The sequence below is a fragment of the Pelophylax lessonae genome, assembly GCF_965119305.1.
Source record: "Pelophylax lessonae genome assembly, chromosome: 4".
Lineage (NCBI taxonomy): Eukaryota > Metazoa > Chordata > Amphibia > Anura > Ranidae > Pelophylax > Pelophylax lessonae.
Window position 1 is genome coordinate 602,280,554 of NC_138771.1, and position 144,179 is coordinate 602,424,732.

Consider the following 144,179-nt stretch of genomic DNA (forward strand, 5'->3'; position numbering starts at 1 on the left):
CTGTGCGCACTTTCGGCGTTCTCACCCTGCTGCTGCTCGCCTGTCAGCGCTGCAGCGTAATTTCGGCCTTCCCGCTCACCGCCTCATATGTGATGTGCCCACAAGGTGGAACTCCACCTTGCCACCTTGCACATGCTGGAAAGACTGTGCGAGCGGCAGCAGGCCATAGTGGAGTTTCAGCTGCAGCACGCACGCGTGAGTCGCTCTGCGGAACAGCACCACTTCAACACCAATAACTGGGCCTCCATGCGAGACCTGTGTGCTTTGTTGCGCTGTTTTGTTTTTGTACTCCACCAACATGGCCAGTGCCGATGACGCCGTTGCCAGCTTAACTATCCCACTTCTATGCCTCCTTGAAAAAACGCATCAGGCGATGATGGAAGAGGATGTGGCACAGGAGGAGGAGGAGCAGAAAGAGGGATCATTTCCATGGCTTTTAGGGCAGTCATTCACAAGTGGCTCCGAAGGTGGGTTCCTGCACCCACAAACGCCAGGTACACAATTGTCCAGCAGGGGCACAGTTCTGGAGGATGAGGAGGAGGAGGAGGAGATGGAGGAGGAGATGGAACCATGTTCACAGCAGTGTGGCACCCAGGCCAGCTCATGGCCATCACTGGTGCGTGGCTGAGGGGGATACAGAAGACACAGACGATACACCTCCCACAGAGGACAGCCTTTCGTTGCCTCTGGGCAGCCTGGCACACATGAGCGATTACATGCTGCAGTGTCTCCACAAGGACCGCTGAGTTGCCCACATTCTAACTTGTGCTGATTACTGGGTGGCCACGCTGCTGGATCCCCGTTACAAGGACAACGTACCGTCCTTAATTCACTCACTGGAGCGTGATCGCAAGATGCGCGAGTACAAGCGCACGCTGGTAGACGCGATGCTGCTGGCATTCCCACCTGACAGCGGGGCCATAGTGGAAGCACAAGGCCAAGGCAGCGGAGGAGGAGGAGGAAGAGGTCACCAACGCAACCAGGGCACCGCCAGCACCTCAGAAGGCAGGGTTAGCATGGCCGAAATGTGGAAAAGCTTTGTCAGCACGCCACAACAAACAGCAGTACCAGCAGCTCATATGGAACTGTGACGGTGGCGGGTATCAGACCCCTGGCCTTCTCATCCACCTCGTGACCAAAGACCAAGCAATCTCACACCCTGCCGTCACTTGCGTAACAATGCCACTCTCAGCTGCACACAGATTGTCCAGCTTGCGGGACCACAATCTAGATGCCAGCAGACTGAGAGCGATTGTCACCGGGTTAATTAAACGATTAACCCTTTCCTGCCACCACCTCTACATTTATATAATGAGCCCAGAGGATGCTCCTGATTTCACAAATATCAATTATGACTTTAGAATAACCGTCTGTAACACACACTGTCACCTGACAAGAGTGTTTCAGATAGGTTAGCCTAAACAGTACAAATATCAATTATGACTTTAAAATAACTGTCTATAACACACAATAGCGCTCTTCAGGAGGCAGATTAGTTTGGGTCAAGTTGCGTTTAAGAGCTTAGAGACAAAGTTTAACACTTTTCAAAATAAGGTTTAATTATAGAAAGGTTAAAAATTGGTGCGAATAAAAATATTTACAGAAAAATGGGTTACAAAGAAATGGAGACACAATACAGCAATTTAGAAATAGGAGAATAAAAGAATGAAAATACTTGCATTAAAACAGTCCTGGGATTACCTTGGTTTCAGAGTTGAACAGGTATGTTTGATTCCCCTTGGGCGGTGTTATGGCCTCGATGTTAGAAAAAAGAACTCAGAACTCTCTCAGTCCCTGCCTTTTTCCCTGACTCTCCAGGGGGTGTCACCAGAAGTACTCAGCCAATGGCTCTGAGTCTATAAACCTCTAAATGACCGCCCGCTTTGACAGATTCATAAAAGCACTCCTATCCGGAGATATGAAACGGTGACACGCTTGAAACCGATATTTCATGCTCCGGTTTGGAATGTCCTATCTTTAGACACTAAACATGGGGTATTTCGGAATAACCTCTGACCTGTACGCCATCGGATCGCTAGCTTGTCTTTACTAGGCATGAGGGGGTTCATGTTTGATATTAATTTGATATGTATTTTATGGGGCACCCAAATATCTACTTTCTAGAGACATATCTTGCTTGGGTATGAAATTATGAAGTTTGGGGTTAGCTGTGTCCTAGCCCTAGGAGCCCATATGCTGTGTTCAGATTACCAATTAACTCCATGGGAGAGGAGACTGAATGTCTGCTTGGTCAAAGCTTGTGTATAGTAAAGGTGTGAAAAATGTCAGCTGGAACCTGGCATATAGTGACCCAGGGGGTCATTACAGTGCCAAAAGGCTGGGGGGATGATGCTGGTAAGAATGAACATTTCCAACACTGTCAACGAAGCTCGTACCACAAGATGGATGCTTGCGACAGTGTTTGAACAAAATGGCGGCCTGACAAACTAGAGTGCCAACGCACAATATCATTACAGGAACGTCTTAGCAGGAGGCAGCATTTCACCAACATGGTGGAGCAGTAGGTGTGCACACGCCTACATGTAGTGAATGACGGGTCTGCCCCCTTCAACTTCTGGGTCTCCAAATTGGGCACATGGCCTGAGCTTGCCCTTTACGCCTTGGAGGTTCTGGCGTGCCCTGCAGCTAGTGTATTATCTGAACGTGTATTTAGCACGGCTGGGGGCGTTATCACAGACAAGCGCAGCCGCCTGTCCAGAGACAATGTGGACAAGCTCACATTCATTAAAATGAACCAAGGCATGGATCCCACAGGACTTTTCCGTACCTTGTGCAGAATAGAGATGGATACCGGCCTTACCCAGCCATTGTTATATTTTTGATCTTTCTCACTCTTTTGGTGTGTACCCTAATTTAAAATGACTAAAAAAAAGCAGTGTTGGCTACCTCGTCCCCCTCCACCGCCGCTTCCACCTACACCGCCACATCCACCGCCACCTCAACCTCCCTCCTACTCCATATGGGCCTCATCCTTCACAGATGAAGAAAATTGTTTTATTTTTCTGTTTTTTTTTTGTTGTTTTAAGATATTTCCCTATCCACATTTGCTTGCAGAGCACTTGCCATGCTCTTAACTACATTTTGCTGCCATTTGCAACACTCTAGCCCTTTCCATTGTTTTTTTAGAGCCATTTTAGTGCCTGAAAGTTCGGGTCCCCATTGACTTCAATGGGGTTCGGTGTCCGGGTCAAGTTCGGAAAAAGTCCGGGTCACACTTTTTTTCAAGTTCGGCCGAACCCAACGAACACGGACATCCAGGTGTCCGCTCAACTCTAGTTATGACTAAGCAAATCTTTTCATGAAACGCGTTAACCATCTTGCTGCTTGTATGTCCATGTCTGCTAATTTGGGTACTTTTCTTCAATAAATATCACTGCTGTTTGGATTACAGAACTAGACAAGCACCCTACTTCCAATCTTTCATTACACACATCTGAGCGACTTTTTGTCCATTATTGTTCAAAGTCACATAAACCCCACCCGCCCGATGCTCGGTTTGAACTCCAGTAAGTCGGCTTCACCATGTCTAGATGCCTAAATCCATTGAGTTGCTGCCATGTAATTGGCTGATTAGCAATATGTGTTACCAAGCAAATGAACAGATTTACCTAATAAAGTGACAGGTGAGTGTATTTTGACACTGTTAGGCCCCTTTCACACATACGGTCCGTTTGTCCATTTTTGTGCATCTCTATGTAAAAACGGATGAACATCCGTTTTCATCCGCTTCCGTCAATGTCCGTTTTTTGGAAAGGATGAATGCCCTATTTTTCATCTGACGAAAAACGGATGTAAACGGACAAACGGTCCGTTTTTCATTAGTTTTTGCATTGGTAGTGGATGTAAAAAAAACGGATGAAAAAAAAAATGAAAAACTGATACATTTTGAGGTGACTGAACTGATGAACGGACCGGACCGTATGTGTGAAAGGGGTCTTATGGAGCTTCAGACGCCAGGATTAAGAAGCTGATTGCATGTGTTGCTGGAAGGAGAGGTCAGAGTCCAGTATTAAACCTACCACCCTGGTATGAAGGGAGGAAATGATAATTGTACTATGGACTTGATGCAGAATTCAGTGGACAGGGGTGGGGTGGAATGATGGTGGGGCTTGTTTCATCAGCATAGAGATGGCATTGAAAGTCATGGGAGGCTCACAAAGATGGTTCCTGCAGGTTCTGGTCTCCACACTTTCTCTGGACTGGGCTACTGCAGAGAATATTTCACTTTCTGATTTGTTTTCCCAATGTTCTTTACCCAGCGTGGCAGTAGCCACAAGGCTTCTTTTTATGTTCTAATAACATGTTTTAGTACTTTCAGTGACTTTCCTAGAATCTCAGATGCAGTCACGGTTTGTGTATTCAAGCAGCCGCGTGAGCCTGAATACATTAGCCAGCAGTGTTTAGCATGGATGGGGCAATCTATTGATTTTCTCTTATTCAGCCCACAGGGCGAAAGCTAGCCTTGTATGCCTAGCTTAAAGGATAAGTTCACCTTTTAACAAAAAATAATTTTTTTGCAGGTAAAAAAAAAAACAACCTCTAAAGCAGGGATATGCAACCTGTGTGGCCCTCCAGCTGTTGCAAAACTACAAGTCCCATCATTCCTCTGCCTCTGGGTGTCATGCTTGTGGCTGCCAGTCTTGCTATGCCTCATGGGAGTTGTAGTTCTGCAACATCTGGAGGGCCACAGTTTGCATATCGCACCAGTGATCAGAAGATCACTGGTGTAATGCAGGTCTCCTGCAGATTTGTCAGTGTATCTGTGGGCCCATACATTGTACAGGCAGGCAAATACAATCTGACAGTAAAGCCTGGTAGACATTAAAAGTTTTGGCAGCTCTGGTTGGAGCCACTGTACTAACGATCTGATGTTAGTACAGCAATCTTCCCCGCTGAGCTGTTGTGTTCTGACGGGGGCGGCCGTTGCTGAGAGCGCTGATTGGCATGCTGGTTTTCCATCATGATCATCTGACAGAAGCTGGCCAAACCGGATTGGCCGGCTTCTGTTGGACCAGCTGACACACGGGCCAACAGAAGCCGGCTGATGGTTTTAATTGAACTGGCCAATGTGTACTGAGCAGAAGACTCAATGAACTACCCCAGTGCTCCAAGGTTGTCAGGACTTGTGGATTTCCATTCACAGAGGACTGTGAATGAGTAATGAGGCTAGGCGGGCTAGATTGTAACAAAAACAAAACAGAATGGAAGGCGCATGCACCTAGTGCATTACCAAAAGACATTTATTCAATAATAAGATCAATAAAAAAATGGATACTCACAAGGCGGCAAATAATCGTAAGTCATAAAAACACAAAATGCTGAGCAGTGTGGACACACTTTTCCCGTATTCACATCACGGGGTATACAGCCAATGCGTTTTGGGTGCCCATTCCCTTCCTCAGAGCTAAGCTAATCCGAGCAACTATAAAGGCAAGCGCTTTAAATAGAAAAATCAAGGACCCCGCCCCCCAAAAAAAGGCGGCGGAAAAAAATACCAATAATAATTAATCATCACAAAGTTAAATAATTCATAAGAAAATTCCTTGGATCCCTTTAACACAAAGTCACTTGCACCATATTGTAAAACTCTGCAAAATGGCTTTAGAGGCTTCATATTAATTACTGTAATACATGCTTAATGCTGACTCGCTGTTCATCAAAGCAAAGATGGCCACTAAAATGCAGACGGCATTAGGGATCGACCGATTATCGGAGGGCTGATATTCACTTTTGCCGATATATTTGTATCGGCGCCGGAACTGGCTGATATTACTGATATTCCAAATGTTGCTCATGTAAGGGTAAAATGATGTCACAGCATAATTCCGTTTACAAATGTTATTGAATATGCCACTCACATACAGTGCCTTGCGAAAGTATTCAGCCCCCTTGAACTTTGCGACCCTTTGCCACATTTCAGGCTTCAAACATAAAGATATAAAACTGTAATTTTTTGTGACGAATCAACAACAAGTGGGGCACAATCATGAAGTGGAACGAAATTTATTGGATATTTCAAACTTTGTTAAATAAAAAACTGAAAAATTGGGTGTGCAAAATTATTCAGCCCCTTTACTTTCAGTGCAGCAAACTCTCTCCAGAAGTTCAGTGAGGATCTCTGTATGATCCAATGTTGACCTAAATGACTAATGATGATAAATAGAATCCACCTGTGTGTAATCAAGTCTCCGTATTAATGCACCTGCACTGTGATAGTCTCAGAGGTCCGTTTAAAGCGCAGAGAGCATCATGAAGAACAAGGAACACACCAGGCAGGTCCGAGATACTGTTGTGGAGAAGTTTAAAGCCGGATTTGGATACAAAAAGATTTCCCAAGCTTTAAACATCCCAAGGAGCACTGTGCAAGCGATAATATTGAAATGGAAGGAGTATCAGACCACTGCAAATCTACGAAGACCTGGCCGTCTCTCTAAACTTTCAAGGAGAAGACTGATCAGAGATGCAGCCAAGAGGCCCATCATCACTCTGGATGAACTGCAGAGATCTACAGCTGAGGTGGGAGACTCTGTCCATAGGACAACAATCAGTCGTATACTGCACAAATCTGGCCTTTATGGAAGAGTGGCAAGAAGAAAGCCATTTCTTAAAGATATCTATAAAAAGTGTCGTTTAAAGTTTGCCACAAGCCACCTGGGAGACACACCAAACATGTGGAAGAAGGTGCTCTGGTCAGATGAAACCAAAATCAAACTTTTCGGCAACAATGCAAAACGTTATGTTTGGCGTAAAAGCAACACAGCTCATCACCCTGAACACACCATCCCCACTGTCAAACATGGTGGTGGCAGCATCATGGTTTGGGCCTGCTTTTCTTCAGCAGGGACAGGGAAGATGGTTAAAATTGATGGGAAGATGGATGGAGCCAAATACAGGACCATTCTGGAAGAAAACCTGATGGAGTCTGCAAAAGACCTGAGACTGGGATGGAGATTTGTCTTCCAACAAGACAATGATCCAAAACATAAAGCAAAATCTACAATGGAATGGTTCACAAATAAACATATTAAGGTGTAAGAATGGCCAAGTCAAAGTCCAGACCTGAATCCAATCGAGAATCTGTGGAAAGAACAGAAAACTGCTGTTCACAAACGCTCTCCATCCAACCTCACTGAGCTCGAGCTGTTTTGCAAGGAGGAATGGGCAAAAATTTCAGTCTCTCGATGTGCAAAACTGATAGAGACATACCCCAAGCGACTTACAGCTGTAATCGCAGCAAAAGGTGGCGCTACAAAGTATTAACTTAAGGGGGCTGAATAATTTTGCACTCCCAATTTTTCAGTTTTTTATTTGTTAAAAAAGTTTGAAATATCCAATAAATTTCATTCCACATGATTTATGATTGTGTCCCACTTGTTGTTGATTCTTCACAAAAAATTACAGTTTTATATCTTTATGTTTGAAGCCTGAAATGTGGCAAAAGGTCGAAAAGTTCAAGGGGGCCGAATACTTTCGCAAGGCAATGTATGTACAAAAGATATAAGCAATTCCACATTAGCAGATCTGCATCTCCAACCCACTAGCCGTAAGTGATACCCGGGTGATACCGTTCCGTCCCTCACCCGCTCCATCTACCACCCACCCACCGGATACCACTCCGTCTCTCACCTACTTGCCGTAAGTGACACCCGGGTTATACCACTCCGTCCGGCATATGATCTCGGTGGTCACGGCGTGATCACGTGACCTCTGAGATCGTATGCCGGACGGAGCGGTAGTACCCGGGTGTCACTTACGGCAAGTGGGTGGGAGACGGAGCAGTATCACCCGGATATCACGTACGGCAAGTGGGTGAGAGATACCGATCTGTCAGCAGATCTGCTAATGTAGAATTGCTTATATCTTTTGTAAATATGTGAGTGGCATTTCAATAACATTTGTAAACGGAATTATGCTATGTGACATCATTTTACCCTTACATGAGCATCACCACCTAATGGTTGGAGGAGGAGAAGACTAGTCTCGGACCCTGACATAGGATGTACAAAATATCGGCCCATACCGATACGTTGTGTCCAATATATCGGTATCGGCCCTGAAAAAAAACATATCGGTCTATCCCTAGAATCCATCCCCTGGATACACAGGGGTGCTTGTAAAGCAGGTATTCAGGCGCATCCGTGACCCGGAAGTGCCAAGATAGGAACTCGCACCATCGGGTGTATACAGGAGCACTCCAGCCAAGGCGCGCCCATCCCGAGGCTGGTGCATTTACAGTCATGTCCATAAATAGTGGGACATAGACACAATTCTAATCTTTTTGGCTCTATGCACCACCACAATGGATTTGAAATTAAACAAACAAGATGTGTTTTTACTGCAGAGTTTCAGCTTTAATTTGAGAGTATATACATTCTCCCTTAGATCATCACAGAGGCTATGTGATCCTGCTATGTAGGATTGTATGTCTCTGTTATGATCTAACAAGCCACACCCCCTGACAGTTAGAATCAGATTTATAGATTTTAGATTTATAGCACTGATTACTGTAGTAATGTCACTGGTACCCCCAAAAGTGTCAAAAATGTCAGTCAAGGGTCCCATCTGTCCGCCGCAATGTCGCAGTCCCGCAAAAAAAAAAAAAAAAAAAATCGCAGATCGCCGTAGTTAAGTAAACGCAATAACTTTTGAGCAAACCAATCAAAATACGCTTATTGCGATTTTTTTTTTACTAAAAATATGTAGCAGAAAACAAATTGGCCTAAAATTTAAAAAAAAATAGATTTTTACTTTTTTTTTTGTTGAGAATTTCAAATAAAAAAATGTGAAAAATATTGTTATTTTTTCAAAATTGTCGCTCTTTTTTTGGTCATAGCGCAAAAAATAAAAATCGCACAGGTGATCAAATACCACCAAAAGAAAGCTCTGTTTGTGGGAAAAAAAGGACGTCAATTTCATTTGGGTACAGCGTCGCACGACTGCGCAATTGTCCGTTAAAGTCACGCAGTGCCGAATCGCAAAATAGGGCCTGGTCATTGAGCAGCCAAATCCTCCAGGGCTTAAGTGGTTAATGTCGGCATCCAACCAGATGCCTGGACTGGCAGCTCTCTCAGCGAGCCATTGAGAGCCTGAGCCAGCGCCCTCCACCACCTCCACAGCCAGTTGCTTCAGTGAGAGCTGGAGGGGCAGAGCAAAGAGCTGGAGACTGACAGTTCTCCTCACTAAAGACTGAGAACTGAGCAATCATCGCTCTTTAATCATTCAGTTCTCAATGTAGAGGTGGGGGGGGGGGAACAGATGCAGCATTGGATGGATGCTGCATCTGCTTAGGTGAGTATAAATGTTTCTTTTTTTTTTTTTTAATTGTGAACTTCTCTTCTGATGTCTATGGCTTATAATAGGATGTCCATCAAGCACATAAAGGTTTGATGGTCAGATGTTCATTTGTGGCCATATAGTGTATGTCTTATTCAACAAAAGCAATTCAACTTCTGAATATAAAAAACACATCTTGGAGACTAAAAAAAATAGTTGTAACACTGCAGGAAATGCATGCATGTAGAAAGAGTATCACTGTAGGTTCCTCTTAATTTTATATCTCTTATATACACACATATTGTTTTGCTGCCTCCAAGCTGGCCAAGCAAATTCTTCAATTCATGTGCACATTACAGATGCGAGAGTTTTTTTTTAAAGATCCATCCAAACCATATACACAGAGTCCGGACCTCAACCCTGTAGAACATCTTTGGGATGAATTCGAGCCAGGCCTTCTCGCCCAACATCAGTGCCTGACCTCACAAATGTGCTTCTGGAAGAATGGTCAAACATTCCCATAGACACACCTAAACCTTGTGGACAGCCTTCCCAGAAGAGTTGAAGCTGTTACAGCTGCAAAGGGTGGCCAACTCAATATTGAACCCTACGGACTAAGTCTGGGATGCCATTAAATTTCATGTGGGTGTAAAGGCAGGCGTCCCAATACTTTTGGTAATATTGTGTATACAACCGCAATTTATAGGGCTACATTCACACCAGCCTCCTCTGTTTGTTTAATATGGCCAAACCTTATGCTTCCCAGATCTATTTCTCCTGCATTTAAATGTACCTGTCTTTACATGCATTAAGAGAATCTAATCTGTCCCTGGGTGCACAGATTTCTATCTTCTCTAAGTAAACTGAATGCACTTAAATGCAGGTAAAAGCACAGTGTGAATTACACCATGTAAAATCATTACCTAGCATTTATATGCATTTATATCTGCATCGCCAGTGTAAACCTAAACCTCCACCAGGTGTCAGCATTGAGTCTTCAACCTGTCAAGGTACTACCGAGGCTCATTTACTAAAAGATTTGAGAATGTTCACACAATAAGGCTAAACTTTCACGGGCGATGGGGAGCAGATAGTTTGCTGTATTCAGAGGTGGCTAAACACCTAACAAATATACAAATTTAGCACTACTCCCTTGGGAGCTGCTTGAAGCGGATTCTCCTGGGTTACCTATAGCAACGATTTGTGAAATGTTAGTACTTTAAATGTTTGGCTCAGTCAGGAAACAGTCTAGAGGGTTGGGTTTTGTTTGTTTTTATTTTAGAACTTGGGACGGGAGAAGGGATAAGTGGGATACTCCAACTTGATGAATTATGCACAATTTTAGGACCTCTATGTTGAGTGCGGCAAGGCCGCTGCTTCACCTTGCCACTGAAGTGAAGTATTTAAAAGGCAAACTATGTAGTGAGTTACTCTTCAGGGCCCCACTTGGCACCCCCTTTACTTTTGCTCTTCAGAGTTCTACTTTGCACCCCTTTACTCTTGCTAACTGTGTGAGCTGACCTTCTGTCCTCTGACTCCACTGGAGTGGTCCCTCTTCCTGGGCAGACCCCTTGACAAGCCCCCTGGTACTCACGGACACAGTTTTTCCCAGGTGTCTCTGCCTGCAGCTCCACCGTCTGCTTCCCAGGACCCTCAAGGCTCAGCTCCACACCTGGCTCACCAGGCCGACTGCCTGTGACCACCTTCCTCAGACTGCAGAAGGAGAGACAGCCGTCACCCTCCTCCCGGGACTCTGCTTCCCGCCAAAGACGCCCTGTCACATGTGTCCTCAGCATTTATGGTCAATCCCAGGATGCACTGTGGTGGTGCCCTCCTACTGGAATTGCCACAAAAGCACGTGTGCAACTGGCTGGGTTTCCTCCACTGTCCAACAGGCTCCCCTATTGGATGCAGTGGGGACACTCCCTCAGACCAAGTGACTCACACCTGGACACATGCAACAAGCAGAACAAACAGATCAGGCTCCCCTGATAAGCAGACGGAGCATAACAATGCTTTTTCCTAGCACCTATCTAGGAGGGTGCTACACAAACTTTCCCCAATTAGCTTTGGCCAATTTGCATATGACCAAAACTCTGCAAAAATGGCGACCCTGGACGCATACTGTCTATGTCTAAGGTCATTCAGAGGCACCATTCACATGTAACCGCTCGGATGAGTGGCTACATGCAAACATCAGTGGCACCGATCATTGATTTGTACAGAGTACGAATCTGTCAGCCGCCATTGGTCACACACAGTGTGTGTAGGCAGCGTTTATAACCAACGGCAAAAATCCCCTGTACTGGTGACCATTTTCACCAAGAATGAAAACTGTGGGAAATCCAAAATTTTACAATTGTTACCAGAATGAGAGGCTGGGGAAAGGGGACATCTGTCTATGAGAAGAATTACCCCATATTTTGAGTGATTTCCTCTTACTTCCTGATGTGTCTCTGGAACAGGAAGTGAAGGGAAGTTTCCCCAATGGAACACAGACAGCAAAAAAGTAACCAGGCCAGGAACTTAACCCTACTCTATTCAAAAAGAAAAAATGTTTTTGGATATACATACTGTACATCTTAAAGCAACTCTGTCACTAAAATAAAAATTTAAAATAATTTTCCCCCATCCTGCAAAGAAAACATAAAACCCCCTTCTATTGCTGCCCACGTCTCCTATCTCTGCAGGAGAAAAACCTCTTGCTGAAGTTCATGAAAATTCTGACACTTCCAGGTGTGGTAAATTTTTGTTCCTCTGCTGCGCGCAGCGGTTTGATTGGCAGGACGCCACGTCCTGCATTGCTGTAGAGGCTGGTCGGAGGAACCAAAATGGGCAGTGGGAGATGGGGGTATTCTATGTTTCCTTGCAGAGGGACATTTCTTTTTAATCTTAATTGTAGACACCAAGTTGCTTTGAGGGGGTCTCCAAACAAGAGGGCCATTTTAAAAATAGTTTTATAAATCAATTAAGAAATTTAAATAAACATGCTCCAAAAAAAAAAAAAAACTCATATCAGAGGCCCACCATCACATTAGAATTCCCCATCTTCACATCAGAAGCCTTACCATCACATCAGAGCCCCTCCTTCACATCAGAGTCTCCCCTTTCACATCAAACGCCCCCTTACATGAGGTTTTATATCAGAGTTACCCTTTTACATCAGTGTCCCTTTCAAATTCCCCCTTACATCACGATCCCTATCAGAGTTCCCCCATACAATATGGTCACCATTAGTGTCCCCCTCACCATTAGTGTCCCTTCTCAGAATTCCCCCTTACATCAGCATCTCTATCAGAGTTCCCCCATACATCACATACATCAGGGTCACCATCAGAATTCCCCAATACATCATGGTCGCCATCAATGTCTCTCTTACATCAGGGTCTCTAATATAGGGTTATCCCATACATCAGGGTCTCCATCAGACTTCCATACATCATGGTTGCCATAAATGCCCCCCCCCTTTATATCAGGGTCACTTACCAGAGTTTCTCCGTACATCGTGGTCGCCACCAGTGTCCCTTTTACATTAGGGTCCCTATCGGAGTTCTCCCATACATTATGGTCGCCATAAGTGTCCCCCTTTACATCAGGGTCCCTATCAGAGAGCCCCATAAATCATGGTTGCCATAAGTGTCCCCCCTTACATGAGGGTCTCTATCAGAGTTCCCCCTTACATCAGTGTCCCTATCAGTGTTCCCCCCATACATCAGGATTGCCAGAAGAGTTCCCCCTTACATCAGGGTCCCTTATCATAATTCTCCCATACTTCAGGATCCCCATCATTGTCCCCCCCTTGCTTTAGGGTCCCTATCAGAGTTCCTCCACACATCATAATCGCCATCAGTCCTATCTGGGTTCCCCCATACATCAGGGTTCCCATCAAAGTTCCCCCCATGCATCATGGTCGCCATAAGTGTCCCCACCTTACTTCAGGGTCAATATCACTGTCCCTTTACATCAGGGTCCTTATCAGAGTTCCCCCATACATCATGGCTGCCATCAGGGTCTTTATCAGTGTTCCCCCTTACATCAGCATCCCTATCATTGTCCCCCCCCAATACTTAATGGTCATTATCAGTGTTCCCCCTTACATCAACATTCCTATCAGAGTTCCCCATACAACATAGTCCCCAACAGTGTCCCCCCTTACATCAGGGTAACTATCAGAATTCCCCCATACATCATGGTCCCTGTCAGTGCCCCCCCCCCTTACTTTGGGGTCTTTATCAGAGTTCTCCAAAACATGCCCTGTAGGCAAGTGGTTCAAAAAACAAAACTTTAATATCACTTTAATACAGAACATTATAGTAGAAAGTTTAGCAAACTTTGAAGAACACTAGAGGGCGATATATCATTTTTTTTTTTTAAGATCATATTGAAGTGTATGTAATCCCTAACAATGAAGGTCTCTTACAGTATTTGCTCCCTTTTGATCTGTTTACTATATTAATAAAAGAATCTTGTTATAGCTGTTCAATAAGTCCAAATTTTAGCAGTTTATCATGTCCTCAGAGCTGTCCTATGTTTTGTGCACCTTTCCTGTGAAAGTGTAATTAGCCCTTAAACTGGCCATGCATGGATCGAATTTTGGCTGGTTCAGCAGGGAGCAGTCACATTTCGATGCCTGTATGGGCAGGGAGGTTGTATAAAAGTCAATCTACCGTCTTCTCCCTTGTTGGATTTTCCCTGCTCGATCAAAGCTGCAGGCTATATCACTTTACTGTATTGTGATTGCAGCCAATGCAACAGCTCAGTGTGGAGGATTCCCCTATCTACATTGAGTGTGGTTGAACAAAAAAAAACTGACTCATCTATGGGTTGCTTTACACTCCCATCTTGGACTAAAAAACAATGATTCTTTGTTGTAGAAATCAGTAGAGAGGAAATGATTCTGTAGTTTAGCGCAATACAACTGGGCAGGGCTGACACCATAGCTTACAATTTTTAAATGAGTAAAACATATAATGCAGAGATGACCTGAAAATGTTTTTTTTCCCTTGACATATACTTTAGGGTCTTGAAGATTAGCAACATTTCCCCATAAAATCTCATTAACCCTCTCTCTATGGACAACGGGAATCCCATTGTTTTGGAGCCATGGTAATTCCATTAAAGGATCAGTTCATCGTTACCAAAAAACTGCTTAAAAAATGCCCTTGTTATAGGTGTAGACAATTTACATACCTCCTGAAGCCTAGCCAAAAAACTCCCAGTGACTGCATCACCCCACCCTGCCTTGATGGTAGGATGTTGCTAAGACACCCCCAACTGTGACTGCTCACCCCCACCATCACAGAAACAAGCTCTCAAACCTCTGCACATGTATGGTTCACAATTTCCTTTGTCACAGCATTGCTGAGCTTAATGCTACTGCAACAGGGGAGAGATTGCATGAAAATGGGTTTGAATTGGCTGGGAGAGTCTTAGCAATATCCTAGCGTAGCACCCTCCTTGGTAGGTGCTAATGAGAGAGTGTAGTTTTTGGCTCTGTCTGCCTATCAGAGGAGCAGCAGGCAAATCTATATTGCTTTCTGTCTAGCAGAGAGCAGGATCTGTGAGTGAGGTCTGCTCAGTATGTGATTCATTGGGTCTAGAGGAGTGTTTCACACTGGTACAATAGGGAGGCACATTGGACAGTGGGAGGAAACCTGACCAATGAATACATAGGCTTTGATACAGTCCTGGTGATTGGTAGTGACTGGCTGTCTCTGTGCATTCTGGGGTGTGGTATAAAAGCCAGGAGCACATGTGCTGTGAGGTCTTTGGCTGGTGAGCAGAGTCCCGGAGGGAGATTGGTGGCTGCCTCCTCCTCTGTAGCAGTGGCACATGGCATCAGGAGGTCGTTCTGAGGGCCAGAGGAAAGGAGGTGAAGTCAGAGGTCCAGGAGGGCTGACTGAGGGGGAGACAATGGAGACCCTCGAAACAGGGGAGCGTGTCAAGGGGCCTGACCTGAGGGGGGCCACCCTGGAGTAAGATAGTCAGTGGTCAAGAAAGAGGAAACTAGGAGAGTGTCCTGAAATGAACTTAGTTCATCGAGTCATCTGGATAGAGACTTAATCCAAATTCACCTAGTGGCAGGGTGAATCAGCAGCCTGGCTGCATCATTAGACAGGAGTCCTCACATCTTGTAAATAGTTAATCTGGAGAATCCCACTTTTCCCTTCTCCCATCCCTAATTTAAAATAAAAACACCAAAAACAACTACAAACCCGGGAATGATCATTGACTGAGCCAAGAAGTAAAGTGTTAAATTTTGAATACCAGATTTGCTAACGGTAACCCAGGGGGGCCCAACAGTGTATTATACAGCAGCCCTCAAGGGGGCAGTGCTACACTAGCAACAAGGCAGGATGGGATGATGCCATCCTTGGGAGTTTTTTTGGCCAGACTTCAGGAGGTACATAAATGGCCTACACCTATAGCAAGGGCATTATTTAACTTTATTAAAATCTGCTCAGTTCGATTTGATCTACAGGTGCCTCTTACCTGCATAGGCGGTTTCTTTTTTTTGTAAAGGTAAACTAACCCTTTAAGGCACTCTTCCCTGCTCTAGGCTCTATATTTTGCCTTGACATACATTTTGCACATCAAAGCCAGTTTCATTTTGAAGGTAACATGAAAAGCAGTCATGTCATCCATTAAATGAAAGCAACGAATGCACCCTTGAATTAACAACTGTTTTTGGAAAGTCAGTTTGGGCAACATAGAAAATATTCTGTTATTTTTATAGTGCATGATCATATTAATGGCAGCGAATTGGTATTTTAACTTTACTATGGTTGGTTAACAATCATTTTTTTCTTTATTAAAAAAAATAAAGTATTTATCTGTAAAAAAAAGTCTCTTTGCTGCCCGAAACCAACACATATCTGTCCATGCCTGGTGGACAGAACTTCCAACTGAATTGGGATTCTTCTGCACATATTCAGCTCACCTGGGGACTTTTTGTGAAGGCCGTGCCCAAGGGGCCCCAGAGTAAAGATCTAAGAGGAGCACTAACAAGCAAGTGCCGGATGCTGGGAGGGGTGGCTTGATTAGGGTACTACAAATACCTACAACCCATACTTAATTCTGCCAAAACGGATTACCCATACTTCTAACTCTGAAAAAAATAACCCATGACACCAATCTGGAGAAAATTTGGCCTGGTAGGCAATTTTATTAACAAATGAACAAAATAAATATTTTCTAAAACAGAAACAATACATAATCCAGTACCCATAACATAAAGGTTGCTGGTCTTATGAGGCATCAAAAACCAAATTAAAATTATGTATCAAAACACTAATACTTTGGTATTAACACGTTAATACTTAAAGGTCCCCAGCCACACATCACCGACTCAGGGACAAACACACTTTACCACAGATACCTCCTTGTTACCACTTCCCCGTTTATCCACCATTAACTGGGATCCACTAGAGGACTCCATACCTTAGATGGGTCACCCTATGAACTTTTCCAAGAATGTTAACGCCTCCAAAGACCCCTAACTGCCAACCCCCCCCTTTTTTTTTTATTTGTACAAACAAATAAAACAACAATCGAAACAAACAAACCAAGATGGGAGGGTGGGGATTCCTGCTCCTCTGTCTTCCAAAAGGGGTCTGCCGCACTTTCTGATCTGCATCCCCCCATCCACAGCTCCACCTATCCCTCCTTAACAAATCCCGGTAAGTGACCTCCAAATGATCCCCTGCTAGTAACCCCTGTTGTCCCATATGTCCTGTAAACCCCCTGCGTCTATTTATTTATTTTTTGCTTCTGGCCTTTCTGAAGGATAACTGTACAAAAAGTCAGAAGGAATGTGGAATGCTTTTCAAATTAGGAAATTGAATTGGAGGCAGGAGGGGGTTAACCCTACGAGCGGTCTGGCCTGTCTTCTGTATCCTGGAGAATCCAGTTTGGGGAGTTTAGAAAAACCGTGAATAGAAAGAACAAGGGTATATGACAGGAGATCCGACACTCAGATCAAAGGGCATCACAGTGCGAAATCAGTGGATACTCGCCATCATTTATTACATATTCTACAGTGCGGTGTATATATACTCGGTATCATTATACGGTGTGATCATTATCGGTGTATATATACTCGGTATCATTATACGGTGTGATCATTATCGGTGTATATATACTCGGTATCATTATACAGTGTGATCATTATCGGTGTATATATACTCAGTATCATTATACGGTGTGATCATTATCGGTGTATATATACTCGGTATCATTATACGGTGTGATCATTATCGGTGTATATATACTCGGTATCATTATACGATGTGATCATTATCGGTGTATATATACTCAGTATCATTATACGGTATGATCATTATCAGTGTATATATACTCAGTATCATTATACGGTGTGATCATTATCGGTGTATATATACTCGGTATCACTATACAGTGTGATCATTATCGGTGTATATATACTCGGTATCATTATACAGTGTGATCATTATCGGTGTATATATACTCAGTATCATTATACGGTGCAGTGTGATCATTATCGGTGTATATATACTCGGTATCATTATACGGTGTGATCATTATCGGTGTATATATACTCGGTATCATTATACAGTGTGATCATTATCGGTGTATATATACTCGGTATCATTATACGGTGTGATCATTATCGGTGTATATATACTCGGTATCATTATACAGTGTGATCATTATCGGTGTATATATACTCGGTATCATTATACGGTGTGATCATTATCGGTGTATATATACTCGGTATTATTATACGGTGTTATCATTATCGGTGTATATATACTTAGTATCATTATACGGTGCAGTGTGATCATTATCGGTGTATATATACTCGGTATCATTATACAGTGTGATCATTATCTGTGTATATATACTCGGTATTATTATACGGTGTGATCATTATCGGTGTATATATACTCTGTATTATTATACGGTGTGATCATTATCGGTGTATATATACACTCGGTATCATTATACGGTGTGATCATTATCGGTGTATATATACTCGGTATCATTATACGGTGTGATCATTATCGGTGTATATATACTCAGTAGTTTTTTGTTTTATCCAGATGTATTTTCTCAGTGCAACTTATAACATCCAAGTGAAAGATATAACACCAATATGCCAGAAAAAAAATTTATAAAAATTCAAAAACAGAATCACTGAGTTGGAAAACGGATCGCCCCCTCGTGTCAGTATTTTGTTGAACCACCTCTTGCTTTAATTACAGTCTTTAGTCTGTTGGGATATGTCTCTACTCTTTCCACTCTTCTTTGCAGAACTGCTTAAGATCAGTAAAATGTGATGGTGACCGTTTGTGGAATGCAGTCTTCAAGTAATTCCCCAGATTTTCAAGGGAGTTTAAGTCTGGCCCCTGACTAAGCCATGCAATGACATTCACCTTTTTCTCCTTCAAGCTCTGTGTGGTTATTTTTGCTGTGTGCTTTGGGTCATTTTCATGTTTGAAGGGAAACCTTCTTCCCATTGACAACTTTCTGGCAGAGGGCAGCATATTTTGATGGTATTTTGCCCCATCCATTTTTCCTTCTATCCTGACAAGTGCTCCAGTCCCAGCTGCAGATAAAGACCCCCATAACAGGATATTACTACCTCCATGCTTTACTGTAGGAATGGTGTTATTTAGATGGTGAGCTGTATTGGATTTCAATCAATGCTGAGACATACAGGCAGATATTTATCCATCATGTCATACCATCAGGGAGGCGTGTGATTGGCCCCAAATTTATTCTGCAGCAGGACAACGACCCCAAAAATACAACCAATGCCATTAACACATACCAACCACCCACATGTACGTATCATGTAAATGTACGTCATCCACCCTGGGGCGCAACGCACTGCTGGTTTGCGGCTCCCAGTACCCCGCTGCTTTGAGCAGCCTGTGGATCACTATGCGATCACTATGCATGATGTCATTCATAACAGCTGTGCTTCCTATACAATGATGCTGTGATTAGCCCACAGCTATCACATAATACCTGGGCCAATCACAGTACCCTGTACCATGTGATTAGCTGTAGCCAATCACAGATCACTAGTTATGGATGTAACCCCCTTCATGACAGTTCAAACATTGCTGTTACAGTGATTATTATTGTAACAGCAATCAAAGTGGGAAAAAATAAAAATTCCAGATCACTTCCCCCAAAGTAGTACAGTGTTAGTATGGTGACACTGAACTACTCTGATGAAAGTATGTAAAAACATACAGTCACCAGTCCGTGTCCCTGATCACAGCCACACCAGTCATTTGATGGCGCTGTACTGCTCTGGTGACAGACAGTATGTAAAAAAAAAATGTTATTTAATTTCTTTTTTTTTTTTCCCAAAAAAATTGAAACAAAAAATTACAACTTCCAAAAACTTGCCATGCCTCTTACTAAATACATCCAAAAAAAAGGGGGTCATTTGGGGGGTAATTGTGCTGTCCTGACATTTTAGGGGCTCAAGAAATGAGATAAACAGTCAGTATATCAGAATTGATCAATTTTCAAATATTTATACCATTTATATTTACCATTTATATATTTATACCATAAGCTATACCTTTCACACAAACCAATTAATATACATTTTTGCCTAAATTTATGAAGAAATTTGTTGGCTTTTTTTTTGGATATGTTTTATAACAGAAAGTAAGAAAGAATATGTTTTATAACAAAAAAAAAAACAAAATCTGTCTTTTTTTAATTTTAAATAATAAAAAAAAGAAAAAAATGTGGTGATCAATTACCACCAAAAGAAAGCTCTATTTGTGTGAAAAGATTATATAAATTTAATTTGCGTACAGCATTGCATACCATGCAATTGCCAGTTACCGAAGTGCTGAATAGCAAAAAATGGCTTGGTCATGAAGGGGGTAAAACCTTCCGGAGGTCAAATGGTCACAAACTATCTTCAACATACAGAAGAGCAAATAGTCCGGGAAGTGATGGCTTGGCCCCCACAGAGCCCTGATCTTACTATCATGGAGTCTGTTTGGGATTACATGAAGAGACAGAAGGATCTGAGGCAGCCTACATCCACAGAAGATCTGTGCTTAGTTCTCCAGAATGTTTGGAACAACCTACCTGCCGAGTTCCTTCAAAAACTTTGTGGTGTGTACCTGGAATAATTGATGCTGGTTTGAAGGCAAAGGGTGGTCACACCAAATATGGATTGGATTTGGATTTCTCTTCTGTTCATTTACTTTCCATTTTGGTAATTTATAAAAATAAATGATTAACATTTCTATTTCTTAAAGCATTCTTCATTTACAGAATTTTTTCACACCTGCCTAAAACCAGTATAGTGTATACTCTGTAACATTATACAGTGCAGTACTGAGTTGGCCCACCCTATACAGTGAGGGGAAAAGTATTTGACCCTCTGCTGATTTTGTACGTTTGCCCAACATTTTGTATGTTAGTCTATAATTTTAATGGTAGGATTATTTTAACAGTGAGAGACAAATATAAATAAATAAATTGTAAAATATATATAATATAATAAATAAAAACAAAAATAATCCAGAAAAAGGCAATTAAATAATAAAAAAAAAGGTATATATTGATTTGCATTTTAATAAGTGAAATACCTATTTGATCCCCCATCACTCAGCAAGATTTCTGTCTCCCAGGTGTCTTCTATACAGGTAACGAGCTGAGATTAGGAGCACTCTCTAATGCCTCATACACACGATCAGATAATCGTACAAAAAAAATATCACTTTCAAATTGATCGCATGATAATCTGATCGTTAGTACACAGCTTTCAACAGCCGATCCCGACATTTCGTCCAACAAAATCCGAAGGGACAAACACGAAAACTTTTGTCGTACGATAGCATAGCGAACGGCAATCGTTTAACCACTTCAGCTCCGGAAGGTTTTACCCCCTTAATGACCAGGCCATTTTTTTGCGTTGCTTTAACTGACAATTGCGCGGTCGTGCGATGCTGTACCCAAATACAATTGATGTCCTTTTCACCCCCACAAATAGAGCCTTCTTTTGGTGGTCTTTGATCACCTATGTGGTTTTTAGATTTTGCGCTATAAACAAAAAAAAGAGCGACAATTTTGAAAAAAAAAAAACACAATATTTTTTACTTTCTGCTATAAAACATTCCCAATAAAAATTTAAAAAAATTAAAATTTTTTATAAGTTTAGGCCAATTTGTATTCCGCTACATATTTTTGGTCAAAACAATCCTAAAAAGCATATTTTAATTGGTTTGTGCAAAAGTTATAGCTTTAACAAACGACCGGATTTTTGCACTTTTTATTTTATTTTTTTGCTTTTATTAGTAATGGCAGTGATCAGCGATTTTTTAACCGGACTGCGACATTGCGGCGGACAGATCGGACCCCTACCTGACATTTTTGACACTTTTTGGGGACCAGTGACACTACTACAGTAATCAGTGCTAAATATTATTCACTGTTACTGTATAAATGACACTGGCAGGGAAGGGGTTAACACTGGGGGTGATCAAAGTGGTTAATGTATGCCTGTTGGTGCTTACTGACTGTGGGGGGGAAGGGTTCTGTGACAGTCACAGAGAGATCGGGGGTCCAGCTTAGCTGAAACTCCTGATCTCTCTCTGCCTGTGTGACAGAAGACTCGCCTGCTTTGTTTACATAAGCAGGCTGGTCTTCTGTCAGTTTCTCTGACGATCGCGGGAGGCCGGCGACAATCACCGCCGCTCCTCCCACGGCCCTCCTCCCGCTGTGTCTAAACACAGACCGCGTGCACAAAATCACATAGATCTACGTGATTTCGTGCAGCCAAGCCGCCATGCCACAATATATTTGCGTGGGGCGGTTGGCAAGCGGTTAATCAGTACAGTAAGCGTTCGCTAAAAAACGATAGACAAAGACCATGCATGATCAGAAACAGGAAAATAACCCGGAAAAGGCCTGGCTGCCATTGTTTTTGTTTTGCAGTCTCCGATACGTAGCTACGCAACCAGGAAGCTTTTCCAGAATCTTACGAAAAATATCATACTTTTAGTACGCATTGTTGAATTCGTAACTAGTATCATGCAACAAAATGCGAACGATAAGTTGTCCGATTATCTGATCGAGTGTACAAGGCATTAAAAGGAGTGCTCCTAATCTCAGCTTGTTACCTGTATAAAAGACACCTGTCCACAGAAGCAATCAATCAGATTCCAATCTCTCCACCATGGCCAAGACCAAAGAGCTGTCCAAGGACGTCAGGAACAAGATTGTAGACCTACACAAGGCTGGAATGGGCTACAAGACCATCACCAAGCAGCTTGGTGCGAGGGTGATAACAGTTGATGCAATTATTCCCAATCGCAAAAATAACTCTCAACCTCCCTCGGTCTGGGGCTCCATGCAAGATCTCACCTCGTGGAGTTTCAATGATCATGGGAATGGTGAGGAATCAGCTCAGAACTTCACGGGAGAATCTTGTCAATTATCACAAGGCAGCTGGGACCATAGTCACCAAGAAATCAATTGGTAACCCACTACGTTGTGAAGGACTGAAATCCTGCAGCGCCCGCAAGGTCCCCCTGCTCAACAAAGCACATGTACAGGCCCCTCTGAAGCTTGCAATTTGAATGATTCATAGGAGAACGGGGTGAAAGTGTTGTGGTCAGATGAGATCAAAATCAAACTCATTGGTGGAGGAGGAGGAATGCTTTCTATGACCCCAAGAACTCCATCCCCCACTATCAAACACGGAGGTGGAATATTATGCTTTGGGATGGGGGGGGGGGTTCTGCTAAGGGGACAGGACAACTTCACCGCATCAAAGGGATGATGGACGCAGTGGCGTACCTAGAGCATTTGGCACCAGGGGTGGATCCTATATCTGGCCCCCCCCCCCCAACTTTAAAATGTAAAAACACCCAAAAAAATTGTAATGTTTTTAAGAATATTAATTGCACACATTTCACAGCCCCCCATCACAGTGCCCCTTGCAGTCTGCCCTCCCATCTCTCTAATCACAGTTCCCCCTTTTGCACACTCTTCCTCACCTGCACAGTCCTACCTTTGGCATAAACAGATAGCTAATACTATTATCAATGTGTTTAAGTTTGAGTAAGTGCTAAAGGAGATGGTCAGAGACTGCGGACATGGTACAGGAGATAGTCAGAGACTACGGACCTGATACAAGAGATGGTCAGAGACTGAGGACATGATACAAGAGATGGTCAGAGACTGAGGACATGATACAAGAGATGGTCAGAGACTGAGGACATGATACAAGAGATGGTCAGAGACTGAGGACGTGATACAGGAGATGGTCAGAGACTGAGGACATGATACAAGAGATGGTCATAGACTGAGGAACATGATACAGGAGATGGTCAGAGACTGAGGAACATGATACAGGAGATGGTCAGAGACTGAGGAACATGATACAGGAGATGGTCAGAGACTGAGGACATGATACAAGAGATGGTCAGAGACTGCAGACATGATACAAGAGATGATCCGAGACTGCAGACATGATACAAGAGATGGTCAGAGACTGAGGACATGATACAAGAGATGGTCAGAGACTGAGGACATGATACAAGAGATGGTCAGAGACTGAGGCCATGATACATTAGATGGTCAGACACTGCAGACGTGATACAAGAGATGATCAGAGACTGAGGACGTGATACAAGAGATGGTCAGAGACTGAGGACGTGATACAAGAGATGGTCAGAGACTGAGGACGTGATACAAGAGATGGTCAGAGACTGAGGACGTGATAGAAGAGATGGTCAGAGACTGAGGACATGATACAAGAGATGGTCAGAGACTGAGGACATGATACAGTAGATAGTCAGACACTGCAGACGTGATACAAGAGATGATCAGAGAGTCTGGACATGATACAATAGATGGACCGGTCAGAGACTGCGTACTGTATGTGATACAAGAGTCAGGGACTGCAGACATGATAGAAGATAAAGGGAGGGAGGGGGGCCGGAGAGCACAGGGAAAGCAGAGAGCACTGGAGGAGCTGAAGGGCATGGGGGGGGGGACTGGACTGCAGACAATTAAGGGGGGTTTGGAAAGCATTGCAGGGGGGTTGGAAGGTGCAGGGGGTGGAGAGCACTGGGGGGTTGGGCAGGGAAAACCAGGGGGATGGAGAGCACGGGGGGAGGGGGGAACTGGAAATCACTGTGTGGGCGGAGAGCACTGGGGGAGCCAGAGAGCATAGGGGGGAGGGAGATGAAAATCACTGTGGGGAGCTGAAGAGCACCGGGGGGGGGGGGCTAAAGAGCACTGGGGGGCTAAAGAGCACTGAGGGGGTTATGAGCGCTGGGGGGGGGGTGGTTAAGAGCACTGAGGGGGGGGGGGGTTAAAAGCACTGGGGTGGTTAAGAGCAGTGGGGGGGGGGGGCTGGAGAGCACTGGGGGGCCAGCAAAAGAAGTTGTATATGAGGGGGGTGGGGCAGCTGCATATAGATGAATTGATCTTTCCATATTCTTTCTGCAGCCGCTGAATGCCTGCAGGAGGGAGAGGAGGAGAATCAGGCATTCAGCGATAGCAGGAGGAATATGGAAAGATCAATTCCTCTATATGCTGCCGCCCCCCCCCCGCACCTTCTCCTATCCAGTCACACACACGAGGCTGCTCGGGCACTCACCTTCTTCCTGACGCCCCCCCCCCCCCCGTGAGCAGCGCGGACTGAAGGAGCTGACACTGCAGCTGCCTTCACACAGAGATGCAGCACCGGGCAGGACACTGGCCTGACACCCCCCAGTGCGTGACATCCGGGGAGGCCCGACCCCCCGCACCCCCCATTGGTACGCCACAGGATGGATGGGCCAGGTAGTGTCAAATCTTGGGTGAGAACCTCCTTCCCTCAGCAAGGGCATTGTAAATGGGTCATGGATGGGTATTCCAGCATGACAATGACCCAAAACACATGTCCAAGGCAACAAAGGAGTGGCTCAGGAAGAAGAACATTAAGGTCCTGGAGTGGCCTAGCCAGTCTCCAGACCTTAATCCCATAGAAAATATGTGGGGGGAGCTGAAGGTTTGAGTTACCAAACATCAGCCTTGAAACTTTAATGACTTGGAGAGGATCTGCAAAGAGGAGTGGGACAAAATCCCTACTGAGATGTGTGCAAACCTGGTGGCCAACTACAAGAAACGTCTGATCTCTGTGCTTGCTAACAAGAGTTTTGTCACCAAGTACTAAGTCATGTGGAAAAGTAGTCTATATGAGGCTACCTATAGCGCTTGCTCTTAAATTATATCTTAGTGATAAACATCTGTGGCTAAACATTAATAAATAAACTATTGATACTCCTCTATTAATATAATTAAAATAAGTAACTTGTGGCTGGTCATCAAATACAAAATAAATACAGTACAGTAATTTAAAAATAAATCCTCTTATAAATAAACAATAAATTATAGGTACTGTAGTGATTCAATGGATAGTGATATACATAAAATAGTGATTCATAAAATAAAGTCCATATCATGTGACTGTAGTGAAAAGATTTTCAAATAAATAGTGAGTCTCTTGTGCAAATGATGTTTATCCAAAAAAAAGTGCAGGTGCTCAGCGTGGAAATTTTCCGTTCACTCTGTGATAATAGTGCTGCTCTGGTTCCTTTTCCACCGTGATAAAGGTAAGATTGGATCACTTACCAGATGATGTGGGCAGAGATGTATAGTAACTAAGTAGAACTACTTCACTACTGTACTTAAGTACTGAAAGGCGGTATCTGTACTTTCCTAGAGTAGAATGTTTTTCTCCTACTTCCACTTTTACTTCACTACATTTTTTCAATGCTTTCAATACTTCTACTCCGATATTTTTTTTTGTGCTGCATAGTTACTTGTTACAATTATAAAAATTACCACTGCCAGAACAGTAGATGGGAGGTTTCATGAAGCTCAAATAAATATGTATAATGTCGTGTGTAAATCAGCGCATACGAAAATAAATGCTACTGTATGTATAAATAAAATGGTCTACATATCTGCTGTTAAGGGGAAAGAGAACCTCCCCCAACTAAGGAGAGTCACAAGTGTACTTAGACCTTTTTTCTGGTAAGAGGCTGATTTTGCTTTTTTCACTGGAAGTTGAGAGCACAGGTTTTGCAGTTTTGTTTCACTGGAAGAGACTATTTGGATATTATTTTGCACTTACCTTCATCAGCCGGGTAAGGGTGAAATCCACAAGGTGGTGGCAGTCTGCACCTATTATTTGGAATAACACCTGTTTGATTCCAGCACCTTTGAAAATATATTCATCTTGTTTTGTCACATATATATGGTATTATGGCATTAGGCTCCATGTACACGGGACGCTGGAAATGGCCATTTAGGAGCAGTTGGGCGTTTTTTTCAGAAGCCCCTGAACCCATCTACATTTTATCTTATCTGTCCATGAACACCAGGTCGTTTACAGTCATTTGCAGGCAGTTGCGTTCAGGGACTTTTTTTAGAACGCAATTATTTGCGTTCGAACGTGTGTTTCCCGGCGTTTCAAACGCACAAACGCGTCCGAACGCGTCTGAACGCGTCCAAACGCGTCTGAACGCGATGACCCGCGTTTAGCGTTTGCGTTTTTCCATTTTAAAGGGGAATAATTTTTTTGACCTCTAGGAACGCTTCTAAACGCAAACGCCGCTAAACGCCCGCTAAACGCGGGTACAAACGCGACCGAACGGACATTTCAAACGTCCTAAAAATTCCAGCATTCAAAGGGACTTTTAACAACGTCCCGTGTACATGGAGCCTTATATATATATATATGGACTTTTTATTGACTTTGATTTCATACACTCTTCCTTTATTTCATTATTGGAATATATTGTTGTATATCACATTGGTTTATATATGATTTTGCGCACCAATAAGCTGTGGAGAAAAAAAAAAAACATGCAGGGAAGAGAAGGAGGGATGCTTTAAAGAGGAAAGGGAGGGACAGCCAAAGTTACAGCCAAAGGAATTGTGATTGTCCTTTAGGTTAATCATTTGAAATAATAAAATATGATGTTCAAACTTTTGACTTCTTTCTTTAATAACTACATAACACAGTACTTGTACTTTTACTTTCAGTACTTGAGTAGCAAAATTTTAAAAAAAACTACTTGCAATACTTAAGTACAAAAAATTTTGAATTGCTTTAGTACTTCTACTCAAGTCACTTTTTGATAGTGACTTGAGTAGAAGTGGAAGTGCTCTATCAAAAAAGTGACTTGAGTAGAAGTGGAAGTGCTCTTTTTGATCGAGCACTTATACTTTTACTCAAGTATGGGTTTCGAGTACTTTATACAAGTGTGGATGTGGGTCATGTGTGTCTTATAGCACCAAGACCAATCAGGCTTGGGTAGTCTCCAGGCTAAATAGGGATCTCCTTGTGGCTCACTCTGGGTAGATGGAACAGTGGGCTCCCCCTCACTCTCCTCTCACCTCAGGCCTTGTATGTTCCATCTACCCAGAGTGAGCCACAAGTTACTTATTTTAATTATTTTACTAGAGGAGTATCAGTAGTTTATTTATTAATGTTTAGCCACAGATGTTTATCACTAAGATATAATTTAAGAGCAAGCGCTATAGGTAGCCGCATATAGACTACTTTCCCTCATCTCTTTTACATTTATTCTATGGCAGCTGCTTAAAACGCACATTTATTTATCTATATACTTACCCTATTTATTCTAAACCTACCAGGCGCGGGGCATATACTTTTAGTATATTTCTTACATAAGTACTAAGTCATGTTTTGTGAAGGGGTCAAATACTTAGTTCACTCATTAAAATGCAAATCAATTTATAACTTTTTTTAACCGGTTGCCGACCGCCGCACGACTATATACTGCGGCGGTCAGCCCCGGCCAGGCAGAGTGACGTATCGGTACGTCACTCGCCTGTCACTGACTTGCGAGCCTATCGCGGGCGGGCGCGCGCCCGCCGAGGCGCGCGCCCGCCGCGGCTCGTTCACAGACAAGTCAGTGCGTGTGACCGGCGGACTCGATGTCCGCCAGTCACACTGCGATCGCTCCTGTGAAGGGAGAAAGACAGAGCAGCTTGTGTAAACAAGCTGCCTGTCAGTTCTCCCTGTGTAAAAGTGAAGATCTGACCGTTCTACTATGTAGAACGGTTGATCTTTGCTTTTACACCAATAGGAATGTCCCTGCACAGTTAGAAGCACGCCCCTAGGACACACTTAACCCCTCCCTGTCCAATAAAGTTAACCCCTTCCCTGCCAGTGTCATTTTTGCAGTAACAGTGAATATGTATAGCACTGATTACTGCAGTAATGTCACTGGTACCCCCAAAAGTGTCAAAAATGTCAGTCAAGGGTCCGATCTGTCCGCCGCAATGTCGCAGTACCGAAAAAAAAAATCGCAGATCGCCGCCATTACGCGTTAAAAAAAAAAACACCAAAAATGACAAAAATCTTTCCCTTTGTTAGTAAACGCGATAACTTTTGCGCAAACCAATCAAAATACGCTTTTTGCGATTTTTTTTACCAAACATAGGTAGCATAAAACAAATTGGCCGAAAAATGTTAAAAAATTTTGATTTTTACTTTTTTTTTTGGGGAATTTCATATAAAAAAATGTGAAAAATATTGTTATTTTTGCAAAATTTACGCTCTTTTTTTGTTTATAGCGCGTGATCAAAAAATCGCACAGGTGATCAAATACCACCAAAAGAAAGCTCTGTTTGTGGGAAAAAAAGGACGTCAAATTCGTTTAGGTACAGCGTCGCACGACCGCGCAATTGTCCGTTAAAGTCACGCAGTAAAAAATCGCAAAAAAAACCCTGGTCCTTTAGCAGCCAAATCCTCCGGGGGTTAAGTGGTTAAATGCGTTTTCTGGATATTGTTGTTGTTATTCTGTCTCTCACTGTTAAAATAAACCGATCAATAAAATGATAGACTGATCATTTCTTTGTCAGTGGGCAAACATACAGAATCAGCAGGGATCAAATACTTATTTCCCTCACTGTATCAGCTCCAACTCCTCTGGGAAGGCTGTCAACAAGGTTTAGGAGTGTGTCTATGGGAATGTCTGACCATTCTTCCAGAAGCACATTTGTGAGGTCAGGCACTGATGTTGGACGAGAAGGCCTGGCTTGCAGTCTCCACTCTACTCTCTAATTCATCCCAAAGGTGTTCTATCAGGTTGAGGTCAGGACTCTGTGCAGGCCAGTCAAGTTCCTCCACCCCAAACTCAGCTATTCATGTCTTTATGGACCTTGCTTTGTGCACTGGTCCAAATCATTTGGTGGAGGGGGGATCATGGTGTGGGGTTGTTTTTCAGGGGTTGGAATTGGCCTCTTAGTTCCAGTGAGGGGGAACTCTTAAGGCGTCAGCACACCAAGAGATTTTGGACAATTTCAGGCTCCCAACTTTGTGGGAACAGTTTGGGGATGGCTCCTTCCTGTTCCAACATCACTGTGCACCAGTGCACAAAGCAAGGTCCATAAAGATGTGGATGAGTGAGTTTGGGGTGCGGGGAACTTGACTGGTCTGCACAACCCGATAGAACACCCTTAGGATGAATTAGAGCGGAGACTGCGAGCCAGGCCTTTTCTCACACATCAGTGCCTGACCTCACAAATGCGCTTCTGGAAGAATGGTCAAACATTCCCATAGACACTCCTAAACCTTGTGGACAGCCTTCCCAGAAGAGTTGAAGCTGTTATAGCTGCAAAGGGTGGGCCAACTCAATATTGAACCCTACAGACTGGGATGCCATTAAAGTTCATGTGCGTGTAAAGGCAGGTGTCCCAATACTTATGATGACAATATAGTGTGTGTGTATATATATATATATATGGTCCGCACTTTTATATTTATGACTTTGTTTTAAAAAGTGCAGAAACTTTCTGAAGACCCCTCATGTATATATATATATATATATACACACATACACACACACATTTTATCATATACTGTATATATTTTTATTAAATATATTATCTACGTTGTAACCCCTTCCCAACGACATAACGCAAATATGTGGCCTCGGCTTCAAGGGGTTGTACCAGGGTGATGCCTGCAGCTAGAGGCATCATACCAGTACTGTTTTTTAGAGCAGGTGGTCGGCTTTCTTTCAACCAATGCAGCTAATCAACCGCTTGGCTGTTATAACGAGCAGCGGGAGGGGACGTCCCCCCCTCACGCCGCCTTCCACAGCTCGCTCGGGCCTCCCTGCTGGCCGAAGACCCGAACAAAGCCGAGTTCGGCTTTGATTGGGTCTCCGATGTAGAAACCTGGAAGTGATGTGATGACATCACTTCTGGTTACTGGAGGCTTAAAGACGCCAGATTTAACCACTTGCCGACCAGCCGCCGCCGTTATACGGCGGCAGGTCGTCAGGTTTCCGCGAATTGCCATACCCGTACGATCCTGGGGGTGTGCACCCCCGCTCACTCGCCAGCGGGGAAGCCGAGGCGCAGGGCCGGCGGCTGCGATTGCCGCTGGGCCCCCGTGATTGCTCCCCGTGAAGAGAGAACAGCGGTCTGCTGTTGTAAACACAGCAGACGGGTCTTCTCTCTCCTATCAACGCAGAGCTCCTGTGTTCCTGCTGTGTTGATATTACAAGCCCACCCCCCCAGTTAGAAAACACCCCCTAGGCTCACACTTAACCCTTGATCGGCCCTGGGTTAACCCCTTCCCTGCCAGTGTCATTATTACAGTAACAGTGTATATTTTTAGCACTGATTACTGTAGTAATGTCACTGGTCCCCCCCAAAAGTCTCAAAAAAGTCAGTCAGGGGTCCGATCTGTCCGCCACAATGTCGCAGTCCCGCTAAAAATCGCAGATCTCCGCCATTACTAGTAAAAAAAAAAACATAAATAAAATATTATAACATAATAAAGTTAACCCCTTCCCTGCCAGTGTCATTTTTACAGTAACAGTGCATATTTTTTAGCACTGATTACTGTAGTAATGTCACTGGTAACCCCAAAAGTGTCAAAAATGTCAGTTAGGGGTCAGATCTGTCCGCCGCAATGTCGCAGTCCTGCAAAAAAAAAAAAATCGCAGATCGCCGCCATTACGCGTTAAAGAAAAACACCAAAAATGACAAAAATCTTTCCCTTAGTTAGTAAACGCAATAACTTTTGCGCAAACCAATCAAAATATTCTTATTGTGATTTTTTTATCAAACATGGGTAGCAGAAATCAAATTGGCCAAAAATTTAAAAAAATTTAGATTTTTACATTTTTTTGGGGGGGAATTTCATATAAAAAAAAATGTTAAAAATATTGTTATTTTTTTTCAAAATAAACGCTCTTTTTTTGTTTATAGCGCAAAAAGTAAAAACCACACAGGTGATCAAATACCTCCAAAAGAAAGCTCTGTTTGTGGGAAAAAAAGGACATCAGTTTTATTTGGGTACAGCGTTGCACAACCGCGCAATTGTCCGTTAAAGTAACGCAGTGCCGAATCGCAAAATATGGCCTGGTCATTAAGGCGGCGAATCCTTCCAGTCTTAAAGTGGTTAAAGTGTATTTCTTTCAACAAAAAATAAAATTGCTTTTGAAAGACCGCTGCGCAAATACCATGTGACATAAAATATTGCAATGACCGCCATTTTATTCTCTAGGGTCTCTGCTAATATATATATATATATATATATATATATATATATATATATATATATATATATATAATGTTTGGGGGTTCTAAGTAATTTTCTAGCAAAAAAATACTGATTTTACCTTGTAAGCAGCAAGTGTCAGTAAAGGGGTTAATATATACTTCCTCTCTGCTCACCTATAGCACTCCCTCATTATATGTACATATAGAGTTCAGCACAGGACAGGTCCGCACATACCTCACTGTGTGCTGTACTGGAGGGCGTGGCCGCCTCCTACCTGTTCTCTCCACGTGTCAGTGGGCGTGTTCTCCAGAAATAACAATGCTGTCCTTTGCATATGGGCGTGGTCACGAGCTTCCCCTCTCCAGGACAGGTGTCGGTGGGCGTGGCCTGGCAGTCGGTGTAGAAGCAGCATGAGCAGGGAGTCGGGCCCCGGGGAGAGGTAAGGGGGAAGCTCTCACCTGTACACTGACATATGTCTCTGGGGGGGGGTCACACACTCCCCTCTACCATACCGATATCCTATGGGGAGATGCTGCATGCAGGGGCCAGGCATAGGGAAGCAGTGAGATGGGAGCCCAGGGGCCACACCAGCCAGCAGCATACTCAGCTGACACGGTGACAACGTTTCAGCTGTAATAGGAAATGCAATCAGGATCACTGCATCCTACCATTAGCACTGACTCCCTGCATTGCCCTCCTATTCCTTTGCTTTTTATGGCACCTCTACTGCATCCCATAGTGGAAGTCCTGTGTGCCCCCCCCCCCCCCAGGATAGTGTAGTGAGGGGTTAGGACCTCTGTCAGGTTTTCCATTAGAGAATTTAAGAATGGCATAGTATTTTTTTTTTTTTTTTGCAACAATGTAATAAATACGCTGACGTGGATTTGTTACATGTTTGCATTGAAGCCTGCAGAGCATTGCGACTGTGATCAGGGCATGGTGGGTACAGCATATAGGATCCTGCATTGTTCACCCCCCTCCAGCCCCGGGTCCATATGGCGGATCTGACCTTCCATTATGGGGTTGGGGGAAGCGAACCGTACACTAGAAGTGCGTTGATTTCATGTCCCGTGTGACAGCGAGATCTGGGAGTCTCTCTACCACAATGGCAGATGGGACCTGTAGTCTTTCCATTCACAAATCCCAGAGAATGGGCGGAGCCAAGCACTGCTGCGCTCAATTCAAATAGTCGCAGGCAATATCTACTATGTGCGTTTTTGCATAAGCCAGTCGCTGAGAGTCTGTGTCGCTCGCTCCCGTCCCTTCCACAGCCCAGCGCTCGAGTGAGTGCGGGGGAGAGAAAATCGGTGACTGACAGTCGCTGAGAGTCTGTGCTGCTCACTCCCATCCCCTCCACAGCCCAGCGCTCCAATGAGTATGGGAGAGAAGACCGGTGACTGACAGTCGCTGAGAGTCTGTGCCGCTCGCTCCCGTCCCCTACACAGTCCAGCGCTCCAGTGAGTGCAGGGGGGGGGAGAGAAGATCGGTGACTGACAGTCGCTGAGAGCCTGTGCCGCTCGCTCCCGTCCCCTACACAGTCCAGCGCTCGAGTGAGTGCGGGGGAAAGAAGATCGATGACTGACAGTCGCTGAGAGCCTGTGCCGCTCGCTCCCGTCCCCTCCACAGTCCAGCGCTCCAGTGAGTGCAGGGGGGGGGAGAAGACCGGTGACTGACAGTCGCTGAGAGTCTGTGCCGCTCGCTCCCGTCCCCTACACAGTCCAGCGCTCCAGTGAGTGCAGGGGGGGGGAGAGAAGATCGGTGACTGACAGTCGCTGAGAGCCTGTGCCGCTCGCTCCCGTCCCCTCCACAGTCCAGCGCTCCAGTGAGTGCAGGGGGGGGGAGAAGATCGGTGACTGACAGTCGCTGAGAGCCTGTGCCGCTCGCTCCCATCCCCTCCACAGTCCAGCGCTCCAGTGAGTGCAGGGGGGAGAAGATCGGTGACTGACAGTCGCTGAGAGCCTGTGCCGCTCGCTCCCATCCCCTACACAGTCCAGCGCTCCAGTGAGTGCGGGGGGGGGGGGGGGGGGGGGAGATCGGTGACTGACAGTCGCTGAGAGCCTGTGCCGCTCGCTCCCGTCCCCTCCACAGCCCAGCGCTCGAGTGAGTGCGGGGGAGCAGATCGGTGACTGACAGTCGCTGAGAGCCTGTGCCGCTCGCTCCCATCCCCTACACAGCCCAGCGCTCGAATGAGTGCGGGGGAGAAGATCGGTGACTGACAGTCGCTGAGAGCCTGTGCCGCTCGCTCCCGTCCTTCCACAGCCCAGCGCTCGAGTGAGTGCGGGGGAGAGAAGATCGGTGACTGACAGTCGCTGAGAGTCTGTGCCGCTCGCTCCCGTCCCCTCCACAGCCCAGCGCTCCAGTGAGTGCAGGGGGAGAAGATCGGTGACTGACAGTCGCTAGCTTTCTGCTCAGGGAGCTCTGAGCGATCAGCGGTGATTGATCGCTCGGCTCTCACCCGTAGAGCAGGCGGAGGAAAGCGGCAGTATCGGATCCATGCTCCATCCACCTAGGTAAGTATGATTCTGAAATAAAAACAAAAAAATCCCCATACTTCTCTTTTATAGTGGTAGTAAAAGCCCTCTCCTTGTAAGCTTACCTGTAGGTAAAAGCAATCAGGCTTATCTGTAGGTACAATGAATCTCTCCTAAACATACACCATTTAGGAGGGCGATTGCTGATGCGCAGTGACGCCCTGCATTCCAGGGCATGCAGTATGCCGCGCTACGCAGAGCTTTGTTCTGTGGCCGGGGCTCCCGCGTGGATGTGCAGGAGTGACGTCATCCATGCATCCGAAAGGAAGATCGGGTAAAGATTAAAGCGCTGGGGGAGCTGTGACAGCGCAGAGCTGGAGGGCTCCATTTGCAGGGAAGCGGTGCATACTAGCACATTATGGCATAACGCTGCAGGGAGCACAGTTTTTTTCTTTTTATGGGGGGTGGTTTACTACCGTTTAAATTGCTATCAGAAGAAGGCTGATGGGGGGTAACAGTGCAGGTGATAGGTTCTCTTTAAGAAGCCATCATGGGGTTTATCAGACATTTAAAATCACCTTTGACCCCTGTTGAAGCTGATCAAGCGTAGATTGTGCTTGATCAACTTTTTCTTTGGCCAGCTCTGAACCTAGAAGTGCTCAGAGCTGGGCGCTTTTGGGTTGATTTTTCACAGGGGAGATTGTGAAGTGGAAGGAAAATGATAAATGGTTTTCATTTTTTTTTTTTTTTTTTTTCGTTACAAATAAATATGTGAAAAGCGTGGCATTCATTTGTATTCAGCCCCCCTGAGTCAATACTTTGTAGAACCGCCTTTCCCTGCAATTACAGCTGCAAGTCTTTTTGGGGATGTCTCTACCAGCTTTGCACATCTAGAGAGTGACATTTCTCCCATTCTTCTAAGCAGAATAGCTCAAGCTCTGTCAGATTGGATGGAGAGCGTCTGTGAACAGCAATTTTGAAGTCTTGCCACAGATTCTCAATTGGATTTAGGTTTGGACTTTAACTGGGCCATTCTAACACATGAATATGCTTTGATCTAAACCATTCCATTGTAGCTCTGGCTGTATGTTTAGGGTCGTTGTCCTGCTGGAAGGTGAACCTCTGCCCCAGTCTCAAGTCTTTTGCAGACTAACAGGTTTTCTTCTAAGATTGCCATGTATTTGGCTCCATCCATCTTCCCATCAACTCTGACCAGCTTCCCTGCCCCTGCTGAAGAAAAGCATCCCCACAGTGTGATGCTGCCACCACCATGTTTCACGGTGGGGATGGTGTGTTCAGGGTGATGTGCAGTGGTGATTCTGCCACACATAGCATTTTGTGTTTAGGCCAAAAAGTTCAATTTTAGCCTCATGTGACCAGAGCACCTTCTTCCACATGTTTGCTGTGTCCCCCACATGGCTTCTTGCAAACTGCAAACAGAACTTCTTATGACTTTCTTTCACCAATGGCTTTCTTCTTGTCACTCTTCCATAAAGGCCAGATTTGTGGAGTGTACCACTAACATTTGTCCTGTGGAAAGATTCTCCCACCTGAGCTGTGGATCTCTGCAGCTCCTCCAGAGTTACCATGGGCCTCTTGGCTGCTTCTCTGATGAATGCTCTCCTTGCCCCGCCTGTCAGGTTAGGTGGACAGCCATGTCTTGGTAGGTTTGCAGTTGTGCCATACTCTTTCCTTTTTCAGATGATGGATTGAACAGTGCTCCCTGAGATGTTCAAAGCTTGGGATATTTTTATACCCTAATCCTGCTTTAAACTTCTCCACAACTTTATCCCTGATCTCTGGTGTGTTCCTTGGCCTTCATGATGCTGTTTGTTAACTTAGGTTCTGTAAAAAACTTTAAGGGCTTCAAAGAACAGCTGTATTTTATACTGAGATTAACCACTTCTGGACTGGAAGGTTTTACCCCCTTAATGACCAGGCCATTTTTTGCAATTCGGCACTGCATTACTTTAACAGAAAATTGCACTGTCGTGTGACGCTGTACCCAAATAAAGTTGATGTCCTTTTTTTTTTCCCACAAATAGAACTTTCTTTTGGTGGTATTTTGATCACCTGTGCGCTTTTTTTTTTTTTTTTTTTTGTGATATAAACAAAAAAAAAAAGAGCGAAAATTCTGAAAAAAAAAAAATTTCTACCAAAAAACATATAATATGAGGTCAAAACTAAACAAGACTTTCAATTGTATCCATTTCTGCTACATAGTTGAAGGTAAATCTAAAGAAAATTGTTCAGAAAATTGTATAATGTATGGCCAGACTAACAAACCTCTGAGGGCTTCACAGAACAGCTGTATTTATACTGAGATTAAATTACACGCAGGTGGACTCTATTTACTAATTAGGTGACTTCTGAAGGCAATTGGTTCCACTAGATTTTATGCCTCGTACACACGTTCAGATAATCGGTCGATAAAACTCACTTTCGACCTGATCGCACGATAATCTGATCGTTAGTACACAGCTTTCGACAGCCAATCACGACAGTTGGTCCAACAAAATCTGAAGGGACAGACAGGAAAACTTCTGTTGTACGATAGCCTAGTACGACAATCGTTTAATCAGTACACTATGCGTCCGCTAAAAATCGATCGTCAAAGACCGCGCATGATCAGAAACACTAAAATAGCACGGAAAAAGCCTGGCTGCCATTGTTTTTGTTTTGCACCATCTGATATGTAGCTAAGCAACCAGGAAGATTTTCCAAAACCGTACGAAAAAATCCTACGTTTATATGCATTGTTGAATTCGATATTAGTATCATGCAACAAAATGCGAACGATAGTCGTCCGATTATCTGAATGTGTGTACGAGGCATAACAAACCTCTGAGGGCTTCACAGGACAGCTGTATTTATACTGAGATTCAGTTACACACAGGTGAACTCTATTTACTAATTAGGTGATTTCTGAAGGCAAATGGTTCCACTAGATTCTAGTTAGGGGTATCAGAGTAAAGGGGGCTGAATATAAATGCACACCACACTTTTCACATATTTGTTTGTAAAAAATTTTGAAAACCATTTATCATTTTCCTTCCACTTCACAATTATGTGACACTTTGTGTTGGTCTATCACATAAAATCCCAATAAAATACATTCACGTTTTTGATTGTAAAATGAGAAATTTTGGAAAATTGTAAGGGGTATGAATACTTTATCAAGGCACTGTAAGTCAGTAAAAGCAGAGTGGAATTGGGCCTTAAAGTGGAACAAAGCCCACTGATGTGATTGTTTCCCAAAACACATTCAAGGCAGTGAATGATAACTTTCACAGTTGCTTGTGCTCTCCACCAAACTGTCAAGCTATTAAATGGCTGATGTCATAGCTAATCACACGTGCAGCACCATGGTGAGTGCAGATCAGTGGAAGATGGCCGCTTCCAGGGATGTAGAAGATAAAAGGGTTTAGTTCTGCTTTATTGCTGCATATCTGTGTCAATAAATGACTCTGCAGGCGTGTCTGATTGGTATCCTCGCAACAAATTGTTGAGAGCTCACCGCCAAGTACCAATGACTCGAAGCCAGTAGGCGGGCTCCCAGTTATGTCATCACTCCACGCCGATCACAATGACTGCGTAATCTTTTAAAGCCAAAACTTTTTTTTTTTTTTTGTGCTTTAGGTAGAGAAGGGTTAGAATGCCTGTCAGTCTTTCTCTGTTGTCCCCAATGTCCACTGTGTCTGGCACAACATGTGAAAAGAGATACAACATTTTTGAGTTGTCACCGAAACAGGAGGTGAGAGGAAATCTTCCAGTAAGGACATACACTATATTGTCAAAAGTATTGGGACGCCTGCCTTTACACGCACATGAATTTTAACCGGTTGTCGACCACCGCAAGTACATATACTGCGGCGGTCAGCCCCGGCAGGCAAAGTGACGTAACGGTACGTCACTAGCTTGTGAGCCAATAGCGGGTGAGCGCGCGCCCGCGGAGGCCTGCCCCGGCTTTTTCCCTAACAAGTCAGTGCGTGTGACCGGCGGACCCGATGTCCGCAGGTCACTCGCGATCGTTCGCATGAAGGGAGAAAGGCAGAGCGGCTAATGTAAACAAGCCGCCTGTCGCTCTCCCCTGTGTAAAAATGGAGATCAGACGGTTCTACTATGTAGGACCGTTGATCTCTGTTCTTACACCAGTAGCCACATCCAATCACAGTTAGAAACACGGCCCTAGGACACACTTAACCCCTCCTTCCCCAATAAAGTTAACCCCTTCCCTGCCAGTGTCATATTTACAGTAACAGTGCATATGTATAGCACTGATTACTGCAGTAATGTCACTGGTAACCCCAAAAGTGTCAAAAATGTCAAAGGGTCCGATCTGTCCGCCGCAATGTCGCAGTCCCGCAAAAAAAATCGCAGATCGCCGCCATTACTCGTTAAAAAAAAAAAAAAAAAAAAACAACAAAAATCTTTCCCTTAGTTAGTAAACGCGATAACTTTTGCGCCGCAAACCAATCAAAATACGCTTATTGTGATTTTTTTTTTTTTTTACCAAGCATATGTAGCAGAAAACAAATTGGCCAAAAATGTTAAAAAATTTTCATTTTTACATTTTTTTTTTTGGGGGGGAATTTCATATTAATGTGAAAAATATTGTTATTTTTGCAAAATTGTCGCTCTTTTTTTTGTTTATATCGCATGATCAAAAAATCGCACAGGTGATCAAATACCACCAAAAGAAAGCTCTGTTTGTGGGAAAAAAAGGACGTCAGTTTAATTTGGGTACAGCGTCGCACGACCGCGCAATTGTCCGTTAAAGTCACGCAGTGCCGAATCGCAAAATAGGCCCTGGTCAGGAAGGGGGTAAAATCTTCCGGGGCTTAAGTGGTTAATGGCATCCCAGTCTTAGTCCGTAGGGTTCAATATTGAGTTGTCCCACCCTTTGCAGCTATAACAGCTTCAGGTCCTCTGGGAAGGCTGTCCACAAGGTTTAGGAGTGTTTCTATGGGAATGTTTGGCCATTCTTCCAGAAGCACATTTGTGAGGTCAGGCACTGATGTGGATGAGAAGGCCTGGCTCGCAGTCTCCGCTCAAATTCATCCCAAAGATTTTCTGTCGGGTTGAGGTCAGGACTCTGTGCAGGCCAATCGAGTTCCTCCACCCCAAACTCCCTCATCCATGTCTTTATGGACCTTGCTTTGTGCACTGGTGTGCAGTCATGTTGGAACAGGGAGGAGCCATCCCCAAACTGTTCCCACAAAGTTGGGAGCATGAAATTGTCTAAATTGTCTTGGTATGCTGTCGCCTTAAAGTGATACTAAACCTAAAAACATTTTTTGACCCTAATGCATTGCTTACATGAAGATAAAAAAGTTTTTAGTTTCCCTGTGTGAAGGGGAAAATGGGGGAGAAGAAATCAGCACTGTGCATGGCTGCATCTATTCTCCCCTCTCTTCCTCTTCACATGGCATTCAAGCAGCATCGGGAGCCATTGGCTCTTACTGCTGTCAATCAGATGCAGTGAAGAGGAAGTGGGGGGTGGGCCTAAGTACCGCTGTTTAAGTCTATAGAGAGCAGCTCCATAGATACACAGGTCGGGAGGAAGCACGCATAGTGTATCCCCATAGCAAACTGCTTGCTATGGGGACACAAAAAGAAGAGGAGGAGCCAAGATCACCACCAGGGACCCCAGAAGAGGAGGATCAGGGTCGCTCTGAGCAATACACTGCACAGAGCAGTTAACTAGAACATGATTGTTTTTTAAGTAATAAAAAATTCTGACTTTAGGAACACTTTAAGGGCTCTTTCACACGGGCTTTCCGTGTGAAAGGTCCGCTGCGGGACTTTTTTTTTTTTTCACGGAGCAGATGACATTTCTGTCATCCGCTCCGTAGGTCCGCATATCATCCCATCCGTTTGCGGATGATATGCGGACCTAATGTAAGTCTATGGAGGATTGCGGATGTCAGCGGATGACACCGCTGACATCCGATTTTCCTTCCTTTCCGTTTTTTGAACGGAACAAAAATAGGATTTTTTCTGTTCCAAAAAACGGAACAGAACTGACAGGAGGAAAATCGGATGTCAGCGGATGGTATTCTGCTGACATCCGCAATGCCATAGACTTACATTATGTCCGCAAATCATCCGCAAAAAAATAGGATGATTTGCGGACATACTCTTAGGGCCCGTGTGAAAGGGCCCTAAGAGTTCCCTTCACTGGAACTAAGGGGCCAAGCCCAACCCCTGAAAGACAACCCCACACCATAATCCCACCTCCACCAAAGGATTTGGACCAGTGCACAATAAAGACCATGGATAAGTGAATTGGGGGTGGAGGACATTGACTGGCCTGCACAGAATCCTGACCTCAACCCAATAGAACCCCTTTGGGATGAATTAGAGCGGAGACTGCGAGCCAGGCCTTCTCTCAAACATCAGTGCCTGACCTCACAAATGTAGTTCTGGAAGAATGGTCAAACACCCCTAAACCTTGTGGACAGCCTTCCCAGAAGAGTTGAAGCTGTTATAGCTGCAAAGGGTGGACCAACTCAATATTGAACCCTACATACTAAGACGCCATTAAAGTTCACGTGCGTGTAAAGGCAGGTGTCCCAAAACATTTGACAATATAGTGTATTTTCTGGTGGCAAGAGGATATTCCCTTGCTTTGGAGAGAGATCCACTTCCTGTTGTGTCTCTGGGACAGGAAGTGAAGGAAAATTTCCCCAGTGGGACACCTAGACACAAAATTGTCAGAGGTCTTGCCATTCCCCAGTTCTCACTTTATAAACACTTTAAGGGAACATTTTGCAATGCTGTGCATCCAGAAATAACCTGAGTTGGAGTGCCTATGGGCCACACGCAGATCTAGAACCAGGAAGGGCCGCGCGCTGTTTTAGAACATGGAAGGGCCACACACTGATCTAGAACATGGAAGGGCCATTTTATTTATTTATATTTTATTTATTCTAAATGCTGAGATGATTGTGTTAGTGAACGATCGGATTGATTCATCCATAGCCAGCATTTGACATACATCGTGATTTGTAGCACATTCCTACCACACAGGTTTTGGTTAATGGTTTTAAATGGAGCAGACATTAGGAGGCAGAAAACATGGACCATATGTTGAGCAGAGTCCTCAGAGCCTCTAGGATCCCACCACTGATCTGGGACAGTGGTGTCCTAACAGCTGAGACATCAATGGCAGTGCTATCAGCAGGGAGCTGTACAATGGAATGTGTCATTGTGTACCGCCTGTGACACTGTGCAAACATCCCCCACCAGAGCGATCAATGTATGTATGTACACCCTACCACTCCCTGTATGCAGGCCAAATCTCTTCTCTCTCTATTTATCTTCCTCTCTCCTTCCTCTTCATCCTGACCTGCCCGCTGCCCAACCTAATCATAAACCATTAACCCCGATACACTCTGCACCAATCTGTTTACTCACAAAACACACATTCATGTGTCATGGGATTGTAATGTTCACCACGGTGTACAGCTTTCTACTATCCTGTTACTACAGTGTCCCAGATCCTGACTATCTTATTACCCCTGTAATATCTTATTACAGTAACCCGGCCCCTGACTATCTTATTACCCCTGTAATATCTTATTACAGTAACCCAGCTCCTGAGTGTCCTATTACCCCTGTAATATCTTATTACAGTAACCCGGCTCCTGAGTGTCTTATTACCCCTGTAATATCTTATTACAGTAACCCAGCTCCTGAGTGTCTTATTACCCCAATAATATCTTATTACAGTAACCCGGCTCCTGAGTGTCTTATTACCCCTGTAATATCTTATTACAGTAACCCGGCCCCTGACTATCTTATTACCCCTGTAATATCTTATTACAGTAACCCAGCTCCTGAGTGTCCTATTACCCCTGTAATATCTTATTACAGTAACCCAGCTCCTGAGTGTCTTATTACCCCAATAATATCTTATTACAGTAACCCGGCTCCTGAGTGTCTTATTACCCCTGTAATATCTTATTACAGTAACCCGGCTCCTGAGTGTCCTATTACCCCTGTAATATCTTTTTACAGTAACCCAGCCCCTGAGTGTCTTATTACCCCGGTAATATCTTATTACAGTAACCCAGCTCCTGAGTGTCCTATTAACCCTGTAATATCTTATTACAGTAACCCAGCTCCTGAGTGTCTTATTACCCCTGTAATATCCTATTACAGTAACCCAGCTCCTGAGTATCCTATTACCCCTGTAATATCTTATTACAGTAACCCAGCCCCTGAATGTCTTATTACCCCTGTAATATCGTATTACAGTAACCCAGCTCCTGAGTGTCTTATTACACCTGTAATATCTTATTACAGTAACCCAGCTCCTGAGTGTCTTATTACCCCAGTAATATCTTATTACAGTAACCCAGCTCCTGAGTGTCTTATTACCCCAGTAATATCTTATTACAGTAACCCAGCTCCTGAGTGTCTTATTACCCCTGTAATATCTTATTACAGTAACCCAGCTCCTGAGGGTCCTATTAACGCCGTAATATCTTATTACAGTAACCCAGCTCCTGAGTGTCCTATTACCCCTGTAATATCTTATTACAGTAACCCAGCTCCTGAGTGTCCTATTACCCCTGTAATATCTTATTACAGTAACCCAGCTCCTGAGTGTCCTATTACCCCTGTAATATCTTATTACAGTAACCCAGCTCCTGAGTGTCTTATTACCCCTGTAATAAGTTATTACAATGAGATCCTACTACAGGGGTACTTAGGCACTTGTAAGTGCCTTGTAAGATTTCAAGAGGAGCAAGGCTATATTACTTTAATTGAGCTCCTGTAAATAAAATATTTTAAAACACTTAAGAGGCTGCAGTAATATGATGTTACAGGTGCTATAATTTATTTTTACTCATGCCACATCTTATTACATTAAGTTAGCTTCTGTTTAATTACTCCTGTAACATCTTAGTCTGTAGAGAGTTTCATTCATGTGTTTAAATAAATTGTTGACCATTTATTAATGATTACAATTTTGTAAAGAGTTATTATACTCCACCAACAGCAAATATACTGCTCCAAAGTACAGGGTGGCAACCACTTTAATGAATTTTTCAGACACCGAATGAGTAATTGCGTCCACAGAATACATAATCATACAGTATTCTACAAAAGTTTAGATATAATTGTTATTACAGGGGTAATAGGACACTCAGGAGCTGGGTTACTGTAATAAGATATTACAGGGGTAATAAGACACTCAGGAGCTGGGTTACTGTAATAAGATATTACAGGGATAATAACACACTCAGGAGCCGGGTTACCGTAATAAGATATTACAGGGGTAATAACACACTCAGGAGCCGGTTTACTGTAATAAGATATTACAGGGGTAATAACACACTCAGGAGCCGGGTTACTGTAATAAGATATTACAGGGGTAATAGGACACTCAGGAGCCCGGGTTACTGTAATAAGATATTACAGGATGAATAAGACACTCAGGAGCTGGGTTACTGTAATAAGATATTACAGGGGTAATCGGACACTCAGGAGCCGGGTTACTGTAATAAGATATTACAGGGGTAATAAGACACTCAGGAGCTGGGTTACTGTAATAAGATATTACAGGGATAATAACACACTCAGGAGCCGGGTTACCGTAATAAGATATTACAGGGGTAATAACACACTCAGGAGCCGGTTTACTGTAATAAGATATTACAGGGGTAATAACACACTCAGGAGCCGGGTTACTGTAATAAGATATTACAGGGGTAATAGGACACTCAGGAGCCGGGTTACTGTAATAAGATATTACAGGGGTAATGGGACACTCAGGAGCCGGGTTACTGTAATAAGATATTACAGGGGTAATAGAACACTCAGGAGCCGGGTTACTGTAATAAGATATTACAGGGGTAATAAGACACTCAGGAGCCGGGTTACTGTAATAAGATATTACAGGGGTAATAACACACTCAGGAGCCGGGTTACTGTAATAAGATATTACAGGGGTAATAACACACTCAGGAGCCGGGTTACTGTAATAAGATATTACAGGGGTAATAAGACACTCAGGAGCCGGTTTACTGTAATAAGATATTACAGGGGTAATAGGACACTCAGGAGCTGGGTTACTGTAATAAGATATTACAGGGGTAATAACACACTCAGGAGCCGGGTTACTGTAATAAGATATTACAGGGGTAATAACACACTCAGGAGCCGGGTTACTGTAATAAGATATTACAGGGGTAATAAGACACTCAGGAGCTGGGTTACTGTAATAAGATATTACAGGGGTAATGGGACACTCAGGAGCCGGGTTACTGTAATAAGATATTACAGGGGTAATAGGACACTCAGGAGCCGGGTTACTGTAATAAGATATTACAGGGGTAATAACACACTCAGGAGCTGGGTTACTGTAATAAGATATTACAGGGGTAATAACACACTCAGGAGCTGGGTTACTGTAATAAGATATTACAGGGGTAATAAGACACTCAGGAGCTGGGTTACTGTAATAAGATATTACAGGGGTAATAGGGCACTCAGGAGCTGGGTCACTGTAATAAGATATTACAGGGGTAATAGGGCACTCAGGAGCTGGGTTACTGTAATAAGATATTACAGGGGTAATGAGACACTCAGGAGCCGGGTTACTGTAATAAGATATTACAGGGGTAATAAGACACTCAGGAGCTGGGTTACTGTAATAAGATATTACAGGGGTAATGAGACACTCAGGAGCTGGGTTACTGTAATAAGATATTACAGGGGTAATAACACACTCAGGAGCCGGGTTACTGTAATAAGATATTACAGGGGTAATAACACACTCAGGAGCCGGGTTACTGTAATAAGATATTACAGGGGTAATAAGACACTCAGGAGCTGGGTTACTGTAATAAGATATTACAGGGGTAATGGGACACTCAGGAGCCGGGTTACTGTAATAAGATATTACAGGGGTAATAGGACACTCAGGAGCCGGGTTACTGTAATAAGATATTACAGGGGTAATAACACACTCAGGAGCTGGGTTACTGTAATAAGATATTACAGGGGTAATAACACACTCAGGAGCTGGGTTACTGTAATAAGATATTACAGGGGTAATAAGACACTCAGGAGCTGGGTTACTGTAATAAGATATTACAGGGGTAATAGGGCACTCAGGAGCTGGGTCACTGTAATAAGATATTACAGGGGTAATAGGACACTCAGGAGCTGGGTTACTGTAATAAGATATTACAGGGGTAATGAGACACTCAGGAGCCGGGTTACTGTAATAAATGGATTTTTGTAAAATCTTACCGTAAAATCCTTTTCTCTTAGCTCATCGACAGACGTAGTCCTCGGTGATACACCACCTTCGGGTTATGTTACCTCCGCAGGAGCAGGACTAGACAGGAAATTAAAAAGCTCTGGCCACACCCTAGGGGCAGTCCCAGAGGGTATATCCTCTCTCTCTCTGCCTCAGCAAATCAGTTATGTGAAAAAGCAGTGCTTAGAGAATTTAACCCAACCCAACTCCAAAACAGAGGGGCGGGGACTACGTCTGTCAATGAGCTAAGAGAAAAGGATTTTACGGTAAGATTTTACAAAAATCCATTTTTCTCTAGCGCTCATCGACAGACGTAGTCCTCGGTGATACACCACCTTCGGGACGTCCCAGAGCAGTATCACAACTGAGGGGTGGGAAAATGGAAATCAAATCCCAATCTAGAAGGCCCAACCGGTGCCAACTAGAAGTTTACAATGCTCATCCTTAATGATGAGACTCAACCAAAAAAAGAGAAAACAAATTTTTTTTTTTTTTTTCAAACAGAAAAAAACCCTCGAGGTAGACCACCGGTCTCCTCAAATTGCGGCCTGCAAAACCTTGCGGCCAAATGAGGCATCCGCCGATGCCGTCACATCAATTTTATAGAATTTTGTAAAGGTATGTACCGACGACCAGGTGGCCGCCTTACATACCTGGACCACTGACGCCTGATGGCGAAAGGCCCAGGAAGTACTGAGCGCTCGAGTGGAGTGCGCCCTAACAGGGAACGGAGGACTCTGACCCTTAATAGAATAAGCCTGTACCACCGTTTGTCTAATCCATTTGGCAATGGTCGCGGCAGATGCAGGCAAACCCTTTCTGGGGCCATCCGTGATCACAAAAAGTGAATCCGTCTTACGGAATGATTCCGTAGCTTTCAGGTATACCCTGATTGCCCGAACCACATCTAAGGAATGCAACGCATGTTCCCGATGATGCTTGGGCTGAGGACACAAGGAAGGTAGTACAATATCTTCATTCAGATGAAAATCTGAAACCACCTTGGGAAGAAAAGATGGCTTAGGATGAAGTACTACCTTATCCCTATGAATCACTAGGTATGGTGACTGGCATGATAATGCAGCCAGTTCTGACACCCTGCGAGCAGAAGTAATAGCCACCAAGAAGGCCACCTTCTGGGATAGAGTAAGCAAGGGAATCTCCCTGATGTTTTCAAAGGGAGGTTTCTGTAGAACCGACAAAACCAAATTAAGATCCCAGGGCGGTAAGGGCGCGCGGACTGGAGGAGCCAGGTGCCGCACCCCCTGGATGAAATTCCGCACCAAGGATTTGGTAGCTAAAGGCTTCTGAAAGAAGATTGCTAATGCTGAAACTTGACCCTTGATGGTGCTCAAGGCTAGCTTCTGCTCAACCCTTTGTTGCAAAAAGGCCAATATTCGAGTCACCGAATAGGTACGTGGAGGAAATCCTAAAGATTCGCACCACGCAATATAAGACTTCCATGTGTGATAATAGACTTTGCTGGAAGTCGCTTTCCTTGCTTTAATAAGGGTAGGAATGACTGAAGTAGACAAACCTCTGTCCTTCAGTACTTGGGTCTCAATGGCCAGGCCATTAAAACCAGCGACTGTAAAGCACGAAGGTAAATTGGTCCTTGAGACCACAGACACTCCCTGAGACGAAGTTCCCACGGAACGTCTGCGGCTAACATGTCCAAGTCGGCCAGGCCGGCTTGAGGAGGCCAGCCTAGAATTTCTAGGACCACTGGCGCTGATTGGATCTGAACCAGGCGTCCCTAGAGGTATCTGGCCCCGACCATCCGAGAAAGTCTGGTCGTTTTCTGTTCCCACACATTTATCAGATACCTGATAGTTATCAGGAAAGGTGATCTTTTCTGGTTGAACCTCAGGGACCGAAGTCACCCGACTAGAGGCTACTTGGCCTATCTGGTCAACCAGATCCGATTCCTGTGAGGTATCGGGACTAATCTTAGGAAAAGGTAAAGGAAAAGATCTATTCAGGGAACGGTAACTACCGCTTCCTGTGGTACTTAAATGTTGGAAGGGAAGAATCGCACCGGTAGTAGTGGTTGATGCTCGATCTAATGTCCTGAATACCGGTGAAAACGTCCTCCCACCCTGAAACCGGGTGGGGGCGCACCTTCAGGCTGTGTACTCCTTTGCTTCGGGTTTGGCTGGGTTGGTCCCCTTCTTGAACCCTCCTGGAGGAGTCTTGCCTTTCCCGCTAGTACCAGCCGGGCGCCCTTTATGGGCGGTAAAGAAAGGTCCTCGCTTGTTGCGAGGTCCCTTAGCTTTTGCAGCCTGTGGCAAAAAAGTGCTCTTGCCCCCAGTGGCATCCTTAATGATTTCATCTAGGTTGGCTCCAAATAGACGATTCCCCTGAAAGGGGAGATTGGTCAAGGTCTTTTTGGAACCTAGGTCAGCTGACCAGCATTTTAACCACAGCACACGTCTGAGGATCACCGCTAACTTAGATGCATGCCCTAATAGGGGAGTAGTGTCCAAGGCTGCGTCACAGATAAACCGTAGCCCTTGTATGATCTGTTCCATCAAATCAGATGTCTCCTGGGGAATATCTTTTCCCCTAAGATCTTGGCGTACCATTTTCGCCCATTCCGTAAGTGTCTGGGAAACTAGACCAATAACGATTACTGGTCTAAATGCTGACCCTATCAGAGAAAAGATAGTGCGGGACTCTGCTTCTATCTTTCGATCCACCGGGTCCTTAAAGGACGAAGTGTCCTCCACTGGAATAACCGTGGCTTTATTCAGCCTGGAAATAGGCGGATCCACGACTGGTGGTACCGTCCATTTCTTAATGATGGATTCCTCAAACGGATAGCGTCTAGCAATACGCTTGGAAATAGTAAAGGTACGTTTAGAATGCTCCCATTCTCCTTTAATCTGATTACCAAAACATTTAGGTACAGGAAAAGCCTTCGCCGTCTTGATGGGCTTATTAGTCCCAAAAGGCCTCTCTGTTTCAGTTGCCTCTGCCGGTAAAGCCTCAAGTTTTAAGGTTTCTTGCACTGCCACAACTAGTGCGTCCACCAATGCTTCTTCCTGAATAATAGCAAGAGAAGAAGCGTCCTCCTCACTGTCTGAGGGGGCTTTACCTGGGATAACAGCCCTTGCAGAGGAACCTGCAACTGCCGTGACCATCTCTGAATCTGAGTCAGAGGTGTCAGATGGTATAGGGGTAGGCGGGGGTCGCTTCCTTGACCCCCGTCCCTGACAGGCCGCCTCCACCCGAGCCACCATAGACTCCAAAATTGCTGTAAATGACTCTATACTCTGTGCACCGGCGGGTCCCGAGGCCCCCTCGAGGGAAACAGGTGGGGGAATATGTGTGGCAGGGTCCATAATAACTCCAGTTACTTCCTGGATAATATAATTCAAAAGTAAAGAAAAAAACTTTTTTTTTTTTTTTTCTGACCCCCAGCGCCACAAAAAGCCCCTTAGTGTTACCTGCTTAGGGATCCCTATCGATCGAGAGAGAGAGAGATAGACCCCCAGGCTCACCACTTGATGCTCAGAGTTAAACTGCAACAGCTTACAGCGCTGTCTTGACAAACAGGAAGTCTTTTGGCTGGCTGCCCAGGAAGAAAGGAGGCGGCTCCGCCCCTCTGCACGCCTTCCGGCGCCTCCCCCAAGCTCCACGAGGTGTAGAATCACCTCAAACATGGCCGCCCCCATGCTGGAGACACGAGGCTACGCCAAAATGGCGGCTCGTGCGATCCAGCAAAAAAAAAAATGGCGGCGGCCTAAACTGAATAGCGGTGTGCTGCAGGGCACACAACACTCTCTCTGCATGGGGATATGCGTGGTTGGCGGTACCGGCCCTGGCGGACCGCGTGGCCGTTCGGGAGGCCTGCTAAATAGCTGGAGATCTGATTTGGAAGGCAGTCTACATGTCCGTGGCTTCTGACTGGTAGGTAGCTTATACTTAACCCATAAGATTCCCAGAATGCCACAGATTACATCTTTAAAACATGTATACAATAGATTGTTAGCTCCCAAGCCAAGCCTCCTGGCTTTTGCACACATAAATCACACTCAAAGTAGGAGGATTTGTGACATGTTATAGGATAGAAAGGACTCTTTCTTACCATACAGAGAGGGGCCCGCGTTCACCACAAAACCCGTCAGGGAAAAAGGGGGAACATACTACTCACCATACCGGAACCAGGCGGGCACCAACTCCTGACAGTACCCCTCTCCACCGGGGCGGGAGGGCTGTCGACCAATACGGACGCCGTGACTCATGGTCTTTGGCGTTTCAGCGAGACGTTTAACTCGCGGGGTCAGTCCCTTAATGGGACTTTGTCGCGGCCGACCCAGCGCGGAGCTATGGCCTGCACGCGCTCGTAGGCTGAACTGGGGTGACCACCGGATCTCAACATCCAGCCCGTCGCCCAGTTCAGCTTTCTTGCTTGAAGATCTCACAGGAACACTGGAGAAAAAAGCTGTCTAAAAAATCTTTTTAAGAAAAAAATCTTGCCAGGACCGAAGATCCCAGCAAGGTATCTAGGTCCTTACTCCTAACTAGACAGAAAATAACTGATTTGCTGAGGCAGAGAGAGAGAGGATATACCCTCTGGGACTGCCCCTAGGGTGTGGCCAGAGCTTTTTAATTTCCTGTCTAGTCCTGCTCCTGCGGAGGTAACATAACCCGAAGGTGGTGTATCACCGAGGACTACGTCTGTCGATGAGCGCTAGAGAAAAGATATTACAGGGGTAATAAGACACTCAGGAGCTGGGTTACTGTAATAAGATATTACAGGGGTAATGAGACACTCAGGAGCTGGGTTACTGTAATAAGATATTACAGGGGTAATGAGACACTCAGGAGCTGGGTTACTGTAATAAGATATTACAGGGGTAATTGGACACTCAGGAGCTGGGTCACTGTAATAAGATATTACAGGGGTAATTGGAAACTCAGGAGCCGGGTTACTGTAATAAGATATTACAGGGGTAATAAGACACTCAGGAGCTGGGTTACTGTAATAAGATATTACAGGGGTAATAAGACACTCAGGAGCTGGGTTACTGTAATAAGATATTACAGGGGTAATAGGACACTCAGGAGCTGGGTCACTGTAATAAGATATTACATAGGTGCCTTTATTGGGAGATGTTACACATTTTACCGGCTAGTGAATTACTTCTTTTTTTCCCTTTCTTATTTCTCTTGGTTTTTATGAAAATGTATTTTCTCTTTAGGTCCAATGTGGATCTTTTCCGGGATCTCAATGACTGTATGGATGCCCTGAATCTGTTTCTGAACAATCGTTTTAATGAGAGTCTAGACCTTCTGCGGCCAAGGTAAGAGTTAGCTGACTAAATCCAGTATCATTGCAGTTATTTTTTTTTTTTTTTTTAAAGCTAGAGTATAATTTGCTTATGTTTATAGAAGAATTCCATGTATGGATATGGGTACACTTGTCCAGCTTGGACCAGTGTAACTTTGACTATCCCATACCTGTGGGATCCCTCTAGAAGCTGGAAATCCTACTCCAATGGCGCTTTTCCACTGCATGGAACCGAACGGTTCGGCTAGCTTTTTTGCTTTTCCACTGCTGGTACCGCATGGTACAGTGTAGGAACGGTTCGGTACGGTGCGGCGGCGCTTTTCCACTGCATGGAACCGAACGGTACGGCTCTCAAAAACAGTACCACCTCGATTGTGGTTCCAAGAGGTACCATACCCGGTACCATATCCCACAATCCTTTTGCATGCAGTCACTACTAGCCACTGATTGGTCAGAGAATCGTTGTTATCTCACCCACTTAACTTTAGTGGAAAAGCAAACCATACCGTACCGTACCGAACTGTTCCAACACCGTACCATGCGGTACCAGCAGTGGAAAAGCAAACCGGGCCAAGCAGGGCCAAGTAGAGCCGAGCCGGTACTTGCAGTGGAAAAGTGCCACAAGAGATCTCCACTAGCTTCCATGTTTTGCAGTGCCTCATGCCTTCGTCTTACCTTTGTGTTGGATGCTGTGCAGTCGGTTATTAGAAAAATTCAGAATATTGATAAGCGTGTTAAGCTTGTTACACACATTACAAACTGATAACACCATCAACCGAAGTAAGTTTTAAAAAGACCTAAAACGAAAAATATCTTCCAATCAAATGTATGAAATAACATGCTTGCATGAGTCTTTAGTCTGGTGATCTAGAAACCCCTCCTTGTGATGCATCAAAAGAAATTTGCAAAACACCCCCTAAGGACTCTTTACTGCCCCTTACATGTAGAAAGCCTGATGTATGGCAGATTCAAGTCTGCTTTAGATGTTTAAATGGGCCTGGTGAAAGTACAGAGTGAGAAGTAGTTACATAGCACCGGCTTTATGAAATGTCCTCCTGGTGACCTGTGAGGTGCCTCCTGGATTACGGTTGCAGTAGACTACGCAAAACTTGTATTATTGGTTAATTGCGTGGATTGCGGTGTTTGCTGGCTAGCTCTAGCAGTTCTCCGCTTGGTTTCTCATGTTGCCTTTAATTGCAGGTTAGCTAATCTCTTCATGTCTCTTGCTGTCTGCACTGGAAATGTGTACATTGTATCTGGGCCTTGTTTATCCTGTAGGTTGTCTGGTCACATAACTATAGAATATATACCGTGTCTGCATTCCTGGCTCAGTGCCTTGTGTATTTTTTACCACAGATCTCAGGAGAGCATGTACCATAGTCTGGTGTATGGCACTATTTTGGAGATGCAAGCTATGATGACATTTGAACCTGATGACATTATCCGTGCCGGGCAGACGATGAAACAAGCACAGGAAATATGTCAGCGGTAAGCAAGGACAGTACACCGGTCTTAAAGGGAACGTGTTGTGGTCTTTTGTGTGTGTGTTTCTTTTTTTCTTAGGTAAATTATAAACTATTGAATACAAGTATTTCTTCTTTTCAGTCAGCAGGTGACACCTTAGTCTTTTTATGTTCACCTGTCTATCAGTATCTGTTTTGTTGAAAAAAAAAAAAAAAAAAGATGTTTAAAGAGCAAAATAGCTCAAGCTGAAATGACCACACACAGGTAAAGGACTAAGGACACATACTTCTCCCCTTATTGACTGCTCTTTTCAGAAGGGCCATTCAGCTTCAATCAGAAGGGCTGAAGGTCAGCAGCTTTTGCAATGTTTTGTTTTTAGATAAATGACAATGCTCAGTTACCCTATTGTCCTAGGTGTGCAGTGTATTAAAGAGGGGGATCCAAGATCTAAAGGTATGGGAATTGTGACTGATCTGAGATCTGAAGGTACAAGAATTGGGGCTGATCTGGAGTTTCAGGAATTGGGGCTGATCTGGAGTTTCAGGCAGAGGCATATCCCAGGACATTATAGGCCTGTCAGTCTGACATCGATAGTATGTAAACTTCTGGAGGGGATGATAAGGGACTATATCGTAGAGTTTGCTAAAGACAATAACCTCATCAGCAGTAATCAGCACGGGTTTACAAATGGGCGTTCTTGTCAAACCAATCTCTTAAAATTCTACGAGGAGGTGAGCTGTGAGCTAGATAGGGGCAGACCAGTGGATGTGGTGTACCTGGATTTCGCTAAGGCGTTTGATACAGTTCCCCACAAGCACTTAATTTATAAAATAAGGTCGGCAGGTATCGACAGCAGGGTTTGCTCTTGGATACGGAACTGGCTAAAAGGCCGTGTCCAAAGGGTGGTAATAGCGCATACTCAGACTGGTCTGAGGTGGTAAGCGGGGTCCCCCAAGGCTCAGTCCTGGGACCAACCTTGTTCAATTTATTCATAAACAGCATTGAGGACAGGATCAGTAGTTCGATATCAGTTTTTGCAGATGACACAAAATTGGGCAGGGCAATAACTGCACAGCATGAAGCAGATATCCTACAGAATGACCTGGACAAAATAACAGAGTGGACAACAACATGGCAAATGAGGTTTAATGTGGAGAAGTGTAAGGTTTTGCACTTGGAGACTAGAAACATAAAGGCACAATACACGTTAGGGGGGGGAACCCTTGGAGGAATCAAAAATGGAGAAGGATCTGGGAGTCTTGGTTGATGATAGACTTGGCAATAGCAAGCAATGTCAAGCGGCAGCTGCCAAGGCCAGCAGAATATTAGCATGCATAAAGAAAGGGATGTATTCCAGAGATAAGACTATAATCCTTCCACTTTATAAAACTCTGGTCCGACCGCGTCTGGAGTATTCTGTCCAGTTCTGGTCGCCAGTCCTCAGGATGGATGTGTTGGAGCTGGAGTCCAGAGAAGGGCAACTAAACTGATTAGGGGATTGGAGGACCTTAATTATGAAGAGCGTCTGCAATCGCTTGATTTATTCTCCCTGGAGAAGAGACGCCTGAGGGGGGACATGATAGCAATTTATAAATATCTCAATGGGGATCTCGGCATAGAAAAACAGCTATTCAGTCGAAGGGATTGCATGAGGACTCGAGGGCATACAATGCGATTAGAGGAGAAGCGTTTTAACCTCAGGCAACGTGGGGGGTTCTTTACTGTTAGGGCTACAAGATTGTGGAATTCTCTACCACAAGAGGTGGTTTCTGCGGGAAGTATGGTGGCTTTCAAGAGACTCTTAGACGTACATCTCAAGGATCCAAACATTCAGGGCTATGGTGAGATGATTACAGCCACACACCCCTACACAGGTTGAACTGGATGGACTATTGTCTTTATTCAACCTCACCTACTATGTAACTATGAATTGGGGCTGATCTGGAGTTTCAGGAATTGGGGCTGATCTGAAGTTTCAGGAATTGGGGCTGATCTGGAGTTTCAGGAATTGGGGCTGATCTGGAGTTTCAGGAATTGGGGCTGATATGGAGTTTCAGGAATTGGGGCTGATATGGAGTTTCAGGAATTGGGGCTGATCTGAAGGTACAGGAATTGGGGCTGATCTGGAGATTCAGGAATTGGGGCTGATCTGGAGTTTCAGGAATTGGGGCTGATCTGGAGTTTCAGGAATTGGGGCTTATCTGGAGTTTCAGGAATTGGGGCTGATCTGGAGTTTCAGGAATTGGGGCTGATCTGGAGTTTCAGGAATTGGGGCTGATCTGGAGTTTCAGGAATTGGGGCTGATCTGGAGTTTCAGGAATTGGGGCTGATCTGGAGTTTCAGGAATTGGGGCTGATCTGGAGTTTCAGGAATTGGGGCTGATCTGGAGTTTCAGGAATTGGGGCTAATCTGGAGTTTCTGGAATTGAGGCTGATCTGAAGGAACCGAAATTGGGGCTGATCTGAAGGAACCGAAATTGGGGCTGATCTGAAGGAACCGAAATTGGGGCTGATCTGAAGGAACCGAAATTGGGGCTGATCTGAAGGAACCGAAATTGGGGCTGATCTGAAGGTGCAGGAATTGGGGCTGATCTGAAGGTGCAAGAATTGGGGCTGATCTGAAGGTGCAGGAATTGGGGCTGATCTGAAGGTGCAGGAATTGGGGCTGATCTGAAGGTGCAGGAATTGGGGCTGATCTGAAGGTGCAGGAATTGGGGCTGATCTGAAGGTGCAGGAATTGGGGCTGATCTGAAGGTGCAGGAATTGGGGCTGATCTGAAGGTGCAGGAATTGGGGCTGATCGGAAGGCGCAGGAATTGGGGCTGATCGGAAGGCGCAGGAATTGGGGCTGATCGGAAGGCGCAGGAATTGGGGGTTGATCTTGGGTCCGAGTGCTCAGGAATTAGGTCTGATCTGAGATCTGAAGCTGATCTGAGGTCTACAGATACAGAAATTGGGGCTGATGTGAGATCTGAAGGTACAAGAATTGGGGCAATTTTGGCCGATGCAAGGTTTGAAGATGCAGTAAATGTGTCTCCGCTTGCAGTCGGAGATCAGCTTTCAGACTGGGAAACAAGCAACATGATGACCTCTAATCTGTCCAGCTTGCCTCTGTGCGAGAACGCATCACAAGGGCCAGGACAAGGGGTGGGCTGAATGGCGCCGTGGTATCGTGATGGGAGGGGCGCCGTTAACGGGAGTTCCTGACACTGCAAACTGATAGGAGTGACATGTCATTTCTCCTATCAGCATAGCCCTGGACATGACATACCAAACCTAAAGTGGAGGAGACAGTTAAGAGGAGATGCAGGCCTACTCGATCTCCCCTCCAGCTCCTTCCCCACCACTGCAGCGCTATTAGATTGTCAATATTGGAAGGAAACACTTCACACTGCAGAGTCCTGATCTAATAGCCAGTGGTGTTCCCGACACCCCGACATTTTTCTTTCCGGCTACCTCTCAAAAGAGGAAAAATTGGCTTGCATACACCTGGAAGAAAGCAACCTTGAAGCTCTCACATGCGGCTGCCAAATCATTTAGTTCTTTTTAAACCAAACTTGATGCTAAAGTGTTATGTATTCGGGTTTGACAGACAAATGGATTAGGATTGATTAGGACAAAAAAAATGACTGCCCCATGTCTGGTGTAATGTAACATTTTCTGTGTCATCATGCCTGGTTTGGCTGCAGTTCTGCGTATCCATGGGCTTTCATGTGGGTTACCTGCAGTTTCACAAACACTTCTTTTAGATTGTGCATTTTCTGAAAGCGCATCAAAAGTCACGCATGCTGCATATTTGGAGGGTTTTCAGAAAACCCACCAAATAACACGATCTAATAGAAGTCTATGGAAAACCACTGGTAACCCACATGAAAACTAGAAAAGTATACTGCACTCAACCCATGCTGTGGCCAAACCATAGCGCTGCAGTGTGACGCTGGTTGCAAATATAGATTTGTTCTAGAAGGGGAAATTGGGGGAGAAGGAGGATTTGTGCTTGGGGGTGATTTCTGGAGGGGTGGTTTGTAGAAGGCGGGTTGTGGAAGGAAGGGGATTTGAGCGAAGAGGGGGGATTTGTGTTAGTGGGGGTGATGGAGGGTGTGGTTATTGTGCTTGGGGGAGAGGATTTGTGCTAGGAGGGGGGTTAGGGGGATCTGTGCTGGGAGAGGAAATTTTTCGAGGGGGAAGAGGAATTGTGCTGAGCGGGGAAATTCTAAGGGGTAAAGGATTTGTGCAGGGTGGATTTGATTTCAATCACAATTTAAATCAATAGTAAAAAGGCTTGATTTTAAATCAACTCGATTTTATATCATCATTTTTGAAGAGCAACTGTCATCTCTGTCCCCCAGCGGCTCCTCCTCTGACCCGCTGTTGACTCACCGACAGTCCCATTCAGTTTAATACAGGCATGTCCAAAGTCCGGCCCGTGGGCCACATTAATATGGCCCCACAGGTGATTTGGAAACATCTATTGTTGTGGCCCCTGTGAATCCCCGAGCGCTGCTCAGGACCCCTGGGATAATATGGCATGCATGTATGCCATATTAGTTCTCTTACCATTAATTGTATACATCCTCTTATATATGCTACTGTTTTGAAGGACTTGTACTCAAAATGAGTGTCCGTCTTGGCTCGCTGCATCCAATTCCGGTTTTTCCTGTTACTTGTGAATACACTATTGTTAACACCCACCGTCCGCCCCCGCCAACTTTATATCCCTTGCTCAACATGGCCTCAGACTTAGGCTGATTAGAGAGCACTAAAAAAACACAAATCCTGTGCTAGTATGACAGAACCAGCGCCCTCTCCATGATAATTGGCATGACACCCGCGGGTCAAGTAGCAGCTGTGTGGGAACAAAACACATCAGGAGAGATGTTCAAAAGTATCAGTCACACAAGGGTTAACCACATATAAGCGCAATATGAACCCACCGATGATGATTACTGATGGCAGAAAGAATAGTCATGAATGATGCCAATGTAGTAAATAGAACATTGACAAGTTATCAGGACAACCATATGAGAAGCAGGCACTCCTCACGCTCCCCGGCTTTGGGTCACTGCACATGCTGCTCACCACCAGCGGCTCTATAGCGGTTCAAGCCTCGTTTTGGTCCTCCTTCCCTCCCACAGTCTGACGTCCTCCTTCCCGGAGCGACCACAGACGGCGATCCTCCTTGCCTCCTATACTGGGCATTGTGTGACCCCTTTTCCACCCTTCCCTATCCAGGATTGAGGCATTCTGTTATCTCCTCACAGCCCGAGCAAGGCACAACTGTCCACACTGCTGCTGGTTTTATGCCTTCACACACACTGGATGGGCACCAAGCTGGGAGTTTTTACCCCCTTATTTTGGCTTCACCATTGCAGATCCAGCGGGGGTCAATGTACAAGGTGTAATGCTGTTTTATACATATATGGAACTGATTTTGATTAAAACTTTTCAATGTTCTATTTACTACATTGGCATCATTCATGACTATTATTGCTGCCATCAGTAATCATCATCGGTGGGTTCATATATCGCTTATATGTGGTTAACCCTTGTGTGACTGATTGGGGAGCGCACATGCTCCAAATTGAGATGAATACATTGTAAAATCTCAGTTAATGTCAGTTGGTCTAAATCAGTTATAAATATATTTGGACACAACATGTATACTTGGTGTTATGTTCCTGTTCATATTTTTTTAACTTAACCACTTAAGCCCCGGAAGATTTTACCCCCATTCCGACCAGGGGGTATTTTGAGATTCGGCACTGCGTGACTTTAACGGACAATTGCGCGGTCGTGCGACGCTGTACCTAAACTAATTTGGCGTCCTTTTTTTCCCACAAACAGAGCTTTCTTTTGGTGGTATTTGGTCACCTGTGCGATTTTTTTGATCACACGCTATAAACAAAAAAAAAGAGCGTCAATTTTGCAAAAATAACAATATTTTTCACATTTTTTTATATGAAATTCCCACAAAAAAAAATGTAAAAATCAAAATTTTTTAACATTTTCGGCCAATTTGTTTTATGCTACCTATATTTGGTAAAAAAAATCGCAAAAAGCGTATTTTGATTGGTTTGCGCAAAAGTTATCGCGTTTACTAACAAAGGGAAAGATTTTTGGCATTTTTGTTGTTTTTTTTTTTTAACGTGTAATGGCGGCGATCTGCGATTTTTTTTTTTTTTTTTTGCGGTACTGCGACATTGCGGCGGACAGATCGGACCCTTGACTGACATTTTTTACACTTTTGGGGTTACCAGTGACATTTCTACAGTAATCAGTGCTATATATATGCACTGTTACTGTAAAAATACACTGGTAGTGAAGGGGTTAACTTTATTTGGGAGGGAGGGGCTGTGTGTGTCCCTAGGGGCGTGCTTTCTACTGTGATTGGCTGTGGCTTCAGCTGTAAGGACACTGATCAACGGATCTACATAGTAGATCCATGTGATCAGTGTCTTTGCAGCGAGGAGAATGACAGGTGGCTTGTTTACACAAGCTGCCTGACATTCTCCCTCTCCCCCGCCGATCGCCGAGTGGCCGGCGGACATCGGGACCGTGACCACGCGGGAGCGTGCCTCCGGGGGCGCGCGCTCGCTCCCTAGACCCTCACAAGCAAGCAACGTAGCCCTACGTTAGTTTGCCTGTGAGGGGCTGACCGCCGAAGTAGATAGTCGTGCGGCGGTCGGCAAGTGGTTAAAAGTTGACAGACAACCTTTATTACCAATAATATGTAATGTACTTTACAATGTTCCTGACATATTTCAGCTTCCTGGATTTTTTTTTTTTTTTTTTTCCTCATCTGGCCTTCAGATATGAAAGGCGGAGTGATTTACCACCTGTTTAGATTTGTCATCCATGTGACGAAATGAAAAGTATGCCGTTTGCAATAAACTTAGCATAAAATAGTTAATTTGCATTTAATTTTAATGGTCCAAAGAATGTCAGGGAAAATGGTCGGCCCTCACGCATGTTCACTTTCATCAAATCTGGCCCTCTTTGAAAAAAGTTTGGACACCCCTGCTTTAAGTACTTTAAGACCGGAAGATTTTACCCCCTTTCTGACCAGGCCCTATTTTACGATTCGGCACTGCGTTACTTTAACGGACAATTGCACGGTCATGCGACTCTGTAGCCAAACAAAATTTACGTCCTTTTTTTCTCGCACAAATAGAGCTTTCTTTTGGTGGTATTTGATCACCTGTGCGATTTTTATTTATTTATTTTCTTTTTTATTTTTTGCGTTATAAACAAAAAAAAGAGCAACAATTTTGAAAACAATATTTTTCACATTCTGATAGATGACATTCCCAAAAAGAAAAAAAAATTAAAAAATTGACATTTTAGGCCAATTTGTTTTCTGCTACATATTTTTGGTAAAAAAAAAAAAATGGCAATAAGTGTTTCTTGGATTGGTTTGCGCAAAAGTTATCATGTTTACTAACTACGGGAAAGATATTTGTCTTTTTTTTTTTTTTTTACTAGTAATGGCGGTGATTTGTGATTTATTTTTTTTCTTTGCAGGATTGCGACATTGCAGCGGACAGATCGGACCCCTGACTGATATTTTTGACACTTTTGGGGGTACCAGTGACATTACTACAGTAATCAGTGCTAGAAATATGCACTGTTACTGTAAAAATGACACTGGCAGGGAAGGGGTTAACCCTATGGGTGATCAAAGGGTTAAATGTATGCCTCATGCTTACTGACGTGTGTGGGGGGAGGGGGTCGTGTGACACAGATCGAAGCTTCAGCTATGCTGAATCCTGTGATCTCTCCCTATCTGTCACAGAGAAGATCCGCCTGCTTTGTTTACCTAAGCAGACGGGCCTTCTCACACTTTCCCCGACGATCAAGGGAAGAGAGGCGGAGATTGCCGCCTCTCCTCCTCCGCCCCCGACTCCCGTTGTGTCTAAACACAGTGGGAGCGAGCCTCCGGCGGCGCGCGCGTGCCGCTGAGACCACTAGGAGTCCAGCGACGTCACTGGACCTAGAGGAGCCTCACTGCCGCAGTAGGATTACTGTGAGCAGTCCGCAAGTGGTAATAGGACAGCTGGTGATGCGGCAGTGACACAATAAGGTGAGGGACGTGGCGGCAGCAGGTGAGTGGATGATGGATCTGAAATGACAGGTGCTCTTTAAATATAGGGCTTCACACTTGCTGGTAGTTAGTGTGAAATTGTGTGAATGCATCAATGCAGTGCATGTTATGTCAGCTTGCAGAGCTTGGATTCATTGAATGAGTTTACCAAAAATGTAAATATTGCAGTATATACAGCCTCATGCTACATAACTAAGCTCCATTTCATGCTGAATAAACTAAATTAACATGTTCTAAATAGAAAACTTTTTTTTTGATTTTTACTCCAAAAGCATTTTCTTAAAATAAATTTGATAAAAATCAAAGAATTTTGATTTAAATAAAAAAAAAAATAAAAAAAAAAAATCAGATTTAACCACTTCTGGACCAGAGGATTTTCCCCTGTAATGACCAGGCCATATTTTGCGATTTGGCACTGCGTTACTTTAACGGACAATTGCGTGGTCATGCAATGCTGTACCCAAATAAAATTGATGTCCTTTTTTTCCCCACAAATAGAGCTTTTTTTTGGTGGTATTTGATCACCTCTACGATTTTTTTTTTTATTTTTTGCGCTATAAACAAAAAAAGAGTGACTATTCAAAACAATATTTTGCACATTCTGCTATATATCATACTCCCCCCCCCCCCCCCCCCCCAAAAAAAAAAAAATAAAAATCTGAATTTTTTTAACATTTTAGGCCAATTTGTTTTCTGCTTCATATTTTTGGTAAAAAAATCACAATAAGCGTATTTTGATTGGTTTGCGCAAAAGTGATCGCGTCTACTAACTACGGGAAAGATTTATGTCATTTTTTTTTTTACTAGTAATGGCGGTGATCTGCAATTTTTTTTGCGGGAACTGCGACATTGGAACATACAGATCGGACCCCTAACATTTTTTGACACTTTTGGGGGTACCAGTGACATTACTACAGTAATCGGGGCTAAAAATATGCACTGTTAACTGTAATAATGACACTGGCCGTGAAGGGGTTAACACAGTGGGTGATCAATAGGTTAAATGTGAGCCTAGGGGAGTGATTCTAACTGTATGGGGGCGTGGCTTGTGAAATGACTATAGAGACCTGTTTTCCTATATAGAAGGATCACAGGGGCTCTATGATCATTTCAGAGAGAAGAACAGTCAGCTATGTTTACTACAGCTGGCCGTTCTTCTCTCTTAGCGGGCAGCGATCGCGGGTGTCAGGCGGCAATCTCGGAGCCACCTGCCCCGTGCATCGGAGTCCCCGCTGCCGAGTGGGGGCGGGAGCATGGTGCGCGCTCGCCCCCCTAGCTGCTGGCGCGGGACCGACGTAGCCCTACGCAGTTTAGGCAGGAGGGCCAGCCTGCCGCAGTATATATGCGGTGGGCGGTCTGGAACCGGTTAGAAAAAAAAAAAAGTGTGTATTTTTTTTTTCTTTTTTAAATCGTAGATTTTTGTCCACCCTGGATTTGTGCTAGGAGGAGTGTTTAGGGGAGGGGGTGATTGTACTAGGAGGGGGAGAATTTTAGTTTGGTGAGAATTTTTGCTCAGCGGTGTGAGCGTGCAGATTCGTGTAGGATTTATTTTTATTTATTTGGGGGGGGGGGGTTTGCTGACATGATCGTAGGGGGTACAGTTTGGGTGCCCTGGGCACTAGAGGACCTTGTCCCCCGGCACTGCGCATCACCACCAATGCATTTGGGGTCATGCCCTTTCAACACAGTCTTAAAGGAAAAGCTGTCAGACTGGTTGTTTGTATAAGCAATGTATATAGGCAGAAGGGGTATAAAGGGATTCCTCCACAGATCTAACAAACACTCCGACCTTTTCTCCACTCTGTTCCCGGCTTCAGAACCGGCTCACACGTCACCGCTCACCTTTGTCTTTCCTCATGGTGATGGCTCAGCTGTCAGTAGGGGATAAACCTCATCATTACACGTGCAAAACCATACAGGTTGGAGACACGTTTCTGGCATTGTAGTTGGAAGCATTCCACCAAATTCATGAAAATCTCGAAACATTTTTATGATTCGTAACTTCAAGGGGTTCCTATTTGCAACAATTTTACTTTATGGCGCTATTACAGCAAATGCATAAAGAAATACAGTAAAACCTTGGTTTGAGAGTAACTTGGTTTGAGAGCGCTTTGCAAGACAAGCAAATTTTTAAAATAAATTTTGACTTGATATACAAGCGATGTCTTGATATACAAGTAGCGTCATGTCACAACTGGGTATAAAAGAGAAGAGAGGCGCCTCTAAGTGTAGCAAAATGGTTACATTTAATGAAGGTTCAATATTTAGCAGCTCACATGGTTGATGATTAAAACAGTCACATCTAAGTATGTAGGCATCCGAGGTAAAAATGTCCACATAGACCATCCTCCGCACTGCCACCTTCCTCACACCCTTCCACGCTGCACTCCACGAGCGATTCAAAGTCTCGCTTCCAGATCACTCTACTGCAGGGTAGTCTTCCCAATCACAATTGCAGACTGACATCGGTGAGAGCCAGTGGTTCAGAAGATGGTCTATGTGGACAGCTTTACCCCGGATGCCTGCATACTTAGATGTCCCTCTTAAATTATCAACCATGTGAGTTTCTAAATGTTGAACCTTCATTAAATGTCCCCATACTGCTACACTTAGAGGCGCCTCTCTTCTCTTTTATACTCTGTAGCTCCTGCTGGGTTTTGCTTCTAATCCCCTTGTGGAGGCTGCTATTTGTAGATGGACATTTTATGGTTACACAACCTATCGCATTGCTATAATCTTTGTATATTGACTATAAACTGAAAGACTTCTGAAAAAATGGTTGTGGAACGAATCATCTGAGTTTCCATTATTTCTTATGTGAAAATGCGCTTTGATATAAGAGTGCTTTGGATTACAAGCATGTTTCTGGAACGAATTATGCTCGCAATCCAAGGTTTTACTGTACTCCCATGTTGGTGATTAGGACAGTGGAGGTAAAAAAGATCTCCTCCACGTTGGTGCGAATTGTTGATTATATTGCATCTTTCAGACAAATCTGTGACAACAAATGCCAGCTCCAAAGTTGACAAATGTCATGTTTCTTTTTATGAAGGCCATGCATATTTTAATTTCCTTTTTTTTTTTTTTTTTTTTATCCCATGGAAGTGCGATTAAATCAAAATCATCAAATCTGCAAACATAGCCATACCCGGGCTGAAACCCGGGGGGATAAGACCTCTATGTTATATCAGTATAGGCGAATATGGGAGGTGGTGTCAACCAAATTGGATATACCCTCGCTACATGCATATACGCCGCTGTGGCATAATACCAGTCTCCGTGAGTGTGCCTCTATTCTGGATGCACATGTGTGGGCCCACTATGGAATTTCCTATTTGGTTGATATACTTACCAATGGTGAACTCCAATCTTTTGATGAGTTAAAAGGGCAACACGATCTCCCTAACCATATGTATTTTAGGTACCTGCAGCTTAGGCACGCTTTTGCAGTTCAATTTCCCCGTCCTATTCAAGAATTGACCGTAATCCCAGTCTTGGAGGTGGTAATGGGCTTTGAATCTAAACAACTTATTTCATATATGTATAATGCACTCCTTTTGCCAGAATCAACGGTCTTGGCGTATGCCATCAAGACTAAATGGGAGGGAGATATCGGGACGCTTGAGGATAAGGAATGGGGGGAAGCCTTAGATAACTGCAAATTGGTTTCTCCGAAACTCTCGGATCGCCTGACTCAATTATATATTCTACATAGAGCCTACCTGACACCGGCTGTGGTGGCTACCTATAGTAGCGAGGCTACTGGCCAGTGTCCCATGTGCAGGGTGGAGCGTGGCACCTTTTACCATTTGCTCTGGACATGTACCGAGGTCCAGGGCTTTTGGGAGCAGGTGGTTAGATTTCTACATGATACCATGGGGTCTCCTTTGACCCTGGTTCCGAAATTCTGTTTACTAGGAATACCCCCTGATATTAATATAGATAAATATACCACACTGTTTTTGCATGAGACACTGTTTCTCGCTAGGAAGTGTTTGGCCCGCCGCTGGATGAGAGATTCACCTCCATCTATACAGGACTGGCTCCGGGAGATCAATGTAACCTTGCCCTATAAAAAACTGATCTACTCCCATAGAGGAAGTGTATCCAAGTATAATAAGATATGGGATAGGTGGGTTCAGGCCCCAGAGACGTGCATGCCATCTGAATAAAGCCACATAAGAGATCGTTCTAATTTCAGGGAGTGGTACAGCTGTTTGTTTTCATTCTTTGTGTTTCCTCTGTTTCCTTTCCTTCCCTAGGGAGGGGACGTATTAGTAATGCATATTATTAGTAGTATGTACAAAATGACAGATATCAGTCTACTTGTATTGTGTTCCTCGGCTTCCTTTAATTGCAGTACAGGTTCCTCTATATGAACCCTTGTTTGATATATGTAAATTAGTTTGGTTTACTCATTCCTTAAAATTTCAAGATGTGTATTGTACAAAGTTGTATAGTTTTTGCTTTGATTTATTACAATAAAGAACTTGTTGAAAAAAAAAAAAAAAAAAACATAGCCATACCCTCCCTTAACCTCTTAAGCCCCGGAAGATTTTACCCCCATTCCGACCAGGGGGTTTTTTGCGATTTTTTTTTTTTTTTTTTTACTGCGTGACTTTAACGGACAATTGCGTGGTCGTGCGACGCTGTACCTAAACGAATTTGACGTCCTTTTTTTCCCACAAACAGAGCTTTCTTTTGGTGGTATTTGATCACCTGTGCGATTTTTTTTTTTTTTTTTTTTTGATCATGCTCTATAAACAAAAAAAGAGCGTAAATTTTGCAAAAATAACAATATTTTTCACATCTTTTTATATGAAATTCCCAAAAAAATAAATGTAAAAATCAAAATTTAACATTTTCGGCCAATTTGTTTTATGCTACATATGTTTGGTAAAAAAAATCGCAAAAAGCGTATTTTGATTGGTTTGCGCAAAAGTTATCGCGTTTACTAACAAAGGGAAAGATTTTTGTCATTTTTGGTGTTTTTTTTTTTTTTTAACGAGTAATGGCGGCGATCTGTGATTTTTTTTTTTTTTTTTGCAGGACTGCGACATTGCGGCGGACAGATCGGACCCTTGACTGACATTTTTGACACTTTTTGGGTTACCAGTGACATTACTGCAGTAATCAGTGCTAAAAATATGCACTGTTACTGTAAAAATGACACTGGCAGGGAAGGGGTTAACTGTATTGGAGAGGGAGGGGTTAAGTGTGTCCTAGGGGCGTGTTTCTAACTGTGATTGGACAGGTCTCCTATTGTAAAAACAGAGGTCAACGGTTCTACATAGTAGAACCGTCTGATCTCCATTTTTACACAGGGGAGAATGACAGGCGGCTTGTTTACATAAGCCGCTCTGCCTTTCTCCCGCTCTACCGACGATCGTAGTGTGACCGGCGGACATCGGGTCGGACTCCTCCGCGAACGAGCCGCGGCGGTCACGCGCCTCAACGGGCGCGCGCTCGCCCACTATTGGCTCACAAACCGGTCACAGGCTAGTGACGTATATATATGTCACTTTGCCTGGCCGGGGCTGACCGCCGCAGTATATCTACTTGCGGCGGTCGGCAAGCGGTTAAAATTAATTTTAGATGCAACTTCTATCAGATTTGAGCAAACTGAGTTGATCGGCCATAGTGGAAAAATATCGATGATTTTGCATCAGTCCATAGCAGTGACGCTTTGTTCGTGAATACGATCGTACTTCGATTGTAAAGATCATAAAATTACATGATAAAAAACAGAGATGCAATTGATCAACGTAAGTTGCGATCGTATTTTAATGATTAGTCAAAAACCACTTCCTTTTGTTAAAGCAGAGTTCCGGCCTCGGGGGTCAATTCTAGCTACAAATACCCCCGGGACGGTCAGGGCTAGTACATTCCATAATGGATGGCCTCTGAACTGTCCCGGGTCGCACTTACCTGTAAGAAGAAATACTTACCTTGAAAAGTTCTTCTCCAGCGCTGCCATCTCAGGTATGGGCAGCTGAAGCCGCAGCGTCCCTCTTTGTGTCGCCGGAGTCCCACAATGCACTGCACCGGCCCCGCTCGTCACTTCCGGTGCAGGCGTGTCATCCCTGCACTGCTTCTGGGCAGTTTAGCAGGGGAATGCGGCGCCGCACCGGAAGTGACGAGCGGGGCTGGTGCAGGTGCATTGATTCCTGGGAGCGATGACGTTCAGCTCCCAGGATTCATCACAAGCAGGAAGTGACGGCGCGGGCTGCAGCCACAGAGGGAGGAAGTGGAAGGAAGGGGAGTATATTTTCTTCTTTAATAAGGTAAGTGACCAAAAAAAAAAAAAATCGGCACTATCTATTTCTCTTTCAGGTTGCCCTCAGCAAGCGCATGGCCCAAAATCGATTTTTTTTTCGATTTTGAGGCCGGAACTCCGCTTTAAATACAGTGCCTTGCAAAAGTATTCACCCCTTGTTATTTTTCATGTTTTGTTGCTTCATAACCTGGAATTAACATGGATTGTTTGAGGATTTGCATCATTTAATTTACAGAACATGCCCAAAACTTTGAAAATGTTTTTTTTTTTTTTTTTTTATATTGTGAAGCAAACAACAAGTAGGCAAAATAACAGAAAAAGTCAGTGTGCATAACTATTCACCCCCCCTAAAGACAATGCTTTGTAGAACCACCTTTTGCTGCAATCACAGCTCCAAGATGATTTGGAAAAGTTTCTATTCACTTGCCACATCTTACCACTGGGATTTTTGCCCATTTGTCCTTGTAAAACTGCTCCAGCTCCTTCAAGTTGGATGGTTTGCACTTGTGAACAGCAATATTTCAGTCTGACCACAGATTTTCTATTGGATTGAGGTCTGGGCTTTGACTAGGTCATTTCAACACATTTAGATGTTTTCCCTTAAACCTCTCAAGTGTTGATTTAGCAGTGTTTGGGGTCATTGTCCTGCTGGAAGGTGAACCTCCGTCCTAGCCTCAAATCACGCACAGAGTGATACAGGTTTTGCTCAAGAATATCCCTGTATTTAGTACCATCCATCTTTCCCTCAAATCTGACCAGTTTCCCAGTCCCGGCTGCTGAAAAACATCCCCACAGCATGATGCTGCCACCACCATGTTTCACTGTGGGGGATGGTGTTCTTTGGGTGATGTGTTGGGTTTGCGTGAGACATAGCGTTTTCTTTGATGGCCGAAAAGTTCAATTTTAGTCTCATCAGACCAGAGCACCTTCCTCCATACATTTTGGGACTCTCCCACATGCCTTTTCCCAAACTCAAACTATGCCGTTTTGTTTTGCCCAACACTATGGAGCGTACGGCTTATTGTCAGCCTATGTACAGATACTCTAGTCTCTGCTGTGGAACTCTGCAGCTCCTCCAGGGTTACCTTAGGTCTCTCTGCTGCCTCTCTGATTTATGCCCTCCTTGCCCAGTCCGTGAGTTTTGGTAGGCAGCCATCTCTTGGCAGGTTTGCTGTTGTGCCATGTTCTTTTCATTTGGTTATGATAGATTTGATGGTGATCCTGAGGATCATCAAAGATTTGGATTTTTTTTTTATAACCTAACCCTGACTTGTACTTCTCAACAACATTGTCCCTTACTTGTTTGGCGAGTTCTTTGGTCTTCATGGCAGTGTTTGGTTAGTGGTGCCTCTTGCTTAGGTATTGCAGCCTCTGGGGCCTTTCAAAAAAGGTGTGTATATGTAATGACAGATCATGTGACACTTAGATTGCACACAATCAGTGTCACCTATCAGAGCCCGCCAGTGCTGCGACTCATCAGAGCCCACCAGTGCTGCGCCTCATCAGAGCCCGCCAGTGCTGCCCCTCATCAGAGCCCGCCAGTGCTGCGCCTCATCAGAGCCCGCCAGTGCTTCGCCTCATCAGAGCCCGCCAGTGCTGCGCCTCATCAGAGCCCCCCAGCGCTGCGCCTCATCAGAGCCCCCCAGCGCTGCGCCTCATCAGAGCCCCCCAGCGCTGCGCCTCATCAGAGCCCCCCAGCGCTGCGCCTCATCAGAGCCCCCCAGCGCTGCGCCTCATCAGAGCCCGCCCCGGCGCTGCGCCTAATCAGAGCCCGCCCGGCGCTGCGCCTAATCAGAGCCCGCCCGGCGCTGCGCCTAATCAGAGCCCGCCCCGGCGCTGCGCCTCATCAGAGCCCGCCCCGGCGCTGCGCCTCATCAGAGCCCGCCCCGGCGCTGCGCCTAATCAGAGCCCGCCCGGCGCTGCGCCTAATCAGAGCCCGCCCGGCGCTGCGCCTAATCAGAGCCCGCCCCGGCGCTGCGCCTCATCAGAGCCCGCCCCGGCGCTGCGCCTCATCAGAGCCCGCCCCGGCGCTGCGCCTCATCAGAGCCCGCCCCGGCGCTGCGCCTCATCAGAGCCCGCCCCGGCGCTGCGCCTCATCAGAGCCCGCCCCGGCGCTGCGCCTCATCAGAGCCCGCCCCGGCGCTGCGCCTCATCAGAGCCCGCCCCGGCGCTGCGCCTCATCAGAGCCCGCCGGCGCTGCGCCTCATCAGAGCCCGCCGATGCTGCGCCTCATCAGTGACCCCCCGTGCTGCGCCTCATCAGTGACCCCCAGTGCTGCGCCTCATCAGTGACCCCCAGTGCTGCGCCTCATCAGTGACCCCCAGTGCTGCGCCTCATCAGTGACCACCAGTGCTGCGCCTCATCAGTGACCACCAGTGCTGCGCCTCATCAGTGACCACCAGTGCTGCGCCTCATCAGTGACCACCAGTGCTGCGCCTCATCAGTGCACCTCTGAAGGAGAAAAATTACCTGTTTTAAAAATTGTATAAAAATTTTCGGTCTTTGTTTGTTTGTTTTTTGTTTTGTTTTTTATAGCAAAAAATAAAAAAGCCAGTGGTGATTAAATACAACCAAAAGAAAGCTCTATTTGTGTGTAAAGTTGGACCGTGCTGAAAGCTGAAAATTGGCCTGGGCAGGAATGGGGTAAAAGTGTCCGGTAGACAAGTGATTAATACCGCTTTAAAAATGCCAATTTAACACCGCCTGGCCAAACTGAGCGATCGGGGGGGGGGGGGGGGGCATAGTCGGGGAGATGACCAAGAACCCGATGGTCACTCTGACAGAGCTTCCAGAAGAACAATCATCTCTGCAGCACACCACTAATCAGGCCTTATGATAGAGTGGCATGACATGATAAACTAAATTCTCTGGTCTGATGACAGATTGAACTCTTTGGCCTGAATGGCAAGCGTCATGTCTGGAGGAAACCAGGCACCGTTCATCACCTGGCAAATACCATCCCTACAGTGAAGCATGGTGGTGGCAGCATCATGCTGTGGAGATGTTTTTCAGCGGCAGGAACTGGGAGACTAGTCAGGATAGAGGGAAAGATGAATGCAGCAATTTACAGAGACGTCCTTGATGAAAACCTGCTGCAGAGCGCTTTGGACTTCAGACTGGAGCAAAGGTTCATCTTCCAACAGGACAATGACCCTAAGCACACCAGGACCAGCCAAGATAACAAAGGAGTGGCTACGGGACAACTCTGTGAATGTCCTTGAGTGGCCCAGACTTGAACCAGATTTGAACATCACTGGAGAGATCAGAAAATGGCGGCCCACCGACACTCCCCATCCAATCTGATGGAGCTTTAGAGGTCCTGCAAAGAAGAATTGGAGAAACTGCCCAAAAATAGGTGTGCCAAGCTTGTAGCATCATACTCAAAAAGACTCCAGTCTGAAATTGGTGCCAAAAATGCTTCAACAAAGTATTGAGTAAAAGCTGTGAATACTTATGTATATGGGATTTTTATTTTTAATAAATTTGAAACAAACTTCTTTCGCATTGTCCTTATGGGGAGGTGTTTGTAGAATTTTGAGGAAAAATTAATTTAAAGAGGTTGTAAACCCATTAAACTTTTTTTTTTTTTGCTGCAACCTGAAAGACAAACACATAATAAGCTAGTATGCATCGCATACTAGCTCATTATGAAATACTTACCTAAGAACGAGCCCCCGCCGTGCCGCCCGCTCACCTGTATGACGGGCGACATGTCCAGACGCCCGTCTTCCGGGATCGCGGCATCCGGCCATCTAATTGGCCGGAGCCGCGGTGACGTCACTCCCGCGCACGCGCGCGGGAGCCGACGGTCACGGCACGGGGCTCTGAAGGAACGGCACCAGCGGCCGTTCCTTCAGAGCGCATGCGCCAGTGACGTCACTGGATGCATCGAAGGTAAATATCTCCTAAACGGTACATGTTTAGGAGATATTTACAGTACCTATAGGTAAGCCTTATCATAGGCTTGCCTATAGGTAAAAGTGCCAGAGGAGGGTTTACTTCCTCTTTAATCCATTTTGCAATAAGGCTGTAACATAAAATGTGGAAAAAGTGAAGTGCTGTGAATACTTTCCAGATACACTAAATACCAGCCTTTCTTAAACTTTTCAACACAGAGGAACCCTTGAAATAAATTTCGGGTCTCCGGGAACCCCTGCTAAAAATGAAACATCTACAACTCATGACACATTAGTGTGACAGTCAGTGGGAAGAATGCTCCTTACTCTTGTCATCATTGGGAAGAATTACCCCTTACAGATCGCTAAAAGGAACAATGGTGTCATTGGAAACTTATCTGAGAGGCAGAAATTGCCCATTGCTCAAGGAACCCCTAACAACTTCAGGAGGAACCCTAGGGTTCCACTGAACCCTGGTTGAGAAACCCTGGTATATACCTAAGGTGTGACCCGACCCATTGGGTCTTCTGAGGTCCCCTAGAGGTGGCAGTGATGGTTACTGAATCGCTTATTCTCAATTGCTGCGTGGCACGCACTGGAGCGGGTCTTTTGTGCAGAAGGCATTCCAGCTTAATCCTATTTGTGGACCTTATTACTTGGATTTTCTTATCACGGATTGTTTTTCATACTATTGTGTGATTCACATCTTATTTATGTTTCTTTAATCCTTACAGCATTAGATTGAAGAATTATTCAACATTTGATACAAACAGTGGAAGGTGCTGTATATCACTGCTGCTAAATCCATCACTTTTGTTATTTTTCTTTATAGAATATATTCACAGGTTGAGGAAGCGCACAATTATTTGACTATTTATAATCAATGAAAGTGTTATTGCTCCAGGTGTCAGTCCTCCAAATCAGTCTTTTTCATCCAGGGTACCCAGGCACCCTGGGGTGCCTTGAGGTTTCTTCAGGGGTGTCTTGGCAAAATGCCTAAAAATTGCCCAAAAGTTGTATACAAGCCAGCATGTGGATGAAGACTGTCTTTTAGTTACACAAAGCCACAGGTTTTCATTGTGAACCATTACAACCTTCTAGCTGCCGCCATCCTAACGACCAATGGCATTATCAGTTGATAAGGAGGATGACGGTTGCCTGCATAAGCCTTGTTTGACCCTCCCCTGCCTCTCTCCATCAGCTTTGGGGTCCCATTAGCTAAGCGATTGATAAAAACGAAGGGAGAAGAGAAACATTGGAATACTAGTCTGTACCAGTGTGCAAAAGTGTATTTGCTTTGGAAGAATACATCACCTATAACGTTGGGTGTCCTACTTGGACTTGTGGATGTTGCTGCATTATGTAAAACTATTAGAATAGTTTTCTCATTTTAGAATGGGGTGCCTCAAGACTGTCCATGATTTTAAAGGGTGCCTTGACTGAAAAAAGGTTGAGAAACACTGCTTCAAATCACACCTCCCCATGCAAGCAGGTGCTGGCTCCGCAGTTCAAATGAAGAAATGAATAGTTCTGGACGGCCGCAATCCAAATGCAACACCTTTGTGAAACTATAAAATCCATACAGCATAGGAGAATACAATAACGGCAGCAGCTGACGCGTTTCACACCTCTCACTGGCGCTTAATCATAGCTGATTCTTGAGCGCCAATCGCAGCAAAATCACGTCACTCTGGATAAATGATACCCAGACGTGCATCATTTATTTTACGATTTATAATCCTTGTGGTGTGAGATTGCTATTCTTAGGTTGCAGTTGTTCCGTTTGTATATTAATTTAGGCAGCATTTTTTTCACCATATACATCGCAGCACACACGTACTTTCTACACAAGTGCTAAAATGTGACTGATCAGCCTCTTCCAGTCTACTGTACTGCAGAACTCAGAGAGGGGATTGGAGAAGCAGCACAAGAAGCCATCGGGTCTATGCCAGTGCAAGGAGAATGCTGATGGGTGGCGAGAGCTTCTCCTTTTACTGTCAAATCATTGGGTGGGGGGTGGTGAGATGACTTGTAAGCGAAAGTGAACTTGGAGTAGAGATACTGTAGATCAGGTCCCTATTGCTGAGAGAAAGGGGAGTTCTGCGTGGCGGAGCTGTTTAAATCTAAGGATTGGATGGACAAAAATACAGATCTTCTATGAATCTGTATTTAGCTGTTTCAGCTTTTACTCTATGGTGGGACCCTATCCTACAGTGTGATAGTCACACTGGGGATAAAGGGACAATGTTCCACATTTGGTGGGATTGCCCCAAAATTCAGGAATATTAACCGCTTGCCGACCGCCGCACGACTATTTACGTCGGCAGTCAGCCCCTCACAGGCAAAGTGACGTAGTACTACGTCGCTAGCCTGTGAGGGTCTAGGGAGCGAGCGCGACCTGATGTCCGCCGGTCACTCGGCGATCGTCGGTGCAGAGGGAGAAAGGCAGGCGGCTGATGTAAACAAGCCGCCTGTCATTCTCCCCTGTGTAGGATTAGTGATCATACGGTTCTACTATGTAGGACCATTGATCACTGTTCCTACACCTCAAGCCACAGCCAATCACAGTTAGAATCACGCCCCTAGGGACGCACATAACCCCTCCCTCTCAAAAAAAAGTTAACCCCTTCACTGCCAGTGTAATTATTACAGTAACAGTGCATATGTATAGCACTGATTACTGTAGTAATGTCACTGGTAACCCCAAAAGTGTCAAAAATGTCAGTCAAGGGTCCAATCTGTCCGTCGCAATGTCGCAGAACCACAAAAAAAATTGCAGATCGCCGCCATTACGCGTTAAAAAAACAACAACAAAAATGACAAAAATCTTTCCCTTTGTTAGTAAACGCGATAACTTTTGCGCAAACCAATCAAAATACGCTTTTTGCGTTTTTTTTTTTTTTTTTTACCAAACATATGTAGCATAAAACAAATTGGCCGAAAATGTTAAAATATTTAGATTTTTACATTTTTTTGGGGAATTTCATATAAAAAAATGTGAAAAATATTGTTATTTTTGCAAAATTGACGCTCTTTTTTTGTTTATAGCGCATGATCAAAAAATCGCACAGGTGATCAAATACCACCAAAAGAAAGCTCTGTTTGTGGGAAAAAAAGGACGCCAAATTTGTTTAGGTACAGCGTCCATTAAAGTCACGCAGTGCCGAATCGCAAAATAGGCCCTGGTTAGGAAGGGGGTAAAATCTTCCGGGGGTTAAGTGGTTAATTGAAAGTTAGACAAGACCTTTGAGATTACTGGAGTTGATGTCCTAGATCAGTGTTTCTGAACCTTTTTTCAGTCAAGGCACCCTTTAAAATTATGGAAAATCTCGAGGCACCCTTGTAAAATATGGACAGTATTGAGGCACCCCATTCTAAAATGTAAAAACAATATAAATTATTTTACATAATGCAGCAATATCCACACAAGTAAGACACCCAATGTTGGAGATGATGTATTCTTCCAAAGGAAATACATTTTTGCAAACTGGGGCTGACTAGTATTCTGATGTTTCTCTTCTCCCTCAGTTTTTCTCCATCACGCAGCGACTGACATCCTCCATATCAGCTGATGATGCCATTGGTCGTTAGGATGCCTGGCAGCTAGAAGGTTGTAATGGTGCACAATGAAAACCTGTGGCTTTGTGTAGCTAAAAGGCTTTACCCAAACGCTGGTTTGTATACAATTTTTGGGAAAATTTTAGGCATTTTGCCAAGGCACCCTGGTTGAAAATGGCTGTCCTAGATAACCAATGATGGTGTCTATTTCATAGAACAAAAATACCATTCAAACAATACCAAACTACATTGGACCCAATTTTATTGAATGCAGCTAAAGGTGGGCGGCACAGTGGTGTAGTGGTTAGCACTTTCACCTAGCAGCAAGAGGGTCGCTGGTTCGAATCCCAACCATAACACTACCTGTCTGGAGTTTGCATGTTCTCCCTGTGCCTGCGTGGGTTTCCTCCCACACTCCAAAGACATGCTGGTAGGTTAATTGGATCCTGTATAAAAATTGGCCCTACTATGTAAGTATGAATGTGAGTTAGGGACCTTAGATTGTAAGCTCATTGAGAGCAGGGATTGATGTGAATGTGCAATGTATATGTAAAGCGCTGTGTAAATTGACAGCGTTATATAAGTACCTGAAATAAATAAAGGAGTTATCCCGAAAAAATGGTTAGAGGTAAAGAGCCCTACCCTGAGCCCCCGTTCACACTGGGGCGACCTGTGAGGCGACCTGGTCGCCTCACAGGTCGCCGCAGGTCGCCTCCCATAGGGAAGCTGCGGACCCGTTCTGATAGGAGCGACACAAGTCGCTCCGACTCAGAAAAAGGGTCCGGAGCTTCTTTGGGGCGACCAGGAGGCGACCGCCATAGACTTCAATGTTACGATGTCCGTGGCGGCCGCTCCGAGGTCGCGGCGCGCTGCTCGCACCGCGACCTCGGAGGTCGCGTTGCGAAGTAGCGTCGCCCCAGTGTGAATGGGGGCTGAAGGAGTGTTGTAATAGAGTAGATTACATTTATAATATGGAGTATTTGGGTAGTAGGGAAGAGGAACAACCTAAATATGTGTTGGGAAAATGGGAAGAATTCAAAAAATCTGTCAATGTCTGGAAATCTTAATGGTAAACACATGAGAAAATTTAGAACTCGGTGAGAGCCCATTCACACTAGCACGACTTGTGTAGCCCCAGGTAGCTTGACATAACAAAAGCAATGTTAATCAGTGCCGTCTTAAATGGCACTACTGAAGTCGCTCCGACTTCAGAAAAGGGTCCTGTACTACTTTGAGGCGACCTGTGATCCGACTTGTCCCATATACTTCAATGTGAGTCGCCTCCTTATCTTAATTGAAGCGACTTGTTATCAGACTTTCCAGGAAGAAGAAAGAGATATATATATATGTGTGTGTGTAATGGTGTGTGTGTATGTATGTATGTATGTATGTATATATATAATATACCATTATCTCTGCTTGGTCTGTGTGAGTGGCACTGGTGGACACTGATTCATGGCACTGATACGTGGCACCGGTGGACACTGATTCGTGGCACCGGTGGACACTGATACGTGGCACTGGTGGACACTGATTCATGGCACTGATACGTGGCACTGATATGTGGCACTGGTTGACACGGATTCGTGGCACTGGTGGACACTGATTCGTGGCACTGATACATGGCACTGGTGGACACTGATTCGTGGCACTGATATGTGGCACTGGTGGACACTGATACGTGGCACTGATATGTGGCACTGGTGGACACTGATATGTGGCACTGGTGGACACTGATATGTGGCACTGGTGGACACTGATATGTGGCACTGGTGGACACTGATATGTGGCACTGGTGGACACTGATACGTGGCACTGGTGGACACTGATACGTGGCACTGGTGGACACTGATATGTGGCACTGGTGGACACTGATTCGTGGCACTGATATGTGGCTCTGGTGGACACTGATTCGTGGCACTGGTGGACACTGATACGTGGCACTGGTGGATACTGATTCGTGGCACTGATTCGTGGCACTGGTGGACACTGATTCGTGGCACTGGTGGGCAGTGGCACTGGTGGACACTGATACGTGGCACTGGTGGGCAATGAGGAAATGAGTAAAAAAAAAACAGAAAAGGGGAATTAGGTCACAACACATAATATTTTGATTGGCCAAACAAGTCGCGCAAAATAATTCACAAGTCGCGGTAAAAAGTCGCTCCGACATGGGGCGACTTATGGTCGCGGCAGTGTGAACCGGCAGGTCTGAGAGTAAAAAGAGAATAACATCAAAATGGGGAAACTGATTGGTGGGTAGGAGGGGGGAGTGGGATGGGCTTAGAATGGGGGGAGTCGGGAGGGGGGCAATTGGGGATTAATTTGTACTGGTAATATGTGAGATGTGTGCTTATTTTTCTTGTTTTTATTGTTAACGGTACTTTGAAAAAAAATGAATTAAAATATTTATAAAAAAAAAAAAAAAAGATTGCCTGTAACATTGGGCCTAATCGTTGCACTGGTTAGTAAGTGACAGGTAAAGTCAGATTGCTGTATTCACCTGTTTTTCCTGTGTGTTCATGTATGAATAAGATTTCTTTTGTCATTTATTCTCAGGTTCAGAAAGAGAACATCACTTATTAATAAATCCGGAGCGGAATCCTATACAGAAGGTGAGATGTGGCTTAAAGCTGAACTTTTAACAAATTTTAACTACCCTGGCAGTGGGATTTCCCTGTACTACAAGGGTCAATGCTAATTTTGGCCTAGGATACAGTTAAAATGCATTTTTACTTAATGAATCTCGCCCTATTTTTAGGGAAATGTATAACCCGGTCAGTAAATGTTTTGTTATGAGATTTCCCTTTGTGTCTTGGAAGTGAAACGGAGTACATGACAAGGTTCTAACGCCTTTCTACTCAAAGCTTAAAAAGAAAAAGCAAAAAAAGAGAGATTTTGGCTTTATACTACATATACTTTAATAAAGAGGAGTTCCAGCCTGTTTAAAAAAAAAAAAAAAAAAAAAAGTCAGCAGCTACAAATACTGTGGCTGCTGACTTTTAATATAAGGACACTTACCTGTCCAAGGATTCCGCGATGTTGGCACCCCAAGCCAATTCGTCCATCAGCTCCGGGTGCAGACGCCGGAATCTTCACTAAGGGAAATAGGAAGTGAGGCCTTGCAACTTCACAGCCTGTTTTCCTCCTGCGCATGCGCAAGTTACCCTGTGCTTTCTGATTGGTCCCACTGTCTTCTGGGAGCTGTGCGTCTCCCAGAAGGCAGCAAGGGGAGGGGCCAGAAGTTTAGTAGATCGCCGCATTGTTGTGATCTTACCCGGAAGTGGGAGTGGGTACCTGATTCTGACAGGTATTCGCTCCCCCAACCCCCCCCCCCCCAAAAAAAAGTGCCAAATGTGACAAGTGGAGGGCGCGAACAAGCGGAGCGCCCACCTTTTGGGTGGAGCTTCGCTTTAAGTACCAACCTCGAATGACCACTGTTCCAGAAAGAAAATGTATTCTAATATATATATATATATATATATATATATATATATATATATATATATATATATATATATATATATATATATATATATATATATATATATATATATATATATATATATATAGGGCTGTATTATTGCATAGCCTTGACCTTGGAAACTGCATGTAAATTTGTTCTTTGTATATGGGGCATAATTGTATATTCTCTGCAGAATAAAAATGTGTCACTGGGGAAAAAAACTCATTTTGGCCAGTAGATGGCACCCACTATCACAGGAAATAAGTATCCTCAGCTCCATCTAGTGGCCATAGTGTAGTATTTTTCCTTAGGCTATATTTATTGTATTTGATGTGCAGGGTGTATAGCCTGAGAACATTCAATGTTTCCTAATTTATTAATACACCCCTTGGTGTTTAGTATATAAAGTTATTACAAAGTAATAATAAAATAATATAATATAGTAATAATATAATATAGTAATAATATAGTAATAATATAATATAGTAATAATATAGTATTAATATAATATAGTAATAATATAGTAATAATATAGTATTAATATAATATAGTAATATAATAATAAATATACTGTAAGCTTAAAAAAAAATAGAACTGAAGGCAATTCCCCCCATTTTGAATAGAGTAAGGGAGGGTTATAACCCCCCCCCCCCCCGTGTCATTATTTTTATTTTTTTGCTCTGAGTCACAAAGTGGAGATTTTCCTTCACTTCCCTTCCTCTAGGCAAACATGAAGTGAGAGGAAATCTCTCCAAAGCGAGGGAACCCCTGGATTTCACCAGAACCAATCCCCATTGGACGATTTTCTCTATTCCTGTTCTGGTGACAACCCAAAATTTTCTTTCACTTTCGCTCTTCTTGATAATGGTAAACAGGACAAATAGGGTGAATATCCCTAAATAACCTGACAGGTGTGCTAATCCAAAACTAAAACAAAAAAAAGGTTTGCCTATCGGACCCGTTCACACGGCGCAAATGGGGAACTTGCGTTCGCGCATGCAATTTTGTTTGTGCAATTATCACATGGCAATGCGTGTCGCGCATAGGGCAGCCTATGTGCGTTGTCCCTCCAAAGAGGCTCAGGGACCAAATTTTGGCCCTGAGCCACGAGGACGAACTTACACTTGCGTCTTGCTGTGATTGTTGCGTGCCAATCACAGCAAAATCACGCCACTCGGGATGAATGGTACCCAGACGTGCATCACTTATTTTAATGCGATTTGTAAGCAGAATTGCAGCGATTTCTGTCTGCGATTCCAAATCGCCCATATGTGAACGGTGCGTTGCCTGGGTCGGCAAGCTGAGACTTGTAGTTCAGCTTCAGCTGCAGGGCATAGTTTGATTGCTAATCAATTATGTCTCAGTTTTGTTACAATGTTGTTTTTTTGATGTTGCAGTTGAAATGCACGCGGAGGTTTGCTATGCTGAGTGTTTATTACAGAGAGCTGCTCTGATTTTCCTGCAGGTTTGTGTTCTTTTACTTTTTTATAGAGTCAGGCATAGATTACCTTCTAATGAGTGAGTGTGCTGTAATTGCTGGAAGTGCATTGCATGAGTTTTTATTTTCTAATGGCTGTGCTTTCAGCCAATAGGAAAAATAAATGAACTCCCTCCAAACAGGAAAGTAGGGATGATGTCATCGTTTCTGGGCAGACTTTATGTACATGAAGGTTCAAGCATTTGTTACCCCAACACTTCATATTCCTGATACAGTGCCTTAAAAAGTATTCATACCCCTTGCAATGTTCCACATTTAGTCCTGTTACAACCAAAATCGTAAATGTATTTTATTGGGATTTTATGTGATAGAGCAACACAAATTGCCACATAATTGTGAAGTGGAAGGAAAATGATAAATGGTTTTCAAAATTTTTTACAAATATGTGAAAAGTGTGGTGTGGATTTTTTTCACCCCCCTGAGTCAATACTTTGTAGAACCGCCTTTCCCTGCAATTACAGCTACAAGTCTTTTTGGGGATGTCTCTACCAGCTTTGCACATCTAGAGAGTGACATTTTTGCCCATTCTTCTTTGCAAAATAGCTCATCTCTGTCAGATTGCATGGAGAGCGTCTGTGAACAGCAATTTTCAAGTCTTGCCACAGATTCTCAATTGGATTTAGGTCTGGACTTTGACTGGGCAAGTCTAACACATAAATATGCTTTGATCTAAACCATTCCATTGTAGCTCTGGCTGTATGTTTAGGGTCGTTGTCCTGCTGGAAGGTGAATCTCCTCCCCGTCAAGTCTTTTGCAGACTTTTCTTCTAAGATTGCCATGTATTTGGCTCCATCCATCTTCCCACCAACTCCGATCAGCTTCCCTGTCCCTGCTGAAGAAAATCATCCCCACAACATGATGCTGCCACCACCATGTTTCACGGTGGGGATGGAGTGCTCAGGGTGATGTGCAGTGTTAGTTTTCTGCCACACATAGCGTTTTGCTTTTAGGCCAAAAAGTTACATTTTGGTCTCATCTGACCAGAGCACCTTCTTCCACATGTTTGCTGTGTCCCCCACATGGCTTCTCACAAACTGCAAACGGGACATCTTATGGCTTTCATTCAACAATTGCTTCTTCTTGCAACTCTTCTATAAAGGCCAGCTTTGTGGAGTGCACAACTGTGGAAAGATTCTCCCACCTGAGCTTTGGATCTCTGCAGCTCCTCCAGATTTACCATGGGCCTCTTGGCTGTTTCTCTGATGAATGCTCTCCTCGCCCGGCCTGTCAGTTTAGGTGGACGGCCATGTCCTGGTAGGTTTGCAGTTGTGCCATACTCTTTCCATTTTCGGATGATGGATTGAACAGCGCTCCGTGAGATGTTCAAAGCTGCTTGGGATATTGTTTTATGACCTAACCCTGCTTTCAACTTCTCCACAACTTTATCCGTGACTTGTCTGGTGTGTTCCTTGGCCTTCATGATGCTGTTCACTAAGGTTCTCTGAAAAAACCTCTAAGTCCCGGTTCACACTGGGGCAACTTGTCAGGCGACTTAGCCGCCTGACAAGTCGCGCTTCATTCAGTGCAATGGAACCATTCTAATTCGAGCAACTCAAGTCGCTCCAACTTAGAAAAAGGTTCCTGCACTACTTTGGGGGCGACTTGCATTGACTTCTATTAGAGAAGTCGTTTGCAAGCCCCGCTGAAGTCGCCCTGGACTGGGAGGCTTCAGAGTCAGACGACTTTGAAGCCGCCCCAGTGTGAACCTAACCTAAGGGCTTCAGAGAACAGCTGTATTTATACTGAGATTACATTACACACAGATGGACTCTATTTACTAATTAGGTGACTTCTGAAAGCAATTGGTTCCACTAGATTTTAGTTAAAGAGGAAGTAAACTTCCTCTGCAAACATTTACCTATAGGTAAGACTATGATAAGGCTTACCTATAGGTACTGTAAATATCTCCTAAACATGTACCGTTTAGGAGATATTTACATGACATGCTGCCAGTGACGTCACTGGCGCATGCGCTCTGAAGGAACGGTCACGGGTGTCGTTCCTTTCAAGCCCCGTGCTGTGAACGGCGGCTCCCAATGTCATTGTGGCTCCGACCAATCACAGCGCCGGAGCCCGCGAACCCGGAAGAAACTCCGAGGAAAATGACAGCGGTGAGCGGGCTTCGTTCGAAGGTATTGCATTATGAGTATGTGTGGGTCTATCACATAAAATCCCAAAAAAATACATTTACCTTTTTGGTTGTAATATGACAAAATGTGGACATTTTTCAAGGGGTATGAATACTTTTTTCAAGGCACTGTATGTGGCTGCTGTACCATGTACTTGTATGAGAAAGTATCCTGTTTTTCATGTATTACTTCCTTTGTGTGAAATCCCTGGTGTTCCTGCCAGTCCTTCTGCTTTCCTAATAAAAACTGACCACATTAAGCAGGAGAGCACACCGTGGTCAGTTCTCTAGCTGTGCTGGGAACTCAGCCTGCTTTCCTCCAATGATCAGACTTGTCCTGACATGCCCTCTCTGCACAGTCATTCACTGGGAAGCTCAGTGTGCTTCTGCTCCCCCCCCCCCCCCAGCTCATATGCAGCTGAGAACCGAGTGAATGTGATCACCTATTAAAAAAAAGGTATTTATAATGTTTTTTATATCTATACAAAAAAATGTTTTGCCTTTCATTTCTATTTGAAACTAAATGGGTTGTTTTACAAGGTGATTGTTTACAATAATAAGCCAGCATTTACACAGAGTTGTTACAGCTGCTAAATGTATAACTAGAGAGCTGTGACATGAGAGCCCTGCAGTAAAGAGATTACAGCAATCTGTATTTATTACAGGTGATTATATTATATAGCACTGACAATTTACGCAGTGCTTTACATATATATTGTACATTCACATCAGTCCCTGCCCTCAAAGCGCTTACAATCCAAGGTTCCTAACTCGCGTACATACATATACAATATCTCACAAAAGTGAGTACACCCCTAACATTTTTGTAAATATTTTATTATATCTTTTCATGTGACAACACTGAAGAAATGACACTTTGCTACAATGTAAAGTAGTGAGTGTACAGCTTGTATAACAGTGTAAATTTGCTGTCCCTTTAAAATAACTCAACACACAGCCATTAATGTCTAAACCTCTGGCAACAAAAGTGAGTACACCCCTAAGTCAAAATTTCCAAAGTTTCTATATTTTTGTGTGGCCACCATTATTTTCCAGCACTGCCTTAACCCTCTTGGGCATGAAGTTCACCAGAGCTTCACAGGATGCCACTGGAGTCCTTTTCCTCTCCTCCGTGAGGACATCACAGAGCTGGTGGATGTTAGAGACCTTGAGCTCCTCCACCTTCTGTTTTGAGGATGCCCCACAGATGCTCAATAGGGTTTAGGTCTGGAGACATGCTTGGCCAGTCCATCACCTTTACTCTCAGATTCTTTAGCAAGGCAGTGGTTGTCTTGGAGATGTGTTTGGGGTCGTTATCATGTTGGGATACTGCCCTGCGGCCCGTCTCTGAAGGGAGGGGATCATGCTCTGCTTCAGTATGTCACAGTACATGTTGGCATTCATGGTTCCCTCAATGAACTGTAGCTCCCCAGTGCTGGCAGCACTCATGCAGCCCCAGACTATGACACTCCCATCAACATGCTTGACTGTAGGCAAGACACACTTGTCTTTGTACTCCTCACCCGGTTGCTGCCATACACGCTTGACACCATCTGAAATGAGTTCTCATCAGACCACAGGACATGGTTCCAGTAATCCATGTCCTTAGTCTGCTTGTCTTCAGCAAACTGTTTACGGGATTTCTTGTGCATCATCTCTATAAGAGGCTTCCTTCTGGGACGACAGCCATGCAGACCAATTTGATGCAGTGTGTGCCATATGGTCTGAGCACTGACAGGCTGACCCCCCCCCCCCACCCCACCCCAGCACTCATATGTCTATTTCCCAAAGACAACCTCTGGATATGACGCTGAGCATGTGCACTCAACTTCTTTGGTCGACCATGGTGAGGCCTGTTCTTAGTGGAACCTGCCCTGTTAAACCGCTGTATGGTCTTGGCCACCGTGCTGCAGCTCAGTTTTAGGGTCTTGGCAATCTTCTTATAGCCTAGGCCATCTTTATGTAGAGCAACAATTCTTTTTTCAGGTCCTCAGAGTTCTTTGCCATGAGGTGCCATGTTGAACTTCCAGTGACCAGTATGAGAGAGTGAGAGCGATAACACCAAGTTTAACACACCTGCTCCCCATTCACACCTGAGACCTTGTAACACTAACGAGTCACATGACATCGGGGAGAGAAAATGGCTAATTGGGCCCAATTTGGACACTTTCGCTTAGGTGTGTACTCACTTTTGTTGCCAGTGGTTTAGACATTAATGACTGTGCGTTGAGTTATTTTGAGGGGACAGCAAATATACACGGTTATACAAGCTGTACACTCACTACTTTACATTGTAGCAAAGTTTCATTTCTTCAGTGTTGTCACATGAAAAGGTAGAATAAAATATTTACAAAAATGTGAGGGGTGTACTCACTTTTGTGAGATCCTGTACATAATAGAGCCATATTAGACAGGAGCCAATAAACTTACCAGCATATCTTTGGAGTGTGCGAGGAAACCCACGCAGGCACAAGGAGAACATGCAAACTCAATGCAGGTAGTGCCATGGTTGGGATTCAAACTAACAATCCTAGTCCTGCCAGGCAGAAGTGTTACCACTTTGCCACTGTGCTGTCTCTGTATACACAGCTACTGCTAGATGGGATAGCAAGAGTGGTGAAGCTCAATTTAAAGTGTTTTTAGACCCTTGTAGGGAAAAAAATGAGCATAGTGATCATACATCATAATCATTGTTTGCTGTCAACCTTTTTTTTATCCATCTTGTCAATTCAGGAAAACTAGCCATCAGAACATGGGTAAACATATTTTTTTCTTTTTGTGTGGCTACACTGCCAGGCAGGGTCTCCCTGGAGCCAATCTGATGTGTGCCCTCCCTTACTCCTCCTACAAGGGTGTTGATTGACAGTGGCTCCATTCTATGAGATCTCCATAGATAGTGGTGTCCATTCTATACCAAAGGTTAATAGGAGTTGTATTGTCTGCATATACTGATTGAATCTGCACATATTAGCTGCATGTGCATTGGCTTCATGGAATGTGAACACTGATGCACAAGGTTGCATGCGCTGCATGGGCACCATTCAGACAACACTTTCCATTTTCTTAATGAGTGGAAATAGTTCTCTGATTAGAGAGGTAAGGCGCAAGACGTCACCGCCTCTCCACCTAATTGAATTAGAGAATGCTTTGCATTCAATGAATAAATGCAAAGTGTTTTTTGAATGGTGCCTGTGCCAGGCAGCTGGCCACCTGTGTTCACCTTGCAGCAGGGTAGCCACTCAACACAGTTCCGGGAAGCTAGTGGAAAACACTGGAATAGCTTTGAATACTACACTGATTTCCAGCTTCTAGAGCAGTGGTTTCCAAACTGCGTCCTGGGGCCTGGATGCAGCCCTTTGCCTTTTTTTGGCCCTTGGGGCACTTTTCCTCCCACTGACTCCAGAAATGGGGCCTAATTTCTGTTCTGGACATCGACAGGGCGCTCTTCCTCGCACTGGGGCCAACGGTGCGGCGCTCTTCCTCGCACTGGGGCCAACGGTGCGGCGCTCTTCCTCGCACTGGGGCCAACGGTGCGGCGCTCTTCGACCCCCCCCCCCCCATGGCCACAGTCTGGCCCCCCTAAAGTCTGAAGGACTGTATACCGGCCCTTTGTTCAGAAAGTTTGGAGACCCCTGTACTAGATGGATCTCAACAGATATGGCACATACCTACTGGTCCAAGCTGGAACAAGGTAACTATGTAAAAGTTGCCATACCTGGAATTCCTCTGACTCTTACCTCTGGTCACAGCATATTCACTATGAATAGACTATAGTTTCCTTTTAACTTAGAAGTCTTGACTGCAAGGCGACACGAGCCATCTAAAAACTCTATACAGGCTGTACTGGTACTTCCACTTTTACTGGCAGATGAATGAATCCAGGAAGTCCAATTCTGGTTTCTTCCTCTTTGTTATCTAGTTATGTATTGTGACCACACTGGAATGTCCTGTCCGTTCTGTTTTTGTCTTTCCATACAGGATGAGAACATGATCAACTTCATAAAAGGAGGGATGAAGGTTCGGAACAGCTACGTGATATATCGGTGAGACCTGTGATGGTTTATGGTGGAGAGTGCCATTTTTCCAAGCTTCCTCGGAGTAACACTAATATGTTATACTAGAAACCCATGATCATTAGTAAAATTGGCTATACACTAGTAGATTTTCTCATTAACGTTCGTACAAACCTCCTCATCAGTACATTCGATGACTGGAGGGGAAGGGGTTTCGGCGGCGTGCTCCTGCTGTGTTTAGATACAGCGGGAGGCGGGCCACAGGAGGAAAGGCGGCGCTTGATGCCTTCCTCCCACGATCGTCCGGGAAACAGAGAGAAGACCTGCCTGCTTATGTAAACAAAGCAGGCGGATCTTCTGTGAGACAGTCAGGGACAGATCTGAAGTTTCAGCTAATGCCCCATACACACGTGCAGATTATCTGAAGACTTTTGTCTGCAGACTTACCTTTTCTATGTAGTGCAAGGGCCTGCCGGATTGCATACAAATTGAAAGTGTTTAGGTTTGACCTCATATTATATGGTTTTGGTAAGTCTGCAGACAAAAGTCTGCAGATAATCTGCACGTGTGTATGGGGCATAAGCTACAAATACGATCTGTCTGTGTCTGTCACAGAACCCCCACACACAGTAAGCATGCAGGCATACATTAACCCCTTGATCACCCCAGGGTTAACCCCTTCACTCTAGGTAATGTGCTTACCAGAACGTAGAATAACAAAGGCCCAGAATCCAAACCGGCAAACTTGGTGTGGTAGTATATATCCTCTGATAAACCTCCAGGATTTTGGATATGTGAAATCATGGAAAAGAAATAATAGAAGAACGCCATAGCATAAAATCCCACAAATAAAGAATAATATACTGATAATTGTGAATCACCAGTGGTGTGTTAAACTAGAATAATTGTGTATGGAAAAAAGAAGAATAGATCAAATCCGCCACCAACATTACAATACCCACCTTCCTGAGTTAATCAAGTTGGAGTCTGATTTATTTCCTGTGTTCCTGTGGGGTTTCTAAGGTCCATCCATCCAGGACATCCAATACCTACTAACTACCTATATCTGGTAAGAGGCTTGGAGGTGTTTGGGGTGGAATATACCTATTCACATAAGAGTGTTTTGCACTCAGTCTGGTAAGGGACTGACCTATCAGTGGTGGATAACATCTGGTGGTTTTCCTCCTCTCTGGTGAAGAATGTCTTTATTATTCCTGGCTCTGGCTTTTTGCTATCATTTATTGCCAATAATACATTGACTTCTGGTAAGCAGTATTAATGTCGGTGGCAGATTTGATCTATTCTTCTTTTTTTCCATTCCATTTCCATTCCAAAGGATTCTGGGCCTTTGTTATTCTACGTTCTGGTAAGCACATTACTGTCGTGGAAATTTAATAGGGCTTGGAGCATAGAAACCCGCTTCAGTGCGCTCAAGATTATTACACACCAAGCTCCATTAATAGCTTGTACTGAAAAGTACAAATGCACCGCTCTTTTGTGTAACGGTTTACCAAGCGCTCGGCGACAAAGAAAGGAACAGACGCGCTGGGTCATTTCGATGCCATCTGCCAGGTCTCTCTCCGGATATGTATGTGTGTGTCTGTGTGGGTAAGAGTTTCTGTGTGTCTGCATGATGAAATGGCTGTGTGAGCTGCTGTGTGTGTGTCTGTGTGTGTGTCTGTGTGTGTGTGTGTGTGCTTCCTGTTTCTTCTGTCCTCTGTGTGAGTCTCAGGGCAGGGCTTGGTTTATTTACAGCAAGTGAACAAAAAGGGAGTTACAGGGAGTGGCTTCAAGACCACCAATCACAGACACGTATACATTCAAAAAGCACAATAGAAACTGTGGAGTACATGCCCATAAATGGACATGAGCAAACAAAGGGCTCAACTGCCACAAGGAGAACATGGCTTTTCATTGTTCATTCATGTCAATCCATAAACATGAGTCCATTACTTGTTAGTGGGTCCAATCATACATTATTCATATATAAACCAAATATGACAGTGGCCATTCTAACTGTTCCAGTTGATGAGGCTTTATCTGCATAAGACAATAGTAGCAGTGTTTCAATCACACGGATCCGAATGTGACTAAAAGATGCCCTCTATTAATCTTGGTAAAATAAGAATTTCCATATCACAAACATAACTCAGCAGTACAGGGTCCCGAACTGCAGACATAGATCTGTGCGATGGACTCTCTCTGCTACTAGTATTGTGCCATCTCATCCAATGGAAGATTTTCACCAACAAGTCTTTCCTGCAATGACAGTTAAAGCGATAATCACTGTAAATGGCGATTATCGGTAAAACTCGACACTGGGAGACATTATGACTATTTTAACTAAAGAAATGTCTACCAAAATTTCCACAACAATTACCTAGAGGGAATTTGGATTGACATTTTTCTTCGCTTTATTCAACATTCACATTGGGAATAATTGGACATTTATTTGAACACTTTTTTGGACTTTTAATTAGTTCAATTTTCATTTAGCGCGATTTTTTTCTACATTTATATTTTTAAGGGTGTGGTCACACTTGAAGTCGCAGCTTTTTTTTAATTTATCATCTATAGCGCAGTTATTTTTTCCTTTACTATTAACCCCTTCACTGCCAATGTCATTATTACAGTAGCAGTGCATATTTTTAGCACTGATTACTGTAGTAATGTCACTGGTACTCCCAAAAGTGTCAAAAATGTCATTTAGGGGTCCAATCTGTCCGCCGCAATGTTGCAGTCCCGCTAAAAATCACAGATCGCTGCCATTACTAGTTAAAAAAAAAAAACGTTAAATCTTTACTGTAGTTAGTAAACGCGATAAGTTTTGCGCAAACCAGTCAAAATATGCTTATTGCGATTTTTTTTTTTTTTTTACCAAAAATATGTAGCAGAAAACAAATTGGCCTAAAATGTTAAAAAATTTAGATTTTTACATTTTTCTATTTTGGGAATGTCCTATAGCAGAATGTGAAAAATATATATATATTTTTTTCACAATTGTCACTTATTTTTTGTTTATAGTGCAAAAAATAAAATTCGCACAGGTGATCAAATACCACCAAAAGAAAGCTCTATTTCTGGGAAAAAAAAGGACATCAATTTAGTTTTAGTACAGCGTCGCACGACCAAGCAATGGTCTCTTAAAGTAACGCAGTGCTGAATCGCAAAATAGGGTTTGGTCATTAAGGGAGCAAATCCTTCTGGGGCTGAAGTGGTTAATGTAGAAAAGCGAGCAATACAAACCTGATAGGGGGTCTAATTCCTCTCCACTAAATCCAAAATTTAAAAAAAAAAAAAAAAAACGTATCTTTAGTTCTACTGCAACCTAGGACTCCAGAAATTTTGAACTGAAAACTTTATAGAGCCGAACCATTTTTATTTTTCTTGTGAGTCGGTGAATCTGTCAAATTGAAGCCTGTCTTTCTATATTTGTGTGTATCCTGATGTATTTTACCTCTTTGTATTTTAATAAGAAAGGCCAGTGTGTGTGTGCCCAGTGTAAACCATATTTCTGTCTGGTTTCAGAGATATGAACACAATCATGCAGTCTGATGCCTTCCAGAAGGGCCGGTCCCATGCACACCTACAAGGTGGTGTATCTTTAGGTATTGGAGCATTTAACCTGGTGAGTTTATGCTGAGAATATTTTTATTAGTACCTCTATAGTCATACGCTTATTTCCCCCCTGTATATGCATGCATAGAGTGCCTCTACACATGCCCCCATAAATGTTGCCAGTCAGAGGCATTTGTGGCCCCTTAAATATTGCTGGTCAGTGGTCTCTGCCCCCATTGGTGGTCAGTGGGATTGGTGTTGGTGGTGGGATTTCATGCTGCTTCCCTTCTGGGTCCTTGTTCTGCAACATCAGGCTGGAACTATACACCCAGCATTGGCAAGCCTCTTATAGGACAGAGCTGGTAGAGTGACTTGCTCTTGCTTGATCTGGGTTTCTCACCTAGGGTTCGTTCAGAAGTTGCTAGGGGTTCCTTGAGCAATTTCTGCATCTCCGATAAGTCCCCACTGATGACATTGATCTTTTAAGTTATATGTAAGGGGGTAATTCTTCCCATTGACCACAAGTGTAAGGAGCATTCTTCCATTTGACCATCATAAAAATATATACACTATATTACCAAAAGTATTGGGACGTCTGCCTTTACACGAAATCTTTCCCTTTGTTAGTAAACGCGATAACCAATCAAAATACGCTTTTTGCGATTTTTTTTTTACCAAACATATGTAGCATAAAACAAATTGGCCAAAAATGTTAAAAAATTTTGATTTTTACATTTTTTTGGGGGGAATTTCATATAAAAAAAATGTGAAAAATATTGTTATTTTTGCAAAATTGACGCTCTTTTTTTGTTTATAGCGCATAATCAAAAAATCGCACAGGTGATCAAATGCCACCAAAAGAAAGCTCTGTTTGTGGGGAAAAAAGGACGTCAAATTTGTTTAGGTACAGCGTCACACGACCGCGCAATTGTCCGTTAAAGTCACACAGTGCCGAATCGCAAAATACCCCCTGGTCTTTCAGCAGCCAAATCCTCCGGGGCTTAAGTGGTTGATTGGGACCTTCTTGACATGGTGTCTACCAGTAAGAAACCTTGAAAAGGGGTGGTTTTTACTGTCAGGGTGGTAAGGATGTGGAATTCTTTTCCACAATTGGTGGTGTCAGCAGGAAGTATTGATAGTTTTAAAAGCCTCTTTATACGGCATCTTAGCGAACACAATATACTGGGATATGGCAAATAGCCATTGACATTTACACACCTACGCAGGTTGAACTGGATGGACTAGTGTCTTTATTCAACCTACCAACAATACAACTATGAAAAAATGACGTCAGAAAAAAGACCTGATGATCCATTGAGCCTGCCCCGTTTATTTATTTTTTATTATTTATTTATACATGTGTTTGTATTTTTTTTTATTTTTTATTTACTATTTTTGAGTATAGTTCTAGACCATCTTCCTGTATATGAGCTTGCACTTTGTTGAGTAGGGGAACCTGAATTCCCCAGGCAGTGAGGAGGTGGAGGAGATCACCAGAGGAACCTCAATGTGCATCACACAGAATCTGAATAAAGAGGAGGCCTGGTTACATATATTAGGTGCCCATACCCCCTCCACCTAAAACAAAATAAATTGGGTTGAGTGTAGGTTTTATGCCACTTTTTTTTTTTTTTTTGCTGTAGTTCTTAGTCCTGCATCTGATCTTAAGTCTTTTTCTTTTTATGCTGCTTATGGACATAGGATGTTTTAAGGTAAATGTCAGTTCTGTGGGCAATTGTTTTATCAAGCCATGGATATCTTTGTGAGAATAGTTTACTGTATACTTTATATGATATATTAAAGTGTATATAAAGGTAATTTTTGTAGTAGTTCTTATTGCAGTCTGTGTCCTTCTGTTTGTCTTGGTGATTGACTCTGAGACAGAAAATGAAGATCAATGGGACACAGACAGCAAAAAAAAAAAAAAAATAACCTGACAAGGTTTCTATTTCTACACAATCTAAAACAAAAAATAAAGTTTTGGTTTTACATACACTTTAGGGTGACCTTGTGGCTATAGAAAAAGTTTTAATTACCTTTCTTATAATAGAAGAATAGACATCGGGTACTTGCCTTTCCTGCTGCTACTCCCTTGAGGAGTCTTGTGTAAACCAATACACCTTGGAGTGTCGATCTCCTGGGTCCCCTGCAGCTCTCATTGGTTCCTCCCTTCACACTTCACCCATTAAAAGATACAATAGTGAGGTACACATCAGCAGGAGGAATCAATGAGAAGTGTGGGGGGTCTTTCAGCAGATTTCTTGGGATCAGCATTTGGTGGTGTGGTCAGCAGGAAATATGAGTATGTCCGGTCTTCTTCTAAGGTATGACTTGCTTTAGAAACATTTCTATAGTAAAAATAGTGCCAGGTTCCCTTTACTGGGCTGTGTTTATGTTAAGGCTCCCCAGTGTAGGGAGACATAAGTCTAGTCCTTGCATGCAAGGGTGGCTCCATAAGATGCTGCAAGAGAATGGAGACATTCTGAACCAGGAAAACTGGGGCAGAGGTTATGGCACCAACATCTACTGGAACCTTGACAGCGAATAAAACCCACAGCAATAAAGCGTATGTAAATCCTGACTATGAACTTCTCTTTGTTTGTTCCTTTTTGGTCTGACTTTACAGTATATAGCTTTTGAAGGCATTTCTGTGCATGAGAATTCCAAAAGTATTGTTTTTTTTTTTTTTTTTTTACATTTTATTTATCCATTAAAGGTATCACCACAGAAATACTCTTTGCCTTCTAGATGTGTGTAATAAATTGATTATATATATATATATATTGTATATATACACACACTTACCAAAAGTATTGGGGCGCCTGCCTTTACACGCACATGAACTTTAATGCCATCCCAGTCTTAGTCCATAGGGTTCAATATTGAGTTGGCCCACCCTTTGCAGATATAACAGCTTCAACTCTTCTGGGAAGGCTGTCCACAAGGTTTAGGAGTGTGTCTATGGAAATATTTGAAAGTGGGGGGTGTCATGGCGCTCTTCTAATATCCCAAGGTGGTACAAGGAATGTGGGTGGATGGGAGGGGGGGGGGGTTATGGGGCTGCGTGGGGGGGGGGGGGGGAACAAAGTTTGGTACTGTAGGGAAGCTATAGTCCGTGGCAGCCGGCTGAAGCGTGGAGAAGCCCTGAGAGATGCAAGAAAGGAGAGAGCGGCGCCAGCTTAGTATAGTGCAAGTTTATTTAACACTGTTAAAATTGGTGACTCACTGTCCAACCTCGGACAGTGAGTCACCAATTTTAACAGTGTTAAATAAACTTGTACTATACTAAGCTGGCGCCGCTCTCTCCTTTCTTGCATCTCTTATGGAAATATTTGACCATTCTTCCAATCCCTGTACCTTTTTCAAAATATCCCTGATGTTTTTCCTGGAGAGAAGTGGCTTCCTTGCTGCCCTTCTTGACACCAGGCCAACCTCCAAAAGTCTTCTCCTCACTGTGTGTGCAGATGGACTCACACCTACCTGATGCCATTCCTGAGCAAGATCTGCACTGGTGGTGCCCCGATCCCACAGCTGAGTCAACTGTAGGAGACGGTCCTGGCTCTTGCTGGACTTTCTTGGGTCCCCTGAAGCCTTCTTCACAAATGCAGTGGAAATATTTTTTATGGGATTAAGTTCATTTTCATGGCAAAGAGGGACTTTGTAATTCATCTGATCACTCTTCATAATATTCTGGAGTATATGCATTTTGCCATCATAAAATCTGAGGCAACGGACTTTGTAAAAATGAATGTTTGTGTCATTCTTAAAACTTTGGCCACAGCAGTGTAAGTTACATAGTACTGACCCCTGCACTCTGTACATTACTTATTCTTGGCACCTGCTTTTTTTAAATTCTGTTCATGCACCTGATACCTACCATTTAACTGTTTAACCATTTAACCCACATTGCTGCAAGGCACACAGTCCACGCTGCCTCCTTTTCCGCTTGCTGCCTGCGAGCCTTTGGGGGAGGGGTGGTCGGGTTCAGGTCCCAAGCCCTGTCAGGTAGGCTGTACTGGGCTTCATGATTTCTAACAGTGGCCTTGTTTAGAAGCATCGAAAAGATAGAAAGTTACCAGCAGGCACCCTGTGAAGCCTGTTTCACATGAAAGATGAAGGAGAAGTGGAATATTTGCTTTAAAATATTTGCACAAATACATATTGAAGTACAGAGGATGGATGGCTGAACCTTTGCCTAGAGCAATCGGTGACGATCACTTTTTTCTGCTGGTTAGAAAATGAAAGTGAACGCTTGACACCGCTGTGACCCAAGGGTTTTATTTTGCATGTGGCATTTTCTGACTTGTTCACCTGCATGCTAAAACCCATGTGAGCTGGCTTGAATTGTGTATGGGCAATGTGATGGTTAGTAAAACACATCGTCCTCCTTTCTTCTCTTTTTTCCCAGTGGAAATCAACACTGCTTACCAGACATAGACATGCAGGACTCTGCCCCTGAATGTGAGCCTACAAATATGCAAGAGTGTTTCCAGCTTAAATTTAAAAAGGTTCTCCTTACTACTACCAGTAGTTCTCTCACTAGCTCGTGCCTTACCTACACGCCATGGCCCCTCGTCACCTCATACAGCTCCAAAAAGAAAGCCCTGTGCAAGCTCTGTATCTGACTGTGCTGGCACTTACGTAAGGACCTACACTGGTGTGGTTGTGTTTGGCTCTGGTGACTGGCCGCTCTGGCCATCATACATCGTATAGTTGGGAAGAAGGGGGGGGGGGGTATGCATGAATAAGAAGATACTTTTTAAATTATTTTTCTGTAATATTGTCAGAGAAGGCATTTTTTATTTCTTTTCTTGGCTTATACCCAATTTCACCTCACCTGATGGCTAGTTCTTCACATCAATTGGCTTTCTTAACCATACATGGTGCTGTTGTAGTTGGTTTGTATTCACATGTAAATGTAACCTCTGTTCTCCAGACTTTGTCTCTCTTCCCTCCCCGGATACTGAAGATACTGGAATTTGCTGGCTTCTCAGGAGACAAGGTTGGTCGTTCAACTTTGTGTATGCAGATACGAAATCATATATTTAAAAAAAAATAAAAACTCTGTTACCTAACTGGTAACCCATAAACTTGTTGCTAGCTGTCTAGGTTCTGGGAGCGGGGGGTCAGGTCCACTCTTTCTTCTTTCTTCGTTATCCTTCTTCTTTGTTATCCTTCTCCTTCTTCGTTATCCTTCTCCTTCTTCTTCTTCGTTATCCTTCTCCTTCTTCTTCTTTGTTATCCTTCTCCTTCTTCGTTATCCTTCTCCTTCTTCGTTATCCTTCTCCTTCTTCGTTATCTTTCTCCTTCTTCTTCTTCGTTATCCTTATTGGGTACTCCCAATTGCCGCATTTGCATGAGCTAGCATTACCTGTCCTGGTGATGGGGTACGGCAGGAAGCGAAGCAACCAGTTTTCTTACTCAACAATGGAAGTTTGCGGTGCCTTGTAACATGTTCTCTTTTGAATCTTGTAGTTAGCCTAGCAACCAAACCAATCCTAAATCTTGACTACTACTATATAGCTTGAATAGCTCTTTTGATGCCTCAGGGAAAATTTCAAGTACGTGTTAGGAGCTTGAAGACCACAAAAGTTTTCTGCTGTATTCTTTCTTTAATAACTGATGGACAATTGGGAAAAATGTACTACTGTTTGTTATTTCTTTGTATTTTCTATGTTCTTTGTACAAAATTTCAATAAAAACCATTGAAAAAAAAAATATATATATATATATATTCACACACACACTCTCTATATTACCAAAAGTATTGGGACGCCTGCCTTTACACGCACATGAACTTTCATGGCATCCCAGTCTTAGTCTGTAAGGTTCAATATTGAGTTGGCCCACCCTTTGCAGCTATAACGGCTTTAACTCTTCTGGGAAGGCTGTCCACAAGGTTTAGGAGTGTGTCTATGAGAATGTTTGACCATTCTTTAAGAAGCTCATTTGTGAGGTCAGGCACTGATGTTGAACGAGAAGGCCTGGCTCGCAGTCTTCGCTCCAATTTATCCCAAAGGTGTTCTATCAGGTTGAGGTCAGGAATGTGTGCAGGTCAGTCAAGTTCCTCCACCCCAAACTCGCTCATCCATGTCTTTGTGGACCTTGCTTTGTGCACTGGTAGTACATGACACACGGGTTTTCTCTTTTTTTTTTTATTCGTAAAACTGTATTAATTTAACTGTATTCATTTATGTTTGTTTATTAGCTGCTTAGGGGTCAACTTTACAGAAAAACTCTATTGAGAGCAATACATAAGCTGTCCTGACCTTTAGCACAGCTGCAGATTTGGGTAGCATTAGAAGTGTATTGATTTAATTTCACTTGTTAGATAACTTTGAAAAAAAAAAACATTATAGCCTTATGTGATATTTGTGCATTCAACACCGCAAATGGTATTCACATACATAAGAGAATTTGGTAAGAAGTTTTTATGACACTAATTTGTTGTGATTTTACTCCTCAGGAATACGGCCTGAGCCAGCTCCATGAAGGTGCCGCGTCCCATAACCTACGGTCCCTGTTGTGTGCGATGTTACTGCTCTGCTACTACACCTTTCTGAGCTTCATCCTAGGTAAGACCTGCCACCACTATATGAGGATAAGAGTCAGTATATATACTGTGAAGGGAAGACAGATACACCTGTTCTGCCAACAGTAGGGATTTTGTATTTTGAAAGCCTGGTTTGCCTATTACCATGGCAGTCCCAGGTTAGTCTTGCATATATCTGTGTGCCGTCTATCTCATTCAGTCTTGGGTGTCTCAGGCTAAACTCTCATTCAGCAGCTCGGAGCATTACCAAAAACGTGCACATCAGAAGGGACTTAAAAGTTCATACTTCAACAAAGTAAATTTGTGGCATGAACATTGCATGTTAATCTCAGCTGAGCAAGCATGCCTTGGCTCTTTAGAGTAAAAATCAAAACCAGGCAATGGATTTTTTCCCCTAAGAAGGGAGGTTGGCTAGAATGTTTTCTAAAGTCTTCACAATTGGCCAGTAAATAGTCATATCATCTTTGAGAATTTCTTGCATGACACCAAACTTATCAGTAACCTAACCTGATAATATTCATATACAGTGTTGGCAGGGCTTAGCAATAAAGCAGGTGGGTCTTAATTGGCATAGGAGGTAGGGCTTCAAATCCTTCCAAAATACACTAAGACTTTCAAAAAGTAAGGGAAGCGGCATTCTCACTTTCCCTCCACCTTCTTAACTTAATATTTTTTTCCATATCTTTATACACTTTATTAGTATTGTATTGATATAAAATATATTCCAAAGAGCGTAGAATAACACACAAGCCCGTCCATTGTGTGACAATAGCGAATGAAAATTCACTATTGTCACACTGATCCTCCTCCTGGCCAATCAGGGAGCGGGTCCTCCCGCTTCCTGATTGGCTGAAAGGCAAACCCCATGCCATTGGCCGAGGAGGCGGTGCCGCGGGAGGACTGAGGAGACGCGGGGAATCCGGGGACTGAACTGAAGTGAGGTAAGTGCACGGACGGGTCTCGCGGGGGGAACGCTGGCGCTCTGCATTGAAAGGTGGCACGCTGGCATCTCTACATTGAAAGGGGGCAATGCTGTGGCACTCTGCATTTATTGGGGGCATTGCTGTGGCACTCTGCATTTATTGGGGGCATTGCTGTGGCACTCTGCACTTATTGGGGGCAATACTGTGGCACTCTGCATTTATTGGGGGCAATAATGTGGCACTCTGCATTAATTGGGGGCATTGCTGTGGCACTCTGCACTTATTGTTATGTTGTCATGTTATTTTTTTTTGGGGGGGGGGGGGGGTGCCGGGAGGGAGTCTTGCCCGGGGAGCAATTTAATGTAGAACCGCCACTGTTTGTATATAGTGTATATAGTCCAGAGGTATAAAACACTTTAATGATTATTGTGATATGAAGAACACAATAAGATTTGCATCTTCTCTGTGTCATGTCTACAGGAACTGGAGAGGAAGACATCACAGAAGCTGATTCTCTTCTTCAGCCTTACCTCCGTCAATACCCCAAGGTGAGAAGAGATCTTCTTGTGTATATCAGACATAAACTAGGTGAGGTTGGTGTACTGGAACAGACAATTTGCAGGAGTTGAGGCACTTGAGACAAACATGAGTTGTCTGCTAAACTGGAGATAGTGTCTTAAGTATCAGCAGGCTAATTCCACCTTACATTTTCAAACCTGAAGTAGAAAAATTGCAAATAAAATCTAAATAACTATAAGCATTGCTCACAGTAATGTGGGACCCAATATCTTTTGTTATGAGCAACATTTCCCTCCAGTTTTAGAGGGTAGATCTGTTTGAGGAGTAAAGTGTGATTCAGCCTTATTTGGCTGACCATTGCATGGTTCTACCGTTATTATTCTCTATACTGGCCACAACGTAATAATTTGGTTATTAATGAATAAATTGAGTTGATCTGTTTATGTGGATTCTCTCCAGTGGTCTTTTGGTAGAAGGAAGTTATTAACAGAGACAGATGACCACTATAAAGTTGGCAATTGGACCAGTAAAAATAGGATGCCTGGCCTCTAGCTAATGCTGGTTGTTATTTTTTTGGTCAGCCAGGGCTAGCAAATCCACAAAAGTGTCTGCAGCCGCCAATCGTTGGAAAATTTTCCAATTCTACAGAAATTAATAAAATAATCAACTTCTGTTGAGCAGGGGAAGCCACACACTGATCTGGACCAACCAATTTTAGATCAGTGTATGGTCAGCACAACGTATTCTAACTTTTTGTTGCCCTCAGGCTATCTTCCTTGGCTGCCCCCTGTTGCCTTCCCTGGTTGTCCCCCTATTGTCTTCTCTGGTTGCCCCCCCTATTACCTTCCCTGGTTACCCCTAGGCCGCCTTCCCTGGTTGCCACTAGGCCACCATTCTTTGTTGCTTTCCCAGTTTGCCTCCACGCTGCCTTCCCTGGTCGCCCTCAGCTGCCTTCCTTGGATGGCCTGCAGGCTGCAAACACTGGTTGCCTTCCACTGTTGCCTCTAGGCTGCCTTTGCTGGTTGTCCCTCAGGCAGTCCTCCCATTATCTCATCTTGTCTTTCTTCACAGAGTGCGATCTTCTTGTTCTTTGCTGGAAGAATAGAGGAAATTAAAGGCAATGTTGATGAGGTAAGAAACCTGATCAAATATTCTCATTTTATAATCTTAAACACACTGTGTTGTGTACAACTCACCTTACTCCTCTTTCACGCTGACAGGCTATCCACTGGTTCGAAGATGGTTGTTCAGCTCAGCAGTCCTGGAAGCAGTTCCACCACATGTGTTACTGGGAGCTGATGTGGTGCTACGCATATAAGGGGATGTGGAAGGTGGCTTATTTCTACGCAGATCTATTGAGTAAAGAAAACCGTTGGTCCAAGGTAATGACAACAACCTCTTCATCTGTTCAACTGATGGGCTGAGCCCAACTCTCACCTCTGTATTCTCCTGCAGATTTTTTAAATTTACTTATATTATGGTGTTCTATTATTGAGTTAGGTTATGGAAATACAACTAAAGGCAAAACGTATTATTTTTTTTGTTTTGTTTAGAGGGGAGATGGATTAGAACACCTGTCGGGTTTTTATTGCTGTCTGTGCTGCCATTGGGGAGATTCACCCGCTCTATTTTTCCTGTTAACCATTATCATTGAAAGTAAAAGAAAATCTCAAATTTTGGGTTGTCCCCAGAAATGTAGTCGAAGGGAAATATTCCAATGGGGACACTAGTTCTAGTGACCTGGTGGTCGCCAAGGGAGTCCCTCAATTTGCAGGAATTTCCTCTCACTTCCTGTTTTGGCCGTGGGACAGGAAGTGAGAAGAAATCTCCCCAATGTGACACAGATGGCAAAAAATAAACCGTCAGGGGCTATAGTTATCCCTTGCTGTATCCAAAATGAGAAAAAAAAAAGATTTCTCTGTCGCTCATTGACAGACGTAGTCCTCCTTGATTAATATCAACTCGGGTTATACTGCCCTCTACAGGAGTAGGACTAGACAGGAAAGAAAACGTTCTGGCCATACCTTAGGGGCAGTCCCAGAGGGTATATCCTCTCACTTCCTGCTACAGAATATCAGTTTTTTTCTGTCTAGTTAGGATTGATGAGCCTTTAAAACTTCTAGTTGGCACCGGTTGGGCCTTCTAGATTGGATTTTGATTTCCATTTCCCCACCCCTCATTTGTGGTACTGCTTTGGGACGTCCCGAGTTGATATTAATCAAGGAGGACTACGTCTGTCAATGAGCGACAGAGAAAAATGGATTTTTGTAAGATCTTACCGTAAAATCCTTTTCTCTTAAGCTCATTGACAGACGTAGTACCCGCCCCTCTGTTTTTGAGTTGGGTTGGGTTAAATTCTCTGACACTGCTTTGTGACATAACTGATATCCTGTAGCAGGAAGTGAAAGGATATACCCTCTGGGACTGCCCCTAGGGTGTGGCCAGAACGTTTTCTTTCCTGTCTAGTCCTACTCCTGTAGAGGGCAGTATAACCCGAGTTGATATTAATTAAGGAGGACTACGTCTGTCAATGAGCTTAAGAGAAAAGGATTTTACGGTAAGATCTTACAAAAATCAATTTTTGCCTATAGTTCTACTTTAATGTGGAAAATATTTTAAAGATGCCATTTCCTTTTTTTAACACGTGTCCTCCTGCTCTACCCCAGGCTATGTATGTGTACATGAAGGCAGCTTTTCTCAGTATGCTGCCTGAGGATGAGCCTCGACCATTTGGAGAGAGTGAGATAGAATTGTTCAGGTAAGGAACATTCATTCCATTCAGTCCATTGTTAGTGACAGTCTGAGTAATATGATTGAACATCCTCCGACTCTTCTCTGCAGACTGGTACCTACATTGAAACAGAAAATAGCAGGAAAATCGCCACCTACAGAAAAATTTGCCAACAGGAAAGCGAGAAGATTCCAGGCCAAGGACCCTGTCCTGTTACCGGTTCCTGCACTGGTATGTGACTGGTTTTTGTGCATTCCAATGGGCTTTTTGTGAAAGCGGCAGAAAGAAATGTAGATCTGTTGCCTATACTGCCTACATTAGATTGCCCTTCCTGCAGTTATGTAAATGCAGAAGGTGCAGCAGCAAACTTTTGGAGTCCTAGAGGCAACAGTATTAATGTTTGAATTGGGCCCTGATTAGTGATGTATTGTGCAGACTTCGGTTGGGATATTTATAGGGGTAGCCCACACCCAGCATAAAACTTCAGTTTTAGGTGGATACTGATGTGTTGAACCACATGTTTTAAGGACTCATGAGGCAGGATCTCTGTCCTGGACTTGCCAGTTACACCTTTCACTCCTCAGATGTTCTAACCTCTCATCTAGGTTGTTTACGTGATTTAGATTTTGGGCCTCCTTCACATCAGCAGCTGCATTAGAACACAGCCCCTGGGGTGTGGTAAAAAGGGTGTGGTGCTGCTGCAAACAGCGGATAACATGGCAACCTTTTTTCTCTTTCGTTCATTGACGGACACAACTCCTAATCTTCTTAACCATTGGTTATACTGCCCCCTACAGGAGTAGGACACTAGGCAGAAAAAAAAGTCTGTCTATGGGCAGGCCCAGGGGGTATGTTCCCTCTCTCTGCTATAGGTACTCAGTTTTTTTCTGCCTAGTCTGGAGTAAGGACCTAGTTCCTTGCTGGGATCTCTGGTCCTGGAAATTTTTTATTTTTAGAAAAAAAAATTCTCTGTTTTTTCCTGTAAGATCTACAATCAACTGCCGGACTGGGCGACGGGCTGGATAATCTAGATCCAGTCTGGCCAGCAAGTGCATACAGACCTCAGCTCTGCACTAGGTTAGCCGTGACATAGGCCGCACAGGCCGAGCGCACACTCCCGCAGGCCGCACAGGCCGAGCGCACACTCCCGCAGGCCGCTGCTACTTTGCTCAAGCCGCCGCTATCCTCCACAGGCCGCCGCCATTTTCCTGCAGATTGCACGAGGCCGCCATATTGGCGTAGCCTCGTGTCTCCAGCATGGGGGCGGCCATGTTTGAGGTGACCAAACACCACGAGGAGTAATTGGGAGGCGCCGGAAGGCGTGTAAAGGGGCGGAGCCGCCTCCTTGGCCTGGGAAAGCAAGCCAAAGACTTCCTGTCTGTAACAGACAGTGCTGGAAGCAGGTTGATAAGAAACTTCTGTGCATCAGGTGAGCCTTGGGGTCTCTCTCTCTCTCTCTCTGAGGGGTCCAAGCAGGTACACTGAGGGGCGCTATTGCGCTGGGGGACTAAGTTTAAAAAAAAAAAAAAAATGTTTTTTCTTGCAATTAATTTTTTGTGTTTGCTGGCAAGTGTCTTGTTAATCATGAACCCTGCCACACATGTATCCCCACCTGATCCCCTCGAGGTGGCCGCAGGACCCGCCAGTACCCCACTTGTGATGATGCATTATCAGCAGTTTGGAGTCCTTGGTATCCCGGGTGGAGGTAGCCTGTCAGGGACGATGGTCAAGAAAAGCGACCCCCGCCTACCCCTATTTCATCTGATACTTCAGATACGGATTCTGAGCTGGTCATTGCAGCCCCTTTTCTGGGGTTGTTGTCTCAGGTACGGTCTCCTCAGACAGTGAGGAGGACGCTTCTGCCTCCGCCATAGCACAAGAAGCGTTGGTGGAGGCACTAGTTGTGTCTGTCCGGGAAACCTTAAATCTTGAGATTACACCGGCAAAGGTAGCTGAGACTGATATTCCTTTTTTGGTACTAGCAAGCCTACCAAAATGGCGAAGGGTTTCCCTTGCCCAAATGGGGTCGTCCGAAAACAAACCCCTGCTATTTCCAAACGCATTGCTAGGCACTATCAGTTTGAGGTATCCCTCATTATAAGATGGACGGTACCACCAATAGTGGACTCACCGATTTCCAGACTAAATAAAGCCACTGTTATCCCGTTGGATTGACAGAATGGGCCCCCACCCATCTCTAGGGTGGGGGGACGTCTTCACCGGTTTCCGGATCCATGGCTTTCCAGAATCCCGGATAAAGGGGTTCGCGAGGTCATACGGTCGGGATACAAGATCGAGTTTCGATCACTTTCACCGGTACGATTCTTCCCTTCCAATATTCGACATCCACGGGTCGCTTAATAAGCTTTGCGGGGGACAGCTTGATGCAACAGGGAGTGGTAGTTCCCATTCCTTGGACAGTTTCAGGGGTTCTAGTCGAACCTGTTCACAATGCCCAGGAAAAAGGGCTAGGTGCGTTCAATTCTGGTCTTGGGAGAGATGGAGTCCATCCGTACAGTGGTGGCCTCCCTACATCAGGGGGATCTCCTGGCGTCCATAGACATTTAGGATGCCTATCTTCATATCCCCATCTTCACAGGCTGGTTCCCACCAGGACACTGAACTATCTGGGCCTAATTTTGGATACATCCTTGGCAAGAGTGTTTCTCCATGCGGAGAAACTCCAGAAGATTTAGTCAATGATTCAGATGTTGCTGTCCGTCAACTGGCTGGGACTGATGGTCGCTTCCTTAGAGGCAGTACCGTTTGCCCAGTCTCATACCCGAATTCTCAGAGAGGAGATTCTTAAATGGAATCGGAATCCCGATTCCCTGGACAATCAGATCCGATTGAGCGAGCGGACCAGGGAGGCTCTGGTCTGGTGGCTTCGGTCTCCGATGCTCAGCCAGGGGAAGTCATTTCTTCTGATAAATTCCAGGTTACCGATAAAGTGTTGGAACTGAGAGCGATCAGACTTTGTCCGATTTACTGGACCGAGCAGCTCCAGGGCAGCCCGGTTCGGATCCAATCGGACTATGCCACGGTCATGACTTATGTCAATCACCAAGGGGCACCAAGAGTGCCCTGGCGGCCATAGAAGTGGCCAACATTCTTTATTGGGCGGAACAGTTGTTCCAGCTCTCTCCGCAATATTCATCCCGGGGGTGGACAGGCAGATTATCTCAGCCGTCAGATTCTGGATCAAGAGGAATAGTCTCTTCATCCAGAGGTATTTCACCAGCTATCCCTTCATTGGGGCACCCCGGATATGGATCTGTTGGCATGTCGGCTCAACAGGGCTCGCGCCCGCGATCTTCTAGCGGACGCAGCAGACGCGCTGAGCGCCCCGTAGGGGCAGTATCAGCTACTGTATGTCTTCCCCCCTCTCAAGTTACTGCTGAGATTTCTCCGCAGGATAGAGGTGGAGGGAACTCCAGTTATCCTGGTAATTCCGGGCTGGCCTCGTCAAGCCGGGTACGTCGACTTGGGCAGACTAGTCGCGGACGCTCCTTGGAGACTTCTTCTCAGGGAGGATCTGCGGTCTCAAGGACCGATCTTCCATCGTGCTTTACAGTCGCTGGCTTTAACGGCCTGGTCATTGAGACCCAGGTACTGAAGGACAGAGGATTGTCAGCTTCAGTTATTTCTACTCTAATTAAAGCAAGGAAAGCGACTTCCAGCAAAGTCTATTATCGCACATGGAAGTCTTATATTGCGTGGTGTGAATCGTTGGGTTTTTCCCCCACGTCCCTATTCGGTGACCCGAATCTTGGCTTTTCTACAAAAGGGGGTTGAGCAGAAACTATCCTTGAGCACTATCAAGGGTCAGGTTTCAGCGTTAGCAATCTTCTTCCAGAAGCCTCTGGCTACTCATTCCTTGGTGCGGAATTTCATCCAGGGGGTGCGGCACTTGGCTCCGCCAGTGCGCGCGCCCTTACCACCCTGGGATCTTAATTTGGTGTTGTACGTTTTTCAGAAACCTCCCTTTGAAAATATCAGGGAGATTCTCTTGCTTACATTATCCCAGAAGGTGGTCTTCTTGGTGGCCATTAGTTCTGCACGCAGGGTGTCAGAAGTGGCCGCATTATCTTGTTGTTCCCCATATCTGGTGGTTCATAGGGATAAGGTGGTTCTTCGTCCGAATCCATCCTTCCTTTCTAAAGTGGTTTCAGAGTTTCATCTGAATGAGAATATTGTGTTACCTTCCCTGTGTCCTAAGCCTAGCCATCCTTGGGAGTTTGCATTACACTCCTTGGATGTGGTTCGGACAATCAGGGTACACTTGACTACTACGAACTCGTTTCGTAAAACGGATTCACTTTTCGTGATCACGGATGACCCTAGAAAGGGGCTGCCTGTTTCTGCCGCGACCATGTCTAGATGGATCAGACAGACGGTGGTACAGGCTTATTCTATTAAGGGGCGGGATCCCCTGTTCCCTGTTTAAGGCGCACTCTATTCGGGCGCTTAGTGTTTTCTGGGCCTTCCACCATCAGGCGTCAGGGGTCCAGGTTTTCAAGGCGACTACTTGATCGTCGGTTCACACCTTTACAAAATTTTATAAAGTTGATGTGATGGCATCGTCGGGTGCCTCATTTGGCCGCAAGGTTTTGCAGGCCGCAATTTGAGGAGACTGTTGGTCTACCTCGAGGGTTTGTTGGGTTTTTTCACTTAGGTCTCATCTTTTTGCTCGATAAGTCCTTGATGCTTCTGGTTGGCTCCGGTTGGGCCTTCTGGATTTTGATTTCTGTTATCCCACCCCTCATTTGTGGCACTGCTTTGGGACGTCCCGAGTTGATATTAATCAAGGAAGACTGCGTCTGTCAATGAGCGACAGAGAAAAATGGATTTTTGTAAGATCTTACCGTAAAATCCTTTTCTCTTAAGCTTATTGACAGACGCAGTACCCGCCCCTCTGTTTTTGAGTTGGGTTGGGTTACATTCTCTGACACTGCTTTGTGACATAACTGATATCCTGTAGTAGGAAGTGAGAGGATATACCCTTTGGGACTACCCCTAAGGTGTGGCCAGAACGTTTTCTTTCCTGTCTAGTCCTACTCCCGGAAAGAAGGCAAGGTGCATGCAATTCTGGACCTTAAGGCGCTGAACTGCTTTGTGCGGGTGCAGAAGTTCATAATTGGGTCTGTTCGCACGGTGGTGGCTTACCTGCATTAGGGGAATTTTCTTGCCTCCATCGACCTCAAAGACGCTTACGTTCACATTCCAATATGAGTCGGTCTCTAGTGTTTCCTCCGCTTTGCCATGGGAGAGGAGCATTCTCAGATGGTGACGTTACCTTTTGGTCTTGCCTTTGCTCCTCAGGTCTTCACGAAAGTGTTGGCCCCGGTGCCAGCATTGTTATGCCAATGGGGGATTGCGGTACTGGGCTACTTGGACGACCTTCTTCTGCGAGTGGAGTCTCCTACTGCTCTGGTGGAAAACCTAGAAATTGCCATACGAGCTTGAGGGAGTTTGGCTGAAATCTGAATTTTCAGAAGTCTGTTATGAATCTGTCCACAAGCTGGACTATGGGTCTGACTCTGGACTCGGCCTTAGCCAGAGTGCTCCTTCCTCTGGACAAACTACAGAAACTACAGGCTGCAATTCATCTCCTGCTGTCCAGCAGATGGGCATCCCTCTGGACTTGCATGTGGGTGCTGGGCCTGATGGTGTCCATCTTCGAGGTGGTTCCATTTGCAAAGTTCCAAACAAGGTCGGTGCAAGGGAGATTCTGGCCAAGTAGGAGTGGACAATCGGACCCGGCTGAGCCGGGGAATGAAAGAGTCCCTGATATGGTGGCTTCGTTCTTCGGCGCTTCGGCTGGGCAAATCTTTCCTCCCACTGTATTGGACAGTGGTCACCATGGACGCCAGCCTGTCCGGTTGGGGTGGCGTCCTCGGCAAATATTCTGCTCAGGGGATCTGGACACTGTAAGAGTCCAGATTACTGATCAATATCTTGGAACTCTGAGCGATCAGACTGTGCCTGGAACATTGGACGGATTGTCTTCAGGGATGTCCGGTACATATTTAATCGGACAATGCCACGGCCGTGGCTTATGTCAGTCACCAGGAGGGCACAAGAAGTGTCCGGGTGGCTGTGGAGGTAGCCGGCTTTCTAAAGTGGGCAGAACGGTTCCTACACATTCCCAGGGTGGAAAACTGGCAGGCGGATTACCTCAGTCAGCAGGCATTGGACCAAGGGGAGTGGTCCCTTCATCCGAAGGTGTTTTCATCAGTTGTATCTGTTGGGGCATCCCTAAGGTGGATCTGTTGGCTTCGGCTCAACAGAAAAGTGCAGAGGTTTGTGGCTCCGTCACGGGTTCCTCTAGCGGATGCCACAGATGCGCTAGTGGCTCCATGGGGTCAGTATCGTGTGATTTACGCATTCCCTCCTCTCAAGCTTTTGCCAAGACGTCTATGCAGAATCGAGGCAGAAAGGGTTTCCGGTCATCTTAGTGGCCCTGGACTGGGCTTGCCGGGCTTGGTAAGCTGATCTGGTGCGGCTGGTCGCTGACGTTTGCTTGGAAGCTTCCTCTCAGGGAGGATCTGCTGTCCCAAGGACGAATCTTCCATCCTGCTTTACAGTCGTGAGTCGGTATTTCTAATGCTGTTAAAAGCTAGGAAACCCTCTTCTGGTAAAGAGCCATTGTAATTCGACCTTTGCCTCGATTTGTGATCAGCTGTGTCCAACGGACACAGTGATCACAGAACGTGCCCTTAGGGCGTGCATGGGGGGGTGCCCTCCCATAACTGGACGAACATGCAGTAGCTGTCTTCTGGCTATAGTGCGGCCAGCAAGTGGGAAAGTGTAAGTTTACCTTTTCCGGAAAAATAACCTTCTGGTCACCGCTGTACTTACCTCCATGGGTGAGAAGTTGTCAGTACCCATGCAGCTGGTGCAGCAGTCCAGGGGATTTAAAATCCCTGCTCTTCTTCCTCTTCTTTCTGCGGTGCTTCTGGGATGGATAAGGGTGTTTGGTCAGCACTGACAAAGGGAATTGCACTGATCCCAGAATGCCTGCAGAAAGAAGTCGAGAAAAACTATTTCAAATCCAATTAATGATGTAATAATTGGTTCCTTTTCTGTCTACCTGAAGTTAAGCCCCAAAGATTGTTCCTAGCTGCTAATAGAGAGGGGAAGTTTAGGTGCGTCGATCAAGATGTCAAGCTAGGAATAAATGACATTAGGTCAAAGACTAGGCTCAGCCTGGGAGATTGCGCCCTAACCTTAAGGTACACGTTTTTTGTAAAAGATTGGCCTGTTGGATGAGAGGCAGCGGGTATATCCATGACTTATCAGAGTTATAGAATCCTATAAATGTTGTTGGCTTTTGCTCTCTAGGAGATGATGTACCTATGGAATGGATTTTCCGTACTTGGAAAAGACGCCAAGCTAACAGAAGACACTCTGAATACACTTTGTGTGGCCGAGAACCATCTTCTACAAGAGCCAGGTAATATGTCTTATATTAACAGGGGGTCTAAGGTGGGCAAACCAACAGATTGGATGGCATTTAAACAGATGGGTTGGGTGAAGAGCTAATGTCTATGGGGGTATCTGCAGACACCACCAGCTTGGGGCTCCTTAGATAAACTGGTTAGTTTTCCAATCTATATTATATTCTCTGCAATAAGTCAACCCTGGAGATGTCTGCTGAACCTTCCCCCCCACCCTGCTTCATAGACCTAAACACAATCATTCGCCCAATGTGACAGTTTGTGTTTAGGAACATGCTAGATGCCTGAAGGCAATTGCGTCATATCCATAATGCCGGGTTTTCCAGCTTCTGTTTGTTTCTGATCTACAAATAACCGTATCAGGTGATTTTGCCTTGTGAATATCCTAGGAAAAATTACTCAGATATGCTTAAAGTGGAATGTAAATATAGATTAACCACTTTACCACCGAAGGATTTTGATGTCTTACGTCTGGGCCACTTTTTGCGATTCAGCACTGTGCGACTTTAACTGACAATTGCGCGGTCGTGCGATGCTGTACCCAAACTAAATTTACGTCCTTTTTTTCCCACAAACAGAGCTTTCTTTTGGTGGTATTTGATCACCTGTGCAATTTTTGCGCTATAAACAAAAAAAGAGCGTAAATTTTGAAAAAATAACAATATTTTTCACATTTTTTTTATATGAAATTCCCCCCCCCAAAAAAATGTAAAAATCAAAATTTTTTTTAAATTTTTGGCCAATTTGTTTTCTGCTACCTATGTTTGGTAAAAAAAATCACAATAAGCGTATTTTGATTGGTTTGCGCAAAAGTTATCGCGTTTACTAACAAAGGGAAAGATTTTTGTCATTTTTGTTGGGTTTTTTTTAACGCGTAATGGCGGCGATCTGCGTTTTTTTTTTTTTGCGGTACTGTGACATTGGGGCGGACAGATCGGACCCTTGACTGACATTTTTGACACTTTTGGGGTTATCAGTGACATTTCTACAGTAATCAGTGCTATACATATGCATTGTTACTGTAAAAATACACTGGTAGCGAAGGGGTTAACTTTATTTGAGAGGGAGGGGCTGTGTGTGTCCCTAGGGGCTGTGATTGGCTGTGACTTGAGCTGTAAGGACACTGATCAACGGTTCTACATTGTAGAACCGTGTGATCAGTGTTTTTACACCGAGGAGAATGACAGGCAGCTTGTTTACACAAGCTGCCTGACTTTCTCCCTCTCCCCCGACGATCGCCGAGTGACCGGCGGACATCGGGTCCGCCGGTCACACGCGCGGGGGGGTCCGTGACCGCGCGGGAGCAGGAGCGCGCCCGCTCCCCAGACCCTCCCAGGCTAGTGACGTTAATTAACGTCACTTTGCATGTGAGGGGCTGACCGCCGCAGTAAATTTACTTGCGGCGGTCGGCAAGCGGTTAAGTGACCACATTCCCTCTGCTTAAGAGTTGAGGGGAGGAGAGACAGCAGCACACTGATTTTCCCAGTGAAAGGCTGTGTGTTAGGGGTGTCAGGGGAAGTCTGATGATTGGAGCAGGCTGGGTTTCCAGCACAGCTAGAGAACTGACCACAGTGTGCTCTCCTGCTTAGTGTGGTCAGTTATTAATAGGAAAGCAGAGGGATAGGCAGGATCACCAGTGATTTCACATGAAGGAAGCCATACAAAGAGAACAGGAGACTTTATCATACAAGTACATGGTACAGCAGCCACATATCATGAAATGCTGAGTTTACATTGTCTTATGTTTTTCAAATGCTGAAAATACAACCTAAACATTGTGCAGTGATGTCCAATGGCCAAGGTAGTAGTCAGAGATTTAAAATACAAGACAGCCTAATGGGTGGTGATATCACAGGGAGTAATAAAAGCTACGTCTTTCTACTGGAACAAAGTAAGAGAGAGAAAAAGAATCCCTGGAAATAATCTAGAGCAGAGGTGTCAAACTCAATTTCATCACGGGGCGCATCAGCATTATGGTTGCCCTCAAAGGGACGGTTATATCTGTAAGTTTGGATGTCCAGAGCACCCCACGCCCCCTTATATGAGATGTCAAGAGTCCCCCTAAACCTTCAGGAGTCACCCACTCTTCCTTACATCACAGTGCACCACCTTACCTTGTGCTACTGCCAGGAAGAAAGGTGGATCTGGGAAGAAGGCACAGGGTCTGGAGGAGAACCAAAGGAGGGCTGGAGTCAGCTTCCAGAGTCTGCTCAATGCGAGACCAGGGGAGGCAGAGACAAGGTGGCGTTACAGCTGCACAGAGAGGCACAGGGTCTGAAAGGAGGAGTTCTGCCCTCCTCTCTGCTGCGGACTGCTGAGAAGGGGGGGGGGGTAAAGACGAGCCTTTCTGCAGTTGCACAGAGGAGTGCAGGATCTGGCAAAGGAGTTCTGTCCTCTCTGCTGCTGACTACTGAGACAAGGTAGGGGCAGAGACAAAAGGGTTTCCGCAGGAGAGGTGCGAGGGCAAGATGAAATGGCCTGGGGGGGGCGCTGCATTCGGCCTGTGGGCCTTGTGTTTGACACCTGTGATCTAGAGGTAGATGTCTGCATAAAAAACTAGGTTATTCCTTTATTCAAATCCTATAACAGACCTAGCCATGCACATGAATAGCCATGTCCTGCAACCAGCCATTCACAGTGCTAGAAAACCTTTTATGGATCATTCATAGAACCACAGTAGTTTCACATGTGCCAATGTGGTTTGTCATGCAGTAAAATCTTCTATCCTGCTGACTGTGTTTTACATTCACTCTTTTCCTTGGACTTCTTTGCTTCCCTTCTGACAGCCAACGAGTACACTGAGGACGACCACTGCTCCATCCTTCTGCTGAAAGGTTTGTGTCTGAGACATCGAGGGAGGCTGGCACAGGCCGAGCAGTGCTTTAACCACATCTGCCAGAGGTAAGCAGTCCTGATATAGACATGGCATAGTGTGGCACAGATGTCCATATATGAATTGATGAACCCGAATTGATTTCTCATCTCCTTTCCAGGGAGAAGAAGATAAAATATGATCATCATTTAGTTCCTAACTCCCTGCTGGAGCTGAGCCTCCTCTACATACAGCAGCGCAGGGGGGACGATGCCATTCCACTTCTACGTCGTGCCAAGTATGTAAAATATTGATGGTATTAGGGCTTATTTCTTTAGTTTGGAGGTATTTTTCCCTCCAACAAAAACAAGCTTTATACTGTAGGAGAAGTATGGCCAAAGCCTGTTAATGAAAGGAGTGCACTTAGTTCTGCACTCCTGAGACCCAGATTCAGCTGGCAGCAGGCTAAAGCCCACTGTCAGCTGACGTCACAAAGCCCATTCAGGCTTTGCAAAGATCCCAACAAATAATGTCAGGATCCACCCAGATGCCAGACTAGCAGCTGGCTCAGCCTCCCATCTCACTGCTGAGAGCCTGAGCCAGCCGCTCCTGCCCCCTCCACAGTCCGGTGCTCCAGTGATCACCGGAGGGGCAGAGAACGGAGCTGGTGACTGACAGTCACCGCTCTCTGCTCAGAGCTGACCCACGATCTGAGCGATCAGCGGTCTTTGATCACTCAGTTCTTTTTTAAAAGGGTATGTTTATTAAACTTTTATAAACATTACACCAACTGCTAAAGCTTAGCAGAGGAAAACAAAACCGTTCCAGGTGTAGGGCCGGTGGGGGACAGCTACAGCTCGGATTGATGCTGCAACCATCTAGGTGAGTATGTGGTGTTTTTTTTTTTTTTTTGATTGCCACACCTCTCTTTTAAAGCTAAACTCCAGGCATATGGCTAAGTACCCTTATGAAAATGCAGTAAATGGGAGTGTAACAGAGCCGCGACCCACACTGTGCTTCCGTCAGTATGCGGCTTCCTTCCTTCTTGAACATAGATATCAGATTTTCTAGCCGACAACTTAGCTTGTTCTGGAACCTTCTCTTTATTGAACAGTCACACAGAATTTATATACAGCATGGACACCCCCCTCCTGATCAAATTACCCCATCAGGTCAGGGGTTGCCTGATTACATTGTCATATGCAGATGAAATGGTATATAGAAATACAATTAACCTGAACTAATTATCTAGCCAACTGGACAGGAACAATATGTGAGTTCATTAACAATAACAATGGAACAGACAGGCTTAACAGAATACACATCACACCTTAATACACAGACAATAGGAATAGACCACCAGTGACAGACTGTCCATCTCTGACATTGAAGTACAAGACACATTATCAGAAGTGTAAACACAGAACCCACAGTAGATAACAGGCGAGTATATCAGCATATTCAATGATGTGTGGAAGACAGGTGGTTGAGCTGGTGATATTAGCATCTGTTATAAAGTCTGTGTGATGCAGTCTTCATAGGTTTCTTGAGCTAAATATTACTGTCCCATTTGAAGTAATCCAAACCATATTCTCAGTGTCCATTAGTATCTGTCTTTCACTCCCAGTGACATTGAGTACCATCACAGGGAGCTGTTTTACCTTCCAAAAGATTTGGAAGGAGCAGGGCAGAAGACCTAATTTTTCTCTGCTGTATTTAAGCAACACTTACAAGTCTTGTCCCTCCCCCCAGCCTGTGACAGTTAAGGCAGAAACAGGAGACTGATGAACTCAATCTCACTCCGCTCTCTCCTTCTGTCAGCAAGTTACTTGGTAGCACATCAGACTGTTATGAAGGTAGATTTAGGTGCTCATACTGCTTGCATTTAAATTAATACATATAATGGATTTAAACAAGGTACATTAAGGTTTGCAGGCACATGTGACTCCTCTGCCTCCCCACAATGCAGTGTTCAGTGCATGAGTAGCCAATCACCAGTCCTCATCATGTAGGGGTGAGGGGAACATAAGCTTTGAACAAGCTTTGGGTCAGAACCTGCGCAGTGATTTTTGCAGGGTGTAACCGAGATTGAACAAGGCAGTGAGAGGAGCAAACAGAGGGTAGGGGCTCCTTACCCTCCCTGCACAGTCTGGGGAAACTAACAGGTTTGCTTCAAAGTGTTTTTTTATTGAAAAAAAAAAAAAAAGTTTAAAGTAAGGCCCCTTTCACACTTGTGCGACTTGGGACTGCAAAGTCGCATGACAAGTCGTACTCCATGATTTCCAATGAGTACCGTTCATATCTGTGTGACTTCAAAGTAGTCCCTGCACTACTTTGGTCCGACTTTGATGTGTTTTTAGGTCCATAGACCTAGGCATTGTTTAAAGTCCAGTCAAAATCGCGGCAAAATCACGGGGCTTTTAGGTCGCACAAGTGTAAACGGGGTCTAAATCTACATACACCCAAATAATTGCAACACATTCCATTTCGCAAGCTAATGTTATAAGTTACATTTGCATTTCGATCTGCATTCATCTAGGATTTTCTAAAACTATAAATGGTATCCGCTGACTGTGACCATTGTAGAAAACGAGTAGCAGACACCTATTGCAAGAGACTGTTAGACACCTTTCACACTTGTGCGACCTAAGTCGCGCAATTTTACTGTGCTTTTTTTGCCGCAATTTTGACTGGACTTGAAGTAATGCCTATGTCTATGGACCTCAAAACTCATCAAAGTTGAACCAAAGTAGTGCAGGGACTTGTTTGAAGTCTTTGCAACCTGAAGTCGCACAGATATAAACGATACTCATTGAAAATCATGGAGTACGACTTGTCATGCGACTTTGCAGTCCCAAGTCGCACAAGTGTGAAAGGGGCCTTATAGTAAGAGATTGCTGCAATATTTCATCTCCCTGTCATGTTAGAGACTGATATCATGTTATATCCAACGGTCACGTTAACCACTTTACGACCGCCCACGGCAGATATACTGCGGCAGCCAGCCGCTCCTGGGCAAAGTGACTTGGGTATACGCTGCTCGCTCTCAGGAGGCTAGGGGGCGAACGCATGCCGCCGGCAGCGCGCTCCCGCCCCCGATTGCCGCCTGACACCCACGATCGTTCCTCGCTGAGAGAGAACGGTCGGCTGTTGTAAACACAGCCGATCGTCCTTCTCCCTGGGATGATCACAGAGCTCATGTGATCCTTCTATATATGATCACAGGTCTCTATGGTCATTTCAAAAGCCCCGCCCCCTCAGTTAGAATCACTCCCCTAGGTACACATTTAAGCCCTTGATCACCCATAATGTTAACCCCTTCCCTGCCAGTGTCATTATTACAGTAACAGGGCATATTTTTAGCACTGGTTACTGTAGCAATATCACTGGTCCCCTCAAAAGTGTCAAAAATATCAGTCAGGGGTCCGATCTGTCTGCCGCAATGTCGCAGTCCCGCAAAAAAAAATCGCAGATTTAATCCATCCAAAACTTGAAAAAAAAAAAGTTTTGCCTTTTATGTATACTTTTAAGGTTAGGTTTAGTTCATTTAGGTTATTTATGGTCCTTTTATGTATTTTTATTTTATTTGAATTTTTTTTGTTGTGTTTATACTACTACTAACAAATAAATGTAAAATACACACAAATAATAAATATGATAAATGAATACTATGTAATAATAAATAAATTATTAACCCCTAAAAATAAAATAATAAGCACACTAACCCTAGCACAAAATACATTTTTTTTTTTTGTTTGAGTGTTTATTATTATTTTATTAATAAAGTGGTTGTAAAACACCATTCATGAAATCTGTCCTCACATATACAGTATATGTAGTGTTTACTTATCTCTTTACAAAGCCCTAAGGGTCCTTTCACACGGGCAGTGCGCCTCACGGACTCCGTTTTGCTCAGCGGGGATCGATCCGCCGATCCCCGCTGAGCAGGTGGATGACAGATCCGTCTCCGCTTACTTTTAATAGGCAGACCTGTCAGATCCCCGATCTCCTCTCTGAGATGGGATGATAACGGACCGCCTGTCCGTTTTCATCCGATCTGCCAGACGGATGGAAAATAGGGTTTATATCCGTCCGGATTTCACGGACAGGATCGGATAGCAGCGGGTGTCAGCGGAGAGGTCTCTGCTGACATCCACTGCTCCATAGGGCTGCATGGGGCATCCAATTAGGTCCACCTGAAAAACTGACAGGCGGACCAAGTCAGAAAGCCTGTGTGAAAGGGCCCTAAGTGTTGTCTTTCTGCTGCTCCGTTTCTCTGTTATCAGCATGATAACTTCTGACACACAAGATAAAAGCAGCTGGAAATTTGTGTCAGGTAGGGAACTTAGAGATAAGCAGAGAGCTGGTCTATTCATACTGCAGCTCTGCAAGTTTTTGTTATTCTGCCTATGTGGAGGGGTGGGGTGTGCCTTTCCACCAATCAGCTCACACACAGTGTATGCCCAGACTCCACACCCACTGCTGAATGAGGAAGAAAGATTTCTAACACCATGTAAACTTTCTAAAGAGTGTAGAAAGGGAAAGACAGCAGATATGTAAAACTTTTATATAGGGAGAATTGTTTAATCTCTGTATCATATGAGGTTATTCACTTCATTGGGTATAGGAGAGGGTTTACATCCACTTTAATAATAATTTATTATATTTTTTTTAAGCTTTGGGGTTAATTATTATTTATTCATTTATTATTACATATTAATAATTTATTTTATTTATGATGCTTTTTAGTTATTTGTGCATTAATTTTACATTTATTTATTCATATATTACTATATATGTTTTTGCATTTGACCAGAAACTTGCAAAAGGTCTCAAAAGTTTCCACTAATTTTATGTGAATAAAAAATGCGCCAACACACAACTCTGCCCAATTTGAGCTACAAAAAAAAAAAAAAAAAAGCTCCATAACTTTTTTCGAGCTTCGGGCTTCAGGCAACTAGGAGTGCAGATGTGAACCAACTCCATAGAGAATAATTAATTTTTTCTCTTTCCACGCTTTGGAGCTTCAAGCTACAAAACGCTGAGGTGTAAATTGGGCCTTATAGGTTATCTCTATTATTTCAGTATCTTGAAGCACAATCACCGTAGTACTCATTGCTAAATGTTGATGGTCTATTTCTTGTACAATTTGAGCCCACACATGCCCATGCAAAAGTGAAATCTCTATTTTTAGTGGAGGTGAACTTTAATTTTTCTTTCTTTTAGGAATAACTACAAGAATTACTCCATGGAATCCCGCACCCTCTTCAGGATACATGCAGCTTTGTCTAAGCTCAAAGCACCAGACTCGGAGGAGAACAGTGTAGATGGAGCCAGCCTGTCCTGACCAGTTGTTAAGGGACTCGCATTAAGCATTTAGGAATTCTGATGAATTGTGTCTGCATAGTTTACTTGTGTAATATTTTAATGCCCACTGGCCGGTAAGGCAAACATTGCATTATTGTGACACTTTCTTCTGGCCATGCAAGGCAAAGTTAAAGGGTCACGTAAAGCTGAATTTCAGGTATGGCAATTTTACATTAGTCCAGCTTGGACCAGTGATGCTTCTATGTGCCATACCTGTGGAATCCCCATGGAAGCTGGAAATCACTGTAGTAGGCACCTGTTCCGAGTGTTGACCGCATTGGACGAGGTGGGGGGTGACGTCACAATCTCCACCTTGCTCAATCGGAGAACACTTTGCATCTGTTTAGAAAATGCAGTGTTCTCTAAATCAGTGGTCCTCAACTCTGGTCCTCGGGCCCACTAACAGGCCAGATTTTAAGTATTACCTTGGGGAGATGCAGACTAGAATACTGCAATCACTGAGCAGCAAATTAGAGCACCTGTGATGTAATTTAGTTATCTTGCAAACTTGGCCTGTTAGTGGGCCCCGAGGACTGGAGTTGAGGACCACTGCGCTAAATGGTCTCCATACTGAGTAGGGGACCTGTGTTAACAATGCAGCAGCAAGGCCGCTCGGCACAGGAGCTGGAAGGCGGCAGCAGTCACTGTAGTAGGGGGGCCCTACTACAGTGTGTTTCAGCTTCTGTGGTGTATGGCACAAAAAGTGCTATACCTAAACTTCAGCTATACCAAGATTTAACAGATGCCTCAGCTTAACACGACCCTGTACTGAAAATAAGGAATCGAAGATGAACAGCGCTGGATAACATGCCATAGGGGTCCTTACAGTACAAGAAAAATTGTCTTGCCTTAGGTGCCTTTCACACTTGTACGTCTTGTCCTGCGACTTAGTCGCATGACAAGTCATACCCCATGATTTCCAATGAGTACCATTCTTCGCTTGCACTACTTTGGTCAGACTTTGATGCGATTTGAGGTCCGTAGACCTCAAGATTATACAGGCGTTGCTTTTAAGTCACGGCAAAGTCGACGTCTTTTAGGTCGTACAAGTGTGAAAGGGGCCTTAAACACCACAAATACCTGAACTTCCAGGTATGGGAAGAAATAACACCCCCCACACTTTGCACAGTGCTATCTCCAGTGCCTGATCAGCTGTCTGAGTTGTCAGGTGAGGGGGGGTTTCTATGCCTATGCAAATACTGACTTTCAGAAGCTGGTATGTGCATAGGAAATTCTGTGGGGTGCAGTGACTCAGGAAGGAGGATTTGTCTGGTTAAAAAAAAAAAAGTATAAATGGGCACCATATTGTTCAGGTCACCCAGCTCTTGTCTTCAGTTCTTTATTCCCAGTAAAGGTTTCCTTCAGTTGCCTCCAAGGACAAGAGTCTGTAACTAATGTATTAACTGATATTTAAATCCATTTGTAAAGCCAGTGCAGGCTGAAAACAGGACAATTTCTTTGGTTCAGTAAATATCCATTGTCACAAATCATTAAAAAGGTGGAGTTTCCAATATAAAAAAACACTTTTGGAAAAAATGCACCCAAATATAAGCACATGCTTGCATTCCGGTCCACAGTAGGTTTATAAATGTTGCAATGTTCTTTGCCGTTTTTAATTTCGCAATTTAAATCCATTGTCATTTCTGTATTTATTTCAATTGCGTTTCTCAAAAAAAATAAGAGTTGGTGGAAAGTATTTAAACTGAACACGGTCGGGAGTTTCCTGCCTGTCAGTACTAATCAATAGTGTGTTTGCCTGTAAATGTAATAAATTGTATAGTTTTGGATAAAGCTGTATTATCTTTGTATTGTGACAAGAACAATGAAGTTGAGGCTGCTCGTTCTTACTTTGGTGCATATTTGTCTCCACTCCGATATATAAAGGGTTTCTAGGTATCCCAAATGACAAAAGCCAGAGGCCCAGCAGATGTCCAGGCTGCCCAGTTACAACCTTCATCTTATTGGAGTAAACCAGGGGATAATGCAGTTGGTCAATCAGTGCACATGCCTATGGCCTCATTCACACAGGTACATTATAGCACAAACCCATGCGAGGGCCATGCTTGCCCACACACCGCACATTCCCATGCAGGCAGTCCTGTTCATGTCTGCTGGCTCGCAGCGGCTGTACATTCACAGTCACTGCTCCCAATATGAGTCATGTCAGTGCAGGTGTGCAAATTAGGGCTTGGCATTGCATGGCTGGCAAATTGGGAACAGCAGCTGTGTCTATGCAGCTGCTGGGGCCCAATTGACATGAATGGGACTGCTTGCACTGAGATGCACATAACATCTCTGAATATGCAATTCAGTTTTTGGCACCAGTTCACAAAAAGGATATTTGGGGAACTGGAGAAAGTGCAGATAAGAGCAACCAAACTGATAAGAGGAAAGGAGGAACTCCACGCTATGAGGAACGATTAGCTGAACTGCATGCATTTATTCTCTTTTGAGAAGAGGAGATTAAGGGGGGATAGGATTAACATTTATAAATACATAAGGGGTCCATATAGTGAACTTGGTGTTGAGTTATTCACTTTAAAGTCATCACAGAGGACAAGAGGGCACTCTTTCCATCTGGGGGAAAATAGATTTTTATCTCACAGTAAGAGCTGTGAAAATGTGGAATAGACTCCCTCCAGAGGTGGTTCTGTCCAGCTCAGTAGATTGCTTTAAAAAAAGACCTGGGTTATTTCCTAAATGTACATAATATAACTGGATACTAACATTTATAGGTAAAGTTGAGCCAGGGAACATCCAATTGCCTCTCAGGGAATCGGGAAGGAATTTTTTTCCCCTGCTGGAGTAAATTGGATAATGCTTTGCTGGGTTTTTTTCTTTAACCTTCCTTTGGGCCAACTGTGGGTATTGGATTATATATATTGGATTACATGAATTCCCCCCCCTCCTTTTTTTTTTTTAACTGGATGGATTGTGTCTTTTTTTATTTTTTTTTAACCAGACTAACTATGTAACATAACACCTTTGCACCACAGTGTATGGGCAAACACGGCCCTATAGTACATCCGTGTGAACAAGGCCTAGGATTTTACAAGAGAGGATGTACTTGTAGTTAGTTGGTCTGCAGGGGGACCACGTACAGACAGTGCAGATAGGGCTGGTTAACCTGTGCCGATTGCGGTCTCTATAAATGTTAATCGGGGAATAGGGGGCAAAGCTTCCACCATAAAACCAAGGGTTGGCTATACACAAGTATACACACAGTCTCAGCTGCAGGGAGTGTGTGTAAATACCCCTGCTGTAAGCCTTTACATCAGAGGCAGCGAAAAGTTTAAAACTGATTTTTTTCCTGCCGATTGTAGCCCATTGGGCCATTGGGGAGAGTTCCTGTCCTAGAGCCACAGTGAATCTCTCCTCTCCTGTGAAAGCCGTTTGCGGCCCTGAGGGACATGGTTTTGGTCACTGTGCATACACTTCAGCAATTTAGTTTGTTCCTGAACCTATAGAAGTTGTCGTTGGTCCTTAGAGTACCTGGACTCAATGCACACTGGACCCCAGAATTTCTTCCCCAGTAAAAGATTCAGATTCTTCATTTGCTGGTTGGAGTGTTCCAATCTCAGAGCAAACAGACTGTTTGTGCAGGAGAGTTCTGGGACTGACAGGAACTTCCTTTAGGAGCACTACGTTGTACAGTTTAATTCCTGGAACTCACAGCACAACATTCATCGATGTGGGACAAATCTACTCATGTATTTGCGTCTCAAAGAATTTATTTCGCTTTCTAAACCTCATACAGCAAACTTGCATATGTAAAACCTGAGTGCATAAACTACAATGGGAAAAAGGAGCACAGAATAAAAACTCCCATCTACATGAAAAAGCACAGGCATAATAACAGATAAGACCACTAATCTTGAGGATTCATAAAAGCATACAATGCCTATGGACAGAGTCTCCCACCTCAGCTGTAGATCTCTGCAGTTCATCCAGAGTGATCATGGGCCTCTTGGCTGCATCTCTGATCAGTCTTCTCCTTGTATGAGCTGAAAGTTTAGAGGGACGGCCAGGTCTTTGTAGATTTGCAGTGGTCTGATACTCCTTCCATTTCAATATTATCGCTTGCACAGTGCTCCTTGGGATGTTTAAAGCTTGGGAAATCTTTTTGTATCCAAATCCGGCTTTAAACTTCTCCACAACAGTATCTCGGACCTGCCTGGTGTGTTCCTTGTTCTTCATGATGCTCTCTGCGCTTTAAACGGACCTCTGAGACTATGACAGTGCAGGTGCATTTATACGGAGACTTGATTACACACAGGTGGATTCTATTTATCATCATTAGTCATTTAGGTCAACATTGGATCATTCAGAGATCCTCACTGAACTTCTGGAGAGAGTTTGCTGCACTGAAAGTAAAGGGGCTGAATAATTTTCCACGCCCAATTTTTCAGGTTTTTGTTTGATAAAAAAGTTTGAAATATCCAATAAATTTCGTTCCACTTCATGATTGTATCCCACTTGTTGATTCTTCACAAAAAATTACAGTTTTATATCTTTGTTTAAAGCCTGAAATGTGGCAAAAGGTCAAAGTTCAAGGGGGCCGAATACTTTCGCAAAGCACTGTATGTGAAGCTCTTGTACAAAGTACGGTTAGTCCCGGTGGTATTCTTCATCGACAGGGCCAACAAATGTCACTGTATAAATGTAAATACATGTAAAAAAATAAATACTCTTGTAACAAAGGATTTCTTCTAAACATATCGAGAATGGTACCACAAAGTAAAGTCATAAAATTTATCATATAAATTTTAAAATTGTATATAGCACCATATCCATTGTTTGCAAAGTGAAGTTCACAAATCTTATCCTATTTCAATTCAAAATCCACGTTAGCTCAACGCGTTTCAAATGCTTCAAATATCTTTAACAGAAGCACATGTGAACAGTATTCGTATAGGAAAACCCAGTAGTGTAAAATAGAAAGTTTCCTTTTATTTATGGTTGGTTTGAGGTTTTAGCTAGTGTTTGCCTGGCTGCCAGAAACACACATCCCACCAACTTTCTCTGATATTTATGAAGGTGTGGTACAGGCTTGTGTAATGAGGCTTACCATGGGTCATGGGGAAGTTAGTATTTAGAACCAACCAAAGCGCATATTATAGACTTCTATCCAAAATTAGGGAACCTTGAGGCAGGACCAACAGGTGTGCAGGGGAGTCAATGCAACCCCGAAAGTAAAACGGGAAGGAATTAGGGACAAATCTGGATATGCAGTCAGGGGTCATGTACCAACACAAAACTTATTTATAAGCATTTTATTGGGCTAGAATACTGAGCGAGCATTTGGAGGCTCCACTTGTCTGTTTGAGGAACAAGTGGTCTTCTTGTTGCAAGGAAAAGTTGAGCTCATCTTGACCTGGGTGGAACGACATGTCCCATATCTCTCCCAACATGTACATTTTAACTGACACAGAAAAGTGTCCGGGCTTTTTCAGCCTGCACTGTCTGGACCCAGGCAAGTAATCCCTAAACCAGAAGGTGTTCCAGGACCTGTGTTGCAGATTGGGGTCACTGAATGTGGATCTTCCAATATCCAGGTGAAAGAACAAACTGGGTATATTTGCCTCCATATCGCATGCTCCATTGTTGGATGCAGCCTGATATGCACATGTGCAGAACACTTTGGCCTAAAGGCTAAATTCACCTTTTGTAAAATATTAATAAATGCACATTCTTGCAATGCCAGGATCCTGCAGACTCTCAGTACACTGTCTGCCTGTACCTGCTGTGAATAAATAAAGTGGTCATGTGGGCAGAGCCCCAAGGTGTCATGGCCCCCATTTCTGGTTGGACAGCACTTTCAAAGATCTTTTTCAAACCTATTCATGGTTCTTAAATCTAAAAAGGCATACACCGCATTCTGAATCTCAAAGCTCTGAATGTCTTCATCGGCCTCACGAGTTTCAGATGGAATCCACTAGGTCAGTCATTGCTTCCCTTCCTCTGGGGGATTTCCCTGCCTTGGTGGACATTAAAGATTTGCATTATACTACACCCATCTCAACAGATATACATATATAACAGATAACAGTGTTAGCTCAGGTTCACTGTAGGGTCTCTCCACTACCATTTTGTGGCTCTTCCATTTTGGCTTTTTTTCTGCACCTCGGGTGTTCACGAAGATGTTGGCCTTGGTTCTGGCTCTCTTGCATTCCCAGTGCACATTCTGGTACTAGGCTATCTAGAAAATCTCCTCCTGTGAAAGCAGTTCAGGTCCCTGAGGGACAAGCTATCTGTCACAGTGCAAACACTTATGAAATACTCACCTTGGAATGAAGCCCTCCAGCGCTGTAAAGTCACCGCTGAGAGGGCTGACATGTTCCCCCTGTCTTTCTTACAGGTTCGTGAGCTCCAGCTGATGACATGATTAATGTCATTCCCGCACTTTCCCTCGGTGCCGGTATGAAGCTCTGAATTTCCAGCGAGCGGTCCAGGTTTAAACTGTAAATATATGCCACCCATGATTTCCATACCTTCAGGAATTGTGCATGCGTCTATCAGAATAGAGATCAGCTTCCGTGGACCATAGTCCCCATGAGGCGCTGTTTTTAGCCTCAGTTGGATGGAGGAATTACTGATGCCAAGCTTTGACCAATGTCTGGTGGCTGCTAGAAACACAAATCCCACCCACTTCCGCCAGTGTTTAGATGGAGTCATAATAGGCTTTTGTAGCAGCACCGCCCACAGATTAGGTGCCAGAGATGCAGTGTCTCACAAAAGTGAGTACACCCCTCACATTTTTGTAAATATTTTATTATAGCTTTTCATGTGACAACACTAAAGAAATGACACTTTGCTATAATGTAAAGTAGTGAGTGTACAGCTTGTATAACAGTGTAAATTTGCTGTCCCCTCAAAATAACTCAACACACAGCCATTACTGTCTAAACCGATGGCAACAAAAGTGAGTACACCCCTAAGATAAAATTTCTAAATTGGGCCCAAAGTGTCAATATTTTGTGTGGCCACCATTATTTTCCAGCACTGCCAGTGCCTTAACCTTCATGGGCATGGAGTTCACCAGAGCTTTACAGGTTGCCACTGGAGTCCTCTTCAAATCCTCCATGACAACATCACAGGGCTGGTGGATGTTAGAGACCTTGCGCTCCTCCACCTTCCGTTTGAGGATGCCCCAGAGATGCTCGATAGGGTTTAGGTCTGGAGACATGCTTGGCCAGTCCATCACCTTTACCCTCAGCTTCTTTAGCAAGGCAGTGGTCTTAGAGATGTGTTTGGGGTCGTTATTATGTTGGAATACTGCCCTGTGGCCCAATCTCCGAAGGGAGGGGACCATGATCTGCTTCAGCATGCCACGGTATATGTTGGCATTCATGGTTCCCTCAATGAACTGTAGCTACCCAGTTCCAGCAGCCCTCATGCAGCCCCAGACCATGACACTCCCACCACCATGCTTGACTGTAGGCACGTGTCTTTGTACTCCTTACCTGGTTGCCACCACAACACACGCTTGACACCATCTGAACCAAATACATTTTTTTTTGGTCGCATTAGACCACAGGACATGGTTCCAGTAATCCATGTCCTTAGTCTGCTTGTCTTCAGCAAAGCGCGCTTTCTTTTGCATCATTTTTAGAAGAGGCTTCCTTCTGGGACGACAGCCATGCAGACCAATTTGATACAGTGTGCAGCGTATGATCTGAGCACTGATAGGCTGACCCCCCCCCCCTACTCCTTCAACCTCTTCAGCAATGTCGGCAGCACTCATACGTCTATTTCCCAAAGACAACCTCTAACTATGACGCTGAGCATGTGCACTCAACTCCTTTGGTCAACCATTGTGAGGCCTGTTCTGAGTGGAACTTGTCATGGTTAACCGCTGTATGGTCTTGGCCACTATGCTGCAGCTCAGTTTCAGGGTCTTGGCAATCTTCTTATAGCGTAGGCCAGTGATGGTGAACCTTGGCACCCCAGATGTTTTTACATAGTTACATAGTTAGTGAGGTTGAAAAAAGACATCAGTCCATCCAGTTCAACCTATGATGTGTGTTTGTGTTTGCTTTTAACCGTACATTGTATACCCCTGTATGTTGTGGTCTTTAAGGTGTCCATCTAATAGTTTTTTGAAACTATCAATTTTCCTTGCTTATACGACTGCTTGTGGAAGAGAATTCCACATCCTTACCGCTCTTACAGTGAAGAACCCCTTACGCACTTTAAGGTTAAACCGCCTTTCCTCAAGTTTTAGTGAGTGGCCACGTGTCTTATTGTATCTCCTTTCTCTGAACATTTTGTTCCTTATGCTCGGGTCGCCAGTACAGTATTTGTACATTGATATCATATCCCCCCTCAATCGTCTCTTCTCCAGAGAGAATAGGTCCAGTGCTTGTAGTCTTTCCTCATAGCTGATGTCCTCCATTCCCCTAATTATTTTTGTTGCCCTTCTCTGGACTTTCTCCAGTTCCAGCACATCCTTCCTGAGGACCGGTGCCCAGAACTGGACAGCATACTCCAGATGTGGCCGGACCAGAGTCTTGTAGAGCGGGAGAATAATCTCTTTATTTCTGGAGTGAATCCCCTTTTTTATACAACCCAGTATTCTGTTGGCTTTGCTTGCGGCGGCTTGGCATTGCATGCCACTGCCAAGCCTGTTGTCTACCAGTACCCCCAAGTCCTTTTCCATCCTAGACTCACCCAGAGGTTCCCCCCCTAGTGAGTAGCTTGCTTTCTGGTTTCTGGCCCCCAAGTGCATTATTTTACATTTTTCGACATTAAATCTTATCTGCCATGTAGTTGCCCACCCCGTTATTTTGTTCAGGTCCGCTTGCAAGGTTTCCACATCCTGCATAGAAGATATTGGCATGCCTAATTTAGTATCATCTGCAAATACTGAGATTGTACTCGATATCCCCTCCTCCAGATCATTTATGAATAAATTAAACAGGATTGGTCCCAGGACAGCACCCTGGGGGACCCCACTTTCCACACCCGCCCAATCCGAGTACTCCCCATTAATCACCACCCTCTGTACTCTCCCCTGGAGCCAGTTCTCTATCCAGGTACTCACCTTATGGTCCATACCTACCTTCCTTAGTTTGTACAGTAAGCGTTTGTGGGGAACGGTGTCAAAGGCCTTTGCAAAGTCCAGATACACCACATCCACAGGCTTTCCTTTATCTAGGTGGCAGCTCACTTCATCGTAGAAGGTTAATAGATTGGTTTGGCACGAACGATTTTTCATGAATCCATGCTGATTACTACTTATAATACCGTTTTCATTACTAAAGTCTTGTATGTGGTCCCTTAACATCCCCTCCAAAATTTTGCAGACTACTGATGTTAGGCTGACCGGCCTATAGTTACCCGGGATATATCTCGGCCCCTTTTTAAATATTGGTACCACGTTGGCTTTTTTCCAATCAGCTGGCACCACACCCGTCTGTAAACTATCCTTAAAGATCAAGAATAATGGTCTGGCAATCACCTGGCTGAGCTCATTAAGAACCCTTGGGTGCAAGCCATCCGGTCCCGGGGATTTATTTATGTTAAGTTTCTCTAGTTTAGCTCTAAGTCTATCCTCTGTTAGCCATGGCGGCACTTCCTGAGGTGTATTATTTAGTTCGGCCTTACAAGCAAGGTTCGTGTAGCCCCCGATTCCTTTGTGAAGACTGAAGAAAAGAAATTATTTAACACTTCCGCCTTTTCTCTGACCTCAGTGGCCATTTTTCCTTTATCATCTTTTATGGGGCCAATGTGCTCTGGCCTCGCTTTCCTACTGTTTATATACTTAAAGAACTTCTTGGGGTTCTTTTTACTCTCCTCCGCTATATGTCTCCCGTGTTCTATTTTAGCCGCCCTGATTTCGTCTTTACATTTCTTATTACACTCTTTGTAGTGCTTAAATGCTGCCAATGACCCCTCAGTCTTGTATTTTTTTAAAAGGCCTTTTCTTTAGCTCTAATATACATTTTTATGTTGGAGTTTAGCCACCCAGGGTTTAGTTTTGCTCTTTTACATTTATTTCCCTGTGGAATGCACTGGCCCACCCCCTTGTTAAGTATGCTCTTGAAGCACTCCCATTTTTCCTCCGTGTTCTTTGTTCCCAGGGTTCTATCCCATTTGATATTTTCTAGCAGCGAGCGCAGTTTAGGGAAATTGGCTCTTTTGAAATTCAGTGTCCTTATATTACCCTTGTGTTTCCTATTACTGTAATTAATACTGAAACCAATTGACCTATGGTCACTGTTCCCTAAGTTTTCCCGTATTTCTATATCCGTGAGCAGGTCTGTATTGCTGGTAATCAGTAGGTCAAGTACCACATTGTTTCTTGTCCGTGCATTCACCATCTGACCCATGAAATTGTCCTGCAAAACATTTAGCAACTGCCGAGCCTTGGCTGAGTGCGCGGTTCCTTCTGCCCAGTCTATATCCGGATAATTAAAGTCCCCCATTATAATGACATTTCCCATCCTTGCTGCCAATCCTATCTGTAACATGAGGTCCGCCTCACCCTCCTCCCTCTGGTTGGGGAGCCTATAGCATACGCCCAATATTACCTTCCCCACAGTGCCTTCCCTTTGAAGCTCTACCCATAGGGATTCTGCCTCGTCCTTAGCTCCATTATTAATATCATCCCTCATATTTACCTGTATACTGTTCTTAATATACAGACATACCCCTCCCCCTTTTTTACCCTCTCTATCCCTGCGATAAAGGGAATACCCCTGAATGGTCGCCATCCAGTCATGAGAGCTGTCAAACCAAGTCTCAGTTATCCCCACAAAATCTAAGTCCTCCTCAAACATCAGCAGCTCCAGCTCTCCCATCTTGTTGGCAAAAGGCTTCTGGCATTGGTATACAAACCTCTTAATTTTGATCGGTTACATTTATCCTCATTTGATGTTTTTAGGCTGCTCTCTTGATTTTTCCCCGTACCCACCCTGGGTTTAGGAGCTCCGAACACCCTACCGCTAATGCCCCCATTTCTGCCCTCTGAATCTTGCTTTCCACTGGCTAATTCTACATCTGTACCCTCCCCCCATTCCCTAGTTTAAAAGCCCCTCTAACTTTTTGGCCATCCTCTCACCCAGTACGGCTGCACCCACCCCATTTAGGTGCAATCCGTCCCTACCAAAGAGCCGGTGACCGACTGAGAAGTCGGCCCAGTTCTCCAGGAACCCGAAACCCTCCTTACTACACCAGCTCCTCAGCCACTCGTTAACTTCCCTAGTCTCCCGCTGCCTCTCTGGTGTGGCTCGAGGTACAGGTAGTATTTTGGAATATACTACCTTGGAGGTCCTCTGAAGTGTAGTTTAGCATCATGGGAAATGTAGTTCCAAAACATCTGGTGTGCCAGCCAAGGTTCGCTATCACTAGCCTAGGCCATCTTTACGTAGAGCAAGGCATGTATTTGAGTCCAAAAACAGATCACCTTGGGCAAGTACACCAGATGTGCCACGAAGTACCCCATTCTCTGCAACCCCAAAAGCACACTGGAGAAGCATAAGGGACAAATCAAGCAATGCGATCAGGGGTCATATACCAGCGAAAAGAAGAACAGAAGAGCGCCTCTAAGTGTAATATTTATTGTACAATTTAAGCGTTCAGCCAAGTAAAGACTCACATGGAATACATGATAAAAAGGTTCATCTGTGGGCGACGTACCAATAACAGGATAATCCACACTTCCGATCCAGGATGGTGTGATACCACAGTATGACAGGGAAAGCGCCAGCAAGACCGAGTTGTTCCAGGCTGAAGCTGGATGGATGGGGGTGTGGAGTGCAACACTGACAAGCGTGTGACGTCGCCAAGGGGAAAAAAAACAACGCCTTTCAGAGCATGCACGCTCCTTTCTCAAGTGATGCCGTGACGGGGGACAGCCAAGTTTAAATAGACAGGATGGCAACATATTAACATCTAATAGACACAAATTAATCATTTGTCACAGGAAAACAATAAAAATAAAGGCAATAGAACAAACAATGTATCAACTCAATTAAAAGCGGATACATACTTAATGATGGATAAACAAGAAGAGGGGTATATACTTAAAATCTTTATCCCAGATTACATATATATCCATTTATTAATAAAAGAACTGTAAAATAATTTTATATATTACTTTATATATTATTATATTTTAAATATTACTCCTTACAAAAATGGGAAAGACATAGGGATATAATGACTATAGACGAGGTATACAGATGTCTAAATATATATATATATATAGATATATATATACCCATACTAGATAGAAAATAGGAGAAAAAAATTGAATTTTTGTAAAATCTTACCTGTAAAATTTCTTTCTCTGAGTCCTCCGACAGTCGCCGCCTCCTCTAAGTCATCACTGTTGGGTATTGACTTCCGCTCCGCAGGAGTAGCTAGGCATATAGACTTAGTCAAAAACAAAAGTCATTAGCATATACACACCCATGGGGGCTGTCCCATCTGGTCAATACCCCCCTGCAGTGACCACTCCCAACTCAGTTTGGTAGCATAGCAGTAGGTAATAAGAACCCCAAAAGAGGGGCGGGGGCGGCGACTGTCGGAGGACTCAGAGAAAGGAATTTTACAGGTAAGATTTTACAAAAATTCAGTTTTCTCTTACGTCCTCTGACAGTCGCCGCCTCCTCTAAGTCATCACTGTTGGGATGTCCCAAAGCAGTATAGACATGAGACGCAACCGTAGAAAAGGCAACGCAGTACCCACATCAGAGAAAGGAATCTTACATGCATCGTAAGAGAACCTACTGGGCAACAGAAAAAACAATGCTCAACAGGAGCAGCAGCCCAGGAAAGCAAATACCAACAGCCAGGGACCCAGAAAAAACTCAAGGGTCCTTTATGGCACTGCCGCACTGAGAACCTTGCGGCCAAAGGAGGCATCAGCTGATGCCAGAACATCTACTTTGTAGAATTTGGAAAAAGTGTGCACCGACGACCAAGTCGCAGCCTTGCACACCTGGGCCACCGAGGCCCGATGCCAATAGGCCCAAGATGCACTCACAGATCTAGTAGAGTGCGCCTTAACCCGTTCCTTCAAGGCGTAAGCCTGTTCAATGGTCTATCTGATCCATTTGGCAATAGTCGCTGCGGATGCAGCCATGCCCTTCCGAGGTCCCTCAGGAAGGACAAAGAGTGAATCCGTCTTCCGAAAGGATTCCGTAGATGACAGGTAAACCCTGATCGCCCTGACAACATCCAAGGAATGCAGAGCAACCTCCTTAGGATGCTTAGGCTTCGTACAAAGCGAAGGCAGGACAATGTCCTCATTAATGTGGAACTCAGAGACCACCTTAGGAAGAAAGGAGGGATGCGGACGCAAGACCACCTTATCCCGGTGAATCACCAAGTACGGAGAACGGCAAGATAAAGCTGCCAGTTCCGACACCCTGCGAGCCGAAGTGATCGCCACCAAAAAGGCAACCTTCTTAGACAGCAGAGGCAACGATATCTCCCGGATGTTTTCAAAGGGAGCACGCTGTAACACGTACAGAACCAAGTTCAAGTCCCATGGAGGTAAGGGCTCCTTCCTGGGAGGAGCCAAATGTCGCACACCTTGAATGAAGGTGCGAACCAGAGAATGAGACGCCACAGGGCGCTGGAAAAGAATAGCCAGTGCAGACACCTGGCCCTTGATCATGGCCAGTGCCAGGCGCTGGTCCACACCAGACTGGAGGAAGGTCAACACTCTCGACACCAAGTACGAGCGAGGGGAGAACCCCCTGGACTCACACCAGGCGAAATAAGCCTTCCAGGTACAGTAATAGATTTTACCAGAGGAGGTCTTCCTAGCCTTGACAAGGGTAGGGATGACCTCAGAGGAGAGACCCCTGTCCCTCAGGACCTGGGTCTCAACAGCCAGGCCGTTAAAGCCAGCGACTATAAAGCAGGATGGAAGATCGGACCCTGAGACAGGAGATCTTCCCGCATGGGCAGCCGCCACGGAGGCGCCACTGCCAGGTGAACAACGTCGGTGTACCAGGACCGGCGTGGCCAGTCCAGAGCCACCAGAATCACCAGGTGCGGTTCCGAGGCTAACCTGCGGAGAAACCTGGATAGCAACTGGATCGGGGGAAAAGCATACATCAGCTGATACTGATGCCAAGGGGCCACTAACGCATCCGAGGCGTCCGAGGCGTAGGGATATAATGACTATAGACGAGGTATACAGATGTCTAAATATATATATATATATATATATATATATATATATATATATATATATACCCATACTAGATAGAAAATAGGAGAAAAAAATAGAATTTTTGTAAAATCTTACCTGTAAAATTCCTTTCTCTGAGTCCTCCGACAGTCGCCGCCTCCTCTAAGTCATCACTGTTGGGTATTGACTTCCGCTCCGCAGGAGTAGCTAGGCATATAGACTTAGTCAAAAACAAAAGTCATTAGCATATACACACCCATGGGGGCTGTCCCATCTGGTCAATACCCCCCTGCAGTGACCACTCCCAACTCAGTTTGGTAGCATAGCAGTAGGTAATAAGAACCCCAAAAGAGGGGCGGGGGCGGCGACTGTCGGAGGACTCAGAGAAAGGAATTTTACAGGTAAGATTTTACAAAAATTCAGTTTTCTCTTACGTCCTCTGACAGTCGCCGCCTCCTCTAAGTCATCACTGTTGGGATGTCCCAAAGCAGTATAGACATGAGACGCAACCGTAGAAAAGGCAACGCAGTACCCACATCAGAGAAAGGAATCTTACATGCATCGTAAGAGAACCTACTGGGCAACAGAAAAAACAATGCTCAACAGGAGCAGCAGCCCAGGAAAGCAAATACCAACAGCCAGGGACTCAGAAAAAAACTCAAGGGTCCTTTATGGCACTGCCGCACTGAGAACCTTGCGGCCAAAGGAGGCATCAGCTGATGCCAGAACATCTACTTTGTAGAATTTGGAAAAAGTGTGCACCGACGACCAAGTCGCAGCCTTGCACACCTGGGCCACCGAGGCCTGATGCCAATAGGCCCAAGATGCACTCACAGATCTAGTAGAGTGCGCCTTAACCCGTTCCTTCAAGGCGTAAGTCTGTTCAATGGTCTATCTGATCCATTTGGCAATAGTCGCTGCGGATGCAACCATGCCCTTCCGAGGTCCCTCAGGAAGGACAAAGAGTGAATCCGTCTTCCGAAAGGATTCCGTAGATGACAGGTAAACCCTGATCGCCCTGACAACATCCAAGGAATGCAGAGCAACCTCCTTAGGATGCTTAGGCTTCGTACAAAGCGAAGGCAGGACAATGTCCTCATTAATGTGGAACTCAGAGACCACCTTAGGAAGAAAGGAGGGATGCGGACGCAAGACCACCTTATCCCGGTGAATCACCAAGTACGGAGAACGGCAAGATAAAGCTGCCAGTTCCGACACCCTGCGAGCCGAAGTGATCGCCACCAAAAAGGCAACCTTCTTAGACAGCAGAGGCAACGATATCTCCCGGATGTTTTCAAAGGGAGCACGCTGTAACACGTACAGAACCAAGTTCAAGTCCCATGGAGGTAAGGGCTCCTTCCTGGGAGGAGCCAAATGTCGCACACCTTGAATGAAGGTGCGAACCAGAGAATGAGACGCCACATGGCGCTGGAAAAGAATAGCCAGTGCAGACACCTGGCCCTTGATCATGGCCAGCGCCAGGCGCTGGTCCACACCAGACTGGAGGAAGGTCAACACTCTCGACACCAAGTACGAGCGAGGGGAGAACCCCCTGGACTCACACCAGGCGAAATAAGCCTTCCAGGTACGGTAATAGATTTTACCAGAGGAGGTCTTCCTAGCCTTGACAAGGGTTTTGTTTTGATCCTGTAGCAGAGCAGTAGTTTTTTGCCTCCGTCCCTATGTATCTAAAATGGGGGAAATTGCTTGGTGCCTCGGGCCAAGAAGTGGGGTGGGACTTTTACGGGCAAGTGAGTTACATACAATTTATAAAAAGTAATCAGAAATATTTATTTATATACAATGTTAGGATACAATTTTTTGTACTTATATCCAGTGCATAAGTGTTTGGGTTATAGACCCAAAGTGTGTTTAGAGGAAGGTAAAGTTTTGGAAAAATATCCGTGACATAGGTGAAAAAGGGGTGACTTTTGTTTTTGGACGTTGTTCTCTGTTTTTTCCAGGCTTGTTGCTTGGAAAAATCTGTTCACAGAGTTCCAACTATAGGTCCAAAGCGTGTTTATCCAACGCGTTTCGGCTACTGTGTAGCCTTTTTCAAGGATTATATGGTTATCACCAGTTCTGTGGAGATAGTGATAATATTATTTTTATCCTTTATATATATTTATTATTATATTTATTGTTTATTTATATGTATATACATACTTTCTCTGTCTATTCTTGCGAGCCTCTTTTGTGTCTGGATGAGTTCGCAGCAGGAACCACTATGGTGCAGCCTGAGGAATATATATGTATACATTATGTATAATGTATTTGGTAAGTTTCTATAGGTTTGAATTATATGTCTGGCAACTTACTATATGGTGGTCTTCCAATGTTCTTATGGTTTTTTAAGTGCAAGGGTTGGTATCCTATTCTTTGCTGAATAGATCTAAGGATACATATATATGATATCAATGATTGTGTCGGGTATGGGAGTAGGTTTTTTGGTTAGTTTCTAGGTTACTTACAATCAAATTAGCCTGTTTTCGCCTTAGTATAGATGTTTTGGATGTTTTCTTTTGGTGTGGGGTACTGTAAGATATTCCCAGATCTTTTGTAAGAATACTTGTATATATATACACGTATTTGTATATGCATATATATAGGTATATGTATATAGGCTTACTCTTATGTAGTAGATACGTGATCAAGGGGTGAAAAAGCCTTTGTCCTCCCGCACAATCATTGAAAGCATAGTAGTCATAAGTATTCAATTTTGGTAGAGTTTCTGTTGTGACATAAAATACATAAGTCCAATAAGCTTGTAAGTGCAAGTTTATTTGTAGGTGACTTGTGATGTTTACAATGGATGGTGTATCATCCTTTGAAAAAACTTACTATTTTTAGGTGGTTTGTTCCTCGTGCTGCTGTTCTGTCTTCTCCGGTCCCTTCAGTGTGAAGGAATGGAGAGACGCTGGTTCCCCGGCCTTATAAAGCCCGTCGCGCAGGCGCCGTAGGTCCCGCACGTACTAGGCTTCTTGCGCAATAGACGCGATCTCCGGTTACTGCGCATGCGCCCGAGGGTGCGCGCGCATCCGGTGGTCCGTCTTCGCGGATTGGCCGCCGACACGGAGAGGAGGAACCAAGATCTCCGGAGGGGGGGATCTTGTTGAGGGAGATGGTTTGTCCCAGAGTTCCGTCTTAACCCCTGGCTGTCCAGGGGTTTACCGTGCCGGGTGCGATTTAACCAGGCGGGTGGGAGGCTCGGAGTGGTGACAGAGTACAATTATATGGTCAAGAAGAAATCATGAATAATCATATTTATACAAACATAATAATAATAGATAATCTAGTCAAACGATCTTATGTTTAGTTTTAACAGCAGTTAAAAATTATTATTCATTCTCTGATTTGTATGGGGGGCGATCAGACTTATGGTATGTTCTGGGAAGCGAATAAGAGGGGGAGAAGGGGAGGGGAGGGGAGAAGGGGAGGGGAGGGGAGAAGGGGAGGGGAGGGGAGGGAGGGGGGGGGGAAGGGGAAAGGAAAAGATGGAGTTTTTTCCTTATTAAATGACAGTTAAAAAATCAATGTTGTAGGTGGATAAGAACATTTGCAATTATGGTATCCTGTAAGATGGATATTATTTTTCATTAAGGGAGCTATATACAAGGATTTTTGTGAATGGATGGAACAAATAAAATAAATGAAAATTGGAAAGAATGAATGAATGAAAAAATGGTTTTCATTTGGGTTGTAGATTTTGGTGGATAGGTCCATTATTGTAATGTCCTGTAGGGTAGGTATCACATTTGTTTTCTCATCCAGGGAACTATATACAAGGATTTTTATGAATGGATGGAAGTGATTTCTGTTTTTTGTATGAGATGTTGTATTCAATCTGTTTTTCCCGACGAGAAACCTTCTAAAAAGGGACGAAAGCTTTCAATCTCGTTGAGGCCTGGTGCTTTAGTTGCCTTTAGGCGTTGTATCCATCTTGTTTCCATTTGGAGGAGTCTTTTGTTCCAGTCTCCCCCTCTGTGTGGGATGTGTATCCTCTCGAGTGCAATAAATGTCACTTTTGGCATTTTATAGCCGTGTTGGTTTACCACATGTCTCCCCAGGGGGAGGTAAGGATTACATAACTCCATACTGTTTATGTGTTTATTTATTCTCTTTCCCATCTCTTGTTTAGTTTTCCCTACGTAGTACGATCCACATTCGCAGCGCATGAGGTATACTACTCCTCTGGTTCTACAGTTTACAAAGTGTTTAGGCTTGAATTCTTCACCGTTTGGGAGTATTGTATCAATACATTTTAGGATCACATTACACTGGGCACAGCTTCCACAAGGGAATGTTCCTTTGGCTTTGCAGGGGTCTTTCCTGCTTCCCTCTTTATATTCACTATGTGTGAAGTTCTGTTGTAGGGAACCTGCTTTTCGGTATGTGATTTTTGGGGTATCAGGGATGAGATGTTTTAGTGTTGGGTCTTCCTTAAGTATAGACCAGTGTTTTTGTAATATTCTTTTGATCTTTGGATATTCGTTAGTGTATCTCATTATGATCCGTGTGTTATCACTTTCCTTCGCAGTATCTCTTTTTTTCTTCTTTTTGAATAGAATTTGTTGTCTTGGTAATATGTTGGCTTTGTTATAGGCTTTTCTGAGGCCACTTTTTGTGTATCCCCTTTCCATGAGTCTTTCAGTTAGGAGTCTTGCTTCGTGTTGAAAGTCTTTGTCCACAGTACAATTTCTTTTAAGTCTAAGATATTGGCTATATGGGATAGCTCTTTTGAGTGGGGTAGGGTGAAAGCTGGAGGCGTGTAAGATCGTATTCCCTGCAGTGTCTTTCCTGTAGAGTGTTGTTTGTATTTGACCAATTTCGTCTTTCATTATCCAAGTATCCAGAAATGCTACTTTTGTGTTACTGTAATTTGACGTAAAGAACATATTATGACTGTTGGTATTCATCTTTTTTAGGCATCCTTCTATTAGTTCTTCCGGTCCATCCCATACGATCAAAATATCGTCTAGATATCTTTGCCATAATATTATATGGTCGGTGTATATGTAGTTTTCTTCGTTGTTTAGGAATTCCCTTTCCCAGTCTCCTAGGTAGATATTGGCGTAGGATGGGGCACAACTTGTGCCCATCGCTACGCCACATGTCTGCAAATAGTAGTTACCATCAAAGGTGAAAAAATTGTGGTTGAGTATATATTCCAGCATCTGAATGATGAAGTCATTGAATTTGGATTCGTGGTCACTTCTTTGGCTAAGTGTTCTTTTGATGATATCTATTCCTTTTTTGTGCGGGATATTATTGTATAATGATTCTACGTCTACTGTAATAAGAAATGCTGTTTCAGGTATGGTCATGTCTTCCAAGATTTGAAGGAGGTGTATCGTATCCTTTGTATAAGAGGGTAGGTTGGTCACGTATGGTTTGAGGTGTGTATCTATCACCTGGCTTGTAGTCTCGGTGATGTTTCCATTTCCTGAGACTATGGGTCTGCCTGGTGGATTTAGTTTGTCTTTGTGCACCTTTGGGAGTGCGTAGAAAGTCGGTGTTCGTGGATGTTGAATCCTCATGAAGTTCCATAGAGTTTCCGTGATTGTCCCTGCATTGAGAGCTTTGTCCAGTTTTTTGTAGAAATCTTCTTTGAAGGTGTTGGTCATAACTGGTGATATTCTTTTATAACATTTAGTGTTGTTTAGAATTTTTAGACACATTTTTTTATAGTTTTCGTTGTTCATAAGTACAATGTTTCCGCCTTTGTCGGCCGGTTTGATTGTGATTTTTTCCAAGTTCTGTAGTTCTTTTATTGCTATTTTTTGATTTTTTGTAAGATTGTGTGTCTTGTGGTCTTCTTTCAATTTTTCAATGTCTTTAGTGATTTCCCGGACGAACAATGCGATGGCAGGGTTCAGATTTAAGGATGGAAATTTTTGAGATTTCTTTTTAAATCTGGTTTGTGTGGTTTCTATGGTATTATCGTCTTCTTCTTCCTCGTCTGTGTCTAGTTGGTTTTCTTGTTCAGGCCAGTCTTCCAGGCCTCCTTCTTCTAATAGTAAGTTAAGGTCCTTTATAGCTCGAAGTTCAGCAGCTGTTAAATTCGGTGGTTGTTCTACTGTTGTTGGTTTAGTGTACATTGCCTTAAAAAGTAAATTTCTAGCGAATAGATTAATGTCTTTGATTATCTCGAATTTGTCCGATATTTTGTTTGGACAGAAGGATAGGCCTAATGTCAGAACCTCCATTTGTGCTTGAGTTAGTATGTGCGATGATAGGTTAATAATGGTTAGAGCTCCTTGGTTCGTGGTCTCTAATGTTGTGATGGTTTCGTTTTTGTTTTGGGGTTCGCTGTCCCTAAAAAAGTTTTAGGTGGTTTTATTTGGTCTTTCTTGGATCTTGTAAATATCTCATGTTGTCTAAGAGGTGGTCTAACATCTTCTTCATTTTGTTTATTTTGTTCTGTTGCTTGGTCATGAGTTCCTTCCTCTCTATCATCTGTTTCCAATTGTTGTGAGGGGTTTGGTCTTTCTCTCCGTCTTTCCATTCTATATTGTTCTGTTCCTGATGCATGAGATGAGGAATCAGATGAGTAATATGGTCCTGTATTGGGGGTTTGTCTATAGTTTGTTCTTCTGTTTTGTCGGGTGTTGGACCATTTGTAGGCTCTATTTTGACTGAATGCATTTTTGTCTCTCCAGTACTTTTTTTCTTTTTTCTTTAGGATTTCCTTACTATAATCTTCTATATGTTGTTTTAGTTTTGTTTCCTGTTCGCTATAGAGAGCGATGTTTTTTAGGGGTGAAAGTTTTTCATAGATAAGTTTGATTTCATTCTCAAGGGTTTTTATTTGGCACAGGTATTCACTTTGTAATATTATCATTAGGTTTCTGGAGCATTCGTTGAGAGCATCTTCCCAATCCTTTTTCATTTGTGTACTAATGTTTTCCATGGTCGGAAAGATTTGAATTCTTAGGCCTACTGGGTTTATCCTTTCGGAGATATATCTTTCAAATGTTTTGATGTGCCAATGTAGGGCCGATTTTCTCTCAAAATGTTTCTTGAGGGAGTTAAAGAGGGATGTAATGTTGGATTCCTGTTGTTCGTTTCCTTGGAAGTCTTTGTGTATACTGGACATTAGGTTGTCCCATTCGGTTCCCATTAAACCTTCTGCCTGATTTTCCTCCATAGTTTGTCAGAGAAGAAAAAGAGTTCTCTATTTGCAAAACAAACAGAGTAACTAGAGATGGGTGGGTTCCGGGTCCTCTCAGTATAACCGGGAGGGGAACTGATCACTCAACTCTTATGCTTTTTGGGGGGGGAAGTATAATGGATAAGGTTCTGCTGATCAGCCTTATGAATATATATTATATTTTGTTTTCTTATTCTGCTAGGTATGGATCATTGAGGGCAAGGATGTGTTATCCATCCAAAATTTTCAAGAAGGGGTTTGTTTTGATCCTGTAGCAGAGCAGTAGTTTTTTGCCTCCGTCCCTATGTATCTAAAATGGGGGAAATTGCTTGGTGCCTCGGGCCAAGAAGTGGGGTGGGACTTTTACGGGCAAGTGAGTTACATACAATTTATAAAAAGTAATCAGAAATATTTATTTATATACAATGTTAGGATACAATTTTTTGTACTTATATCCAGTGCATAAGTGTTTGGGTTATAGACCCAAAGTGTGTTTAGAGGAAGGTAAAGTTTTGGAAAAATATCCGTGACATAGGTGAAAAAGGGGTGACTTTTGTTTTTGGACGTTGTTCTCTGTTTTTTCCAGGCTTGTTGCTTGGAAAAATCTGTTCACAGAGTTCCAACTATAGGTCCAAAGCGTGTTTATCCAACGCGTTTCGGCTACTGTGTAGCCTTTTTCAAGGATTATATGGTTATCACCAGTTCTGTGGAGATAGTGATAATATTATTTTTATCCTTTATATATATTTATTAGTATATTTATTGTTTATTTATATGTATATACATACTTTCTCTGTCTATTCTTGCGAGCCTCTTTTGTGTCTGGATGAGTTCGCAGCAGGAACCACTATGGTGCAGCCTGAGGAATATATATGTATACATTATGTATAATGTATTTGGTAAGTTTCTATAGGTTTGAATTATATGTCTGGCAACTTACTATATGGTGTCCAACTAGACACAGACGAGGAAGAAGAAGACGATAATACCATAGAAACCACACAAACCAGATTTAAAAAGAAATCTCAAAAATTTCCATCCTTAAATCTGAACCCTGCCATCGCATTGTTCGTCCGGGAAATCACTAAAGACATTGAAAAATTGAAAGAAGACCACAAGACACACAATCTTACAAAAAATCAAAAAATAGCAATAAAAGAACTACAGAACTTGGAAAAAATCACAATCAAACCGGCCGACAAAGGCGGAAACATTGTACTTATGAACAACGAAAACTATAAAAAAATGTGTCTAAAAATTCTAAACAACACTAAATGTTATAAAAGAATATCACCAGTTATGACCAACACCTTCAAAATTCTACAAAAAACTGGACAAAGCTCTCAATGCAGGGACAATCACGGAAACTCTATGGAACTTCATGAGGATTCAACATCCACGAACACCGACTTTCTACGCACTCCCAAAGGTGCACAAAGACAAACTAAATCCACCAGGCAGACCCATAGTCTCAGGAAATGGAAACATCACCGAGACTACAAGCCAGGTGATAGATACACACCTCAAACCATACGTGACCAACCTACCCTCTTATACAAAGGATACGATACACCTCCTTCAAATCTTGGAAGACATGACCATACCTGAAACAGCATTTCTTATTACAGTAGACGTAGAATCATTATACAATAATATCCCGCACAAAAAAGGAATAGATATCATCAAAAGAACACTTAGCCAAAGAAGTGACCACGAATCCAAATTCAATGACTTCATCATTCAGATGCTGGAATATATACTCAACCACAATTTTTTCACCTTTGATGGTAACTACTATTTGCAGACATGTGGCGTAGCGATGGGCACAAGTTGTGCCCCATCCTACGCCAATATCTACCTAGGAGACTGGGAAAGGGAATTCCTAAACAACGAAGAAAACTACATATACACCGACGCCCCATCCTACGCCAATATCTACCTAGGAGACTGGGAAAGGGAATTCCTAAACAACGAAGAAAACTACATATACACCGACCATATAATATTATGGCAAAGATATCTAGACGATATTTTGATCGTATGGGATGGACCGGAAGAACTAATAGAAGGATGCCTAAAAAAGATGAATACCAACAGTCATAATATGTTCTTTACGTCAAATTACAGTAACACAAAAGTAGCATTTCTGGATACTTGGATAATGAAAGACGAAATTGGTCAAATACAAACAACACTCTACAGGAAAGACACTGCAGGGAATACGATCTTACACGCCTCCAGCTTTCACCCTACCCCACTCAAAAGAGCTATCCCATATAGCCAATATCTTAGACTTAAAAGAAATTGTACTGTGGACAAAGACTTTCAACACGAAGCAAGACTCCTAACTGAAAGACTCATGGAAAGGGGATACACAAAAAGTGGCCTCAGAAAAGCCTATAACAAAGCCAACATATTACCAAGACAACAAATTCTATTCAAAAAGAAGAAAAAAAGAGATACTGCGAAGGAAAGTGATAACACACGGATCATAATGAGATACACTAACGAATATCCAAAGATCAAAAGAATATTACAAAAACACTGGTCTATACTTAAGGAAGACCCAACACTAAAACATCTCATCCCTGATACCCCAAAAATCACATACCGAAAAGCAGGTTCCCTACAACAGAACTTCACACATAGTGAATATAAAGAGGGAAGCAGGAAAGACCCCTGCAAAGCCAAAGGAACATTCCCTTGTGGAAGCTGTGCCCAGTGTAATGTGATCCTAAAATGTATTGATACAATACTCCCAAACGGTGAAGAATTCAAGCCTAAACACTTTGTAAACTGTAGAACCAGAGGAGTAGTATACCTCATGCGCTGCGAATGTGGATCGTACTACGTAGGGAAAACTAAACAAGAGATGGGAAAGAGAATAAATAAACACATAAACAGTATGGAGTTATGTAATCCTTACCTCCCCCTGGGGAGACATGTGGTAAACCAACACGGCTATAAAATGCCAAAAGTGACATTTATTGCACTCGAGAGGATACACATCCCACACAGAGGGGGAGACTGGAACAAAAGACTCCTCCAAATGGAAACAAGATGGATACAACGCCTAAAGGCAACTAAAGCACCAGGCCTCAACGAGATTGAAAGCTTTCGTCCCTTTTTAGAAGGTTTCTCGTCGGGAAAAACAGATTGAATACAACATCTCATACAAAAAACAGAAATCACTTCCATCCATTCATAAAAATCCTTGTATATAGTTCCCTGGATGAGAAAACAAATGTGATACCTACCCTACAGGACATTACAATAATGGACCTATCCACCAAAATCTACAACCCAAATGAAAACCATTTTTTCATTCATTCATTCTTTCCAATTTTCATTTATTTTATTTGTTCCATCCATTCACAAAAATCCTTGTATATAGCTCCCTTAATGAAAAATAATATCCATCTTACAGGATACCATAATTGCAAATGTTCTTATCCACCTACAACATTGATTTTTTAACTGTCATTTAATAAGGAAAAAACTCCATCTTTTCCTTTCCCCTTCCCCCCCCCTCCCTCCCCTCCCCTCCCCTTCTCCCCCTCTTATTCGCTTCCCAGAACATACCATAAGTCTGATCGCCCCCCATACAAATCAGAGAATGAATAATAATTTTTAACTGCTGTTAAAACTAAACATAAGATCGTTTGATTAGATTATCTATTATTATTATGTTTGTATAAATATGATTATTCATGATTTCTTCTTGACCATATAATTGTACTCTGTCACCACTCCGAGCCTCCCACCCGCCTGGTTAAATCGCACCCGGCACGGTAAACCCCTGGACAGCCAGGGGTTAAGACGGAACTCTGGGACAAACCATCTCCCTCAACAAGATCCCCCCCTCCGGAGATCTTGGTTCCTCCTCTCCGTGTCGGCGGCCAATCCGCGAAGACGGACCACCGGATGCGCGCGCACCCTCGGGCGCATGCGCAGTAACCGGAGATCGCGTCTATTGCGCAAGAAGCCTAGTACGTGCGGGACCTACGGCGCCTGCGCGACGGGCTTTATAAGGCCGGGGGGAACCAGCGTCTCTCCATTCCTTCACACTGAAGGGACCGGAGAAGACAGAACAGCAGCACGAGGAACAAACCACCTAAAAATAGTAAGTTTTTTCAAAGGATGATACACCATCCATTGTAAACATCACAAGTCACCTACAAATAAACTTGCACTTACAAGCTTATTGGACTTATGTATTTTATGTCACAACAGAAACTCTACCAAAATTGAATACTTATGACTACTATGCTTTCAATGATTGTGCGGGAGGACAAAGGCTTTTTCACCCCTTGATCACGTATCTACTACATAAGAGTAAGCCTATATACATATACCTATATATATGCATATACAAATACGTGTATATATATATACAAGTGTTCTTACAAAAGATCTGGGAATATCTTACAGTACCCCACACCAAAAGAAAACATCCAAAACATCTATACTAAGGCGAAAACAGGCTAATTTGATTGTAAGTAACCTAGAAACTAACCAAAAAACCTACTCCCATACCCGACACAATCATTGATATCATATATATGTATCCTTAGATCTATTCAGCAAAGAATAGGATACCAACCCTTGCACTTAAAAAACCATAAGAACATTGGAAGACCACCATATAGTAAGTTGCCAGACATATAATTCAAACCTATAGAAACTTACCAAATACATTATACATAATGTATACATATATATTCCTCAGGCTGCACCATAGTGGTTCCTGCTGCGAACTCATCCAGACACAAAAGAGGCTCGCAAGAATAGACAGAGAAAGTATGTATATACATATAAATAAACAATAAATATACTAATAAACAGTGGCGGCTGGTGCTCAAAATTTTTGGGGGGGCGCAAAAAGAAAAATTTGCGGCAAAAAACGCGGTAAAAAATTGCCTGACTTTGATGCCACACAAGTGTTAAAGGGGCCATGAGTGATCAAGGAAGAGTGCCTTGATAAAGCATTCATAGTTACCCCTTTAAATAATCCATATTTTGTCATGTTATTTACCACCAAAAAACGTACATGTATTTCATGTGATAGACCGGCACAAAATTGTGAACTGGAAGGAAAATGGAAGAAAAATGACAAATGTATTGCTTTGAACATTTTATTAACAAAATTCAAACATGAAAGAAGAAAACTAAAACCAAACCACAAAAAGCCAGCGTCCTTATCTGAAAAGAAATTTTGCTCTTCTTTCCTTAAGGGATGCAAATTTCTCGATGACCTTCTGGTTGAAATCGGTCATCTCTGTCACCAGTCTCTTTTCCATAGACAGCATGGCCAATGCATTCAACCTCTCCTGGGTCATGGTGTTCCTCAGAAAAGTCTTGATCCTTTTTAGGGTTGAGAAGCACCTCTCAGCCTCTGCTGTGGTCATGGGTGTGGTGATGAGGATCTTGAGGAGAGTGAAAGTCTCTGCAAAGACATCTGTAAGATTGTTCGCCACAAAAAACTGGAATAAGTCCACAGCTCCCTGACATGTTCGGAATTGCTCCTCGGAGTAGAGGAGACTAAGCTCCGTTTTTAACCTACTCCCATCAAGTACAGGATAGGTTTTCACAGTAGTGCTAAGTGCATCCTTTGGGAATTCCCTCGCATACTGCTCAAACTTGTCCGCTTGAAGCAGGGTGGCACTAACCAGATGGTCTGTGAAGGAGAACCGCTCCATGGTGTGTAGGAGGATGGTATCACAGACCTATCAAGAATGAGAAAAAAAACAAAATTAGGTACTGGTGACAAAATGTCAATGTCATGTGTCAGCTCCCTGAGCATCAGAAATGCATGAAACTTAAATATGTACTCAGAATGTCTTGGGCATTTGTATGGGATGCAGAGAAATTATGATTTCAAAAAGCACTTGTTAACATTTTAAGGTTTAAGTTATTATAAAGGAAGATCATATTCAGTGTTTTTGAATCCAGAATTTCTCAGAACTCCATACACATCAACACAGGACATTCTAAGTAAATGTTTCTAAGTTGTATGCATTTCTGATGGTCTGGGAGCTATGAATGCTGTAATACCAATTTTGTCCACTAGAGGAAAAAAAAAAAACATTATTTTCTACAAATAAAAACTAACCTCTGTTGCAATAACTTTATGGGTTGCTGGGTCAAACGGGCACCGCCTCTTCGGTTGGGAACCACCTTCACTCAGTTCACCAACCAGGGAATGCAGAGAATCTCTGAAAAATGTAGAAGTAGTAAGAATAATTAAAACAACAAAAAAAAAAAAAAACAACAACATGGAAAGGGATGAATACAGCTGCTACCTGATCTTCTGTATGGCCTGCTGGAACTGCTGGATGCTCCCCTTAATGTGGACTGAATCTATGTCCTTCCGCTGGAGTTTGGCATAGAGGAGGTCCACATGTGGCATGATTTTGTGGAAAAGGTTCAGAAAAAAAATAAACTCCTGATTCTCCAGCATCATGGCAAAGGCTCCTGCCTCTCTGGTGGTAGTAAGGTCAAAGTCACCAGAATCCTGGATTTGTTCAAAACAGCGAATGAGGTCCTCTCTGTGCTCAAAGACTGTATTGACAGCACGGCTGTGGAAGTTCCATCTGACACTGCTTGATGTTGGTAGTCGATGGGCAACTACTTTATCCAGAACATCCGTGCGCTTTGGTGATCTGGAGAAAAAGCTGGCAAACCCTCCAAGGTTAGAAAAAAAAATTCTCACTTTGGATATGCGAGAAGTGGCCTGCTGCATTATCAGATTCAGCTGATGTGCATAGCAGTGGATGTAATGGGCATTTGGGTAAACATCCTGGATCTTCCTTTGCACACCTCCAGTGGCACCCCTCATCACACTAGCTCCATCATAGGCTTGGCAGATGAGTTTACTCTTCTGATCCTCTGGAAGGATGACAGCAAGACGCTCTTGTAGTGCTGTAGCGATGGAATCAGCTGTCGTTGTATGCAGAGGAATAAACTCAAAAAACCTCTCTTGGATGCGGTTGTTGCCATCAATGTAGCGCAGCACAAGCACAAGTTGGCACTGTGTGGCAATATCAGTGGTCTCGTCGGCCTGGATGGAAAGAAAATCACTGTTTTGTGCTTCTTGGACAATTTGGTCTTTAATAACTGACAACATACAGTCCAAGAGCTCGTTCTGCACAGTTTTTGAAGTTCCCTTAAACACAGTGGCGTTCTCAAGGTGCTCTTTCAAAACTCCATCCAGAGAAGATACAAAGTCGACCAAGCCACGGAATATCCCGGGATTATCTGAAGTGGCACTCTCATCATGGCCACGCAAAGCAAGCTCAAAAGCACCACAAAATTTCACGCAGTCTATAATTCTAGACAGGATGTGTCTATTTTTGGTGACTTCCTCATTGTGCTTTCTTATGGCAGTCCTGTAGCTTTGATCTAGCTGTTCAGCAATGCTATGGCTCCCAAAAAGCTGGAGCCTCATAGCATTGGTCAGATGACTTCGGCTACCTTCATGCCGCTTGCACTTGTCAGTGAGATGTTTCAGGTCAGAAACCCCTGTTGATATCCACAATGTGTCAGTTCCATGAGCTTGAAACAGCAAACAGGGAAAACAAAAGAAGGCATTACTGACATCACATCCAGCAAGCCAACTCCGTCTCTCATAGCAAGTGGTGGAAAAGCTC

The 144,179-nt window shown here is 44.0% G+C and overlaps 1 protein-coding gene across 1 annotated transcript; it reads left to right on the plus strand.

Moving 5' to 3' along the window:
• The first annotated feature begins 32,231 nt into the window (after positions 1-32,231).
• LOC309555318 (tetratricopeptide repeat protein 39A-like) lies at positions 32,232-115,593 on the plus strand. Its single transcript, XM_082257274.1, has 18 exons — positions 32,232-32,303; positions 50,821-50,922; positions 52,266-52,397; positions 76,763-76,818; positions 79,067-79,134; positions 85,274-85,338; positions 88,837-88,936; positions 93,803-93,868; positions 95,333-95,441; positions 96,823-96,890; positions 97,933-97,992; positions 98,082-98,243; positions 99,528-99,619; positions 99,703-99,823; positions 106,937-107,048; positions 109,839-109,953; positions 110,046-110,162; positions 115,091-115,593. Exons 1-18 carry the CDS (start codon positions 32,275-32,277, stop codon positions 115,209-115,211), a joined length of 1,695 nt encoding a protein of 564 aa, XP_082113400.1. The 5' UTR covers positions 32,232-32,274; the 3' UTR covers positions 115,212-115,593.
• Positions 115,594-144,179: the final 28,586 nt, after the last annotated feature.

Bases quoted from the DNA above. Each gene is read 5' to 3' on its own strand.
- LOC309555318 (XM_082257274.1), top strand. From the start codon at position 32,275: ATGAGCAGGGAGTCGGGCCCCGGGGAGAG. The intron at 88,937-93,802 runs GTGAGTTTATGC...TCTGTTCTCCAG, and splicing joins GTATTGGAGCATTTAACCTG to ACTTTGTCTCTCTTCCCTCC. The intron at 93,869-95,332 runs GTTGGTCGTTCA...TTTACTCCTCAG, and splicing joins CTGGCTTCTCAGGAGACAAG to GAATACGGCCTGAGCCAGCT.